At 35.7% G+C, this 144,179-nt stretch overlaps 1 protein-coding gene across 1 annotated transcript; it reads right to left on the bottom strand.

The window, feature by feature from the left end:
- Positions 1 to 27,778: 27,778 nt before the first annotated feature.
- Positions 27,779 to 143,650, bottom strand: DNAH5 (dynein axonemal heavy chain 5). Its single transcript, XM_030971030.1, is given in 79 exon segments — positions 27,779 to 27,945; positions 29,327 to 29,558; positions 31,236 to 31,388; positions 32,801 to 33,013; positions 33,814 to 34,029; positions 34,493 to 34,696; positions 35,451 to 35,656; positions 36,261 to 36,480; positions 37,744 to 37,989; positions 39,595 to 39,744; positions 40,516 to 40,637; positions 41,468 to 41,658; positions 42,121 to 42,235; positions 43,229 to 43,472; positions 48,089 to 48,271; positions 48,707 to 48,862; positions 50,107 to 50,423; positions 51,863 to 51,998; positions 52,592 to 52,729; positions 53,605 to 53,784; positions 55,170 to 55,373; positions 58,040 to 58,216; positions 58,434 to 58,548; positions 60,045 to 60,276; positions 60,847 to 61,114; positions 61,772 to 61,925; positions 62,769 to 62,899; positions 65,424 to 65,596; positions 69,762 to 69,957; positions 71,948 to 72,171; positions 72,795 to 73,008; positions 74,062 to 74,184; positions 75,717 to 75,851; positions 76,571 to 76,713; positions 77,198 to 77,402; positions 77,829 to 78,005; positions 82,759 to 83,000; positions 85,376 to 85,522; positions 87,140 to 87,293; positions 87,980 to 88,087; positions 88,795 to 88,929; positions 89,581 to 89,775; positions 90,355 to 90,542; positions 92,145 to 92,323; positions 93,404 to 93,576; positions 94,826 to 95,050; positions 95,896 to 96,108; positions 97,118 to 97,274; positions 97,928 to 98,091; positions 98,755 to 98,908; positions 99,511 to 99,710; positions 100,107 to 100,347; positions 101,141 to 101,379; positions 102,293 to 102,355; positions 103,063 to 103,281; positions 104,489 to 104,724; positions 105,613 to 105,814; positions 107,132 to 107,256; positions 108,556 to 108,655; positions 108,737 to 108,927; positions 109,857 to 110,099; positions 110,580 to 110,742; positions 112,790 to 112,935; positions 114,343 to 114,514; positions 116,186 to 116,392; positions 121,387 to 121,708; positions 122,474 to 122,559; positions 123,252 to 123,359; positions 125,585 to 125,800; positions 128,052 to 128,174; positions 128,848 to 128,955; positions 130,165 to 130,278; positions 131,044 to 131,220; positions 131,819 to 131,956; positions 132,486 to 132,698; positions 133,125 to 133,238; positions 137,146 to 137,283; positions 139,099 to 139,233; positions 143,570 to 143,650. Coding segments are annotated over 79 exon segments (13,896 nt in total). The 5' UTR covers positions 143,648 to 143,650; the 3' UTR covers positions 27,779 to 27,793.
- Between the last annotated feature and the right edge of the window lie 529 nt (positions 143,651 to 144,179).

Here is a 144,179-nt window from a genome sequence, read left to right as displayed (position 1 = left end):
TTGCTATGGTTTAAATAAAGGTTTTCCTGTGATTAGTCTACAAGAAAATTGCATGTTTTCACCCATCTTGTACTAAAAAAGGAATTTGTTGTAACTATTTCCAATTTTTTAATATAACCACTTGCTTAGCCTCTCACATACATGGCACCTAGTCAACAACTGCATTTGATACTCAACCACAGTAATAATCACCAGCTTTTTTAAATCCCTATCTCTCTCCTGATTCAATAATTAGTGATGTTCATGATAACTTATCCACACGTTATAAATGTATGTAATACACGTTATAAAGAGCAATGTAATTATACCAAACCTTCCCTTCCTCCTTATGGCAAGTGAGACCATCACTACAAATAAGCACTCAGCATCAGTATCAATGTTCAGTGGCACAAACAGCAAGGGGCATTATGTCAGCAGCATGTGATTTTCGTTACTGCATGCACCATTACTCACTTAGCTTGTTGCACTTGCATCGAAGCCTCTAAATTTGCAAACTTGCCTATTCCACTGTACATTCATTGCCTTTTGCTGTCACTTCAGCCTTGTTTGGTAAGCCCCAGCACTAGATAATTGATTACTCTCTTCACTATCTCTTTGTGCAAAGAGTTATACTAAATCGAAACTGTCACCTTTAAAATATTGTGCAGCCTTCACACTTAGGTATTAGTATGTTAAAGTGCTATCTCCAATCTATACTACAAAGTTTATTGTTTTAATTAAAATGCTCCCCCATGCTCTCCAAAGGAGGTGATCCTTTCTTTCCCCTTGCTGCTCTTTTATGAGTCATAAAATTTTCTAATTATCCTATATGATTTTTGGAATTAATTCACCTAATTTGACTTACTCAGTGCTACAGTGACTTCATGTATGTACAAGTGTACAGATGGTTCTATTTCATCAGTGAAACACTGTCATGGTCTAACCCCAGGCAGCAGCCAAGCCCCAGGCAGCTGCCATTGGCCCACTCCCCCACCAGCAGGATCAGGAAGAGAATTGAAAGGGTAAAAGATAGAAAAGGCAGGAGCTGAGATAAAGATAGATTAATGGGAAAAGCAAAACCCATGCACACAAGTAAAGCAAAACAAGGAATTAATTCACTAATTCCCATGACCAGACTGGTATTCAGCCATCTCCAGGAAAGCAGAGGTGCATCAAATTTAATGGTGACTTGGGAAAACTAATGCCATCACTCCAAAATGATATCATATATTCGTATGTGTCTCCTCCCATGCACCTCCAGCCCCCTCACCAGCAGGGCAGTATGGAAAGCATAAAAGGCTTTGGGTCCGTGCAAGCCCTGCTCAGAAATAACAAAAACTTCTCTATTACCATCACTGCTTAGCACAAATCCAAAACACAGCTTGACATTAGCCACTCTGAAGAAAATTGACTGTACCCCAGCCCAAATCAGTAGAAATTTTATTTAGTGGAATATGCCATAATTTATTTTTCCAACAGAATTTGTCACCAGTATGTGCTATCATTACAGGGCCCATGATTTTTCACCTTGCCTTTTGTTTGTTGCTGAGATTTGACTCTTCCTGGAACTCGCTGGCTGAACAGGTTAAGTGAGGAAAATAATACTGTGTCTGAAATCTGAAATATACAAGCATTTTTAAAAATAAAATTTAAAAAATTATTATTCCATTCTTCTTTATATTTATTAACAACACTAGTGGAAACCCTGGAAATTTGTGAAGCCTCACAAAAAGTGAGGTTGCTGTTACTGTTCAGATCCAAACTCTTTCCACAGTGTTGGGTAGTAAGAAGCAGCTAGAAACTACTGCCTTTTACAAGTGCTTCAAGATATTTTTTCTCCCTTAACAGCACTTAACAGTGCTGGAAAAGGGTTCCAGCCCTCAAGAACAATGAAAGTGAATTTTAGCAGAGGCATTCAAAGGTGGAAGAGCAGTCAGTTAGAGCACTGAAAAATTTACAGTAGAAAAGATAATATCTCCAAAAATTACAGCAAATGGAATTTTTACCACCATATGTAGAATCCTGCTCTAGCTGAAGCCTTCTTGAGGAATAGAGCTGCTTGTTTCCTTCATACTGTTTTTTCCTCCCAGCAGTTTGCCGTACCAAATCAGACTTGTATGTAATCTGTGTTCCATGCAATGAAATGAAGACCACACTCTCATAACTTCAGAAATCACTTATTTGAGACAGTTACACGCAGAGACCTTACAGTTTCCACTCTTCCTAGTGTTATGCTCACCTTTCCACTGCTTCTCTGGGTTCTAAATTAGAACACTTCAGTCTCGTGGAGGTTGGGGACTGTATGGCAAGATGTCAACATCTGGTACACTACACAAGTGGTAATATAATTTTAAGATCTCTTAACTAAATATGATTTCCTTACCTGAATCCATTTAGAGTCACTTCTGTGTGTTTATTAAGACATTTTTTGCATCTTTTCCTTTACTGATTTGCAATTCCATGCTACAGTCATAATAAATGCATTTTACATTTTTTTAGGTTTCATTTCTTTGTTCTCTCTGTCACCCTTCAGAGATGTTTTGTCCCACCATAAGTCTGCATTGTTTTAGCTGACCACTGGTGACTTGGCTGTAGCCATAAGCAGTTCCAGGCTACACCCCATGTCTTATCATCACTGAACTTGGTTGCCTCCCTTCTGAAGATCTCTGCTATCATGGCAGACCTGTATATTTCTAAACTATACCATTTTTTCAGACATAAAATGTCTACAGTTATTGTTACTATCTCTATTAATTTTTTAAGTGTAATTTTTGTTATTTTTTTATCTGTTGTGTTTCTGTTTTGCAATAAATGTCCAAAAGATATGGCCAAAAGATTACTGTCAAGATGGAGGACCTTGTGAAATGCTTATATCATGTATGTTGTTGATAGCATATGGAGACAGGAAAAAGTGCCTGTACTGGAGGAACTTTTAAATTGGAGTAACAAGCCAATGCTCAACCTCTTCCTTTCTTTCCCCAAGCCTACAGCTGTGAAACCTTTGACTGGGTGAACTAAACCATCCTGCTTATTATGACTCTATAAGGAATTGCTTTTTTTGTGCAACATGCAATCATCACAACACACTCCAATTAAACCCTTTCTATATCTTATCGGCATCACAGTTCTGATTAAAACCTTGTGCTTTGAAACACTGTACTCTTTCAGCCAGTATTTGTTAACTAAATCAGAAAGAGAAGCCCTCAAGTGAGATGAATTACTTATTTACAAATAGTCTAAACAATACACCAGTAGGATCCAAACTTGTTATTACCTAATCAATCTGCAAATACTCAGTGATGAATTAATACAGCAACTTCATGTTTTTCAAGGACAAGTGGAAATGAAAAAGAATCAGCATCAGACTGAAATTTATCAGTTTAGAGAACTTTTTGTCAAATTGCTTTCATATTCATCACATTTTAATCTTTTCTACTATTGTTGAAATATATCTTTTTCAAGCACAGTTATGTTTAGCATTTTTTGATAATGGAAATATTTTCTAAAGAAAAGGATAATAATTAATTCCCTTCCACAGAAAACATTGCTTGAACAGATTTATGAAACATCGTTTCTGTGTTAACTAAATGATAGGACATTTTTCTTCAGATAAGTAAGCACATTGTTTGAATAAAGGAAAAAAGTTATATTATGGAAGTAGTTTACAAACTATTCTAACTTTGAGCTTGACATTCTGGTGTACTCCTCATGAGGATAATTTCTTCTGAATGACTACTTCTGCATATTTGAATTTAGTTGAAAAAAGTCAAAGGTTCTTAAACTTCAGATAATATCTTTTAAAGTCTGCTTTATTTGCTCCTTTCCTCTATGTTCTCAGCAGTCTCTCACTGCAAGAGGAATTATTTGGGTGAGAAACAGCTCTAAACACCAAAACCTGTTACTTCACACTCTCTGCAGGTTCATAGCACAAAATATTTCTGCTAGGCCATTTGATGAAACAGGGCTGTTACTAACATCCCAATAATTGAGATAAATCTTGTCATTTCTCACTACTTTCCCTTCCAGAGCCTCAAATATGTCTGATTTGAAATCTGTCAGACTGCCTATGTTTCCTCTTGACCACTCACAGTGGGCATTTTCTTGGTTCATTCAGTGTAGATCATTCTGCTTGATTAGAATTTGGAATGATTTTTCCTGTAGCACATCTGGAGATATGCAGCAAAGAATATTTAGGGTTTGTATCCAAAACTTTTCCCCTCTACTTCCATTGCTATAATTAATGGGTCAATGCATATTAATAGGGTGCCTCCTCTCTAACTTTCATCCTCGTTTGAAAGAGCTCAAACAATAGAGAAAATTGTGTATGTTTGTTATATATATATATATATACATATAAAGACAAATACAAACATCTTTTTTTTCAAATAAGCAGGAGCATACCACTTTACCTGGTAAAACTGTAGCCGCCATGACTTTGCTCTGTAGTCTAAGTATACTGCATGGTGACTCAGATATTGGATTATACACCAGCCTAATCATGCTTCTACTGCAGAGATATAGGAATGCCATCTTCAGTTGTCTTTTGTCTGCCTGTATTTCATATTAATGCTTTATTAGTTCACATAGGCTTTGGAAGGATAACAACAGTAACCAAGAAGATATTTGTGGTGCAGAAAGAATCAGCTTTTAATACGTAACATGCTTATTATATATTCTGGCACAGACCTAGAGAAGTAATATTTACTTCTTAAAATATTGACTCTTTTCCTGTGGCCAAACTATTTATGCATGCACGTGACATAACATTATCCAAAACTTACAGATAGCAACAGCTAAGGCTGAAAGAGTGCTATTTCCAGGCTCTTGTCCTCACACATTATGCCACAACCTGATTATGTCATTTTATATTCTTTTGGCACAGGTTCTGTGCATCTGTCAGCAGAGGATTAGGGCTTGGAAGTCAACAGCACACTGTCAAGGAGGCTGAGAAAATGGAGTGACAGAGTATTGCATTCTCTTGCTGCTGCATAGATTGAACAAAAAATATGTACAACATCCTTGTTCCAGAAAGCTCATCAGAAGATGGAGGACAGGTTTAATGTCTGGTGATCAACAAAGGAATTTCTTGAAGCTGTTAAATACATATCCACTGAAGGAGGAATGGAAGCTCTAGAAATTTAAATAGATTGAATGACTAGTGACAAAATAAATTTTCTTCACTCCAATGTTAGACTTGGCTGCAGGCCATACGTGAAGTTTTTAGTCTGATAACTAACCAGCATACCCCAATTCAAATTGAATTTGGGCACCAGTTGACTTTTTAAGAGCGCAAATTTACAAATACTACAAGATAACACTGCCTGCAGCCCTCACACAGAAGGGAGAACTTCACCAGACACTGGGACCTGATCCCCAACCCACTTTTCCGACAATGTTCAGTGCTGGTTCACTGTTCATGCCAGACTAGACACTGCCGTTTTGGATGCTGCATTTTCCGAGACTAAGCACAAAACATCCACATACAAGTTTCTGACAGCCCGGCACCTAGAAAGTGAAGGTAGTCATCACGATATACACATTACTAAGACTTCTGCACTTCTTACATAATCCTGGAAAACCCAACCCAGCAGCTAAAAGTCAAATGTCATAATCTAAGAAGAAATGTTACCCTCAGGAAGTCACAACCCACCAAAATCTTACCATAAAGGAGTGTAACTTTTAGCAAAGGCTATAGTGTGTAGAGAGATTAAATATTGCAGTTCACCATAAGGTAAATCCCTGTGTACAGATTTTGTCAAAGCAAGTTTAGTTTTGAACTTACAATCATATCCATATTTTGCTTTATACCCAGATTTTGATTTATGCAGTCAGAGGCTACGTGAAAACAACAAGAATTTACCTCAGATTTACTGATTGCTCTGCATGACTTCCCATGGCCAGATTCTTTACCTTTTAGAACAAAAAAAACGAGGAAAAAAACCTGGCAAAAGAAATCTCAATCCTACAACTCATATTTTAAGGTATTTATGAAAACTGTGTTGGTAGACATTATTTTCATTATCAGTATTAAAAAAAAAGAGTATTATTTTTGAGTTGGCCAGTAAGTTTACATAAATTTTTAATCTATACCTTCAGTAAAAACTTGTTTCTCTCTTGGATTTGTTAGATAAAACACATTGAAGTAGACTAGAAACTGGCCTTATTGTTTTTTCCTTCCTCACTCTTGTTCATCACATATATTGTCTATAAATATTCATTGCATTTTTTTTCAACAATACAGAAATATCTAAAGAATGAGTGAATTTTTAAACTGTTGAAAATAAACCTCTAGACTGATGAAAAATATGGTTGTTATGGCTTTACAGGATGTAAGCACAGTTCAGGACAACTCCATAATACTTTCACTAGCCCCTTCAGAAAATAAGGAAAAGTAGTCTACTACCTGTCAAAGCTGTTATCATATGCCATGGTAATGTAATTAGCATTTGTGTCTACCAGTGACTCATTAAGGTAACCAGAGGCAATTCCATTTCCACGTCATAAAAGCTGGCTTGGATTCCAAGTAACACAGATCCAGACATACTTGATCTCTGTTGATGTTGCAGGAAGTTTCCCAATGTTTCAAATCCTGCTACCATATTCAAGACAGTGGGACATCTTCTAAGAGAGGAACATATTTGTCTCCAGAGGTTTCAAATGGCTCCACAAATTGTCAGCAAAATAAAACAGAAAAGAACAATTTCCTCTCTGTAAGGAAATACAGAAGAGTGATTGCTGAAAGCCTTTGCGTGGAACATCAACACTATAAACCTATAGCCCCTCTGGCTATCAGTGCAACCATCACGCTTTCTCCATCTTCCAGATGGCTAGGGATGGGAAGAATGCTGGGGAGGGATGTATTTCTTAGCTGCAAAGTAATATTACAGCTAGGATAAGTGGATAGGGAACAAACACATATTTTCTTTCATGTTCATTGCTGAAGTTTCAGAAAGTTAAAAATTGCCATATTATCCCTAGTCCTTGCTAAACAAGTCTACATCGCCTACAATGGAACAGAAATGCTAATATTCCTTAAGTACTCTGAATGGGAAAAAAATTATACTAAAAGTCATCTGGTGTGCTTTAAGAAAGAAGTCATGCTTTTTTCACACTGTTACATTTCCAAAAAATAGACTTGTTGATGGGGAAAAATCCACCAGCTGTACTATTCAAATATCCTAAAAGAATTGGAAGAGAGGCAGGGAGGAATGCTGAACATTGATAGTTTCACTATAAAATGCTAAGGTGCAGCATTGGAACATTAGCTTTCCCCAGACACTTCTTCCTTGTGACATTTTAAGGCATAAGGAATACAATGTACACACAATGTCTTTATTGTCTTTAAGACTAACTGCATACCTCTTGCCTTCAAATTGCACAAGGGCTTTATAAAGAAAAGTTTTCACGAACATCAGACAATGTGCTTCTGACTCCTCAGGCACAGCTTCTGTCTGTTAAGTCTTCCTAATGTAAATAAACAAAAATTTTATGTTGCCCGAGACTGTGTAGTTTCAGAAGCAGATTCATATTATGTACCTTTTGCCCTGTCTCTCTTCTTTCTATTTCAGTGAGACAGGTTAAAAAAGAGAACATCCATAAACTTGCAGCATCAGTTGAAATTAAATCTTCATTTGCTTGCAGCCTTGACACTCAGGTCTCTTTCTAGTCATTAGGAATACGTGCACCTTAGCTCAGATAACAGGATATACTAGTCACATGTTTACCCAAAAACTGAATTAATTGCACAGCTTCCCTCTTTGCTGTCGTTTCCTAGCCATAACCCCACTTCGGCCACAGTTTTCTTGTCAAAATATGCCTTCAACTTGTTTCCATTACAAAGATCTTCACAAGACAATTTATTTGTCTTGTTCTGACCCTGAGCAGAGAGCAAAACTATAGGATTATTTAAGTATTTTTAGGTTTAAATTTGTTCTGGCTTAATCTTCAGCTACTATAATTTTAGCTCTGTAAAACCTAGGAAAGGGCAGACTCAAGTGATATTTATTTTGAGAAATATTTGCTACCAAACATTGTCCCTGCCAACATTTTAGGAGTTCTTTGTGTTTCTTAAAGATGGAGTTGAACTGATAGTATGACTGTACTGAATCTTCAACTCACAGCAGAACCTTTTCTGTCTCTCAACTCAAAGGTCAAAATTGCACTGATCCAAATGAATCAGTGCAATTTTAATTACCTAATTTTAATCTTTCTTTGTCCAGCAGCTTTTTATCATTTATCAGCTTATGAGATATCATAAATGATGTCTGATTATACTCACAATGAAAGGATACATCACCAAAAAGACTAAATGTCTGTGAAAGTGAAATTTGGTGGTAATTTCTTTCCCTTAAAAGCTGCCTCTAATGATCACTCCATGCCAGATTCTTTCCCCAATTTCTCCTTCTATTTTCCATTCAAAAGAGAAACTTTAATGAATACAAGACTTTCTACCAGTGTTCAGGTGATCTCAGAAATTTGTTTGCATTAGGTGAGCATGAATTATCCATACTTCACAGAGGAGAAGCAGGAGTAGTATCCCATCAGCAGGCAAGGACACAGTGAGTATGAAATAACATGTAGCAAGTGAAGTCAAGCATTATGATGCCTAATGACATTTTGGGGGAAAATAGGCAAAAAAACCCCCGTGTTCAGTACAAAATCAGTAACAGTGATATTGCCAGCAAAATGTATTACTGAAGTAAACTCTACCAAAGACACTATCATGAACCAGGCTTATGAAGGCTGGCTATCCTAACCATGAGCAGAGACATTATGCAAAGCAAATAACCTTTATGTCATCAAGGGCAGCATGTGAGTCTCCATTTTAATTACCCTCATTCTGAATAAAGATACATCAATCTGCCATTTTCACTCTTACCAGGACACTGCTGTTTCCAAAAGGTAACATTACAAGTAACAATAGGAGGCTTTTGCTGGCCTAACTGTAGCTTTTGTATTGTCAGTTCAGAATTCCTTTCATGGCTTGTGAATTTCTATTCTTTTCAAGTATTTTCTGAAGCCCACTTCATCAAAGAATGATTGAGCCTAGACAGTGGTTTCAGATTTTCTGATTAATGCTGAGGTGCCTTCATGGTTAGTGTATATATTTCTTTTCCCAGTGTGTCCAATTATTCCTGTTATAATATATGGTGAGGGTCTCACTTCAAAAAGAATTTCAGTTAAGCTGTGTCTTCACAGATTTTTCTGGCTTTCTAAACAATTATCTGCCATCTCTTGGTTTATGGGAGCTAGGAACACTGTGTGTTATCTGGGTCTGTAAAACTACAGCACATCCTTAAACCTGCTTTTGGCAACACATTTTTCAACATGCATCATAACAAGCTTGTCCATATTACAGTTTCTTCCAAGCATAGAACTCGTTTGAGAAAAACTATCAAAATATTGAAGCTATGTAGCAAATTATACGTCTCAAAATTCTAAAGGTCACATTGTAGATTTTTAATGAGCTTCTAAGCCTAAAGCAAATGGCATATAATAAACAGTGGATATGGAGTATTCACAGTTTAATAAGGAACCTCAGACGCCCATGATCTTGGTACTATGTTGCCACTGTATTGCCAGAAGTTCATTATACATTTGGCACAGGATGGCACACTGGCAAGGCTGGCGGTGAGCATTTGTTTCAACTCCTTTGCTGATACTCCTCAGCCCTGTTATTCCTAGTTGGTCATGCACAGTCATTTCTATTGTAAAACTTTGGTTTTCTGCAGACAGCTGAGTTTTGGTCCTGCTGTATAACTAAAACAATCTGGGCTACAAACACTCTTCTCAGACATGCTTTCAAAGCTGTTTCCTGCACTGAGGTACTAAATTTTTATGTCTTCTCTTCAAAGAAGGGGATCTCTAGTAACTCAGAAGCAAATCTGTATATCCAGAAGCCTTCATTAAAATGAACGCTGGAAGTGTGAATTTTTTATGCTGGCAGGAAATTCTTGGCATCCATGAGGTTTCATTGGGCTGAAACTGTGCCTGCACAGGGGTTGGAATTCAGCCGCAATGGCACTTGGTGGTGCAAATCAACTCCTCTCACCTCTGAGCTGCTTCATCTCTATACTACATTCTGTCTTGGTTGCAGTAAGAATTTTCTGGAAGCATTTTCTCCATCAACAAGATATTTAAGATGACAAAATTCAGTATTATGTTGAAGCACATAGTAAACTGCAAGGCTGTGGGATCTGATTTACTAGGAAATTCTGCAGCCTGTGAATAAGAAAAACCAAGAAGCACAATTTTGCTGTTTTGTTCGTTTATAAATTACATTCAACATTCCTCAGAAAAATAAAAGGCAACACATGTGGCCAAAATTCAAATATAACACAGAAAGTGGGACAAGAAGATATAACATGCCAGTTTTCACTGGCAGGGCATTCTTCATTTTGATTTCTCTCACATCTTTGAAAAACAGCCCATTAACTGTTAAAATTTTCATTACTCAAAACACTTCCCAAAAGCTTGCTGTCAGGCATCTGCATGCCTTTTAGGTGAAAGTGCATCCATCTGAGTGCACCCGTGAGAACACAGACTGAAAGGCAGTTCTTTTCATCAAGTTTAGTGAGCTATGGCAGGAAGCTACTTAACCTGTCTGACTGTATAATATCGATTAAAATAATTAAAGGATCACTACTCCATTGCACTAGAGACTTTAGATTGATATGCATAAGTGCACAGTTAGCAGCAAGGTTCAGGATACCACCATATCAAATATTGTTTAGATTTACTTCCATTCATTTTTTCATTGGCCTTTTTTTGCCATTATAAAGGTTGTTACCTGATCACAATTAACCAATGCTTGTCTAGCTAATTACTCATGATTATGCCATTGCTAGAGAAATTTAAATATTATAGGGATTTTTCTGTCTCAGAAATCTGTTTCTAAAACACCTCCTCTAATCAAGCTGCAATTATGTTGCCCCCCACTAAAACCATGAGCATGTTGACCCAGCTAGTCATGTTCTGGCAAACACAAAGAGAAAAAATACATAGCAACCGTGATTATTCCATAGAAACAACAGGAACAAAAGGAAATCCACAGAAACATTTCAAATGCCAGCATTTGGTCATTTCACTGCCATGGGTTTTATTACTTCAGCAAAAGAGATTCTAGAAAAAAAAAAGAAGAAACAGTTCAGTTCTGACTGGAAGAATAAATACATTGTTTGTATAAAAATGTTTAAAACTATTTCTTTTTTTAGAAAGCTTAACACTACAAAGCTTAACACTGATAACAGATTGGGAAACTGGCCAGGGATAAGTTGTCTGAAAGAAATAAAGAGGCACAGAGCTCATTACTGGCGCCCAATTGAGACTACAGAACAGCAGCAAATACTTCAGGGTAATTAACTGCCTAGAAATTATCTTCAGGGAATTCCACAGTAATGCCAACATATGGGGGAATACACTTACAACTGCTAAGTTTCACTTCCACTCTTCGTCCAATAAATTCATATCAAGATACAGGACTCACTGGAGCAAAGTCATGCCATGAAAAAGCACCCTACACTTGCAAAAGGCTACTCTTTTTTTCTAGGCTCCTGTGCTGATTTTGTTACCTCATTTCTCCCCCTGCTTCATCTGTTAGTTATCTTTCCTGTTTTGAAGTCTTAAACTTTCATGTTCCCCAATCAGCTCATATCTCTTGCTTCTTCCTCTACTATTACGTGCTTTTAACCATAACCTGGGTTTTCCTTATGTTGTCCTCAACCACTTCCATATGCTAATCTTAGCTTTACTCCTCAAGCCCCAAGGAGTCGCAAGAAACTCTTTAAATTGTGGGTAAAGAGTCTCCAGTCAGCACAGTGGAAAAGTCAGAGGAAACCTGAAGACTAAATTATCTGCAAATGCTAATAATAGCCCTGACAACCCTGAATGACATTTGTAAACCACAATTACATCTCAACAGTAAAAATTTGGCCAAGATATCCCCAATTGCAAAAGTTGTAATCTGCATGAAGTATCAAATAAATTTCACTATCAGCTATGACTTATGTTGCCCTTATAAGTGGAACCAGCTGGAAAGAAACGTGTTTAATTACTATATTGCTTTCTCAGTCAATGTAGTTCCAAGATCTTCTATCAAGCTTAATACTGGCTGTGTAGCTTGCATCCACTCAAATAACCACTTTCTCTTCAAACATTCCTCCTGTCTTGTGTGGTCCACTGTATTTAATTTCTGTACTCCCTTACAACGTGCTATCATTTTATACAGTGTTTCTTAAGGAACCCATACATCTTCTTTTAATAAAATACAAATTTCCTGCTGTTAATTGTAGTTTTCAGCATATAATATTCAGCATGTTATAGCTGAATAAAGCTCCTAGCTCGTGTCCATTCCAGATATAATCATTTTAAGTACTGCTCTAGCTGCATTACATTTCTTAACTCTGCTTTTAATTTTCATTAAAAATAGTAAAAGAATAATTCTGTCTTGCAAGTTTTCTATACCTAAATTGCCAGTGTCTATAAAATTTCCTATCTGTCAGTACAGCAGCATTATATGCTTCTCAAAGATAAGCTGAAGCTAAGCTGTAGTAGACTGATTTGAAAACCATATTTTTTTTATTTGTTCAAGTACATATCCCTTGATTAGTGACTACCCAAGACAGAGGCTGGCTTCTTTTTATGTATCCCCAGAAAATACAAGATGCATGCTTCCATACAACCTCACTGTAAAAATTATCCTTTTTCAAGCATATCAAAATTAAGTAATTTCATTTTGATAAACACTTCAATGTGTGCTCATAAGAACACATTCAAGAGAGGTTATATCAAGGGGGTTGTCCTTTTTCTTTTTCTTTTTACACAGCAGTCATAAAACCATTCAGAATTTCTCTGTTTCTGTTACTATATTTTTTGTCACACTCTCGCATTAAAAGAGTGTGACAAAAATATAGTAACAGAAACAGAGAAATTCTGGATGGTTTTGTTACTAAAGAGAGGAAAATTACAGAAACATGGAACTCTGACGCTTTGGTTTAAAACATAGATTTCATTCTCAAAAGGATATTTTTGCCAATGATATTAAGCTTGGAGCAGTTCTTGACTTGCTCAAAGGCAGAGAGGCCCCACAGAGAGACCCAAACAAATTAGAGATCAGCAATCAGCAGCTGTAGGAAGGGCAGCAAGGGAAAGTGCTGGGTTCTACACCTGAAACAGGGCAACCCTGGATCTGTGCACAGACTGGGGAATGAGTTGGGGGAGGGCAGCACTGCGGAAAGGGACCTGGGGGTCCTGATCAGTAGCAAGTTGAACATGAGCCAGCGGTGTCCTGGCAGCCAGGAGGGCCAACCCTGTCCTGGGGGGGAACAGGCACAGCATCACCAGCTGGGCAAGGGAGGGGATTGTCCTGCTCCGCTCTGAGCTGGGTTGGCCTCACCTCGAGTGCTGGGGGCAGTTTTGGGTGCCACAATATAAAAAAAGACTTTAACCTCCTAGAGAGCAACCAAAGAAGGGCAATAAAAAGGGTGAAGAGCATTGAGGGGAAGCTGTATGAGGGGCAGCTGAGGTGACTTGATCAGCTCAGCCTGGAGGAGACTGCTGGAAGACCTCCGTCAGGAGTAGAGGAAGGGCAGGTACTGATCTCTTCTCTGTGTTGACCAGTGACAGGATCCAAGCGAATGGCCTGAAGTTGTGTCAGGAGAGATTTAGGCTGGATATTAGGAAAAGCTTCTTCCCCCAGTGGCTGGTTGAGCACTGGAGTGGGCTCCCCAAGGAAATGTTCAAGCATCAAGCAAGACAGAGTTCAAGAATTGTTTGGACAATGGTCTTAAGACATGGTGTGGCTCTTGGGATTTTCTGTGTAGGGCCAGGGGTTGGACTTTAATGACCCTGTGGATCTCTTCCAACTCAGGATACTAAACAAAATGCAAATAACATGCATAATATGCAAAATAACAACCCAAAGGTTTTTAAAAGCCAATCGTTTTAAAATGAAACTTTTCAAGCCAGTATCTTCAGTGCAAACAAGTTTTGATTTTTTTCTCTCCAGAAAGTTCTGCTGTATTCAAAGGTATGCATGATTTTTCTGACTTCTTTTGTTTTAGTTTCATTTTTGGCTCAGGAGAGTGTCTATAAAAATTATGTCAATAACTTTTATTATGCCAAAGAAGCAATCTGCAATGTTAAGGCACTTCTGCACTAATTATCTAGTTTATTTTTTACAAAACTTTTTCACTCTTATTTATTCAGAACTCTTAGAAAAAATTGCAAAAAATAGGAGTAATGAGCCATGCTCTTAAATCACCTCAATAAATGCTTTTGTGAGCAGAGGTATACTTGGAACTCAAACCCCAAGATTTTATTCTACTATTGAAGTTGTCCATTATGAGTAGCTATAGCAGCAAAATCAATTTGAAGAGCTCAGGAAGCCAGAATATGCAGCATTTAAGACATATTTTGCATACAAAATTACAGTTGAACCAGTTAAAGAAATCAAGGTTATTTAAAACAAGTCAAAACTTTATGACTTGATTGCAGTCAGTTTATCTGCTGCGAGATTTTTCCTTCTTTTTTCAAAGCCTACCTGCTACAAAGTTATGCTCATGAAACCATTACAGGGTGCCTATGGAAGCACAAAATCTCTGAAAGATGAGGGAAAGCTTGTCACCGAAAAAAAAAAAAAAACAGAACACATTTTCTATAGGATGTCTCTCTGCTCGTCCTATTCCTGAAACTAGACTGACTGCTTCACAGAATGCATGTGGCAATGAAATGAACGTGTGGGTCCCCAGAAGCTTCCCTAGCTTGGTATGCCTGATCTCAGTGACAGCTGTTCTCTTGCTTGGGACCTCCTGCACCCTCTCTATAATTAACGACATTAACTCTGACACCACAGTGTTTCTATACATTTGGCCAGCCAAATAGACTTCACAGAGCTATCATGATACACCTGCAATCTGTTGGGGTTTTTTTTTTCCATTTACCAGTAAAATTGATTTCAGACTTCTACAATAAGCCCTAGACCATTTCTTACAATATTAGAAAGTATTTCATATGGTGTTCCATATGAACATTTGGTGTTCCAAAGCTAACTATGGAAAGAGAAAACAATTGCACTGTCACTGCCATTATTCAGGGCGCTTGCATCAATGCCGGATTTAAAATAATCCCTTTGTTATAAAATAACCAGTGTTAGCATGATTTGAAATCTAACTAATACAGCCAAACCCTACTATAGGCTACAAGAAACACTGTGCTATATACAGCACTTGAAACATTTATGAACAAGACTGTTAGTGATGTTTATCTCTAGTACAACTCATTAAAATCTCATGGAGAATAATTTGAGGGATCCTGATAGTATTTATTTAATTGATTTACATACTGTGCAGGATCCACTCAGAATGTAACATTGTACATGAAGCTACTTGATCTTACTCATTAAGTTTAAAGCCGGGAGTGGCCATACACTGATGCCCAATCTGAGAAAAAAAAATATCAAAAGCTAGCATAGTATGAAAATATACCTCTTCTTAGCACAAGCTTCTGAAAAAGCAAGTAAGGATGGTTATGCTGGTTTTCAGGATATTTAAATAAGATTTTTTAAAACATACAGGTGGAAGATTATATTAATATTGTTACTGTTGTTGTTATCATTATTATTCTTACTACTATTATTACTGTATTGTTATGCACATGATTTCATAAGAATTGTGACAGTTCTTTCTCATACACTTATTCATTCGCAGTTTAAGATACAGAAGATCCCTCTCTTGAACTATTGACAATGATGCTCACACCATTTTTCACATTCTGAAAAATTATATTCACTAATTTTTATATGATGTAAGTTATTTTTAGCATGGATATTATTTTTGCTTAAAGAAATAATAAGCTTTCATTTCTCAAGTTAAAAATGGAAAAAAGTTTAAATCATTGTAGAAACAAACAGAAAATTTATACTGCTTCTTTACTGAATTAACATTGAAGTAATGTTGAGGTCTTTGGTTTCTTTTGTTTCTGGACAAATGTTCCTCATATGGCAAAGGCAAAAGATATTTGTTCTCTGTCCTATGTACCTTAGTCCACTAACAAAAGTCTATGTGATCCATAGCTAAGATCCACAGGGGTCTTCCTCCAACACAGAAGTTAAATGCTGCAGTGGTCTTGTTGAGCACTATCTTTAAAGCCATAAATTCCAGGAAATATATAAAGATAAAAAAAATTATGTTTTACTTCTTTAGAGGATGCATACTCATGAAAATTTGCAGTAGCTAAATATTTCACGCATTTAATACTGCATAGCTTTAGATTTGGCCAACTCATTTTTATTGATAGTCTTCCTTGAGCCTCAGAGGTCATGATTTCTTGCCTCGTAGCATCACTTATCTCTAACAAAAAAATTTCATCAGACACAGAGGACGAACTTTTCAGCCTCTTCAATAAGCCAATACCTATGCTTTCCTGCTTAGAGGCTGAATCAAATCCATAGATAAATACAGAAATAAGCTTCCCTTTCCACAGACAGTTGCCTAAGTCACTTAGCAATTGCTTCCACGTGGATATCAAGCATCCATTGTAAAAAATAAAGAAAAAAAGCTATTCAAGGGAGCATCATACACCAAGGATTTTAGAAACTTATATTTCATATCTGTATAAATGTATATTTCATATCTGTTTAAATGTGTATATACTGAATTGTGTAAAATAATGCGCCCTATGTGTGGATTGTATCAGTTACATTTTCTTGCATATCATGTAGTAGAAGCTGCTTGTTCCCCCAGAGCAAACTATGGCTAGTGTTACAGAAGTTCCAGGTAGAGCTAATTTTTTATTATAAAAAGGCTTTTCTGAGCTGTTTGGTCACCCACTGTTTGAGAGGTAAGGCAAGCCTTTGCAAGCCACTGTAAGAGTAAGCCAAAATGTTAAAAGGTAGTAGGAAAGGAAAGCAAGGTTCTGAGAAGCTGATCTGTCAGCTAGGGTTTGTCAAAAAATAAAATAAACACCCGCTGTTGAGCCCAGCATTAGCCAGAATGAAGTATGCCAGTGGAAGATGACATCTGAATGGCTGGCAAGCATAACTCCCTTGAGTGTGAAAGCAGATGCTATCTTCTGTGTCAGACCTAGCTGAAAGCCAGAGAAAATACATAAATTTTTATCAATAAGTAGAATAAAGAATAAAAATAATAATTTAAAAAGGCAGAATTTCTGCATGCCTTCAGAATAAAGAACAGAACAGGGTAACACACAGAAAATGGAAGAGAAAGATATTCATGAGAGTCTGCAGACCTCATGTCTGAGCAGATTGGGTATTTTGAAAAGTTCACTGAGTGATCACTTTCCTAGCTTACAGTCTTTTACTGCCTGAAATGCAGCATGTAGTCACTATTCCCCAGACACACAATGAGACTTTGTACATATGAAGAGCAGCTTGACAATGAAATAAAAACAGAGCTGATGGCATGGGCAGCACAATAACACTGGTTTTCTAGGTAAGGTTAACACGAACCAAAACAACCACCTAATATGCTTTAAGATATCTGCTACATGCATGAACTTTTAACTGTTACCTGCAACTTCCTTTATTAATTCTCAGGGGGAAAAGGCTTCTTTTTCTGGACTACTCTGCTGACACCTAGTGAGCCTCGGTGACAACAGCTTCAGAAAGAGAGGTGGTATCAGAGCAGCTGTTCTTTTCATTCCACTCGCAGTAAAATGTTTTATATGGCCATGTCTGTGATTCAGCAGAATGCTGAATCATACATCAACTCACAGAACACTGTAATACTAATGAGAAGAAAATTTAGAAAGATGGTAAAGAGGAGAAAGGGAAAAGAAGCATAAAGAAAATAAGTGATTGGTGCAGTCTTTCCCTAACAGAATAAACACCTTTAACAAGGGTGAATAAAATTTGCCACTAGTTGTGACTTGCATCTTTTGCATTCTGTGTTTTACATAACTTACTGGGATATCTCAGTGTCTGTAACTTCAAGTTAATGACTACTTTGTTGTTTGGTTTTAATATAAAACATAAAACAAACCACAAGCAACTCCTTATTATTGTCTTAAAGTTAATTGCAGTATAATCCTACCATTACAATAGTATAAACATGTCATTTTATCCTTGGATTTGTTTGGGAGAGTGGCAATTTCACATGAGATTCTCAGTTTCACTAAAGTGGCTTAATATTGCCTGGGAAAGAGGCATCAGTTAGATGAGATGGCATTTTTTGATGTCAAGGAATTCTGCAACTTACAATGGACACAAAAGCAATTTTAAAATAAAAATCAAACTTCCTCTTTTCAAAAGAAATTGAAAAAATGAATGTAAGTGCCGGCCTCTGATAACAAAGATGAATAAGACCATATTTTACTTCCCTGAAAAATGGCTCCAAGAGGTCACAGTCATTACTCCTGCATAAAAAATGTGAGAACACAGACTACCACCAACTGTGATTAGGTTGGTCTCTTGAGAGCTGCTGGTCAGGAATTTTTAGGTCTCCCTGAGAGAATTTCCTATCTGTCTTTCTGAAATTGTTTATCTATGTAAGATCTTACAAAATGCATAGGTGCTTGGATGCTTAAAAACACCTAAAAAGAGAGATTTAGGCTTCTCCAAGCTTGCAGTGTAACAAATTTAGGGTAACTAAACTTCACTTCAGCAAAATAAAAGAAGCCACTAAAACAAACACTGTAGTTCTTTGCATCATAAACACAACCAAGATACTAAAGATTGCATAAGCTGAAAATGACCGCAAAACAAGAGATAATGTAAAATTCTTTTTGTGAAAGAAATTAGTGCCTGCTTGAGTGTGCTTTTCTTATAATGTTGCTCATGACAATGTCTGGGCTTCTCCTCTCAGACACTGCTCAAGCTCTTCACTGTGACACCAAAAGTCACTGCAGCTTTCCCTCCTCTTCAATCTGTTTTCTTGGCTTACACACTTCAGCCAGTCAGAACTTAATCCTGCATTTAAATGGGAAGTTCAGTCACTTTTTTTCTTTCTCCACGGCATGATAATCAAAATTAATATTTCCAGATAGACCAGAGGATATCTCACTTGAGAATTCTCTGGGACTATAATTTTAACTCTCACATTCTAGGGGCTGAATCTCTTGAAACTAAAAGCTGATTATGTCCAAAATACTTATATGTCTATAATTTTTATTTTATGCATGTAAGATTGCAAGTTATCGGGGAGATAAAATTGTTCAGATGAAACATCAGGCTTTTATATATTTTTGCCTTGCAACTTTATTAGGAGTAGTGTAATTAAGCATTCAGACAAGACCTTAATCAAAACCTCAGTCTTTAAACAGCTTTCTGAAAACTGCAACCAACTGTCTATAACTGTAAGAGACATTTTATTATATAACTGTGTAAGTGTAAGTGTAAGTGTGATTAACTGAACTTTTTGATATATAGGTCAGAGACTGCCGCTTGATATATTTTAATTCTATGAGAAATTTTAGACTCAAAGTACTACACAACTTAAAAACTTTAAAGTTCTTAAGTGTTTCTTCCTACTGCTAAAGTTCAAATAAATTCTCTGTCATCAGAAAGTAAATTAAAATTTTCACCTTGTAAAAAGAAAATACTTATTACTAAAAGCATGCTTTTACCCTATAATCATTTATTATTTTTCATAACTTATTTGATTTGGCCTCAGATGCTAAAGATTATTGTTATTAGTTAATAAAAAAAGTGAATCATTCACAAGATCTTTTACTAGACCTGTACTAATTGTAATGGATATATCCAAAATTATTACTTCTACAATTATAATTTACAACAATAATTATGGGTTTTAAATAATAATCGAGGAAATAATATATTCCGAGTAGAAAAAAAAAGTGAGAAGAAAAACAAATCAGACAAGATCATTTTTTACTCAACAAGTTCAGGAGCACAGCTGCTTTTCTTTCTAAAGCATTCACTCCTTGGCCTTACCCTTGTTTAGATGAATGGCAGAAACTTCTTTGTTCTCATCTCAATTGTCTTGATCCCTCCTCAGATCTCTCTTATCTTCACTTAATTCAGGGAACAATTTCTTCTTGAGAAAAAGCAGGAAGGTGGTTTTTATCGTCTGTCTCGTTGCCACGGCTTGGCTTGTGAATCCATCAGGTACAAGATACAGTAGCTGCAACAAAGCCCTGAGCTGCTAAAAATAAAGACATTTGTAGTGTTTTGATGCTTTTAACTGTCAGAGCCTTTTACAAATACCAACAATATAATCCTTGGAACATACCTGATTTCCACATATCCAATGCACTGATACAAGAAAAAGGAAAGAACCTGATGTGACTACATTCGCTGACAACATCCAAATTCCAGACAGGACCAATTCCTGAACACAAATTGTCAAGTACTGCTGCTTTCAGTACAGTCATAGGCAATGTGAAAGTAACACACAATCAAGCTGTTAGGACAATTTGGAATGGTAACAGAATTCTCAAAGTTTTGGTACAGTAATTGGAACCACAGTGTACTCCTGAAATTTTCCTATCTAGTGTGAGAAAAATACAATATACATTATACATATTTAACTTCCCACACCTGCATAACATATTGCAAGTCTCAGTAACTGTCTTGTAGTCCAATACCCAGGTGGCATTGCAAACAAATTTTATATCAAATTTAATTTTATATCAAATAAAGCAATTTAAAAAATTACCAGTCTTCATTACAATTCAGCCAACCAACAGCACATTAACCAGACTAAAGAGGCAGGCACACCACCTTTTTATAGACATATTATACGTGCAAAAAATACACTTTTTTAAAATTCACTCGAATGAATGCTTCTGGTAAAAGCACAACAGTACAAAACTGGGAATAGGAAAACCATTTGTCCTATTGCACTTATAATACCTGTTCCTATAACATATGCATTGTTAAGAACCAGGCATATGCCAACTCTTGTGAAAGAAATCTGCCATAATATCGACAGCAATACTGGGTAGACTCCAATTAAAGGTCACTAGTATTATAAAGAGACTGGAGTGTCCGTCCCACAAGGTAAGCCTGAGAGAGTAAGTAAGTCTGGGGAAGAGAATGCTCAAGGGGAATTTTATGAAAATATCTAAGTACACGGATGATGTAAAGAGCACAGAGCCAAGATCTTTTCAGTGGCGCAGAACAATAAGAAAAGAGCACAAACTGAAACACAGGAGGTACTGCATGAAGATCAGGAAACATTATTTTCGCTATGAGGGTGACTGAGCACTGGCAGAGGTTGTCCAGAGCAGCTGTGGAGTTTCCACCCTTTGAGAAATTAAATATCTGCTGGGACACAATCCTAGGCAGCCAGCTCTAGGAGACCCTACTTGAGCAGGGGATTGGACAAGATGACCTCCAGAGCTCCCTGCCAACCTCAATAATTCTGTGATACCACAACATCCCTTACAAGTAATAAACCAACAGAGCATTTTCCTTAAAATTATTTTAATAAGTAGACTATTCAGTGAAATATCGAAATGATTCTGATCCATCCCATCTTTCACACATGGTTCTCCCTTCTTTTCAAAATCAAGGACTCATTCAACACAGTACAAAAGAATTTCCTATTCATGAAGTAATATTCTGAGATCTCTGTAGAAAACTTTGTTCACCAAACACATGGGTTGGATGTGTTACAGAGCCTGGCTTCCCATCTTACCAATTTAGTAAAATGAAGACCAGAAACTACTGCTCATCCAGTGAATACAGCTAGCTCCGGTAGCATTATTGTTACCTCCCTAATTTTTAAAAGGATAAAGCAAGAAGAGGTTCATTAAAATCTGTCTAAAAACAAAGCCCAACTCGGTATTAAATTTCTCACTTAGTATGTTGGGCTCAAGTAGAACATTTATTGTGCTGACATGACACAGTCTAACACTAATGCAAATTGATCAAATTGTTGTGATCCAAAGATCACCAATCAGCATGTCTCTTCATAAGGATTTCACTCCCATTATGTTCTGACATACCTCCTTCCATTGTGCAGTGTCTTCTGTTTTGCATAAGTCATGTGTTTCTTAATTGGTTTCTCCTTTTATCCAAGTAACAAACTCAATGTTTGTCAAATGTAATGCACCTGAAACAACTTACTTTGAAAGAATAAAGAACAGCTTTATTTGAGAAGTAAGGATTACTATGTAGAAGTTGGAGACCAAAATGCAAAAAGGAAATAATACTACAAGCATTTTTGAGCTTTACTACATCACAATGCAGCATCAAGAAAAATGCTGAGCAACTTATTTCATGTGTAAAATGAAGTAAACATTTTGTCTTGGAAGGCACAGTCATTTGAGCTTTATCTGCAATGATTATTATTTTGTCTCATCTGCAAATTTTACACAAAGTATTTTAAATGAAAAAATACTGATTTATGCAAGTAATAAAATCATAAAATGGCTTGAGTTAGAAGGGACCTTTAAAGGTCATCTAGTCCAACCTCTCTACACTCTTAAACTAGATGAAGTTGCCCAGAGCCTCATCCAATCTGGCCTTGAATGTTTACAGGGATGAGATATCTACCACCTACCTGAGCAACCTGCTTTAGTGTTTGACCACTTTAATTATAACAAAATTTCTTCCTTGTATCTAGTCCAAGTCTACTCTCTTCTAGTTTAAAACTCTTATCCCTTGTCTTACCACAACAAGTCCTACTAATGTTTTTCCCATCTTTCTTATAAGCTCATTTTAAGTACTGAAAGTTAACACAAAGGAATTGATTTATGAAAATGATGGCCTGCAGAAGGGGCTTTTATTGAGAGCATCTTACTTCACAAAGCATTTCTAAGTCTGCACACACTCTTGTCACAGTCTTCTACAGTGCTTATAAGCTTCATAATCAGTTAGAATTTCCTTTCCAAGTACATATTAATCAGATTAGAAAATATACTGAAATATAAGATGAACCACTTACAATGCTCTTCCCAAACTAAGCTACTATTATTTTGCTGGAATTGCAGTTCATGCAGAGAAAGCGGGAAAACAAATTCAGCTTAAAGAGAGGAAAGCACAATGTGATATTTAATATAGTAAGTTAAATAGGTCAGATAAGAAGAGATTCCAGCTTACATTTTTCTGCAAAAATTACACCTTTTATACTCAAGAAATGGAAGGTGGTGGGGGAGACACATTGCAGGAGGAGCTATATATATTGGCTGCCATTCTTGTGGCAGTTTAACAGGGAAACTGAAAACTTTGTTATTTGCAGGCAACTCATGTAAAAACAGTGTCTTAACAAGTTACTCTGCCTTCTGTTCAATCATGCTAACCTCTTTTCACAGACGGTTCACAGAGTTCCCTAACTCTTCTTTTTCTGTGTGTAGATTTTCTTGTTCTAAGATAACACCTTTGGAGAAAAAAATCATGTTTTTACATCAGCAAACATCTGTTGTTTTTCTTACCAAAATAGTATAGCTCATACCCTCTGACAGCAAAAGCTAAAATAACTTCTTCAGTTCTCCAAGCGATTGCAATGCAAATAATAACTCTACTAAAAAGCTAAAGGCCAGTATCCATTTTAAATAATATCTCTATCTAAATAATATTTTAACTATACCTTTCTTCCCTCTTTTTTTTCTGACAATTTTTCCAGTGTTGATTCAATAGCTCTTTGTTTTGGATATTTGTTTAAAAGATTGAATGTGCAAGTAAATACCAAGAAATTTCTAATTTTACATGTAGACTTCAAGGGCAAAGTGAGATTTCTCGGGTCAGCTGTTTTGTTCTCTGCCCCGAGATGTGTGGGGTGGCTCTGCAGCAGCCCACGCTCTGAAGAATGAGTCTGGACTCTTTGCTGTTCGGTCTTCAGGTTGTTTATTATTTCTTATCTACAAAATTTCTCTCTCTGCCCAGCTGAGGTCTGCTCAGCACGGCAGCCACAAGCACTCTCCCCCACCCCGAGGCGGTATCGTATTTCTATACTACAAACTACGTATATCATATTTACTTTTGATTCCCAACACCTATCGCCTATGTTAGACAGTGCACTTCTATTCTAAACCAATCCCTAAGTGCCAACATCACAGCAGAAAATGGAGAACAAGAAGAAGAAAGAAGAAGGACTAGACACGCCCTGATTCCTCCATCATGTCCCCATAACCCCTACCAAAAATCCTAAAATCTACATTTTCACCCTGTGAACACAGTTATTACACCATTCAAACCTGTGTGGCTCTCACGTCCCCACACCAAGCTGGCAATTCACTGGAAGGATCAAAATCAAGCCACCAGGTGTTCCGGGGACCATGCCAGGATCTCCGAGCCCCCCCGAAGGGGTCTTTGGCAATTCTGGACATCCGGAGCGATGTGCTGAATTCCCACAATATTTGTTTTTTAGATTTAAAAGCTCCAATTTTAACTACATTTTCCTAGGTTAAGATAGAGACTCATATGATCATATCCACTGGATGTTTTAAATTTATTATAAGAACAAAAGCTATAGAGTAGTATAGCCCTTGGAAAAGCTGCATAGTGCAAATTAAATGCCAGAAGCTCCAGTAAATGGGAGCATCTTGGGATCCACAAACACATCAAGAACACCTGCAGCATTGGTTTTCTAAGTGTTCTTTCTGTTCCAAAAAACTTTAGATATTTTTATACACCTATAATGACTGTGCAATGTGAATGTGAAAGCTAAAAATTACAAAGTGGTAATATAAATACTAGTCAAGCTTTATTTCAAAATTCATTAGGAAACCACTTAGTACATCCAGCTCTGAGTAATTAAAATAGGATAACTGTCCAGGCAAGGAATGAAGAAAAGAAACCCACATAATAAAGAAACACTGAATTTTCTCCAATTCTGATTTAATTATGAAAAGAAAATAATAAAGGATATTTCAGAATAAGAAGCAGTTTCTTATTAATCCAATTTTGTACCTATACCACAGCAATGTACTTTGATTAAAAAAAAATCTTTTTCAGTGATGACAACCACACTTACTGCTAGTTTGGAATTGCATTGCCTACTGGGTTTGAAACTTGAATTTTGCTTTTTCATTATAACCTCAAAAGTGCAACAAATCAACAACTGTAAGAAAAGTGACCTAGGAGCTAAGAGGAATGAGTGTAGGCATAGAGCTTAAAGAAAAAACCTTTTCTGAAAAGAAGCTCATATAGTAGTACTACACCCTACACAGCACATATTTGAAAAATTAGGTTGCTTATTTTAAATACTCTAAAAATTATTAGGGATTTCAAAGCACTATGATGAAATTCTATCTGTCATGGTTCAGAACATTATTTTACTAATAATTTCCAAGAGAAAATTGCATAATGTTTGTTTTTAAATATTCTCCAAAAGCCATGTATTTATCATGCCACATATGAGAAATTCATATAGAGAACACCTTCTGTAATCCTGAACTCCTCCAGACCCTCAAATTCATAGTGCTGCATGCTTAATAGTAGCCTAATGGATTAGTCAAGAAACACTATTCACAGACTTCAATTCAGTACCAACAGCAGAGCCAAAGAGTTCTAGACATCCAATTTTACAATGCACAAGGTTTGGTTATTTTATTGATATTCCTTTCCACTGAGGAATTTCATTACCCATTTCTACAATGAAGATGAACAAGAAACAGCTAATTTTTCCCCCTGTTTAAGGCATATGTCAGGGCACAGCAAAGGCAGGCTGCTTGGACTGGACAGTGGAGCTGGAAGCCAAGAGCCACAGCAGGGTGGGCAGGGCAAAGCTCTCTCTAACAAGGACACAGTCCCATGGCACCTGAACAAAAAAGAGAGCAACCAGGGCTAGCTAATACATCAATGACTGCCAGATGGGGCTGTGATAAAAGGGCAGATCTGAGGTCAAGCCAGAAGGATGGCTCAGCAAGGCAGGGCTGAAGAGATGATGACAACCAGACAGTGCTGCACAGATCAAGGCAAGGTTGTAGTAAATGAGGCAGGTGCAATTCTAGCTGCATCAAGTGTTGTCCCAGCCCAGGCAGAAAAACCTCTGGGAGAGCAGGGTATGCACTCTGGCCCTTGACATAATACTACATTTCAATTGCTCATTGAACTTTCCCTTGCCTCATTTTTCCGTCCCTGATGGTGGTTTTGCAGACACCTAAAGAGACAATGCCAAAACTGTTACAAAAAAAAAGCTAAAACAACAGAAATAACAGGGATGGCCAATATCAATTGTTTCATTGACCTAACAGCCTTTGGAATAACTAGGAATGCCAGTGTGGGAACTACTCTTTGCCTTGCTATTCTCATAGAAAATCACACACTGAAAAAAATGTGCACAGTCCCCGCACTGAATTACTTTTGGGTTTGATGTATCCACAACAATGATAGTACAAAAACGCCCATTTAAAAAGTGGTATTTGAAGTGCATGTGGCTTGTAAATTCTTAGTATGAATGAATTGCACAAGGATAAAATATGTTCATCTTCTTCAGAGAGGAAGGTCTTGGCGAAAGACACCAGTCAGTGGCAAGTTAGAACTCCAGAGAGTATCCAGAAATCTCCTGGAAATTGGAACATGGTGCTTCAAGGTTCAGTGAAGAGCACTTCAACCCTTCTAACCTTATTTATTGCCTTGTCTAAATTAAAACTATTTCCTATAAAAGATTTTCACATATTCCATTCATAAAATTGTGAGTTATTTAAAAGAAAAAATACTAATTCCAACAGGGAAGGACTGCTACAATCAGAATTTGTTTGACAGAATCAATGTTCCACCTAAGTTTTATAAGTGATTTGACTGTGGAAATGAATGTTGAAGTCTCCTGTATTGATTTGACATAAAATTGAAAACAGTTTCTCCATTGTAGCCTTTATGAATGACAGATGCAGCAGGAATAACAATTCTCTCTGCTTCCTCTTCTGAACAAGCAAACTTTGGGAATGGTTAGTGAGCCACTAAGATACATGACCTCCTGAACTCAGCAACAAAAAAACATTGTTTTTTTGATGATTAAATAAGTGTGCTTGAAGTGTGAGGCCCACAGTGTCCAATTAAATGGACCTGCTAATATTTCTCTTTTGGATTAATTCCTCCATTAAAGGTTTTCTATGTAAGATGCCAATAAAGCTGCAGCACAGAAGCAAGAAAAAAAAAAAAAGGGAGACTATTTTAAAAAAAGGAGGAAGGAAAAGGGGGGGGAAGGGAAAGCCCATCTACTAATAACACTGATGACAAGAGACTCAACTCTGGTATAGTAGCACACAAAAAGTACCCATTCATTCTTATGTATTGCTTCTGATCCATTATATATTTATAAGTCCTGAGCCAGATAGTAAGAAATTTTGGCAGCTGTCAGATGCTTGTTTTCCTATGCAACACAATGAATTTGTTGTCCAAGTAGTGAAATATTTTTTCCAGCCTTATCTTCCTTATTTAGACAGCAAGCAAACTATCAACTAAGAAATAAATCTTGGAACATAATCTTGAGGAATTTTGACTAATATGAATGAGCAATAGGGCTTAGTTTTCCATAGATACACACACATTAAAAAAAAAAACCAAAACAACTAGCTTTGTATTTAGCTTGTTGAAGGTAAGTTCTGATACAAAATATTTACTACCAAAAAGTAACAACGTTCAAATCAATTAATCTTTATTCAAGGTAAAATAAGGCACACAGGAGGAGTGCTTATGCACACATAATTGATAGGAGCACTAAATATTTGTCATGATTTTTCAAAGACACAAAAGTTAATGTCACTATAAGATGTAGCATTTATAAGCCCACTGTATAGGTTTATAGAGAATAATTTTATAAAAACACCATAATGGAGTCTATGATTTAGAAATAACATTTTTAGAAGTGTTTCATTGTGTATCTAACTACACAATAATGTTTGCATTTAAAATCAGAAAACAACGCCTGGAAACCGTTTTTTTTTTTTAGCATTACTTGACATCACACAGAAGTGCTACTCCACGGAGTACCCAGTGCTCTGGAGGCTGGCGGGTTTTAAGATCCATAGAAACAATGTAATTAAGGTCTGTTCGACTGCTCTTTTTGTAGACTGGACATGAATACAGACGTGGATCTTTTGCAGCTGAAAAGACAGAAGAGACATAAAGAGCAATTAAACTAAGTTGAAAAAATGGGGCCCTAAGGGATTGATCATAAGGCAAATGGAAAAGTGAATCCAAGTTCAATAGTACTTTGCTTTCTATTTGCTATTGCCAGCTGAAAGACATACATGGTTTGAAATCTTTAGGTTTAACATGAGCACCTAGGAACTGATGCAAACCAATATATGTAAATGGACACTCCAGAGTAATTACTGCTCTTATTGGTTCAATCTGCCAGCGAAACATTACTTCTTATCAATGTATTATGCCAAAATAAAATTTCCTTACTTTTGACCTGGTAACTTACAAACTTGGTTTGAAATACATTTCATATTTGAGAGTACAAGTCATCAACTACTTCACTGCAGAATTAGAACAGTAGTCAAGTCATGCTCAGTACTTCAGTATACATTATTTATTATCTTGGCTGCTGATCATGCGTTTTATAAAACATTAGCTATGCAAAATAGCATGTTAGCAAGATTTGCTTTTAGGGATGGAATTCTTTTCAACAAAGTTTTCCAATTTTATGTTCTTCAGTGGATTATTCTGTTCTGTTTTATATCCCTATTCAACAGCATGTCCTATTGTATATGCAAAAACTCATTACATTAAGACAAATTACATATTTTCCCAGCACTGTCCTTAAGCCCCATAAGTTTTCTTTCCATTCCTTTACTGCCTCAAAGACAAAACATCTCCCACAACCTCACTCCACTTCTTGCTTGCTTCCATGAGCTCAAAATCAGACTTGTCTACGAAAAAAAGTTTTTATAAATATACACAATACATATATACGTGTATACATATGAATTTATATATGTATATATCTATAAACATATTATCTATAAACACAGTATATACCTGTATATGTATATATGTATGTGTGTGTGTGTATATAATCCATGAGTATCTTGTATGTTGCATATACACACATACATACATATATATATATATATATATATACATTCAGTTGTGGCATGAGTGAAACATCATTTAGATTTATGTTATGGAGGCTACAGAGATCACAGAGTTTATGTATAAGAAAAATGGCATTTTAGGTCTGGGACACATATTGTCAATATGTACATACAGCTTACCTGTTATAAAGTGCTTAACACCATTAAGACCACGTGTAGAGACCTATCTAAATATTAGGAAAAGTGCCTACTATCAATTATGAAGCAAGCCTGAAACACATTTTAAATGGAAATCTTCCACCCTGAAAGAGAGTTGCTATGTATACAATGATTAGTAACAGCCTTACGAAATCCTGGCAAGCCCAAAAGATTTCAATGCAGTTAAATAAAATGCTACGTTGAATCCAATGGAAATAACATCCTTTACAATACTGTTACTTACTGTTATTCTCGGCATATATCCTTATAACTGGCATCAGCTCAAAGAGCACCTTGGGCTTAGATTCTGTCAGTCTCATGTTTCTTCTGTCCCAGCCAGCTCCTTCTAAATACAGCCCATACACGTAGACACCTTCTGAAGGAGGGCTTGTGATATCATCCTTCATCCATTTTGTGACTTCATTGCACAGCACTACACTGTCAAGAGCCCATCCTTTGTTAGCTCTCGTTATTTCCTGCCCAAATCAGACAAAAGTTAGGTTGTTAAATTTTCACATGAGCTCAGAACCCTTTTTCCCAGCAGTTATTAGAAATAAATTTTTATGGTCATAAAATATTGTCTTCAGTACAACAAAAAATCACCAATCCTTCACAATATCCATCTTCACAGAAGTTTGACTTTTCTCTAAGGGAATGATGGCATGGCACTACAAGAAACCTTTCAGTACTTTTGCCACTATATTTGATTTTAATTTCTTTCTATTATATAAAGAATCTAAAAACCATACCAAGTAACACAACCACTGAATGCCAATTGTAGCCAGCTCTTGTGAACACAAAAATTTCACATATTTGATGAGATGAGAAAACATTACCTGCATGTGGTAAGTGAAACATACTTTCTGGGGTTACCTTCCTTTTCCTGCACCTCTACTCTTCAGTAGCTGTACTCTTAATGAGTAAAAACTCACTCAGCTATAAAGCTATGTAAAGAGACTGCAAAAAAACCTGTTAGTTGATGCACTGGACAACACTCAACTCTCAGTTGCCCAGTTCTTTACTATGCCATGCAAATAAGTTGTGGCAAACCCAAGTTTCATCCTGGTCTTCCAATGGCTTCAAAAATCATTCTTTGAAATAATTGGAATGAATGTTTGCCCTGTACTGCAGTTACATCGATGATCTAAAAGAACTCAAGATCTTTCTCACATCAAAGCCCAGAAACTCACTTAGGTATTTACTTGGCATAGTAGGTTGTTACATATCCACAGTTCCTTTTTATGGAACCAGAAAATTCTGTAGTTTCTAACTGTTTTGGATCCTGCTAGTAAACCTTTTACATGACCTTGGATGCAAAAGATAGTCCCAGTTTAGGACTATTTTTGTTACATAATTCCAAGGCTACATGCCTGACATTTTAGATTACACTACCCAGACTTCAGAGTAGGAGGGGATTTTCTTCCTACATCAAAAATCTTCATTCTCTTCTCCAAAAGCTTGGGCTTTTATTTTCCTGAGGTCCCACTGTATTTTCACCTGAGTATTCTTTCTTAATTTTACATATTCCAGATGCTTACTGTCTCCAGTATGTTCCTTTATGCTGACCAACACAGGCATTTATTGTTTCCTTTTAAAGTAAAAAAGTTGCTGAGCAACCAATACAATCACCAAGTCAACATACATACGTTCGCAAACACATCAAATATCATACTTCTATGCATTAATAAAGGAAAGTCTTTCACGCTTCCTGAAGAAAAACTTAATCAGCTACTGAACAGCAGCAGGGAAATGTAAGACTAATTCTAAATAGCTTTTCAGCCCAGTCTCCAGTCAGGTAAGTACTGAACACAGAACAAAAGAGAGGGGGGAAAAGGGAAATTCATTGGCTTAATGGTCATTCTCAGAGATATCACAATGGAAACATGAGACTTAATATTTTTCTAGTCTACCTTAATAATGTTGTGAGGTAGTCTCTATTTATTTGGGCCTTGGTCAACACAGGACATATAACTGAACACATTAGAGGTTGTTATACTAACAAAGTATGTGTGAAGAAGGAACAGTTCACTCAGGAAATGTTAGACAGTCACGCATCTTCCAATGTGTATAAACTCATCCTTCATCAGACAATACATTTTATTTTTAAAAGTATGTGAAAAAATAAGCAGAATAAGATTTCAAACACAATTTACCTGTCTCACTGCAGTTAAAAATCCTTGAGGATTAAAAAACCCTGTCATCCAGAAACAGTTGGGTCGATTTTCAAAAATCCACGTGCAAAACTGGTGGTTTCTTTCTAGAAGCTCAGTAAACCAGAAACCAAGTGTACTAGAAGGCCAAGATGCCTAAAAACAGTAAACATGTTTTAAAATAGCATACTGCTGTCAAGAAAAGCTACATCCTCCCATGGTAATAAACAATATTATATTAGCAAAGCATATTTGAAAATCATCTATCATATCTTAACTTTAACCTGATGCTTAAGCTTTGCATCCCACTGATACCTGAAGGAAATTCTTTCTCTGTTTAAATTCATGTCTACTATTCCATTTACACATTTAATGCTCTCTGTGGAATTGTCCATTTTATGACATTTTTGCAAGGTTAAACAGCTGTATAAGCTAAAAAGAAAAACTGCATACATGTCTTTATAATTCCAAGGTCAATATATCAAGACAACACGATTTCTATAAGACTGTTCTGCATTTTTATTCTTCTGAATAAAACTAAGGAAAGCTGAACTTGGACTATGGGGAGATATAGCTGTGTTGTGAAACATCTGTTTACATCTAGGTTTTCTGCCATGAGAACACTTTGTCAGTAGAAACAAAACAAGCAAACAACAACAACAAAAAAAATTCTTTAAAAAAAAAAAAAACACATTTTTCTTTCCATCAGTTGCTGTTAACAGGTCTAATTATCCCTGAAAACAATTTCTATGGGGAGAGGCTGAGAGCTGGGATTGTTTAGCTTGGAGAAGAGAACGCTTAAAGGAGGCTTAAATATGTTTATATCTCATGTGGAGGACAGAAGAAGATGGAGCCTGATCCTTTTCAGCAATTGGACAGAAGGCAATGGGAACAAGATGAAATGTCAGAAATTCTGTTTCAACTTAAGGAATTTTTTGTTTCTTTGGCTGGTGGTTGGTTGATAGGTTGGTTTTTACTGTGAAGGTGATCAAACAATGAAGCGGGTTGCACCTCTCTGATTCTGGAGACTCCTGGGAACCCTGATTTAACTGACACTGCTTTAGAAAGCATGATTAAACTACACAGTCTTCACAGGTCCTTTCCAGCATTTACTATTTTGCAATTATGTGGCTATTACTCAAAGTGCACTGATTTTGACCAAGATGGACAGGCCACCTCTACTTAACCCAGAAAAGGCTGTCCAATAATTATATATGTCCAATAAATAACACCACTTTAGTCACTAATGTGGGTGTTAATTTTTAAAATCCATCATCACATTTTAAATTTCTTTCCTCTCTCTGGGTTTTCATACTGCCAATATGTAACGGGTTGTTAAAATGGCACATATCTGCAACCTTCACATTCATTTCAATTTTCATAAAAGAAAGAAGCCTTGTTTTGAGTATGTTTATTTTAGCAGAAAATCTATTCCAGCAGTTGCACAGCTCTAGTTAACACCTCTGAAACATAGTTTGAAAAAAATGTTTACTCTAAGTCTAGCAGTTTAATCTAGTCTTCAGAAATAGATTTTTTATTTCTTTCCAGAACAAGTGATGTATACCTACCTTTTTCCAGCTAGCAGGAATCCTTCCATCATACATGCAGTCTAAAGCATCCCTCAGATTTTCACTCATAACTATTGTCCCATCAATGGCAAGTTTTAGATCAGTCAGAGTGCTTCTCACTAAAGAAATAACTCTCTGCATTTGTTCAATCTCCTGTCGCAAAAATATGTGCATAGGTTGAAAAGGTCCCATGTTCTTTAGTTTTTCTTTTACCTGTTGGTAGAAAACCAAAGATCCTTCAATAGAAGTGAAAAAAACAAAATTGGATTTATGTCAGTGTTAGGCCCCAATATGAACGTTGAGACATAACATAATTTATTTATGAGCTTAAATGGTCAGTTTAGCACCTCCCTTGAATTATCTGTGAGAGAGAAACACAGGATTTGTCCCAAGAGAAATCTGTGATGCTGAGACTGGCTATGTTTTCAGTCCAAGTCATGATTTAGTCTTTGAGCTAATGCCACTTAAAGAGCTTGTAGGCTGTTTACTTTAGTTCAAAGAATTCAGCTTTGGTTCCAACAAGCAGTTCCAAGATTCTTTTTGAACAAACCAATCAGGAGTAATTGCCCCAGCTACTTTGCTTCAACATAGCAATGCCTGGGAACTATCACAATACCAGGCAGTCTTGTATTCTAACCAAACTCACTGATACATTTTTAATCAAAAGTGTTACATTAACAAATAAACAGCTGCATGAACATAACTAGAAATTTTATAGTGTCAACAAACTCAGTTATAAGCTAATGATCCTGCCTCCCCCGTAGCGCAAATGACAACTTAAGCATTAACAGGTTTAATATTTCTGAAAAAGCTCTTACAAAAGCACTTCAGCACACATGTAATGACTTCATTATAAACATTAATAGCTTAAAATATAAAATATTGCCTGTATGAATTGATTCAAACATGCTTTTAGAAAAGTTTCTGGGGTTTTGGGCTTGTTGGTTTGGGTTTTTTTAATCCATAAAAGGCAAGATGGAGCAAATGTTTTTGCCAGAATTTCATTAACTCACTTCAAATGGTACATAATCAGCAGGAAGTTTTTCCAGCATATCATCAGCCAGTCTGGCTACAACTGCCTCTCGAGTTTCACCTCCTCCACCAGAGCTATCTTTAGGCTGAATACTGAGGATCGTGTCCAATACATCTCTGGAAACTTTACTTTGGTAGGTGATATCTGCATTGGGGTGCAAACCAAACACTTCTGGTGTGTCATAAGCAGGAAGGCTCTACATAGTAAAACATAAAAAGAGTACAACTGGAGATTTAGAAGCAAATCATTAAAAAAAAATCCTCAAAAAAAATCCCCCAAACAACCCCCCCGCCCATAAAACTCAACACACAACAAAACCAAATAAAAAACAGGGAAAAAAGCCTTGATTTTTACTCTCATATATCTAGACCTTTTATTTCAAAGAGGTTGTATCCAATGTTTGGACTCCATTCTTTGCCCCCTTTAATAACTTTGTGCCTTTAGGTATGTCCCACAAGCAAAACACGAGAAAATTTACTGACATGAAGATGATAGCATTGATAACAAAAATTAGTTGTCACTAATAGATATGCAAACTGCTAGAAATCAGTTTAAAAATCGGTGAATGAAAGACAAAATACAGGTACTCAGAAAAAAGAGAAAAATTATAGGGAATCAGGAACTTATGAGAAACAAGTGATTAGCTTTCATTTACCAACCTGTATGTACTGAAGGTATTGATCCACCATAGTACATTTGGGTATGCTGTATCCTTTGTAGAAGCTGAATTCCTGACTGAATGTGTTTTCACTGAACCAAATCTTTACAAAGGTGTTCATGAGTCTTTTGTCAAAGTCATCTGTCACACGACCACCATACTGGATCTCACCTATCATGTAACAAACAGTACTCCAAGAGATACCCTAAAACCAAGCAGAAAGCACTGACTTCAGCTAATCCACTTCTTATTACTTGGACCTGCCTTAGTAAAAACAGCTGATGTACCATGTCTGTCCCATTTGAAAGAAAGTTACTTTCCTATTACTCTTTTTCATTATAGTCTTGCATTCCCAGAACACCTGCAAGAATTTCTCAAAATAGAATTCACCGACAAATTCAAGAGGATCTTGAAGATAGCAAGGTTACAGATATATTTGAATTCTCCTTTCACTTAAAATGCCAACTGCAACTTGCTCTGCCACAGACCTCTCTGTATGACAACTGGCCATATGAAAGTGAGAAGCATAGGAGACATTCTTGTATAATCATTTAAAACAACTTTTGATTTCTTCATGCTGCAAAGTTAGGTGGGGGGGGCAAAGCTTATTCTTACTCGAAATAGATTTAAACAAAAGAGTATTTGAAATATCCCTTTTTAATTAATTGACTTGATTAGAATTGAAAATAAGGTCAATACTGCTAAGGTTTATGTTTCTGAGATGGATGGAAAGGCTTTTTTTAATGTAGAGGTTAATACAGAAATTAAACATGCACTGGATTAGAAGTCTAAGTCTGCTGCTGTAGAGACAGATATATTTGAAATATTGAATATTTGTGGAAAAAAACAATAAGTTAAAATCACTCTAGCAGTTCAGTTATTAGGAAGCATCTACACACATTCCACTACTAGAAAGATCCATCATCTTAGTCCACATTTCCCACAAAATCATTCATTACCTTCTTGGTATCCATGCGATTCAAGTGGTTTTGAACGAACTGCACTGTAGCATTGAAATCAGCTTGATTAAACTCATAGGGAATATTCCAACCCAGAGAGCCAAACTTGCGTCTTTCCTGAACTGTGGAGTGCAGAAACGCTACAGCGTACAACAGTGGTTTCCATTGCACCATTTTACTGGCATCTAATAAATCCTGGCTGACACCTATTGATTGCAAATGGGTTTTATGAGAATCACTGTAATTGTCTTTTTCAAAATTACTTCAAACCAGTGCTAAAATATCACTCTAGAGAGATTCACTTGGCTCTCTGCCTCTCCCAAGGATAAATTATTGTCCCACAAAGTGTTCTGCACTGGAGATAGTTTATAGCATGTTATTAAATTGTTCAAATTAAAAGAGTAAACTTCAGGAGGAAAAAAAACACAATTTACTAATAGTTGAAGTCACATCAAGTTGCTTTCTGCACAGAGTCTTTGTCCTTTATTTTATGTAGTGTAAAGAGCACTTGATAGCCAACCATATCATTTTTCTGCCAAAAGATAGAATATTAAAAATTCAAACACTTTGAACTGAGATACTAGAAGCCAACATGTGAGAAAAGGCATTCTCTGTTTTGTTATCCAGTTAATTCTGACAACACAACATCAGCAAATCATCTTAATTTTCAAAACAAAAACTAAGATGTGCCCTGGCATCATTGTGAACAGTTCCTCATATTAGCTTACATTTACTACCAGTTTAACATGACCACACAATAGCATCACAGTCCAAAATTTAATTTTAAATCATTACCATTCTGGAACTCACCACTGTATGTTCTCTTTAGTCCAGCTCTGAGCCCTTGTGGTGGTTCATTGGTAAACTTAATTGACATTTGAAGAAGGCTGATGGGGAATTGTTTGTGAATGTCAGTTGTCATCCACAGTCTAAAGTTTTCGTGAACAGTCTCTGTCTCTATTACAGTGTCCATTAACTCATCCAGAAAGTCAAGTCCAAGGTGGCAGTTTTGCAGAAGTGCCCAACCTCCCTAGTTTCAAACAACAGAATTTTAAAAGTTATCAAGGTTGTTCAAAAACTGAAATCATTCCTTGAAGGGAGCTAAGCTGTGGGCTGCTTCTTCTGAAGATGGTGTTAGCTTATTTGGTTTTTTCACCTGAACAACTGGTTCCTACTTGTCTCATCTGGTCTTTTCAAATAGTCTCTACCTTTTCCATTTCAATACATTTAAAACATGCCTTGTCATGACTACAGCGCTGATAGAAATGGATAAATTTTGACTTAGGTAAGGGAGCTCAGGAGTAGCTTGATAGAGCAATCTGATAAACCTTGCTCCTCACAAGGGTCCCAGGCTTGGAAAATAACCAAATAAACATACATAACTAATCTATTGCTATCAAATTTTCTTATATGAATTACCATATTTCTCATATAGGCATCTCATATACCTCTTCACTAAGAGGGCTTGTGAGACAGTGAGGGAATGTAACTGCATTTCTTTTAACTAAATATAAGGTGCACCTTTCCCCTGCTTTTGAATGGGTTTCTTCTCATTTGATTGGTCAATCAGTTCCTTATGAGAAGTTATCAAACAAGAATCTGAAGCAGAACTAAAACTGGTTATAAAAAGAAGCTCATAGCACAGGAGAGTAAGATCAGTATTTTTACATTAGCAGTAGGCATAGCAGTAGTATCATCTGATGTGCAAAGCATGCCAAATTGGAACATCTCACCTTTCTTATACAGATAGTTTTGTTCTTTAATTCCTCCTCCTGTAAAATTTTAGATTGTCCCTTACAAGTCCAAATTCAGACTACAGTAATATGAAATAACTTGCTATACTACCTTGTTTTTCCCAAGTTTATGTAACTATCAATAGCATATTTGGAATTCATTTTCTTCATTTAACAAAATACATCCATATTACTGAAAATAAAAAAAATTGAAAATACAATCTGAAATACCTACAGAAGAATGTTTACTGGTAATACAAGCAAAAAACCAAAAAATCGATTCAGCTATGTTCATCAGTCTGCAATCAACTCTTAAAACTCCATTTTATATGAAAAGCACTCCATTTTCAATGAAAAGCATCTGCACAGTATCAAGAAGCTTGTTGAGGCAAATTGAAGGAGTGTGAAAATACAGTTCTCTTGCTTAGGACTCTCATATAAATAAATGTAGGGGTTTGCATCAGCATTAACTACCCACCAAAATACATTATCTCATGGCAGGATTTTTATTTCTAACTGTTTAATACAGAGAGAAAAACATTCAGATTTTTGTTGCTTACATGAGCCATTGTCTGCTGTAGGAGTTTACGAGCATGGATTCCTTGCCCCTGGCCCATGGAAACACAACACGTTTCTGTCTTCAGTCTTTTTCCCAAAGCAATAATTGAGTCCGTAGGATCAGAGCCCATGGAAAGAAAGCATATCAGGGGAGTACGTGGATCTGACTCTTCCCATGTTTTCTCCAAGTCCAAGATGACTCCCTCTGCATATTTCTCCCCCATAGTGTCAGTGATATATTTTCTTGCCTATATTAAAAAGGGTAAATTTAACTTGTGACCTAACCATTTTATAACGCTTTCTTCCCAGTGTAAAAGCTACCAAAAATTCAACTGAATACCAAAGGCTGCTAAAAATTTATATCAAAAATACAAATACACAACAAGTTTATTTTTACATGTCAACACATCATACTGTCTTTGAAGGTGTTATTTCTTATAGCCTTATACAGCCAGTTAATTTTTTTAAATAATTATTATATTACATATATCTGCATGTATTTTTATGTATAATAACTATAATTAGAGTATAATAAAAATAATAAATTCTCTAAAACTTTAGAAAATTTTTAATGATTTAAGGATATCTCCATTAGACAGTGTAACTCAGCATCAAAATCTAGAAAAATAGGAGAAAAGGACTAAAGATGGGCTTCAAAGCTCTTAGGCCTTTCTCACCTCCACAGTCAAGTAAGCAATGAATTAACAGTAGTAATGATTAAAATAACTATCACTAAGTAGACAATCCAAAGGAACAGGTGAAAACCATCTTTTATCCCTTCTTTATTGATCTTTAAAAATTCTAGATTATTGTTCTTTTTCACAAAGAAATAGAAAAGGCTCTTTCAAACAGTCTGAGATGATCTTTCTGGTACTCTTTCACCACACACAGCTCTTGCCTTAGATAAATCTTCCCTTTAATACCTCTGGGTTGCCTCTCAGAGACAAAAGACATTCAGCATTAAACATTTGCTAAAATATCAGTTTTCATAAAACCATTGAAAGATGTAAGTTTACCTTGCCCCATTAACAGTAGAGAGGAACTAATCTTATGTGATCTGTTTCAGACACATAGCATACATCATAGAGATATTCTTTATCTTTACTGCTGAACATATTGACTGCAGTACACCAATTACTGGTGAGATTTTCTCTGAATGTCTAAAGATATTTATCAATAAAATTAATACCACACTTCCAATTTCAGTAAATCATCATTAATTGCTCTGAATTGCCAATAATTTTATCTTTTTTTCGGTCTTTTGTACTGGAAAAGAACATAAAAGTTAAAAATAGGCTCCTAGAAGATTATTTTTCTTTTAAAAAGGTCTATTTAATAAATTTCAGTTCTGTAATTTTTAATAGATGTCTTTAAATTGAGAGCTTTGAGCAGACTTTATTAAAGATTTTTCTAAAGTGGTTCTAATCCTTCCATGCAAAAAATATTTTCTCAATTAAATTGTTTTCAATTTTCCCTCAACCAGTCAAGTTCATTAAAATATTTGACTTCAGTCTAACATGGGGACACTTCTAAAATTCTAGTGAGTAAGCAAGGACAGCTAAAAGTATCTTCTGAACTAATAAAGAAGATCTGGATAAACACATATGATTCCAGCAGAAATCACCACAGTGATATCCACCACAACGGATAATATTTGTTCAATATATTGGAATTATTTTATTTTCACTGCCCTTGTAACAAATACATAAATGGTCTGAAAAGAATTTCAGAAAATACAACAAAGGTCCATTGCAAAAAGGTGTTTAGCATTATATAACATAATAGTAACCTGCAATCTGAAAACTATTATTCTAATGATATCTAAATAGACCATCTAGGCTATATAAATATACCTGAGCTATGGTCCTGTCAGGACACCAAGATCTGATAAGAAGAAGATGTCTGAAGGAGTCCAGAGATTGACCATAGCCACTAGGCACCAATTCTTCTTCGGGATTCTTACTATCAAACCACAGCTTCCACTGTTTCTCTTCTCTGGAAATCTGCAATTATACCATCAAAGAAGCAAATATCACTAAACAGACAAGTCATATTTGCACTGCCACTAGGTCGCAAATTTTTAATGAGAGTCAGAGATATGAAATCCGCACCCAAGCATTTGTCTAGAGATATTCTTCCACAAATTTAATAAGGCTATTGAAAATGATAGGATAAAATATCAGGTTATAAGTATGCTATTGTAGAACGCAGCACCCTGGAGTATTCATATTCTGAAAACAGGAGCTACTAATCAGTACGCTATAGTCTGATACAGCAGCATAGCTATGTCAGAATATGGATAGCTAGGCACAGACATAGCTTTGAGAACAGCAAGTACACAATTGTTCTGCACATGAGAGAGCATGTGGAGCATGTACCTTCTCCCTAATGTTTACTCCATGTAACCAGAGAAATACTGGAAGAAGCACCATAAAACATAGTGTAAGAAAGCACAACAGGGATGCAAGATAACATAATAACTAGAATAAAAATAAAGTTGTAATGTATTAATTGGGTAATGGCAAGCTGAATCCCAACCCAAAAATACTATAATTTTATAAAGTGTGAACACTCTACACTCTTCTTATTTTCCTGGGAGTGGCTGAATTTTTATATCAACACAGGTTGCTAAGCAGTCAGGGCCATAACTGTGGCTATTTGCTGCCACTTTTGTTTCTCTTCCATAAAATAAATCGGTTTCCACCATATGGCTTGATAACTACCAGACAATTACTTGTTAAATAAGAGATCAACTTTCAAAAGCTCTTACATACTTGATCAAGAATATCTGAAAACTCTTCAAGCTTACTGAGCTCCACCAAGTTCAACCAAGTCATATCCAGAATCCATTTAGCCGCCTTAGGAGGACAAGCTTTAAGGTCTAGGGAAGCACCACCTGCAAGAAATTGAAATTAGTTATTAGTACTGTTGGAGAGACAAAGAAAAATAAACAAAATAAGAGGGCAAAAACAAATACAATAATCCAGTTTTTAAATCATGATGCTACAGGAGTTTTCTACCTTACAAAACCATGCCATATTTGATTAAGCTGAGTTTGCAATTTGGTTAGTTAATATTATTTTTTAATATTATGTACCTTAAACAGAAGTATTGACCAATTTCTATTTTGAGGCTTTACTGGTTTTTTGTGCCATGTGCCTGGAAATAAAGGCTTTATGGGAAAAGATATTCTGAAGATTCAACATGGAAAAATTCACACATATAATCCATGAATAAATGCTGCCTGTAAACTAAGTCTCTTGAAAAGCTAATACAAAATTGATCCAAACTTTCAAGTGAACCCAGTGCTTGTATGCAGTTAAGACCAAAACCGACCTTGTCACATGCAACATGTCACTCTGATGTTCTTTTAAAATGGTAGCATCATTTTCTGCTCCTATTTGCTGTAGTTACTATAACATGTTTGCTACAATAACAATTTTTCTAAGTTAAAACATACCTGATGATATTTGAGCAGCAGACAACAATATTCCCTTCAAATTCTCATGATTACAAAGATATATTCATCAATATTCAGTGTGCTGCTATAAGTTAGAACAGCCATACAATGTTGTCTGTCACCAGATCAGAATGATAAACATGTATTCTTACAATTGACTGGTTTCTCATGTGCAAAAGGAAGGAGCATGCTGGCTAGAAGATACAAATACATAAATTTTCTATCATAATAATGTGCTCTCCTTATAATTTATTCATAGTTCCCACCTTTAATAAGTGTCAGAAATTCTTCATGCTTCACTCTGTTTCTTTGTATATCAATCTTCAAGGTAAGCAGTAATGTGAAAAGAAATTTGTGCTCCTCATAGAGTCCTCGGGCAGTATATTTGAATACTTCATATGTCATATGTTCAATAATATTGGTAACTCTCTTGCTGGTTATAGGGCTCTTGGTAGACCTGTTAAAAGAAAGGTCTGCAGTTGAAAGTTGATTTTCTTAGGCTTTATAAAAGGGAATACTATGCAAAAGAAAAAGGCCATGGTTCAGTATTTTCAAAACATGAAAAATAATAGGTCACAAACAGAATATCAGACAGCAAACTGGCAACAACTTTCAGATTGAAGGAACTGCAACAACAAAAAAATCCTTTCTTATCAAGTCTTTTAGCCCAGCTGAAAATCAATGCAGTATAATGGTTTTTAATTATCTAATAAATTTTGAAGAACTGTAAGTACATTAGAAGGGTCTTTGCCTTGCTAACTATCAAAGTTTTATGGGTATTTAACCTGACAATTCCTGGTCAAGACTGTAAGAAGCAAGAGTCTTCTTTCTGATATTAGTTTACAATAAAACTTTACTGTACTACAGGCACCTCCAGGACTGGGTAAATACAAATTACACTTATTGTTAGCTAAATTACCTGGCTAGGGAGCAGTCAAAAAGCCCCAGAAACTGTCGAAGCGATGTCTGATACATGACATTGACCATGCTCATCTCAGTGATAAGGAAGTACAAGATGCTACCTCGAGTTGCAACTGAAGAATGGGAAAGAAAAAATTGTTCAAAGCAGAAATGCAGAGCAGAACTCTTTAACTCTCCAAAACATGTACACTGATTTTAACACTAATGATAACTGAACATCTTCGAGTTTCTCTATTCTTTTCTGCCAGAAAAATAATGAAATCATTCATTTTATCCTCATGTATACATCAGGGGAAAAAATATTTTCTGTAATTAATGTAAACTGTGTAAAGTCCAGTTTTCAAATACATGCATATTTGGAAATCTGCAACATTGATATCATCAGCAGAACACATAAAAATTATGGCTGTTTAAAATACTGTTTAAGTATCCAAACAAATTTCTTTTTACAGACTTTTACAAGACTCACATAAAAGTCAAATGAACTACATTGATTTAACTTACCCAGCACTGATTTAACTTCTTTTCAGTAGTCATTCAGTTTTAAATGCAAAGGTTTTACAAAATCTACAATGTTTCTGGTACACTAACTGTACCATCTTACAAATTTCGTAGAATGCAGGCAATTACAGAGAACTACTTTTCCCCCTGTTTTTTTTCACATTATTACCTGTCAGTTAAAAGACTCATGAAATTTGTTGACTATAATAACCAAAGGATAAATGGTGGAGTATTCATCAGAACAGATATAGAGAGTACTTAATGTTATATAAGCTCAGTAAAAGAATGTCAACATGTTGAACTCAAACATAGACTTACCTAAACACCCTAATGACTGATATGCTTGTTTTTTATAGAGCAATGGGAAGTCTACAAAGAGAACAATTCACTCAATTTTGTAAATTCCACATGAGGCGTAACATTGACTATTTTCTCCATTATAGCTCAACAGGACATCTCCTGGATACATTTTACTTACAGGAAACACAGATCTCTCCCACCAATTTTGCTCTTCCTGATCTCATCCCACAATTTCTCTTACTCTAAGTATTGATGTTTTAAAAATATGGTCTAGCTATTTGTCTTCTCTGACTACCTTCACTCACCAGGTCTGTACTCTTCGCGGGCTGAATTGATCTGTACTTCAGTTTCAGCAGAAGTTTGCAGTTTCTGTGTTACTTCTTCAGCAGTCTTCTTAGTGTTGCTCAATACAATTAGTAGAGTCTCATCATCTGCCAGGGAACTCTTAGTGCTTGTAAGTCGAAATAAAAGGTTATCTTCTAGGTCTTTAATCCTCCTTTTGTTCATAGTCACATCTTCAATAAGATCAGTTCTTTCTTTCTCTAATTCCTATTGGATTACATGGTAATGTTTGGGAAACAGAAGAGCAGTCAAAAATAATTTAAAAAAATTTAGCTTAAAAATACTGATCCTCCTAAAACAGTGTAGAACAAGACCAACTGTATTAATTTGGGGAAAGAATTTCAGTGGTATTTCTAACACAAGATACCTTACTAGAATCTGAGTCTGTTATACAAGTAGACATTAACAAATAATTTCTACTAATATTATGGAAGATGCTTGTATCATGCCCTAAAAGAATAACAAGTTCACAATTGTTTGTCTTCTGTTTCAGAAAAGACAAATGCAAACATCATTCCAGACATAGGACTTTATTCCCCTCCATGTAATCTTATCCTCATTTATGCCTTGCATTACAATTGCCATACTGAAAACAGTTTCAATAGCCATGCTTAGTCATCAAATCAAGCATCAGACATTTCAAGAAGTGCCAATACTCCTCCATCAAACAGGGATAATTTCAGCCTCTCACAAAAATGCTTCATTGATTAAGTATGAATTATTACACTAGAATTATTTATTTTATACATCTAATAATATAATCTGGGTGGTTAATGTACCTAGATTCTTTTCCAGTGCCCAAATATAGAAGATGGATGACCGTTAATCAAGAGTTTTACATTAAAAAAACAGCTATTTTAAATCTATAGAAAAATATTTTTCAGCTATAACAGTCCTTTCAGTTCATTCTTAAAATTAACCTTTAAAAACTTAATATAAATTAGTCCCTCAGAGATAAAAATCTTTTACTGAAGTATAACTAAATGTTTCAGTACAGTGAAGTAAAAAGAAAGAAAAAAGAGAGAATGGGTTAAGAGCTTTTTTGTAAGATAAGGGTAATATGAATCTTACAAATGAACAGTAAGTGAGCCAGTTGATATTTGTCTAGATAAATATATTGTCTAGATAAATACTTCACAAAGCTTACAAATATCTTAATAATTTTAACAATATCTCTCCAAACTTGGAAGTTCCGTGTTCACTGTTGCCTGCTATGCCCATTGCCAAGTCCATTTCCATGTTGCTGACTGGCTGATAATATTCCAAAGAAATAGGGACAGTACTAAGAAATACATGATCTCTCATATAGCACAAGAGACATAATGGACCTGAACCCTTATCAAGGCTAAAGGAAAGGTTTTACTCCCCCATTTGAGTAGCCTTCATTTATACAGCTTTGAAAAACATTTACAACTTTTGAAATTTTTTTTTTCCACATTCTAAACTTCTGGTCTTCTCAACCTGCATTCTCCTCCTACATTCCTAATTCAAGCAATTATTTGTTTTAAAGAATGCCCTTTTACCTTAAAAAGGAAATTAACCATCTTATTATTATCAGATTTAGAGTTTTTTCTTGGTATATTGAAACATCATAATCATCATAATGAAGAAAATATTTAGAATCATTTTAGAATAATGTAAATACAATATAACTTATTAAAAAATTCAACAAAAACTTATGAAAATAGACAAGAAAACTAGAGTTAACTGCATTTGAATCAACTGCTGCTTCATGGAACTGAAGAAAAACAGGTAACAGTTTCATGAAGCATTTTTTTCATGCAAGTTTGATGAAGCAGGAACTTTTTTTTAAAAAAATAGCATTGAAAGAAAGTTACCATCCAATTAAATATAATAATTAACACACTGCACCAAATTAAATTTCATGTTTTGCTGAGCTCAGTTCAAAAATTTAAACATACTTTAGACTTCAATGCTTCATAAAAACAGAAAGCAATTCTCCTCACAAGAAGAGCCTGAGAAATAAGCTCGAAACAGAGCAACCATGCTAAAATTAAGTAGCCCTAGATGAAAGCCTTAATGAAAAAAAAAATTGTCTATTAAGCTCTTAAAATGCTTTTTGCAGATCAGGAAGTGTAAACAGTTGAAAGCTTTCTTCATATCTTCAAAAATTTCCAGTCATAGCACTAAGGATGCAGAAAAAATAAGCCAAGTTACCACACACATAAATTCAAGGAACTTGCACCAGAGGCTATTTCAAATCCAGTTTTACAGAGTTCCTTTCACAAGCAGATGACATTTTACCAACTGTACCAAAGAATGCTATTTCTTATTAATATTAATAAAATATGAAAGCTGCTACATAGCTTATATCATCCTGTCACAAAATGATTCACAAGTAAAGGAATTTGCATCAACTATTCCTTACAAAAGTTGAGCTTTTTTCCAGGAAAAGTCTTGATATATGAATGCAAAAATTCAAAAAGCCATAAAGAGTTATTGCATATTATAATTCCACTACTAATCTGACTTACCTATGATACTAAATAAACAAGTTTTTTTGTCAAGTTACATAACAGCCAATCTATCAAATAACGATATCACTAAAATATCATAAGTTATACTACCTTCAGACATATATCAATTCTCTCCAATCCTATTATTCCAAGAAATATAGTAGAATCAAATTTATACAGATATACCAGCTGCCCTTGACCTTATGCTTCACTTGCATCTTACAATTGGTTTAACATTCTAATGGAAAATATGAAATGAGTACCAGTGTTCCTATCAGTAAACAGGTAATTCTGTGAGATATATGTGACAAAGATTCTTTTAATGGGCATAGCAGGCAACAGAGAGTCAGACTTTGCAGAAACCTTAAATACCATGCTGTAAAAACTCCTTTTTCTTGCTGGAGGTCTAAACCTCATTCATTCTAAGATCAGAACCATATAAGAGATGGTAGAATGGGAAGAAGGATAGAAATATACATAAAAATCTTAAAGAACTCCGATTTCAGTGTAGCAGTGGATATCACCAAGCAGTCAGACTGCTCAAATCATTTGGCAAACTGTCTCACAGTAAAATAATTCCACCACTCTCCTACCAAAGGCTACAAAAGGTAGTAAGAATCCAGACACTTATGTGAGAAACCCCCAAATTCCCAAAGATGCATCATTAGACATCATAGGAAAGTGCTTGGATGGTGTGATGTATTCAAATTAACTCCTCAGGAAACCTTGAACCACAAGGTGTATAAAGAGAGGCCAAGAAAACTGCAATATGGTAAGTATATTCTGTACAAGTTCCCCTGCCTGTCAAGTGGTCCATTTGTCATTTATCTAGAGGAAATATACCCAGCTGGTTTCAAACAAAACAGTAGTGAGTATAACACCCTGAGAAGCTGGTAGAGAAAGCACTCTATGTCCATTTATTAGACATTCCCACTTAGTGACAAAGAGGTCATTGAATAGTGGAATAATTTTAGTTTGGAAGGCACCTACAGAAATTAACTAGTTCAACCCCTGCTCGGACCTAAACAGCTTGGTTGCTCAGGGCAATGTCAGGTGAAGCTTGAACCCTTCCAAGAACAGAAATTCCACAAAATCCTTGATTAATCTACTCCAGGGTTTGACATTTTCAGTGTAATTATTTTTTCCCTAATATCTAATCAGAATTCTTCATGTTCTAACCTGAGTGCTACTTCTCCATCTACTTCTTGACTCCTCTAAGAAAAGTCAAGCTCCTCCCTTTCTGTGTCTTCCAAGCAAGCATACAGCAACAGCAATGACTGGAGGAATTTGATAAACTGACTCTCCTGGAGGAATGCACTGTATTTCAAGGCCAAAGAAGTGAAGTTTGGCATAAGGCTTTGTGAATATACACATCACAGCATGTTTTAGATAGACAGTGATAATTTCATTACAGAGTGGGTTGACAAGCTGTCAGTGGTTGAAGAGAAGCTGATGGTGCAATGAAGCTGTCTGACAAAAAACAGAACTTAACAGATTGAGTGTGATTTCTCTCATGAGATCCATGCACTGTTTGGGAATGAAATGCAACTACTCAATGCGAACAAGACAATGAGTCTATTAACAAGAAAAATCCTACACTGGCGAGGCAGAGAGAGGTGTTGGAAGGACAGGAGAACCTCAACAGATGCCACAATAAGGAAACAAAGATATTTCTGTCATTCCTCTCTAGTGAAGGTAAACTGGAACTATTGCCAAAATCTCAGTAAATACAGCAGTAAATACACAGTCATAGCTGCATAGTGTTTCTTATGACATGAACATTGCCTGACCTTACAGCTACAGGGCTTAGCTGTTCCATAGTTAAAATGGTACCAATCAGCCTCCCTCCAGAACTGCAGGTTGATTGGGACTGGCATCTTGAACCTGGACTTCCTCAACTAATATATCTGCTATGTCAAAATGTATGTCAGTAGATGGCCCATTTTCCCTTGGAGCAAGGAAGTAACTAAGCCTGAATTCTTTGCATTAGGTTATGTTGCCATGACCTCCAGGGTTTGTAGACAGAACATCAGTTTTGATTTCAGGTCCTTTTGCTTTTCACAGGCCATTCTCATGAGGTTATAACTCATTGAGGCAAGAAAAATAAGGTTAATACAGTACAGTTGCAACAATAAAGAGACAGAGAAACTTCCACATGAATGAGTCAATTGCTTCTGTGCCACTTTTTAAACCATTACAAATAGGTTATATCAAGAATAATCACAGTGGAGAGACCCAGAAAGTTACCTTGCAATATGGGAATAGAGAGTAATAAATTAAAGTAAAACATTCTACAGGTAATATAAGAACTACAGACAGGAAAAAAGATACAATAAATTCTTTTACCTGCTTCTCTGTGAGAATGACTCTGCCTAAGAGTTGATTTTCAAGACCTTTCATGGTTACGGTAAAGTCAATGATGGAGGTTTGAGCACTAATTTCAGGAGAGTAACATGGATTTGGCAGTTTTGTAGTAATGTAAAGTCTGAAGCCACTCATAACATTCACTTCCTTATCACCAACTTTGACCTCAAGAAAAATTTTAAAAACAAGTCTTGAAATATTAAGAGTCAATACACACTTTTTCAGATACTGCATATAGGAAAAAAGGTTACGTTTTTCTGCTTAAAGGCATAAAAATCCAGTTTTAAGTCATACATCTGATGTAAACAATTTGTTGAGACTAGTCAAGGACCACCTTAAATGGCCCATTCAAAAATGATTTCAACTTCTAAACATTGTCATAAGCAAAGGAATAAGGAACTCTATGCCTTAAACATATAAACCATTTGTCAGCTTAAACCCTACCTTATTTTTTCTTTCATTAGAATTAATCAAGTTTAATAAGTTTAATTTTTTACAATCCTATATTTATTAGGAGTTATTTTGCTAAGAAGAGGTTGTGGGGAGGGGAAGGGAAGAAAGTAGAATTTCCATATGTTTGCTCACTTGTTTTATTTTTACCTTGTTGGCTGAACCTGTTTTAATGATGTTTCTTTCCAAAATATTGTCAAGTGCTGGGTCCAGCTCTTCTCCAACATCTTCTACTAAAAGAGGTCTTCCCAAAGAAAGGCTGTCTTCTAAATGGTTTCTAAAATACTTGTGATTCAAAGAAGTGATCTGAAAACAGAAATGCAATACCTTATGCCCTTTTACCAATCTTTTTCTTAGTTTGATATTTATAAATTATTTCATTTTCTTTAAAGTACTGCCAAAAGCAATGAAACTGGGAGTAGACTAGTATTAATGCAAAGATTGTGACCTCAAGGAAAGGTAAAATCAGCATACCCTATTGCCAGATCTCATGGAATGCAAAGTTCTATTTTTTAGCTGCAAAGGTAGAAGAAAAGCAGCACTTCCAATTTTGATATCCTATGAGTGCAACTACTCAAGAATTTCACAGGAAAAATTCACAGGAACCTTTTAGCACCTTCAATTTTATCTTGGATAACATCTCCAAGTCAAACTGCAGCAGGGTCAATTCCAAGAAAAGTATTTTTCTGTGGTTTTTTCCACCCTTGAAAATTAGACGTTTATATGGAACAGGACCTTAATAAACCTTTGCTTTAAATAGTCCCAAATATAACTGGGATTTTCAACATGTTCAAAGAGCACATTCAGCTTAGACTTTAATAGAGTTGTAAACAAACTAATAACCATTTTTATCATAACTAAGCAGCCATTAAAGTTTTCCACACCTAGATAACAATCAGCATGAAAGTGGTAGTTATTTTCAAGAGCCACTCTATTATCACACCTCAAACTACTTTTATGGATTTCAGGAATTTTTTTTAAAGCTGGTTTATTGGTGTAATCATAATTGCAGGAATTCCTCATATTTTCTTGTTTGAATTGAATTTGTGCGTCTTGCCTCAGACTGTACATTGTAGCACTACATCTTCCCTGTCTATTTGCGGAGCACTTAGCAGCTGACATCCATAACAAGACAACAAAAATTAACAATAATTTCTGATTAAAATATGAAAAAATATCTTGCTGTGACTTTTCATTTATAAGCACTTACATGAAATTGTACTAATCAACTAGTTGGTGTTTTTTTCCTAACACTTACATTACTCTGAAAACATATTTATTACCAGGCATTGCCCATCCAGCCTATTTTCCAAAGTTTATGTTCCATTAAAATAAATTCATTAAACAAATGGAGTCACTGGCACTAAAGGATACACTCCCACCTCTAGTCAAATCTTAAATCCACTAAAATATATCTGAGATATTCTTTATATTCAAACCAGATCTTTTGTATAAATGTTCATTTCCTAAGCATTAGGCAAATCAATGAATTGTAATGGTTGTATGCTAAGAGTTTTTAGGGATCATGAAAGCACAAGCATTTCTATTACCTGAAGGTCATTTCTTCCTTCCTTATTTTTAATCCAAATTTTACCCTGTGTTTGTGGATCAATTAATAAAGGATAACGAGATGCTTTAGTGACAATGATTCCATTCTGTATGGATAAGTCATCATTTGGCAATCCTTGCAGGTTCCATTCACTGATAGTTGGAGCATCAGTCAACATTTCTATGAGGTTCAAGTTGTTACGGAAAGGAATTTTTCGCCTTTTCATTTCCATTTGCCAGTCATTTAACAGCAGACTGCGGAACTCTTGGTTAAAAGGACCAGAATAGGACAGAAAAGCTGTAGCCAAGAGTACATCACCTGAAAGAGAAAAAGGAGGGGAAAAAATCAAAACAAACCAAAGCTTTATAACTTTGCCTATTCTATTAATGAACAAGCTGTTTCCTTCACTAGTTGCTACATGTTTTGGCTGGTAACTGAAGAACACACTTTGACCCATAAAGAAGGCAAATCAATCTTTTTTTCAAGGCTCATTGCATGGCACGACAATGGTGCATTTCAGTAGAGACTACATTTACATGTTCTTACTATGCAATTGTAGGAATCAAGAGATCAGCATCTGGCAGCTTGTTAAAGTCAACTCAACACACATGTAATGCTATTCCAAACACCAGATCCTGCACAAGCAGGACATGGCAGAGAGAAATTAATCATAAACTTTAAGTTTCATCATTTCCTTGTGCGTTCCTAAGAACAGGCTTAAACAACTGGGGGGCGGGGTGCGTGTTGGGGGAGTTGTGGGGGGGTGGAGTGGAAATCCTTATAAGTACTAATTCAATTAAATTACTGTAAATCAATTACAGTGATGAGTACCAGTAATAAAAAGTGCCAGAGACACCATTATGGAGGTATTAAGTGTGACAACATTTAATCTTCTGTTCAGTTTCAAAATTTTCCCCCTAAAGTTCGTGACACCATAGTTTGAGGGGGTTTTGTACCTCTGAAAATAAGAATGCAAAATTTAAACTGGAGAAGATATCATACTTTTATACTGAGCCCTAGTATTTTTTGGGCATTTTCAAGTTATCTATAAAAGAAATAAGATGAATCCGTGGGGAAGGTATGCCAGATTTTTAATAAATTAATACACACGTATATACTATAGCAGCAAATAAAACACAACTTAGTTACTATAATACAACTATAATACAATAAGGCTGCTTTCTGCAGCCTTTCAAGGTAAAAAGCAGAGAAGAAAGTTTAGCCTATAGTAAATGACGAGATAAATTTCATTTATTGATCTAACTAATGAACCAATTATTTATTACAAAGTACTTTAGTTTACAAGTGTAAATTTAAAAAATAATAATGATCTTCTAAGAAGCAAATTCATATGAACATTAGTAACTGCAGTTAAAAATATTGATTTCTACATATAAATGTCAGTGTCTGAGTATCAGTCTTCCTCACCTCAATATATATTCTCATACACATTTTATAGGCACTTGCTAACACATTACTCTCTTTGGACTGTTACTTACAAATATCAGTCAAATTAAAATTTTAGTGTCACTACATCCACAGCGTCCATTATCTTTTCTTTTTAAATATGAACTTTAGCCTTACATTTATTTTTCATCTAACAGAGCTTTAGCAAGGAAATTAAAACAATTACCCTTGTTTTTGAGACAGGGATCTAAGACACAAAGGAAAAATTTGACATTTCAAATGTTTTCAGTTTCACTACTCATAATTCAAACAACTTGCTTCCAAATTCAAAAGTTTGGATAAAAACTTACCAACCAACCTCTTTGTTTGCATGGCAAATTCTTTACTCTGTTCTGTCCACCTCTCTTTTTCACCTGCTAAACCACTTATAAGACTTGAGGCAGTTTGCATTTTATGTCGGCAACGCTCAGCATCTTCCAGCAAAGTCTAGAGAAAACCATGCACCAAGAGAAATTGCTTACAGTCATATATCTGATAGGCCAGAAAAAATCTCTACACCTCATTAAACCAGTAGATAAACAAAAGGTTAGAAATGTATTCTTAAACATCACTATCACCATGCAGAGAAGGGAAAGTGAGATGGAAAAAATATATCAGGACAAACCATCAACATCTCCTGGAAACACAATACAATATTTTAATATTTCTGTTCTTAACTTTTATTTTGGTGCAGTTGTTGAATAGCATGTAAAATTCTTGATACTTATTCATTCTGGGGAATTCTACTCAGAATTTCAAATACATTATACATATATAGCATACGCAGAACTTGAAGTTACAGTAGGAGGCACTGAATAAAAATACAAATAAAATAGTTTTTGAGGGGGTGGGAGGGAAGAGGGGAGAGGATCAGAGGCAAAGGAGAGAGGTAGAAAGCAAAGAGGCAGTATTCAAATACTATCTATTTCTTATGTGCTGTCCATCAATGAGGAATAATAGTGAAATTGAAAAAACACTTTCATTAAGTGTTCCTTAAAGCAAGAGTAGAAGCTTCTTTTCTGTGAAGAGCAGCAGTTCACCTGCTTTTCTCTCATTGCATTTTCATACTCTGCCTGCACAATATCCAATTCTTCTTGCTTGGCTCCCAGTTCTTCTTGAGCTTTCTGCAGATCCAGCATAGCACTGGTTAGGCGTTTCTCCTGTATTGCTAAATTAGCCTACAGAGAATAAAAACATAGAAGCATATTCATACACAAGGAATTTTAAAGCATTTGCTATAATATATTTCAGAAAGTTTTCTTGTACTACATTTCCAAATCAAATTCTTCAGTAGAGATTTCATAACTCAGCAAAACCTTTTATTTGAATTTTACAACAAACTAAATTCTTATTTCAGATAGCTGCACTTGAACAGCTGGCTTAATGTCAATTAGAAAAAAATAATTAAAAATACTTCTGGAAATGCCAGTCATTCTTCACATGACACAACAGTTAGTCTGACATGGCTTGCAGAACAGAATGATGCCTCTAGAAGTCTACTTGATTTGTCCAACCAATATGCTGGGCAGAAATACAAATCTTGCTACCTTCTCAGTCATTCCCATTATAATACTAGCTATTCTCTGTTACCATGTTCTTCCTGACTTTCATTCTAACTACTTAGGCCTGTTTTTTTTCTCTCTGCCTAACACTGATGAAGAGTATCTGTACAATCTTCTTATGAACGGACATCTGGAACAGTAAAGGAAACCAAATCTCAAGGCTTTTTTCTACTTAATTCTAAATTAATGTAGAGCAATTGCAGTAGTGTATTTAACTAGATAACAGATGCTTTAATCCCATCCAGTAGGGGTCCAGAGGCATAAAAATCACACCATCTCCTTCATAATTTTGACAACTCAAATGTACGAGTGGAAGTACATTTGAAATATATTTAATTGTAGAAGTACAGTGTTCAAGGTAATAAATTTTGAAAGAGGGAACCACCAGTTAAAACAAGGCAGATGAACTTTCCCACAAATGAAGTCCTCAAGTGTAAACAGGTGAGGATGAGAAGGAGCAGAGGATGTCTTTGGCTGACAAACAGACAAACCTTCAAAGGTAATACTTCTTTGTTGATGGAAAAAAATACTGCCATAGCTTTCGTCCATGAGCACAGGCCAGCAACATTCCCACATACTCTCTTAGCTGTCTCAATGTTGTAGTCCACCATTTCAAAATAAGGGCTCAAAAGTTCTACCACTTCTTCATTAATTGTGTCTTTCTGAAATTGCTGAAAAAATTTTCAAAGTGCAAGATATAAAATATATGCAGTAAGTGTAAATGATATTTACATGTATTTCAGAACACATAGAACACTAGAAAGATCACAAGTGTTACTTATAAACAACTTATAAGAAATTATTTGTCACATGTATCTTTGAGACCTTTACAAAGTCATTCCACTGTCATATATACTTACAAAATGGAAAAAATGTTTGCTTTCATTTATGATCTTTGCTATCTCACACTCACTATTCCTTTTACACAGCTAATCATTGTTTCAAAATATCACTGGTCCTGCTAAAAATTTCATTTTGCTTAATACAGAATAAGTTTAAACAATCTTCAAAAAGAAAATGAAGAGCTAAACTCTAGTTCAAAAACACATTCTGCAAGACAGTCCTTTCAAAGGTCAAGCCATCTATCGTACCCTTAAATTACCTTGTCTAATTACTGGAATGTATTCCATTTTTAAAGAATTTATTTTTACTCTTTCCTTTTTCCTCCTGAAAAGCTCTCCATTTTCTCCCTCAAATTTATTTACAATGTATAATGAAAGCCAATCCCAGACAAACTTGAAAAACAGCTGTTCCCTGAAGCACAAATGGGTTTAATTAAGCACAAGCAAAATTAAATGTTGGAGTCCTATAGAAAATTAAAAACCTTTACTAGTAGATGCAATGTGAATACTACATAAACAGCATCCATGCCACTACCAACCAAACAAAGCAGGTCAAGCCTCCTACTAGACCAGTGACAAATTAAGTAAACTCAAAATGCAGAAATCAGGAATGATAACACTCAGTGGAGCAGGAATATATACCATTCATTCCAACTAGACTAATCATAATATTATTAGTTTAAGTTATGAAAAGGAATTTATTTACCAGTTAGTTAGTCTTTCCATTGCCCTAGACAAATCCTGTGAACCAAAAAAATCCCCCATTTTAAAAAGTCCTGGTTGTGTTCATCCTAATAACCATCTATGCTTTTCCAAACCAGAGCACAAGCTGAAATGTTGAAAATTAGTCGAAAGTTAAATACCAGAAAAAAAGATGTTTGTTATCAAGTTTAATGAAACAGATAAGTAATGGCTATCCAAACCAAATGGCTATCCAAACTCAAAGCTTCAAGCTTTGAGTCATTTGTCACCTAAAACAATTTCATTGCCTTACTTAGGAAAAATTATAGTTGATTTAGAACATGAATTTGCAAGTAGGATTAAAGTTTATTTCATTCTGACATATTTATTTTTAAGCCCTTAACATTTCAGATCTATTGTGTGATTTCCCTTGCACATTTGTTCTCCTATGAACACCAGAGAAAACATTGTCCCTCATTTTCTTACATTATAAAAATAAAATAAATAAAAAAAGCAAAAGGCTGCACAAGCACCTGTAGACTCTGTAAGAAGTTTCCTGTTGTCATCAGCTTCAGTGATTCTTGCCACGACGGGACAGTACAGCATTTTTCCTGATCAATTTTGACGTGGTTGACTTTGCGCTGGAAGAGCAGCAGCACGCAGTCCATGATGCGCATGATGAGGTGAGGCGGCCGGCCCAGGGTGCGCACTGTGGCAATGTCTGCAGGTTTTATTGTCTAGGAATTGAAAACAAAGGGCAAAGCAATTACTGCTACTGTTTAGTTAATCAAACACGGAGCATAAGCTCACCAACAGTATTAATCAATGCGAGGAAAAAAACTATATACGTTATTTTATCTATAAAAAGCATGAAGACAGAAGGACCGCCCCCAATCAGATTTTCACTACCATCTCCTATCAAGTCCTAGGAAACCTCAGCACAGCACCTCCACAGCAGCACCTTAAAACTCAAAACCACCATGAACTGTTTTGACAACAAAAAAGAGCAAACCAGAAATATCTTGAAATTTTGTTTTTTAAATGTGAACATATTGACTAGAAACTTTATCTAGAAAGGACATACTTTCTGTAGACAGCCAGCAAATGAAGGTAAATTAAGGAAACTGGTATATGCATATGTTTGTACCTTCTAATACTTCTTACCAGGAATACTCCTGGTGTAGAAGCAGGCCTGCAAGAAAAATATATTATAATAAGGTATGAAAACATAGGCTTTAATAAGTAAGGCTAAATAAGCCTAGGGTGTAAGTCTAACACTGTAACTCATAGCTCTACGCCATGAATCGGAAAAGACTTCTCAGAAAAATCTGCTGAAGATGTCTCCTTAGAGAAGAATTGATTTGAGCAGAAGCATTTACTGCACCCCATACAAAGAAACAAAACCACTAAACAATGGGAACAGCTGATGGGCAGACCTGCTCCTACAACACACACAACTCTGAGCAGAAGCTTTGCTTATTTACAGGCAGTTTAATCAGTCCAAGTACACAACAGCCCAAACAGTAAGCAACAGATTACTGTGAGTGCCGTGACATCTTGCTTCTGGCCTAGCACACACCTCACTGGGAATTCATGAAGGCAGATTTTAATTACTTGTGTCTGTACTTCAATAAAGGGACTTCAAAGCACTGCAGACTACCCAGGTCGCCTTCCCTCTGCCAGCCCTTTCTTTCCCTTTAATATGTTCCTGCTTGCTGAGTTCAGTGTGCACCAAATAATTCACCAGAGATTTTCCAGATATCTGAGTGAAAAGTTTAATCAGTGTTTCTTTGTGACTCTTAGGAAATTCAGCTCAGCCTTTTTTTTGCTAACATACAAATTTTGGCAAAATTTTTACATTTAAATTTTATTTATTTATTTACTTGTTTATAATTATGCATTTAATGCGCTATTTTTATTACAGGGCAAAGTGCAATAAAGTTTTACTGAACTCTGACAATTCTTACTCAAACTAATCTCACTATATGTTTAGAAATGCTTATAACACGTTGTGTACCTACCTTTCTCTTAATGTAGCATTTATCATTCTTAAATTATATTAAAAATTGAGTAAAATAGCTAATCACTTTTTTTTCATCTGGTAATGACCTTTCTAGTTATCAAATATTTTAATAGGCATTTATCTACTCTGCAAGCAGAATTCTACTATAGGAATCCCTAGCTCGAATTTGCAAATCTATAATGATTATGAGATTCATTTTTTGAAAGATGCAGACCCATACAGAGAAGATTCTTGCTTAAGGGAGTGAATGAATGAATGAATGAATGCATGCCAAGAATACATAGACACATTCTTCTAGGTCTCTTTTTACGATAGTTTGCCTTTCCCCTTTAGACATAGGCAAAGCAATTTATTAGAGAAAATTCAAGAAATTCAAGATTAAGCCCGAATACTTTTTCCCATTGAGAAGTTTTACAATAATACCAGTGTTGCTTTTTCTTGAAATCAGGTTTTCATTTATTAGCACCCTGCATTTCAAGAAGAGCAGTATTGTTTTGGTTCAGCCATTTAAGTCAAAAGCAGAAAGTAACCTTTATTAAGTACAGGTCCACATGATACTGGTGCCCTCTTTATACTGTAGATGCTGACTAATGAACATTGCTTTTTTTTTCACCTGTCAGAATGCTTGCCCACTACCAGGTTTGCTGTTTTGTTGTTGTTAGCTCCTTAACCTTTTTCCTGTGGCTATTTATCAAGGTCTTATAATGCAAATCTTCTCCCATATTTCACTCTTCCCAGCTGTCAGGTCAACCTTCATTTAGACTTTTGCACTCTGTCCTTTAAGCATCATGGCAGTCAGAGGCTGTTAAACATCTCTCATTCAAAGTGAAGTCTTACATTCAGAAGATCCATAAATATTCTTCTACACTAGATTTCAAAGCTAATCATGCCATTCCCTCAAATAAGTCTTTAACCATCACAACTGCTGGCAGCGTCTCAAATGGAAAGGTGTAATTTCCAGCAAATCTACAAAAACCCTTTGAGGTTTGTCTATCCTTCAGGTATTTTCTTCATACTTTTCTGTTTCTTGAGATGTGAGCTCCCTGCTAGCATCTAACAGGTATATTTCAGATTCCACTAGTACTGCTCACAGCAAAACGTCTTGAAGCACTTCCTCCTATTAAGTCAGCTGAGCAGACAAAGATAAATACATTCAAATTACAGTTTCAAAGAAAGTTAAAACTTGCCCTTTTTTGAAAACTGACTATTTCGGGGTTGGTACTCATGTGAAAAAAGAAAAACAAAAGGGAACCCAAAAAGCCTCAAAATACATGCATTTATTTTCTGTCAAGTGAAGAGTTAGGCAATGCACCTGCAATTTTGTCTTTCAAAGACATCCACGTTCTTAGTGGTAATGTTATACATGGTCCAAGTACCAACCTGTAAGGCTGCCTCTGCCTCTTCCAGAGCAGGCTTGGCAGCCTCCAACTTCTCTTCAGCAATGGCTTTGTCAACTGTGATACTGTCTACAATAGCTTGGGCTTTGTCTTTCACTTTCTGAACATCACCCTTCACATTCTCAGCAGCCTGTGCTTTTACAGTAACTTCTTTCAATACCTAGAATGTGAGAAAACCCATACGCCAGAAGTTAAAAGAGCGGTTTTTTGTAAAATCATATCTGTCCAATTCCAGAAAACTCAAATAGCATAAATTTTCTCCAAGATCCTCTCTCTCCAACACTTAACTTCATTTGAATTGATCAATCTTTTCAAAATAGAAGCAATAAAAGGAGAAAAAAAATCAAACAGCAATACACTTTCAAGGCTCTACATACCATGTCAGCTTTTTCATTGGCAATTTGAAGTTCCTTTTCTTTTACCTCCAGTTCTCTGCTTAGAGCAGCCACTGACTCAGAGGCCTCTTTCAATTTTTCCAGACCAGTATTTATTCTGAAGTGAAAAAGCAAAATAAAAAGCATCTCATTCACTATGTAATTCATACCCTACTTTCCATCTATAGAATGAATCACATCAATCAGAATGAACAATTGCAAAAGATGCTTTACACCAAAAAAAAAAAAACTCAGACAAGAACTTTTACCTTTCTGATATCTTCAGAATCAATAAAGTGGACAACAAAGTACATTAATAAAGTTTTTGGCTTGAAATTTTACCCACTTCTGATCAAACAGTATGCCTTTATCATTGCATAAAAATCGTACATGTTGTTTCTATAAATGCCACTGTCCATCTTGAGCCAATAATCAATGAACTAAGTTCTGTACAGCAAAAAGCATTTTCTGATCCCCAAAATTCTGAAAATCATAACCAATCAGTATTTCTTATTTGAAGTAGAAACTGAAAACAAACCAAGACCAAACAGAAGAGAGTAAAAGAAAAATAGTATGTAGAGAAGAGTTTTCTGATTCAGCATTAAAATGCCCCTTCAACAGTGGTTTTTTTCTATCATAAATTCTTTACTTGGGACTTTTCAGACAAGTTTAAAAGGCCTCTACAGAGACTAGGCTATTGCAGTACTTGGACAGCTGAACAAATGCAAAAGAACAGACAACGCGTAATCCCTGAAAAATTCAGACAGTGCAACTAAGTTTAAGTGGAAGAAATTAGACTTCATGAACTAACTTGGTAAATCTGAAGGCAGAAAACAGGGCAACACCCTTCTGTTTTACAAGCCTTCACCCATAACATAATAGGTTTCAAACTGAATTTGACTTTGAAGACAAAGAATGTTTCAAAGCCAAATAAACAAGTCTAAGCCTTTCTTTAAGGTTTCCAGCTCTTATTAACAATCTTTCAAAACTGAGAAGGCAGTTTTTCTAAAGGGTGATACCAACTGATACACTAATTGCTAATTTTTCGTTATAGTTGGGTGCTCCTGACATGAAGATATATCTGCAAATAGATATTAGTTTATTAAAGCATCTGAAAATAGGAATAAGGATATCAAAACCACCTTAATAATGTACAAGTAAAAAGCTCAGGAGTACAAGTGAGGCTCTGCGCTTACAAAACTACTTAGGATGTTCCTCACATGTTCATAACAGGAGGTGACAAGTGTTCAGCAAGGAAACAAAAGTTGCCAACTGGCAAATTAAATGCTTTTATCAGTATATTATGAAATTACATGTAGATGTCTTCTTTTACTCTTTGAAAACACATCGGTATAATTTATATTCACCTCATATTCCATCTACTTCTATTTTTCATGCACCACTACTCTTCCTGCCCCCCAAATATATAGTCTTTATCTTATATGACAAGAGCAACTATAATATTTGAATAGGTTACACTTTCACATAATTTTAGGAATTAAAAATACCTTTTTTGCTGTGTGAGGAGACAGGCCACGTACCGAAATGAAGGATATCAGAATATACCTACCTGGGGAAGAAAACCACAGAAAAACAGAAGTAACCTGAGTTTACCTGTTTGATAATATTTGCACTTCAGCATGCTTTTCTTTGTATGTGGTTTTATATCCCTGAATAAAGGTCAGGTAGGATTTGGGAGTCACATGTGTAGAACGTCTGTATCGTTGAAAGTAATCAGAACACTTTTCTGCCACTCCATCCTGGAATGAGCCCATACACTGCACAATTTCCCTCTTTGTATCAGCAGTGCAGTCCATATCAAATGAGGACAGGAAGTGTTCAGACACTTAGGAAAGAAAGAAAGCCTAAATGTAAGTAAATACTTATAAAAACATCTAATAAATAAGTCACTATAAAACAAATCAGCATGCAGTATCTTGGCTTTCACCCAGCTTCTCAAAACCCAGTCTTCTTTACTCTTCATCATCAGATTCCACACCTGTCAGTAAAAAGTATAGCTAAGGATCTGTCATTCTTCATCTCCAAAGTGTGCAACTGCTTTTTCACTCTGAACCTAGCTGCTACCTACCAGGGACTGGGTAATCACAGCCTTCCTCTGTATGCCCTATCACAGACACATTTACAAATAATCTCTTTCTTTAGCAGCATCTTTGCCTTCTTTACAAATACTTTTAAGACATCTTCACGGGGAATTTTTCTTTAAGCTCTGTTCACAACCATTCTTCTGTTAGAAATATTTTGACAGCTTAATAAAACAGGCATTAAAGAAGAAAATACCTACATCAAATTTTAGAATCAATTAAGTTTCTTCTGGTAAAATTCAACACAATTAAAACAGCTACATGAACCACTGATCAGAAAATTATGTGTCTGCAAAGATAAAACCTACACGTACCTGCCACCAGCGCATCCTTAGGCCATCGGCTGAACCAATCTATAGTGCATCCCGAAATGAGAGCTGGGAACTTCAGGGCCCTATTTCGGAATTTTTCACCTACTGGTGAAAAGCAAAGAACTACGTGAAGGTTCTGACGGACTCTGGCCATGAAATAGTCATACAGAGCTTCACTGGTTGGAGGTCTTCGTGGATGCTCCTTTTTGAAGAAGGGAATGAGGTCACTAATGATCTCATCTACCTCATCACGTGCAAATAAGTTTGAGACCTTTGGGAAAAGGAAGATTTTTCATGCTTTTTGAGATGATCCAAAATAGAGGATATTGCACAATGTTCTTTTAATACACAGCATTGCAGGAAGAAACACACATCTCAGACACTGAAGTCATTAGTACCCCCCCACTCTTTTCTTTAAACAAGAAGTTTTAATGAAGTGATTCCATTAAATAGACTGAAATCTAACTTGATGTAAATTTTAAACTCCACCCTCCAACAGTTTTCATTCCGTCTCTTTAACTTCTAATAACTAGTAGCAATTACTCTGAAACATAACCCTAAAATAATAAATAAGTAAATCAATAAAATCCATCCATTCTGGACATGAATTTACCATACAAAAACTAACTGAACACTAATAGTTAATTTAACAGACAACTTTTTAAAACATCAGTAATATTTCTCAAGTCTAAATTTTATTTTTTTATAGCTATTCTCATGTCCCTTGAGATAGCTTCACTCAGTCTGACCTAGGATTTTGTAGATCTTGTAGACTGCATTCATTTTTAATACTACTCTAACGACAAAAAGCACTTGAGTTCTAGTTTTTGGAAGTGTACTATCTGACTTATAACAAAATATTCAAATAAATTCTGTTATTTTACCTCAGAATTATGATTTTTAAAAAACAGAAAATTGATCATCTTACCTCTCCTGATGACAAAACATTGTTCAAGTATTCCAAGAAAGACTCATCTTTGATCTCATTGTCTGTAAAAAGAAAACAGGTGCCTTTGCCTTGCAGTCCTGCTGTTCTGTATAAGAGTTTCAGATCTTCCAGTAAGTTTAAAGCGTTGTATGATCTACAAAAAAAAAAGTTAGTTGAACAAATATTAATCTCTTTTTAAAAAAAGTCTTCTGATCAAAAGTGTAAAAAAACCCAGGCAAATTTAAGTTAGAAACAACGTCTTGGAACTTAAAGGAGAAAGGTGCTTATTTCAGATACATCCTCTGATGAGACCCACACCAAGGGACATCCCCACGTGAGAAACTACAATTTCTTCTGCAGCCAACACACCTGCAAAATATTTAAAATAATTTCACTTTGCTAAAAAGACATTTCAGCACCAAAATTGACCTGTCCTACAGACAGTTGGGATGGTATTAATTCTGAGGCATTCAGAGGAGGATTTATATTTTTTTAATCTTTATTTCAAAAGAAACTACACTGGGTTGAACAATGCGAAAAAAGGGAATTATGTACTTGGAAAAGGCTGTCAAAATACTGATAGATACCTAAGATCTACCAAATTAGAGGGCAGGGATAAAGATTCATCCTTCTCAGATGACAGTATTTCAAATATTACAAGATTAATTCATAAAGGCCTTTTGGATAGATAACCACCTAAAAATATTTTCAGTACCATTTAATGTACTGGGTAAACACGCAAAGATAACTTGATACTGCCAATACTCTTTCTCTTTCTGTGAAGGAAACAATAATTTCCTACTCCAAAGATAGTAAAAATTCACAATTATTGTAGAAAATCAAGCAAATCTAGTAAGTTTCAAAGGATTGTCATGTCCTTCCACTCTGTGTGACAGTGATCAGACTACACTAAGCAGAGAATGTGAGCCTGGTTTTTTTTAATAGGAAGACTTAAAACACAAAGTACTTCTTTAGTTAAATTTCAGGTAATGCTCACCTTGTCAACGTTATCTGGAATGTGTCATAGCCAGCTATGAAGGATGCCAGTCTTGTCAAGCTCTGCTTTCCTGAGCCACCAACTCCAACTAAGAGAGCATTTCCACGAGGAGTGCGAATCACGCGGGAAATCTGTGTAATATACAAGTCATTCATTGCTACAATGTGTAAGAGTCACACATCCAAAAATTCTATGCTACCATATTATTAAAGTTATATTAGAAATGAAGAACAAATTAAAATTTTAATGTTTACTTAAAGGATTCCATATTACTATTAATATATTCTGTGGACATTTGCACTTTGCAGTGGTTACTGTTGACCTGTCAAACAGTATAGCAACCATTTGATTCCATCACTGTGTATGTTCAGTTATCAGTAGAATTACATCTCCCACAAAGTGCAAGTAAATCTCAGCTGCGATTTCTTAGTGATGTGCTATCACAACATGAGGGATTATCAAAATTGGGAAGGAAATAATTTCCCCAATGCCATGACCTCTGTATAACTTTGGTAAGACTCATCTCATTGTGACCTGAAGGACAGGTTGTCCCAGGCATGTTAAATTCGGGACAAAGAGTCTTCAGTATTCTCCACAGCAAGTAATAATACTGCCTCTATAATGAAACTTGTTACAATTCTCATTTACTTGACTGTAAAAATGCACAGTATCAAGTATGAATATTTGATCACAGTGAAACATCTCCCAATTAGATCAACATTTCTTTCCCACTTAATTTTTTATATTTTAAATCAAAAGGCAGTAGCTTCCTACTGCTCCACATTTCCCTTCAATTCAGGACTGTGCAATGTAAACAAACAGAGCCTTTAGAATTCAGAGCAAGAAAAATTTCAGCGGTAACTGTGAATTGCACACAGCACTTGTCTTACTGTCCACAACCAAAAAAAATGCCATGAAACATAGCAGCCCATCAGTTGCAAGTTGACAGACCCTCACTGTACCCAGAAGAACCTACATTAATATCCAGAGCAGCACAGAGCCAATTTCCTCTCAAAGACACAATAATACCAGCCAGCTGGTTAGCAGCTGGTCACCTCCACACAAGCAATGATGCACGGGATTGGCTTCTGTTCTCTTTATTATCTTGAATAGTTCTTTGATGACTCCAGAATTCCATCATATCAGTAAACAACCCAGGACACTTATTTACTTGCCCTTTCTCTGAGTTACCTCTTTCTAAGCCACTAAAGATAGTCATGTCAATTTTCTCTAATTTTAAACCTATTTATTTTACATATTGAATGTAATGTATTTGTTATTTTCCATTGGTTAATGTTTCATAAGAAAGATAAAATCAAGTATGAAGGCTTATTCTAAGCTTTATTATTTAACCAGAGAAAGAAAATTTAATTTGCACAACATCCTTGCAATATCATTGTTCATTTCAATAATGGCTGTTAGATCTGTTCCAGGCAGAGGCACACAAGCTGTTAACTGGAAACTTTGCTCTCTATTTAAAATATCCCTCAGCTTTAACTCATTCAAGTCATATTATGCCAGCTCAGATTAGGCATTACCTCAACTGTGCCTATCTCACTTTCTCTTAGAAGGTGTCTCAGGTCTACACAGTTGTTCCTGCTTTCAAGAATTTAGAATCATAGAAACACTTGTTATCCAAGCAAAGCATTTTGCATAAAACATAAAATTATCATTTTATCCAAGCAAATACTAATATAATATTTCAAGTATTTACCATCTAACTACCCAAAGATATTTCTGATGACAGGTGGCTGTTCAGTGGAAAAAAAAATTGTATTGCATCCTAAACTTATATAGTTTTTTCCGAGAAATAAATGAGAAACTTATTGGTAAGTGTGATGATTATTTACAATTGTCCTAAAGAAATCCAGAGAAGAACATCATTAATTTTGCCATAAACCTCAGAAAGAAAGAGACAAATTTTGTGAAATAACAAGAATTAACGCCAAAATTTTGAAAACCACAGATGCAATGTGCTTGTCAACTATAATTAAATTTAAATTGTTTTGATATTTAATATTGTATTTGGGGGGATGATGCAATTACATATATAGTTCTTAATAATTTAAAAAAATACCGAAAACCTCAGTATTCAACTTAGACAATAGGTTCTAGTGTTAAAAAGTAAAAAAAGACTCTCCTTTGTATGAGGCCTATTCTATGTGAACAATCATATCAAGCTGCGCTGTGCTGAAGGTCATGGTCAGCTCCAATCCATATTCAAAAGAACTTGAAAAGTAGTGAGCATACTGTGGATCTACAAAAGAATTTTAGACTACATTAATTCCTACTCTGCTGTGCATACTCCTTCAGAAGCAACCAATTATGTCTTAACCTGAATTTCATTTGATTCATTCCAAAGACAGGAAGGGCTCCCAGAAGAATTAAGGAGGAAGGTTGAAATAAAACTAGAATAGCTAGCACCATGATCCCACCAAACATAAAAAATAGGTATAATAGTTCCATCTGGTGCTTTTTCTAAAAAGTTTTTAATAGGTTTTAATAGCTAGTCACAGTGTGACAGATCAAATATTTGGTAGCAATAAATTAGCTGCTGCAGTTTCAGAAGTAATTTACCTTGACTCATGCATACTTCTACTCGAAAGAGATGTGGGCAAGTGAACAACAACAAATGGCAATCCAGCAAGACTGTACCTTGACTAAATGAACCATGGCATCCTCAAAGAAAACCATGTCCATTCCAGTACCACGAACATTCTCATTGTATGCTTGCAAAAACTTATTTAAACGATCCCGTAGCTGATGAAATGAGGTGATTGGTTCATAGATTTTGGGAATATCTAAATTAGCTTCCTCTGTTTTCTCGTCTAGAACAAAAAGCAAGTAATAAAACCTTAGCAGTTTAAATAATTGACAAAGGTTCAATGAGGGGACAAGTAAGTGAAGATAGCTAGAAGTTTCACTACCCACAAACAGGTTTATTATACATTATATTATATATTAGATGTACATATGAGAGTGCTGAGTACACCCTGCCTGCAAGAAATGGTAACATCGGCAATGTAATTTTTAAAGACAAAATGAGAAAAAAACTTAAATAGCCGTCTTTATCTGAAACTTGAATGATGAAAAATGATACTTGTTTAGGTGCTTGGAAAAAAAGCAGCACCAGAAAATGAAGGTAAATAAATACTGCGGTTAAACATTGCAGATAATCTTTTCTGTAAAACGAAAACAGTCTAAATTGATTAAATAATTCCACTAGAAAAAACATACTCTTGAAATTAATAACTGCCACAACAAAAAATATATTCACTGTGAGTTAGCATACATTTGTTTCCTTAGGTGATATAAAAGGCACAAGTCAACTCTCAAAGAAAGGAGGTAACAGTGCTGCTGTCTCATTTTTCTATTCATAACCTTAATCATGCTTTCATTCATAAGAATTCTTACAGCAAATAAAATTACAGAAAAGTTGAGATCGTCAGGGACCTCTGAAGGTCATCTGGTCCAACCCCTTGCCCAAGATGGGCCACCTAGAGCTGGTTCCCCAAGACCATGCTCAGGTGGCTTATGAATACCTCCAAAGACAGACTCCACAACATCTCTGGAAAACGTGCACCAGACTGTCACAGTGGAGCAAAAAAAAAAAAAAAAGAAAACAAAAAGAAAACAAAAGTGATTACTGATGTTCAAGTTCTTAAATAGATTTTATCCAGTATATCTGTGTCTTTCTTGTATTGGGGACCTCAGACACAACACTCCAGGTGTAGCCTTACTAGTGCTGAAAAAGGAAAAGGACAACCTCCCTTGGCCTGCTGGCTACATTTCTTGTAACGCAGCTCAGGATGTCACTAGTTTTTTTGCTCCTGCAAGGGTACACTGCTGGATCATGTTCAGGCTGGCATCAACCAGCACCTCCAGGTCCATTTCTGCAAAGCTGACTTGCAGATGGGTGACCATCAATGTATACTGGTGCATGGGACCTTTCCTCCCCAGGTCCAGGACTTTTCACTTCCCTTTGCTGAACCTTATGAAGTTCCAGTTAAGCTATCTGGGAGCCAGCACAACCTCTGGCATATCAACCACTCCTCCTAGTTTTGCGGTATCTGGGACCTGGCTTGAGGGTGCACTCTGCCCCCATCACCCAGACCACTAATGACAATGTTGAGGATGGCTGGACCCTGTTCTGACCGTGGGACACATCATTAGTTACTGGTCTCCAATTAGACTTCGAGCCACTGATCACCACTTTCTGGGCTTGACCATTCAGCAATTTTCAATCCATCTCGCTTCTCATCCAGACCATATTTCATTAAAAAATATCTGACAAATCTCATTGAAACAGTGCCAGCAGGCAAACATCATGGGGTTTTTGGTTGGTCATCTGGATTTCCTCAAAAATAATACTAGTACAGTACATTTTGCTCTTATTTACATGCATTTAGCTCAATTAGTTTCAGGATTTTGTGATCTATATATGCCACAGGATGTATTTTTCCAGTTTTTCTAAATCAGTCAGTTTTGCTAAGCCTCTTCTAACTTGCTGAAGAAATATATAATTCAGAACATTATCTCTAATTGGTATAATTAAAATCAATTAAATAAATCATCCCAGTAAAATAAGTATTTCCCTAAGGCTTAGTAAAGCACTAGAAGCCAATGTGAAGGTAAGGGACAAAAAGGTGGGGAAAAGAACTCCAACCCCCAAGTAAACTCAAGTGTATTTAGAATACTGTCTGTAACTTTTTTCTTCTTTCAAATTTTTTCTCCATTTCCTTTCTATTTCACCTTTCTAATGCTCATGCAGTTTCAAAGGAAAAAACAACAGAAAAACAATAACAAAACTAAAACCCAAAAATACATATTTAAAAACATATTTTAAGAAAATTACATTTTACCACAGAACCTACTCTCTCAAAATACACAAATTATTAATTCTCTTTCAGCTGTCCTTTATATTTGATTTTTTTGTTTGCTTGAAGTCACCTTAACTTCAGAATTTTTAGCTCTATATTGCTTCCGCATATGAACACCCCTCTAGATTAAAATCTAATTAAATCAATTGTCTTCTTATTTTAACCTGTAAAAGCACTGGTTAAACTAAAGGAGTATTCCAGCTGAAAATCGATTTCTTACAAGTTGAATAAGACATTTAAACAAATTACAGCTGATAAGAAACTAATAAGAAATACACCAAGGACTTAAACTGCAGTGATACTTTCACAGTTTTGAAAAATTTAAAATAATTATATCCTCTTAATTCTGTTTCTATAGTTTTATTATTAATGTCCCAGGACAGTATAATGAAGTACAAAACCTAAGGGCAGACTTCTCAATTATTTAGAGAGGCAGCCAGCAAAACATATTATTTTAAAGTCTTGCTCAGTCTCAAGATTCATAATCACAAGTACTAAATAACAATCTCAAAACCAATTGATAAAAACACCTTTGAATAGGTGGAGGGTCTTGAGATCACTAGCACCACCAACAATTCTTTTGAAGCTAAGATCTAAAAGTTGACCAAGATCTAAGTCATCATGTATTTCTCTCAGGGATAAACATATTGTGTTTTTACAGCCCAGAGACAAAAAGATTATGTAGTACCAGTAAACATATTACTAATCTGAGCATAGGGCTCTTTGAAGTCAATGTCAGATGTCATTTTTAATATATTTAAGAGCTTAGAAATCAAGGTCCTGCTTTCACACTTCCACCATAATGGGAAATACTAAAGCCATTATAGGGACAAATAAAACAAAATTATGCTTGTTATTCTTTTCATTTAAAGCCAAAAACAGATAGGGGGTTCTCAAGGCTTAGGACTTAGGTTAGGTCCTGAAATCTATTGAGGGCAAAATATAGCCTTTCTATATGAGAGTCTCCTGCTTTGTATTTAGATGAAGTTCCATGCTAAAAGACACATTACAGGACAGGTACATTTAATCTGTCACCAAAAAGGCAAATAATTTTGAGAAATACATTTATCATTTATCAAATGTTGAGAAACACAATTATTTTTCAGTTCAAGATGATAGTTTCTATTGTGGACTTAAACTTTCGCATTAAAGATCACTCCTCACCCTCTCAGTACGCATTCTGACTTACATTTCAGTCTTCTCTACACTGATGAAATTTAGCAAGTTATTTAAGGCTGTAATTATTTCCTTTCTTCCACCATTATTTCCTTTCTTACTTTTACTTCTATTTTATTCCTTCCAATGAAATATGTCCTATCCTTTACTCTCCTTTTGTCACTGCCCTCTGTCTACTTCAATGGTTCAAGGAAAGGTTCAAATAACATTGGTCATTCATGCCAGTCTTTCATTGCTCCACTCTCCATCATTGCAGTGATACCAACACAGATAACTGAATCATCTAATGACCTTCCCCTAAACACAAACAAATGTTTTCTGTTCTTTTGCAACAATTGATAAATATTCCCAGGTCATTTAGTGAGGTCAGTGACAGCATGTTTTTATTTGAAAGACATATAGACATTACTATAAGCCATATAGGTTTTTAAAGAGGTTTAACTAGCATCCATGAAAACTTGAATTGATAGTCATTTGTTACAAAATCATGTAACAGTCATTTCCTAAAGAGTATTGGATTAGCCCAGTATTTTTTTATCAGTTTTCTACGGCATGTTACCTACATTGCAATCCTTTGTCTACTACTGCAACCCCACCATTTCAAGTCATTCATAACAAATTTCCTCCACCATTTTGGAATAAAAAAGACTCATGCTCACTATTTGGTAGTTCTGTTCTTCTGTCACACCAATTTAAATAAAAGCAAGACTCTCCTATACAGACAACTGGATATCAATACAGACTTAGAAATCTCATTGCGATAAAAATGTGCCACAGCTGGTAACATAGACAACCTTCAAAGCCACTGGACAAAACAGACACTTTTGACGCATAAATTTAGTATGAATTTTTACAACATATTTTTCATAGTATCTAAGATTATCATATCCCCTTGCCTAATGTTATGATTTCCATGATTATTAAAGTCAACTTTTACCAGTTCTTGCAGGTGCATCCCTTAAGAAGTCAACAAAGAACGCATCTGTTTCACGATTCAGCAAAGCTTTTGAATCTTCAAATTCCTCCTCAATGAGTTTTGCCACAGCTGTGTGAAACCAATCAACATCTTCTGAGGTTGTGAAACGATCAGCAATAACACACTTGCATTCATGCTTCCACAGTTTTATCAGCACCTACATACAAAAAGGAAAAAAAAAAAAAAATAAAATAAAGGGGCATTTCACAGAATCATAGAAGGAGAGTGGGCCAGTTTGAAGGGACCACAGTGGTTCATTCTCCCTGCTCAAGCAGGATCATCCTAGACCACATGGCACAGAATTGCATCCAGAAGGTTCTTGAACATCTCCAATGAAGGAAACTCCACAACATCTCTGGGCAACATGTTTCAGGGCTCCATCACGCTCCCATTAAAGACGTTTTTCCTCATGTTCAGGAGGAATTTCCTGTGATTCAGTTTTTTCCTGTTGCCCCATTCCTTGGCACCACCGAGCAGAGCCTGACTCGGTCCTCCTGATGCTCTCCCTTCAGATACTGGCAGATATTGATTAGGTCTCCCTTCAGTCTTCTCATTTTGAGGCCCAGCTCCCTCAGTCTCTCCTCTTAGAAGAGGTGCTTCAGGCCCTTAACTGTCTTTGTAGCTTTCTGCCAGACATGCTCCAGGAGCTCTATGTCTCTCTTGTACTGAGGAACTCATTTGGCTTCTGAAAAGAACTATAGCAACTTTAAAGCTTTGCCTTCATTTCTTAATTTAAAAATAACATTAACATTAGAAAATAAATAGTACTGGGGGATTCTTCAGAAGAGATACCTTGAGTTTCTTATTCTGCCCAATAGCAATTTAAGATTATATTCAGTTAACTGTGGAAGAAGCTTTAATACAGTGTTCCAAAGTAAGGTGTATGAAGATTTTATTTCCTCAGCCCTAAAACCATATCCATACTAGTTAACATGTTTATGTATAGAGAAACCACTTTTCTAACTGGTCATTAAGTAGAAGATAGGTGAAAATGTAAGCATCATGGCACAAATAATTCCATGGCAAACACAGATAGCAGTCCCAACGCTACAGACAAAGTAGTTAGAGAAAAACAACAAAGAAAAATGTTTAAGCGTTTATATTATCCCTTCTCCAAATTCAATATACCTTTAAAGTCCCTCCATTTGGTCACAGGATGAATACAGAGAACCTGTCAGGCTGTTAATAACAGCAGCACTTGTTTTAATCCTATGCTATTACCATACAGTAGTAGAAAAAATTCCAAGTAATTCTTGAAGACCTTTGGTTCAGCCTACAGAACTTTGTACAATTGACTCATCAAGTGTCAGAACTAATATGTATTTATACTCTGTATATACTATTATACTATATACTAATACTATTTATATAATAGTATTTTGACCAATTGGTTTTTACACTCCAAAAGACATTAATTGTGTATATACATAATCTAAGTGCTCCATGTTTTTGCTGTAGAAACTAAAATCCATTCTGAGGTTTAAATTTTAGATGCAGTAGAATTCAGGAGCTTATTCAACAGAGACACACACTGTACAGCAAGTGATTATGTAACCCAAATATTTAACAAATTTTCCATGTTTACCATAAGCATTGCTTTTCCAGCACTACATGTTTCACAGCTCTAAATTACTTTTCCCTGAAATAATTAGAAGAGAAATTATATTTTACTGGAAGAAAGATGGATTATGGAAAAAAAGCATTACTAATACTTGTTACTATTTCTTCCTTTTAAACCATAAGCCAGAAACCAATTGTTAGACAGAAATTAGGCAGTGACTGAAAGTCTCAAGACAGTAATGGAGAGGAGGAACTATTCCATTTTTTAATCACTAGTTGAGCATTTTCATAGGGTTAAATTTCATTGTCTCTTACTTATTTTCTCACTTCTTTTAAATAAACTAGCATTTGTCAGTAATAGGAAAAGCAGATAGAAGCAAACTGTTGTGACAAAATAAGTGTGTTTTGTCATCGTTTTGAAACAAAGTTGTCATTTCAGTTGGTACCATAAAAGCTGGACTAAAACACCTTTGCCTCAAAAAACCCACTAAGGTTGCATTTTTTTAAAGCAAATTCAAATGCCGAGATAGACTCTCATCCCCTTTCCTGCACTAATTATAACCAGGTCACTGATGCGCTGCACGTACCAGTGGTTCATTGATCACTTCCGATGTAGTGTTCAGCATTCCTCGCCAAATCCTCGAGAGGTCTCGAAGGTTGAAGACATAATGAAACTTGGCTGGCGTGGGCAACATTTTTAGCTTGGTAATCTGCCACAGTCTGCGTGTCAATGGAACCAATTTGGCTACTGTTTTCTTCACATCGTCTGAAAATCCTCGCTCACTACAGTAGTGTCCTTCTCCAATTACACCTGTGGAAAGAAAGATTGCCAAATCAAAGACATGTTAGCACAACACCAGGAGCAATGATTGTCTGAATCTTCTGATTCTTTTCTTTTTCCAATTCCAAAAACCTTTCCAAATTTGTTAAAATGGTTTTCCAGTGTATATTCAAATTTTTATTCAGCTATTCTTAGCACCATTCTGCTAGTGGCTCAATGGTTATTCAGCTTTTAATTAACGGCACATTAAAGCGTTCTTTTTCTCATAAAATAGATTCCACTGGCCTTGAATAAATGATCTCCTGTGGAAATCAGTAGGATCCCGTTCTTTGTGAAAGTCTAGTCTTTAGTCCCTTATTCTTAGCAGCAGTGGCAACTGAGCAACTGTCCAGCATTGTCACTAAAACAATACCTTCATGTCTTTCTTATTAAATCTGAGCATACCAAGAGTTTCAGAGATGTGACTGGACTTGAAAAATTTACAGATTGATGACATTTCAGGTGGGGAGTGATTACTGAAGGAAAATGTGTTGGTAAACAAAACGGGGAAATTAGGCCTCAATTTTAACAATAATGTGTACAAATAGAATTATAAGGAAAAATCAACTACTATTTTAAAAAATGAGATGAATACAAAGTTAATTTCCCTTTACCAAAAATTTTGTCAATGGAAGAATTGGAAGGCAGAGTACAGTTAAACGCCGAAAATCGTCTCTTCAGCCTCTGTGGAATATCATTGCGACCTCCCCCAGGGTGGATCATGGCAGCCAAAAACTGAATGTCCACGATGTTGGTAAATTCCCCAGGTTTTTCCAGGTTATACAGTCCTTTCTGTTCCATCAGTTGCCTAACTATCTCATTAGTGACCTGTAAAATAACCAGGTTTTATGTAAGACAATATTATACGTACAACTGAATTAAATACAGAACATACTTAAATGTTTGAAATACATAACAAAGAGTATAATACTATCTTGCCCCCTATCCCTCTGTTTATTTGCTTGAGGATAAAAATGTACAGCAAAGAATAAGAACATTTGGTGAAATTTAACGATAAAAATCGTGGGAGTAGAGGGGTACCCTCATTTAGAACTAATCATTCACATGACAATTTACTCTCACTTGAATGTTGCATGATTTCCATTGCTGTTGGAAATAATGCCTTTTAAAACAAAATTTCCAGTTTTCTAATTAAGCCCAAACTAATGTATCTTTGCATCTTTTTTCAATCAAGCCCAAACTAATGCATCATGTCACAAACTGTACAAAATATTTGTATTAAGTTTCATATGTAACAATCACAAGCATGGTTTTCAAGCTGAAATAAAAGAACTACTTCTATACAAAAACAGACAAGACCCTTTTCTTTAGCCATAAAGGGATACGCTACATTTCTGTTTGACAAGCTGGAAAAACTCCACAGAGAGTACATCCTATATCTATACTCCTATAGAAATTCTAACATTAATTTCCAAAGCAATGTACTTCAGAACAACTTTGTCAATATAAATAAAGATTACATAAAGATTACTTCTATTTTGTCTGAAGCAGAGAAGACACTTCTTACCTCTCAGGTTTCACAGTATTTTAATTATTGCCCACAATGTCAGTTTGCTATCACAATTTGTGTACCAAAGACTTCTTATTTTTAATTATAAAATGAGTGTTGTTAAAAAACATTATTAAAATTATACAGGCATGTTCTAAGGAGCACTCAAACTGCTTCTTGCTGTCAGCATATTTATTTTCAATTAATTCCTGACAAATTACTGTAGATGGGTTCTTTTAAAAGACTGTTTAAAATTAAAGTACTACATATCAATTTTATCCTATTCTGAATGACTGAGAAGCCAATTTTACAGTGTAGCATAAAAACAAAGAAAACCTTTTGTCTCCTTTTTTCTTCTTCCACAAACTGACCTGATCTCCCCATTCATTGATTATGGGCATGTTCACATCATCAATGAAGACTGTCATCTTTTTGCCTGCAGGTGGACCGTAAGTTGGGCCCATGCGCTTATCCACATAGCTTTCTATTGTACGCTGTTAAAAGGCAATTAGCAGCACAGTCACAAAGAGCACTTCATTTCATACATGATTCAATCACTCAAACATGCTGATGTTCCTGTTACATAGAATTTTACTAACTGAGGTTCAGACAAGGCATTTGCTGGAGGTAATTGCACTAGTTCAACTAGCATGTCTGAAATCTCAAGGTATACAGGACTAGGCTGGTGTCTACAGTAGAAAACCACGCCTAACACTTTCATAAATCTGAATAGATTTATGAAACATTTCAAACTTTTATTTTATTCCTTTATCAGCAAAATTGATGATTGCTATCAATAAAGATTAAATTGAAGATGTAATTCTGGAACACCTTTCCAGCAGATATCAATGTACTTCATAAAAACATACAGCAATAATTAAATTCACATATATAAATACACTTGATGAGATAATTTTGCCTAATGGTAGACTTGCCTTTACTGTTCTTCTCATCGTCTTTCCATTTCTCTGCTCTTCTTAAATTCTAGTTTTTATTGACTCTATCCTAAGTGAAAGTTCACTTAACCACACAATTATTCTTCAGTATAAACCCAAATATCTGCATTCTTACGCTATGCCTAGGCTCCAATCTTGCACAAGTAGCATCAGGTAGACCAAGATTATAAGAAGCTAGAGTGATTTTAAAGCATGGGCCATAAACGAATGTTTTGATCTAAATTGTTAACAGAGAATTGGCTTAGTCTTGCATATCTATTTCAGATGTCCTAATGATTAGAATCTCACCTATCACCAATTAAATCTACATTTATTTTATAAAAATGTTACTTTTTATTTATAGCCCAACAAATAGAAGAAAAAATCCTAAGGAAATTAAGACCAAAATTACATGCTTATATATTTTATAAAATGTTAGTAGCTTCTACTACGCTATACAGGCACATGATAGGTGATTCATCAAGCTTATAGACAGCACTTACAGTCCAGACAGTGCTTTGGCCTGGCATACCAAACTGCATTAAAAATATTCCCCAAATATATTGCCAGAAGATTAAAGACACTTGAAATAATTCAAATTAGTTTGGTAGAAATTTGGATAGGCAGTACAGTTCAGGATTTAAGCAGTCATAATTGTATGTAGAGCAGCTGCACTGCATGTGTTACTTTTTTAATGAGTAATTGTAATGACTGAAACTTAAATTGCAGACAGTACATTTTTAATGACAGATTGTTGTGGGTAGCACTTATTTTACCCATGGTGTTTAGTGAAATCTAACAGTTCTTCCCAGTTAGTGAGAACAGATATATTTGACACAAAAACATAATAAGATGAAGACAATAATAGGCATGTTATTGTAGAAATCCAAGAACAGCTCAATAGCTACTGAAAAAGTTGAAAGGAATGATTTTTTTGCACAAGTCTTAAATCATGTGTTAGAATACTTGGACTATTTGAACAGGTGCCTTTTTATTGTTCAGAATCATTTTCAGAAGCATCCTCCTGGCAAATTATCAGAATACTCTCTGAATCCAACTATCTTGTATGAGAAGATTAATCACTACTATACCTGAAAAATTAATGGGGTTGTTGCAGATGAAAAATTCAAGCTCTTAGTTATGTGCCTTTCAGGGTTATATTTTGACATAAAACCTTTGATTATAACAGTCTTTGCAGTTCCTTGCTCACCAATTAGTAGGACAGCCTAGACAAAGACAATATCAAAATAAGATGAAACACAAGAGCTGGGAGTCTTGGCAAAGGCTCAACAGTCCCATTTAGCTTTTAAACAGAAGAGAAACTAGAAAAGTTATGTAAAGTGAACTTTTCACAGGAGACATGTAGAAGCAAAATAGTTAACATCTCATAGATTTTTGCAGGCCTGACAAGTTAAAAATATTTGCAGTTAATGGTCATGTCATCCAGCACAATCACACTAACAAGGAAGGGAGTTAATTATTTGAAAAAGTGTTTAATCATCTAGAGACTCAGTATCTGTAAAATTTCAATTGCTTATGTGACACAGTTTTGGTGAAGAATAGCCTAAAGCTACATAAATTCTGTAACTGCCCCATGCTGGCAGAGTTCAATCAGCAGAGTCAGATATGAGCCTCCTGACCCATGCGCTTCTCCCTCTCCCATCAGTACATGAAAATATTGGTTCCATTCTGACTGATCTCAGCTCTAATTACAGTTATTTCCACTGCAGAATGAAAGGGTGAGGGGAAGACAAAGTCTGGAAACAGTAACCATTCAAGAGTTCAAGCATATTTGCATGAAAGTAGTTTCTGGAAACACCATCTTATATCTAAAAAAAAAAAAACAAGTTCTTCCTTTTCAATAACATAATATTTCACTGCTAATCCAAAACTTTTGTCATGTGTTCTGTTGGCGGAGCTTTGATATGAACTATAGAAAAAGTACCTTGCCCTGTTTTGCTATGGTTTCAATCAGGAAATCCATCCTCACATTGTCAACATTAGGCACAAGAATTGAGTCATACTCTGGGGTGCCACAACTGGGATATATATACTCTTCAACACGTGTATTCCAGTGCATCCATGTACCTAATAAGAAAGAAATTAAGTTAATGATTTAGAAATACTAGGCATCATCACTTCCTTTATTTTCCATTCAGGTCACTGATCTGTCTATGCTTCTGTCTAATGTACAGCAATCCCTCTCTGTGTATTCAGACTAAAATTTATAGAATCATATAATCATAGAATCCCTCAAGTTGTATCTAAGAGGCTTACTCCTCTTTCCTACATAAATTTTGACAACAACAAGGATTATATGTTCACTTGACAATTCATCACCACAAAGTCCATGCAGCCTTTTTACTGATATATCCATATTCTGACCTTTCACGGGAAACAGGGAAAAAGCTAAACACAACACCACCAGTAAAGTATAGCCATAAAACAAAACTTTCTAAGGGACATAAAAGAAGATAAGCTATAAAATACTTCTGAATTAATTCTCTGAAAAAAGAACAATTATAAAATAACTTTTAAATTTTACCCCGTATCACCCTGCTGAAATACTAACCATCCGATGCCACATAATAATCAAACATTGTATCTTCACTGCCTTCTGGGATACAGGGAAGATCAAGCTTTACTGTTGCATGTTTTCGAATCCAGTATTCCATTTTGCATCTGTCCTCCAGCTCTAGCAATGCTCCTACGCTCCACATGAGAGAGAAGATGTACAGCCTTTCCAAGTATTTTGGAGTCAGTTCCCCACCTTGCTCCTGAAGGATTGAGTTAGGTTTTAATTTTCAACAGCCTGAAAACTCTACTTGATAATCATTAGTAACAAGAGGTTAGAAGTCTTCGGTCATATATAAATTTAAAGATGTCTTCAATGATCAGACAGATTCTGATCATCTGACAGAATATTAACTGATAACAAATCACCCAAAAATAAAAAAAGGAAAACTGCAAATGCATGCTCCATATGCTTAATGTAAACCAGTGCTTAACATCAAATCCAAATGTGAGATTGTGCAAGAGGTCACATCCCAGCTATTACTTTCTAAAGAAACAGAAAGCATTCCTTACTAACCTGCATCTCCTTTGACATTCCAAGTCATCAAAGAATCCCTCTCCACAAAACTTTGTTACTTAAAATCATCTACAATATGTTAAGTATATGTAAAAACATTAACACTACCTACCTTAGGTGGGATAAGGCCCTGCAGCATATTAATGCTCTGCATAATGACAAAGGCTTCCAGCATCTCAGTCTTGCAATGCAGAGACTGCATGCTGAAGCGGTACAAGTCTGGGAACGATGAAGAATACAGCTGACGTAGAATTTCAGCCTCTTGGAAGGCACATTTTTTCAAAAATCCCTGTTGCAAAGTATAAATTTAGTTCCTAATGCAAGTCTCAGTGAATTCAAGTACAGTAATTCAAAAACTTCAGGAAGTATGGAATGTTGATTTATTGGGGGCAGAATGGGAGAAAGAAGTGGGGGGGAGTTAAGTTTCCTTGTCCATTGGGCAGGGTTTAATTAACAGAAGGTCAAATTTTATCCAAGTATTTATAATTCCTACTGGATGTTAACTATGAAGAGAACTGAAAAGTAAAAACTGTGTTCAACAGCACAAAAATCATTGTTTTCAAACATTTTTAATCACAACAGCTGTGAAAGTTATCCAAAAACTCTGAAAAGAAATCCAACAATATTTATTGAATACAAATTATATTTATTCTACACATTATTTCTAATGGGGATAGAGGATAACCTAAAAGATCTGGCAGGTGTACAAAAAAAATGAGGCTATCAGAGGGGAGGTGTGTTGGTGTGTGTAGTGTTCTTATTGTGTATCTTGGTATCTGTAATGATGGATAAACAAAACCTAAGTAAACTACCCATTTCTTAAAATTATAGAATAGGATTTGTTCTTTGATGCCTTTAATTCAAAGTAGTAACATGATTCTTGGAGTTACCTTGAAGTTTTCTCTCATCTGCAGGGTAAAATACTTCTCACTTACATCCCATAAATTTATTTCCTACATAAAACTCAATCACCAGCAGAAACACTTGTAGATTCTTCCCCAAAACTCAAAACAAAATTTGGAACAAATTGAAATCAAATAAATTTGCTTTAAACATGGATGGTTTTCTCTTGCGGGAGTAGTTAATGCTGGAACAGGCTTCTCAGTGAGCTCCTGGACTCTCCATCTCAGAACTCAACAGGCCACAGACTTCACCAACCTCCTCCAGGCTGACTTGACTAATGTACTCAATATTATCTCTAGAGGTCCTTTCCAAACTCAGCTATATTGTGCTTCTATTATTCTTTCTACTACTTTCATAATACATTGAAATTCTACTCTTACTTCCCAAAGTAAATAAACTTTGAGAGTGATTACAAATAAGGATATATACAAAAAACCTTTCTAGAAATGGGTAGGTGGAAAACAAAGTGATAAAAAGTAAAAGACAGAAGGACTTAAAATAGATATCCAAAATTCACTGATTATTCAAAAAATATTAGGGGTTAGTAGAAAAGCTGATAAAACACTTTTGCTTTGGAGAAGGTTGATGAGTAATGGATCATACCTTTGATCTCTTTGCAAAAACTGCTTAAGAAGCACATCACATGAGAATAGCAACATGAACAGCACATTACATGAGAACAGCAACAAGAACTTGAGAACTATTTCACTAAACTTGGAAGTTGCATATGACATAACAACGCATCCAAGTAGGCAGCTATATTTATTTGTTTGCAAATGGTAAGGATTGAAAACAAAAATATATGCAACAACTTCCTGAGTTACCCATATTTGTTTGTCTTTAATTGTGTTTTAAAGTTCTTCTGAAATATCAATGAATACTACATTTCATTCAGCATGTGAGAATTAGCAAGGTTAACATCTACCCTGACTTCTTGGAATATGAAGTGTATTGCATTACAAAAGAGATTTAAAGGGAAGCATATTGAAAAAGCCATCAAGATATTTTATTTATGATGCAAAACAAAAGAAATGCTATTGGATAAAATTATAAATAACAATAGGCTGAAATTTTATAGCCAATTTTATAATGAGGAAAGAAAGGGAAGTTAGAAAGGTTACTTTACGGTGAAATGAACATAATTTTGTTTATGTAATCCAAATTTTAAAAAAAATGTTTGTTTTCTTTAGTCTGTTTCTATCACTAAAACAAGGTTATGGATTAAGGAAAGCTAGTTTCATACAACTCTTCAACACAGCTAAATTTAGCCTGCATCTCACTTTAAAATGAGGAGGTAAATAATGAGTGACAATCCAAAATAAAATTCTTTTCTCTGCAGTTGAATCTTTAGCACAGTTTTAACATCCAAGAAGTGGTTGTCTCCAAACTAGGCAACGCAAGGAGGCAGAGCTGTGAGAACCTAACACCAGTAGGCCCTGTACAGTGTTGTAAGCACAGAAAGGAACAACACAAGTGGAATTTCAGGGGAGCCACTGTCCTAGATGCATAATTTACACTTTCCTGAGTATCCATATTAGTTTTCAAAAAATTTGAAAAGTAAAACTTGGCAGTAACATACATAAGGCACTTGTGTTGACTGCATGTATTTGCATTGGTAAAACTGAACTTTTACCAGCCAATTTTTTTGGAAACTTGTTAAACACTTTTTTCATAACAAGACTACAAATATTTTGGACTTGGCAAAGGAACTCATCAAACAAATTAGTGATGATCCTCAAGTGTTGCAGAGACCTGTGACTGAACAGAAAATTCCATGTGATTTAATTTCCTTATAAATGGAAAAAGCTTCAGGCACTACTAGAAAAACATAGTATCAGCCATCTGCAGCACATCTTAGCTCTTCATGAGCAGCAAACCTCGAAGTTTGCAACAAGTCAACAGGACATGAGTGTTTCCAAGACAGGAAGGAATATCTGACAACAGTCCCATTCCTTTTCCTCCTGTTGGGTTAAGGCCAAACAGGATTCTGGTGCCTTTCCTAGGGGGTCTTGCTGCTCCTCACCTCTTTTCAGGGCATTATACCTGACCTACCATCTCACATCCACAGATGGAAAAGAAACCTCGTGTCTGTTGCCAGAAATCACAAGTTTACAGCCTTCCTCATCTTGGTAATTTCTGCTCACCAAAACACATCCCCTGGCTTCACTTTTCCTAGAGGAGCTCCACTGCCTCCAGTCCCAAAGAGAGGCACCAGGCACTGCCTGGCACTCAGGGCTTGGACTACAGCATACAGTCTCTTTTGAGTTCTGTCTAGGCTGAAACCTCTAATTTGCCAAGGACACTGGTTCTAGGCAGTGCCACAAGCCAATTTTCCTCTGTTGCCAGACAATTCAGGGATTGGACAAGCAATCTGGTTATAAACAGCAAGCTATATAAAATTTACAAGCATGAGAACCTTCATGGCTTAAAGAAATAAGAAATCTGAGAATGACATAGGGTAATCACTAGAAAAGGCTGACATCTGAAAGTTAATGTGAGGCCAGCTGTATTTTCATAGGATTAAGCTGCATTTTCATAGGACTAGTTAAGCAACGCTAACTAGGTGAGGATTAGTTGCATTTTCCACGGGTATCCTATTTGATTTAGGAAATGAAATGACTGAATGAGACTGTGAGACATTCATCTTAAGAAATATTTTTAAAAACTTGTTCATGTGATACATACTAGAATGGAAGACAGTAAAATTTAGTCTGTTAGCTCACAGTAACTTATAAATTTTTGTCTTTTTAAGTCTGAAAAATGGAAACAAATACACTACAAACTCCTGGATGGTGTTCCAATTTCATAAACAGGAAATCATTCCTATCTTAAAGTCCATATAAAAAGGAAAGTTAAAGCCCATATAAAGGAATTTAATTTGGGATTATAGTGAAATATACCAGATATTACTTGGATTTCAGGGGAAAGTAATTATCTGTATGATCACAACAATCAGTATCTTAGCCATGCAGGAGAAAGTTTTCATTTTTGGTATTAAGAAGACCAACCACATTTATCAAAGCAAAATAATATTAACCGAGCATTCTCAACAAGATGGCAGAGGAAAAAAAAATTAGTACTTATTTTATGTTTTTTAAAGTGTTAATCCTGAGTAGTGTACCTCACTGATAAATTTTTTTAAGGCAATATAGGGCTTAAGGGAAGAAAATGAGAAACCAACTTTTTTTTACTGCTATTGTCTCTATTGTTTTCTTAACAGAAAAGAAAACTGGAATTAAATGCCAAAAGCTTTGATTAAATATATTACTATGGAACATTAGGTAGATTCTTGGGAACTCTCATGTTTCATCTTTACCAAGATTTTTGCTACATGAAAAAAGAAAATGGTATGCTCAAGTCTCAGAATTTGTCATTCACTATATTCTTACAAGCATTCTGTCAAGATTAGGATTTATTTTTACTGAGTTTTGGAAGATGAAAGATGACATATAAAAGAAAAATAAATACTTTATAAATCCCTTTGATATATTTCAATATGTTTATATGCTGGGTTTTGACTCTAAAACACACCTGAAACACGTTCTGTTTTTCTGAATTATTCATTCCATGACAGAGAGACAGTAACTACAGCCTGGTTCTTCCGATACTTTGCTTCTAGGAATGTTAACAGACAACCAAGTAACAACATCAATTTAAAAATTACATGTTTTGATGCTGCATTGACTTTATTTCTGGTTCTAAATCCCAACTGTAATAAATTTTAAGAACTATCAAGAGAATTTCTATTTTCTTGAGGATTTCAAGCTCCCTGAATCAACTTTACTCTTTTCTCCTCCTTGGTCTGAAGCTGCACTATGGGCTACCAAGTAGTTAGTGTTTTAAAAATTGAGTTTTCGTTCAATTGCATAAAATATTTCTAATTACAAATTTGTCCCAAAGTAAAATTACCATATTCTTAAAAGTGTAATACGTTAGCTATGTTCCTTAAAAAATTTATTCACTCTTGTATAAACTACCATAAACATTGCTATTTTAAATACTGACCTAGAAGTTTATATAGACGAAAAGGTATTTCATAGCAAAAGGCACAAAAATAGGTCCTACAGTAATAAGGGTGAAGTGTTGAAGAAGAACCCAGTAAAACTTTCAATGCAAATACAGACACTTAGCTGTTCTACCTCAAGGATAGGACTCCAGGTGAGAACTGATGAGCTCATGAACACCATCCCATTTCTTGAAACTGTTGCTGGAGAAGCATTATCAATATTATGAGGCTCAAAGACTATTTTGCAATTTGGCGCCATAGGTATCCGATCACCGTTTGCTAGTGTTAGAGTTCTGTTGTCATCCAAGACAGAATTAAGGTTCTCAATCCAAATAGCATCTACTGGACCATCAAGAACTATCCAGATGTGGTCACCTATAAATGCAACATAATGGACAAAAGCACCTATGGATGATGTGCTAGTTTCTTTCAAGGACCAGTTTCTTATTTCTGCAAACAAATTTTTAACTAATTCTGAATTCATGCACGCAGCTACAATCTCAGCTTTTAACACAATTACCATTTTCATCACTCAGTTTCAGCTGGGTACTTCATTTTGTTACCTATTCCTAATAATTATCCATTCTTCAGTATATAAAGTGCCATCAGCATAAGTCACCAGTTTTAATACTCAAAAAGAGTCTTTTGGATCCAGTCTTCAAGACAGTAAGAAATTAGGTTTATTTCAAGTTACATGAAATGACATAAAGAAGATAACAACTACAGATTTATTTAAACACAATTCATTTGTTTTCAATGAGTTTTATAAATGTAGAAAAAATATATGAAAGGAACACTTGAAAAATCACTCTTTCAAATAGCATGCACACTGTCATAAGTAAAAGAGGTCCATTGGGGAAGATGCTTGTCATTTGTTCTGTTCCTAAACTTGATCTAGCTTCCTTTTAAGTTTTTTCATTGCTTTCCATTCTCCAATAGAAAGGTATTTTAAAGCCTGCTTCTTTTTCCTAGGAGAGTCTGGGTGTGTTTTCCTTGCCTCACCTGGGTACAGAGCAACAGATCCCAGCTGGAAAGAGATCCCACCTTGGCTCCCGGCTGCCCTCCCCTTAGGGAGCAGGCAGCCCCACCGTGCATTTCTAGACAGCTCCTTAGCCAGAGATGATCCTTTTGCCTTCAGAGTCAGTGTTTACTTTGAAGGCCTAGGTGGCTTGGAGCTTTGCTAGCGTTGAACCAAGGAGATATGAAACAGATGATAAACTTTTTATATGAGGGTTTTTATAGCTACAGTTCAGGCATATCAAGCATGAGATAGTCTGGAGTCTGACTCATAAAGAGATATTACAGAACTCTTACAGATTAAATCTGAGGAAGTCATATGGGTGTGCTAATATATATTTCATCTTGAAGGAAAAGATAAAAAAATCAATAGTTAATGCCATGTTACATTCTCAAGGGTGGTACATTTCTAGATTTGAAACAAGCCCACCAAAATTAAATTGAAAAGTATTTTCTATTTTAAAAGTATCTGTATTTCTGAAGAATTCTGTATTTCAGAATTTTTATATTAAATAGTGCAACAAGTGTTAGGATTTTCTTTTACTTTTTCTTCTAAGGCATAATGATAAGATCATATAATAATTTTCAGACACAAAAAAAAAAGGAAGCAATAATCAAGCAAGAATCTGGTAGCATCAAACCCTCAAGGACACTCATTTAGTTAAAATAACAGCCTAAGAATATATGTCAGCATAATTTTAGGCAGAAATTGGCTCCCTAAATAGAATTATCTAGTGCTATTTGAGATGGACTAGGATATGTGAAGGGCTAGCTGTTATGACACAACTGGTTCCTTTTAATATGGCAGCTAGAGAACAGGTAGAAATCCTGACAGCATCAAAAATTTTATCGGACACCACTATTGGGGCTATTGACTTTTACCTTCCACTTTCCTTCCATCTGAGGGCCTAATATACAAAAGAAAGAATTCAGTAAATGCAGTGAAGTAGTATTTGTTACACTACACTGTTTGAACACAAAGCATTTAGAATACAGACTGTAGAAGGGACAGAAATTCTTCCAGCAATTTTCCAATGCTTCCATGTAAGGAAAAAAAAACCCTGTTACCATGCTTTATGAAGTTTGCCTGAAGCTTTTTCTTTTCTAAGGTTTTTTTGTTTTATTTTGAATGGAAGCCTCTTTCATTATACCTGTATTGGGTCTGTCTGAGCTGGAGTTCCTTTCCCCACAGCAGCCCTAAACAGTGCTGTGCTCTGCATTGGTGGCTGGAAAGGTGTTGATAACACACCAGAGTTCTGGGTATTGCTGAGCAGCACTGGCACAGCATCAGCTCTGTCTTTCAATATTCCCCACATCAAGGGGCTGGGGGCGAGCAGGATCCTGGAAAGGGACACAGCCAGGTCAGCTGACCCAAAATATCCAAAGGGAGATTCCATACCATATGACATCTGCTCAAAAAGCTAAGGAAAGGAGGAGGGTGGGGCATCTGTTATTTACAGTGTTTGCTTTCTGGAGCAACCTCTGCGTGTTCTGAAGCCCTGCTTCCTGGGAAGCGGCTGAACATCGCTTGCTGATGCAAAATAGAGAATAAGCCTTCTTTTTCTCTTTGCTTGTGCTCAAGCAAATTTTTGCTTTTACTTTAGTAAACTGCCTTATCGCAACCTGTGAGTTGTTTTCTGTTTATTTTCTCTCCCCTGCCCAGCTGGGCAAAGGAGTTGTAGTGCAACTTGGTGGGGACCTGGAGTCCAGTCAAGGTCAACCCAACCCGATACCTTTCTTTGCTCTTAAAGTTTTTCTCCAGAGGGCTGAAAATATTCCATCTGTCCAATCATTTGTTGCCACATCAAGGCGTCCAAACATTTGTGGAGCAGTTATAGCTTTAGGATTCATCCTCATTTCACGATGAGGCTGTCCACAATCTATGAAGGCAGACCACCAGTTAGTTTTTATATTTCTTTTCAGAGGTAAGAGAACTTTGACAAACTCAAACTCATTACACCCAGATATATGCTTTAATATGCATTCATAATTATAAGAACATCTGTATTTACTTGAAAAACTTCTCTTGCTATACAAAGTTCATTAATTGGAGACATGAAAAAAAGTAAAATGAAGTTCTGAAACTTTTGAATATTCAATTCACATTTCAGAGCTTCATTGGGAAAAGCAGCAAGAAAAATTTATTCAAGGTTTATTTTAATATTTTGAAAGCTTATCAAACAATAGTGCTTTAACACATTTGGTTTGGATACATATTTTTAAAACCAATTAATAAATACCAGACAGATGATTGATTGTTTTGCCCTTCTGTGCACTTGCCTACATCTTAGAACAGATAAAATATACAATATTGGCATATTCTTGTGAATTCTCTTACACAGACAAATTCTAACTAGCCATACCACGACCATCTAACCTTTATTTTTATCTCTTTAGCAACAGCTTAAAAGCTACAATGCTAGACATCTCTAAAAAACCCAATATTAAAACATACCCAAGAGCCAGTAGTAAGATGTTGAAAGAAAGAGCTGAAAAAATTACTTATTTTAAAATAACTTCATTATAATCAGATTTCACTAACATGAAAGATAGAAGCCTGACAGATCACGCATTTTAGCGTTTCATGAGGTTGTGTGAGAAGATCAGCTTTGAAAAAAGTAGTGAGGTGACTTTATCTTGGCTGTAGTTCACATCTCAGTGCTAGGAAAAAAAGATAGGAAGACTATGCAATGCAACTTTGTTCTTTCTGGTTGTTTTCCTAAATGGAACAATCATTTCCCTTGCAATGTAGAGCTTACAGTGTTTCTTAACCACAGCACATCACTGCATGTGTGAGACTTGCTGAACTATTTTTGTACTATTTTTTACCGAAGTTATTCACTTCGAGAAAATCATATAAGCAACTTGTGAAATGGGGTAACACAAGCTTACCTCAAAAGATATGTTTTTCTCCCCAAGCTATGGCCTTTTTTTTTAATAAGATTGAGCAGACATTCTTCAACTGATATTTTTGTTTAGAAATACAAATGACAAAAAAAAAACCCTCACACAGTCTTCAAGCCTCCAGCCAGGACACAAAATTAACAACCTTGAAGACTTTTTCACTGTCTAAACCAGGAACTTATGGTTATAAAACCAGTTATTTTATATTGCAAAGACCCTGTCTTATGCATTGTGTTCAAAAAGACATAAATTCTTCTGATTAGCAAAAGGTTCCAGCATTACCTCAGCAAAACCCAGGAGATGCTTTAATCTGAGCTGCCTGCCTAGACTGTATTCCTCCTTCTTAATCCATCTAGAATAAGAACTTCTGATAAAAGTATGATAATATGGACAAAAGAACATGAAGCATATGGTTTTGAATATCAGATATTTTTAAGCTACTTTAATAATTAGTGTCTCAACATACAAACTCATTCTTCCAGTAATATATTCTCACAGTGTACCAATTGAGCCTTTCTGAGAAGAAACAAAGGGGCTTAAAGTTTACAGTGTAACAGTTCAGTAACAGTTTACAATATAAGTACTAACATCACCTGTCATTGCTTTCATTAAGGTGTGGATGCAGGTAGTTTTTCCTGCACCACTAGGTCCTAGGGTCATCAATCCATGCCTTACTCTCTGGGTTTCAAAAAGCTGGATAACTTTCAGTTTCCAAGGAGGATGACAAACAAGGCCAGATTCCTCCACCTAAGAGACAGTGACAGAAAACTAAATTATTATTATTTTAGAGCACAAAATATATTTTGATGCCTTTAGATATAGATAGATAAATAGATAGATACAGATATATCCTCAACAGATTACTACACTCTTTGTAAAGGCTTTGTGTATATTAAAAAAAAACTGTTGGAAAAAGGAGAGATATTTGGTATTCAAATACATATTCAGAAAAATAAGGTAAACCAGCCTCTACGTACATTATAATCCATCTATTAGAAATACCTGTAATATATCTATAATATATATATACATTATATTCTTAAATTGGCCCTACTGAAGTATTACAAACATCTAACGGAAAATTAAATAAAAGAAATGTAATTTTAAGTAAATCTTTTCTCAAATTAATATTCTAATTGTCAGGACTCTAGATAAATAATAAATCCTGGGTTACATAAGGCAAGCTCCTATACATGGATTTTTCAAATTAGACTCCAGTAACCATGAGTCAAGAAAACCACAGGACACTATAATCCCAATTCAGTGACCTGAAGAATAAGCTTAATAATACTGTGCCAGTGGTAAAGATTTGTAGAAAAGCTTAAATAATAAAATATAGTATTGCCAGCTGGATAGACTACACAAGAAGAATTTTCTTAGATGTCACTTCATGACAATTATACCAGAGCACCACAAATCATGAGACACATCACCTGTTTGTCAATGGCTGCCTCAAGTTCAGGATAGCCTGCTTTATCAAGCTGGATATCTGGAAACAGATCTTCAATTAAACTCAGAAATAAGGGTTCGTCTTCGTCAATCTAGTGAAAATCAGGGAAAACAAAAATCTACACAGATTAAAACCGGCTCTATTTATTTTATCAACTTTAGAAAGAACAATACCTAAGTCCTGAAGGCCTAAAGAAATGCTTGAGAACCTAAGAAACCATCTATATAATCCTCTAGGTGCTAAACATTAGAAGGACGCAGCAGAAGGAGATCATGTGATGCTTCCATTTGTCAAAATGAATCACTAACATGCAGACTGACTTTCTTATAATAGATTTTAGCAAATACATGTAGAAAATTGTCTATTTTATTTAGTGTAAAAAAAAAAAAGATTATCTATCACAGCAACAGAAGAAGGTTGTTAGCTATTTAGAGAGGTGAAATGGTACTCATTACTATGAATAACAGATTCTTTCAAAAGCGTGACTAAATACTTAAGCACAAAGTTTCTAAAGAAGTTACTGCATAGACATCTACTTACTTCTAACATTAGCAAGGAAAAAATTGTGAACGATTCAAGGTTAAGCCTGGGTAGAAAGTCAAGCAACAGAAAGCTCACTCCCTCCTCAGTCCCACACAAGGCACTAACAGAAATTTATCTCCCTCCCAGCTAAAATGTTCCACTCAGAGAATGAAACATTTCCAAGCTAGCTTCAGTTTAAAGGTCACATACAATCTTCTAGAGATCACGTAGCTCCAAAGTGCAGTTTAAATTATTTATCAGGTCCTCAGAACCTACCAGTTTAGACAGGTTCATATCTCTCAGAACACGCATGACAATGGTAGATTCAGTATCTGTGGGATTTGCTCTTTTTGCTGCTCCCAGCGTACGCAGCACTGACAATATATTCCGCAAGCCAAAATCATAATGCACCTAGAAGATAGGTGAAGTTTGGGAAGATTTTCCCCAAGTTAATAGGCATGAAACAGTTCTTATTTGCTATTTAAGACATGGATGAATATATAGGAGAAGTGGTACATGCATTTCAAATGCCTCCAAACACCCATTAACTATTCTTTGGCTGTCTGACTATGGGTAAATTCACTTTTCAAATCTGCTACCATCTATTAAAATCTAAGGTGTGACAGAAAAAATGTCATCATAAGTCATTGAATCAAGACAGGGTTCCCAAGGACTATTGAGAAATACCTTATCAGTATTATTTTGAATTCTCTGCGGCCTTTGGAAAGTGAGAAATATCTGTACAAGCACAGGTAGCACAAACCAAATGCCTCTCAAGCCACTCTGTAGGACCAACAAAGGCTACAATAAAGCTTTTAGTTGCCTCATCCATCACCATTCACTAAAGCTAAAACTTAATAATAAGCAGTGCTCTGCATGAAAGCCCCATCCTTGTACGAACAACCTGCAGCAGGAGTTAATCCAGGACAGCAGAGGGCTGCAAGTGTCTCTTAGCTTATTTAGTGAGCATGAACCTTTCCTTATTCTTCACACAAATATTTTGTGACTTCATAGATAGTTTTTCCCTAAAATAATCAGGTTGCATCATATGAATGTAATCACCTGCTTTGACAGCTGTTCTTCACACAGCTTGTAGAGTGTAAAGAATTTCCTTGCCAACAGAACATTATCAATGAAACCGCAACTGGCCAATTTAACACGAATTATGATCTGACGATCAGGAACCATCATAGCTACTGAACGGAAATTAATCTTCAAGTTTTCAGGAAGTTCTTGCCGTCCAGCATATCCTGGATTCTAGAGAGGAAAAGCAGGTGTTGAAGTTGAGTATACCTTGCACAAAGAGAAGAATCAGCAAAGGAATATGCCATCTTGGTAGTAAAAATAATTCACTGGCTTTAAGTCAAACGTCAAAATTAATTGCCACACAGACTTACCACCCTATTTCTACAGAATTTTTGCCTCTTTTATACCCATGAAATATGAAAAACTCCACCTAAGCATTTCAAATCTGAGTTTGTCTTATAGGTCTTATCTTTACTGGCTACTCCTACCCATATCTTTATGGTAATTTTTCTGTAATTGTAGCAAAAAATCATACTTTGGGAGCCAGAATTTGGCATGTAGAAGCAAGCTGAAATTGGGATTACTTATATTTATGGTGCTGCCTGCAGTTTTTAGTTGCATGTGCTTGATGTTATTGAAACAAGACCCTGTAAACTGTGCTTGTAGCAATGCTCAATGTTCTCAAATTATCAGTGAGTTAGTTCTAAGAACTGAATGATGTAAGAGTTAGCAAGTACACTTCACATACCAAGTTAGACTTGATTATTGTACAATCATCACTGGTATATTAGAAACTTACTGAATACTTACCATAGTAAGAAAGATGCCAAATTCTGGGTTCATTTCTACATTGTCTCCATCAGTAAAAACAAACCTTTTTTTACGTTTCTTCTTACATGTCAACACGATTGCTATTTGCTGTGCAGCTACTGATAGCACGGGTAAATCAATACGATTGAATTCATCAAAGCAACCCCAGGAGCCAGACTGAGCCAGACCTTCAAAGAGAAAAGCAACTAAGCATATAACCATTATGTTTTTAAACCTTTTTTGGTGCAATTCACAAGCCAAAAATTATGTTAATCTATCTCGGGGTGGGGGCAGGGGGGGAAGGGATGGAAGTGTTTATTTTTGAGGGTTGGGAAAAGAACAAAGAGAAGAATTTTAATTCATTTTCAAGTAAGAAAATAAAACCCCACAAAGTCCTTAAGATTTTCTAGCATATTATGTTCTTTGATTTTTTTCTCTTTTTCTTATGTCTTGAATGTTTTTCTGTCCCTCTTTACCCTCTAAAGAAAAATTCCCCCAGTAATTCTATGAAAATGCATCAGGTTGTCAACAGCTTATTGGACATATTAAAATGAACAATACAGTTGCATCAAGAAGCTGGAGGTCAGTCTATTCCAGAACTTTATTTTTCCTTGGATTTTGTGGGAAAAATGAACAAAATCATAGATATAGTCACTTGCAACAATACAATAGTCAAGAACTTTCATTTGGTCTCTAATTTGACATCTGCTATGACTAACAGGTATAAATTTCAGATGCTTAAAAAATGTCATCTGCACCTAACTCCAGTGAGCTCTGCAAGTTGTTTTTAGCATATCTAAAACTACCCATGCATTTCGTTTTACTGATAGAAACTTCAATATTTGAATGAGACAAAACACCGAAATCAAAACTCAGCACATCCCACCAGTTCAGCAATAAATTTCATAGCATTTTGTCTTCACAGCAGCAGTTCTCCTTGTGACTTTAAGTCATTTTAAGTGACCTTATCTATCCTTTCATAAATTATGTCATGTTTTCATAGCATTTTTATTTACTGAAGACAGTATTGCAACTGTAATTTATACACATAAAAAGATATTAATTACTTGCATTTATTAAAAGGCTGAAGCCATCTGCCTGTTATGTTTCAATCTTGTTTCATGGAGATGTCCTCTTATCCTTTGAAACTTTCATGTAGTTCCTAAAATATCTCAGAATATAAAGGACTGACTTATAAAGGACTTATGAGGATCAACAAGTAGAACTGCTGACTCCACAAAGGTGTATCTAAAATTTAAACCATATATATAAGATCATTTTCTAATTACTATTTGGACACTAACAGGCTTGAGACCTAAATTGCTTCCTTGGAGAGCTTGTTCCAGTGCTTGACCACACTCTCAGTGAATACCTAGCTTGAATCTCACCCCATGCAGCTTCAAGTCGTTCCCCCATATCCTATTATCAGACACCAGAGAGATCAGCACCTCCATCTCCACTGACCCTCACAAGGAAGTTATCAACAGCAATAGGGCACCCCCCTCAGTCTCTCAAAGCAAAATAAACATAGTATACTCTGCTGTTCCTCTTAAGTCATGTCCTCTAGCTCTTTCACCATCTTTTTTGCTGTCATTTGGATACATTCCAGTATTTTTATATGTTGTTGTATTGCTGACTCCAGAACTTCAGAGTACTTGAGATAAGGCCACTCCAAAGCTGAGTACAGTGGAGCAATAACTTTCTCTGCCCAGTTAGTTATACTGTGATTTGTGCACCCCAGAAAACAATTGACTGTTTGGCCAACAGCTTACCTTTGGTCCACATCTTACCTTTGAAGATCCTCCCAAGTCCTCGGAAATCCATCTGGTCTGAACAGTTGAAGACCACTACATATTTTCCAAGGCACCGTCCCATATCTTTCACGGTTTCAGTTTTTCCAGTTCCTGCAGGTCCCACAGGTGCTCCACCCATGTTCATGCCCAAAGCTTGAGCCAGAGTGATGTAACATCTAAAAGGCAACAATCAGTCAGGCTGCAGCAGACAGATTTCTGTACAGTTCTAGAGGAACTTACACAAGGTCTGATTTAAAGGAGAAAAGGGAAGTACTGAAACTTTATTCCACTAATTACAATTTGGATCAGTACAGACAAAATCCCTTCACTCGGTTTCTGACGCAGGGAATATTAACGTTCATTTCATCACACATAAAGTGAAAGAACAGATAATCCTCAATTATCAGCAACCTGAAAGATCACAAGAAAGGAAGAAAGCAGATACAGAGAAGCTGCCTAATCTTAGTTTTAATAGCTTGGATACTGAGTTATTTTGTCCGGAGTAGCTTTGAAACACAGTATACTGTGGAGTACAATAATGAAAGATATCTAACCTTTCCTTTCTTTTCCATCTTTGAAATTTGATCACACAGTGCATCCCATTTTCATAAATGAAACATCTGTGCATAATGCAGCAAAACACCAGCTAATAATTATATATCAAAACTAGCTTTAGCATGTTTTGTATGGAATAGCTAAAAAAAAAACGACAACCAACCAAACAATGCCTTTATTTTACCAATGGTAGGTTGGCATTCTTTGTGCTATTTGAGTTAGATAGGTAGATCTCTCTGTTAATAGGATTGGAATTCTTTCAACATCCTTTTTGATCAAAGATCTCCAAACTACTGCAGCTGAATAAAAATTGCTTTTCCTGTCTATTCTTTCTTAGCTCTTTTCATTAGCTTGTCTGTAAACACCTACTTTTGTCCTGTATCTCTACATATTTTATCTGTTGGATATATCAGATCCTCAGGTATGTTGGCTTCATGTACATAAGAATGAAGGTCACTTACATTATGTATATAGGGACCAGTGCAAGTATGTGGGAGAAAATAAGTCAGACATTATTCACATTAAAAGGCACAGAAACAAAAAATATTTAAGCATTCCATATGAAAGTACTGACTTTGACAAGACTGTGAAGGATAAACTCTGCAGAGATCAATGTGCATCCAACAGGAATGACAAAATTGCTCTTGTAAAAGCTGAGGTTTGGCAGCAAAGAATAAAGGAATAAAATTAGTCTTTTTCACCTGTCTGTAAGAGGTGTTATGACAAGCCTGTCAGTACAGCCCAAGAATTCATTCTGGTATGTGAAGCTCACATCAGTGATCTTAATCACCATTTTATCAGAGTCTTCATTAAAATAAAATCTACATTGTTTCAGCCACTCAAAGTCCGTAGGGCTCTTGATACGCATGCAGCACTAAGAGAGGGAAGACAAGGCTGTGGCATTCATGGTTAACATTTACTTTCACATTTATATTATGCCATCTAAGTACGAGATTCAAAGGCAGTGCTGCAAACATAGTAAAATATAGTGGATAGTGGAGAATCTATCTGGATTTTTACCACAAAAATTGTAATGTATTATTGTTCAATTGCATATTTAGGCAGAGGAACTTCAGACTTTAGACAAGTGTGTCAAAAGTCTAAACACAAATTAACAGTCCATAAGCCTCAAACAAGAGTAGTTTCAGTTTAACCTTAAAATTGCCATTCCTTTTAGTCCTTTCTACCACTCTACTTTTACATGAGTAAGAAGTACATTATGTAATATTTGATTTCACAAACTGCCATGAGAATTGTATGAAACCACATGCATGTTGGGAAAAAAGATATTTCATGGCAGTGTCATGGTGCTGATTCTATCTAAGGAATGCAACAGAACTAAGTCACAGTTGCTCTATTGAATATTAAAACAGAATTTTAAAAAATCATTTAGTTTGTATCTAAAAATTACACTTTACATAAAATGATTATACTAGAAACAAATGATTCTACAATTAAAAGATAAATGCCTGCCTATTAATAATGGACCAAAATTAAGTAATTCTTTTCTTGGACAGCTTAATTTCAGAATCAGGTCCAGGACTTCCCATAGGTAAAAGGGCATGCTACTTTAAGTTTGACCAAACTAAATGCTTTCATTTTCCTTATTTTACCATCCTGTGTCAGCATGAGAAGGTGTAAAGTGAATAAAAAAATCCCTAAGTAATAATTATGTATGTTATTGAAACTAGAACAGAGAGAATACCAGATTCAATCTTTTTCCTGCACTATAGCTCTATATTCATTTTATTTACTTGTAGAAATTCATTATGCAGTCCAGAAAAAGGAAAATTACTTGCAACAAAATGTATGAGGAAAAAGAAGTCCCTAACTGATCATGCTACAAAGGCACTATTAACTTTAGTGGACCAACATGAAACATAAAACTCTGCTACTGCTTGGGGAGAGGAAAACCCACTGAATTACTTAAAAGTAATTAAGTCTTGGTTGAAGCAGCATCTGCACTTTTATAATATTTCAGGACACATAATCATTAGAGTAATGAAATTAAATGTTTATCTTATGAGGCAGGAGTTCATAGGTATCATAGTATTTTCTTATCATTTCACATTGTACTATGTGGAAAACTCCTTGTAATTAATTGTTAATTTTTTAATACTTACAAGACCATCAAAAATGTCTCTCTGATGCACATGAATAGTGATTAATGTCTCATATTTAACTCGCTCAAATGGACTAAGGTCTTTTGTTGTCATATCTATCAACATGTTCAGAAGATCCAGGAAAAACTGGTTTGTCTTACGCATAACTTTTTTATCCTGCTTGGCAAGAGTCAAAGCCTCTTCTGAGTCTCTTGTCCAAATCATTTGGATCCCCAATAACCCAACCTTAGGAAACACAGAAGTATATGCTTCATAATCTTTTCTCTTTCACCTAAAATGTACATTCACAGACACAGAAAAACTAAAGAAATTTTTCTCCTACTATATGTATAAAATTACTTTCCATGCATTCATACAGAGTGTGTCCAGCTGCCTTCATAAATGCATAGTTAAGCCTGTACTCTAGTCTTGTAGATACTGCCTACAATGCATTGCTTAGAGAACTGCTCAGTATAAATTACAGTATATATAAAAATACCGTATGTAACAAATACACTTTATATAAATAATAACTAGCCAGTGAATAATTACTGCTTCAATTTGAAATATTTCAAATTGAATTATGTGAATGAATTCACAAAGTCTTTATTCCATCTCCAAAATTCCTGATCACAAGGGAAGCTTCTACTAAAAATAATTTCCTCTCAACAACACCTTCAGTTTCAAATTTTTAGCAATACATAGCATTATCCTGAATATATGAGCAAACATACAATTTTAGTACTTTTCCTCCAGCAGCCAAGTATTAAGCTTGTAGAAAATAGCGTTAACTTCATTATGTTAACTCATTGCATTCAGCTTCCTTTTTAAATGAGAACTTTAGGGTAAATGATCTTCTTTTGGGTTCAGCTATGTGAAGCTGAAACTTAAAAGACTGAGATGATTCAAATAAAATTAAATGCTAGTTTTTTATTTAACACTGGCTGCAACTTTGAATGCAAAGACAAGAAGAAAACTTGATAATTATCTGGGAATATTTTTTAATTATTTTATTTATATAATTATTTTAATTTTTAAATAATTATAATAATATGTAGTTAATCATTATACTAATTTAATAATTATATTACCTGGGCTGGATAAGTAGAAAGAAATTCAGTCATCTCGAAACTTGTTTCCTGGATGTCCATAGCTGCCTGGCGAATAACTTGATGCAGTGATAGCTGGGATTCCTTCAACAGAGAGCTGAGCCAAACCTCCACATTACCTTCAGCCATTACAGGTCTAGTCAGCTCCACAGTCTCACCCTCTCGTGAACTAATTGACAATATACGATCATATACCTAGTAAAAGAAAAAAGATCTTGTGTTTATAGATTTATTTATCTTTACAATAATTCATATTTTCCTGCAATCACTCTATTACACTGATTTAAGTAACTAATAAATTATATCAACTTGGTCAATGAAATGTAAAGACTATTAAATCATTATTTTGCTATGCAGAAAGGCTTTAAACAAAACACTGTCATGAACAAGGAGACAAAACCTAATATATTGACAATTCCTGAATCTCACTAAAGTTTCAGTGGCAATCCTGTGCCATGTGCTCTAGAATGACTCTGCTTGAGCAGAGGCTGGACCAGACCACCCATTGTGGTCCCTTCCAAGCTAACCCATTTTGTGATTCTGTAACAATATCCACTTTCCAGTCACAATAAAGAAAGCCTTCCCCCATTATTGGTGGGTCAACGCCCTAACAATATTTACAACCTTAGAATCAAAAATAATGAAAACAGAAAAGTTAAGGAACATGGACAATCAAAGGAATTTCAAAAGCATGGGGAGGTAATTAGTTTTTAAGAAAATGCATACATAAGGAGAAAATGTTGCTATGGGTTCTTGTAAAAGGTGTAAGAAAAGTGTTCTTAAAACACTGTGTGTGAAGGCACAGTAAGCGCAGGTCAGAAACAGGCGAGATAGTATATACGCTTTTTCTTACAATCAAAACATGAATGGAGAAATACAAATACAGGCAATGTAAAGATACAAATAAGCTTGTAAAGACTCAAAAGCTTATTTGAGAGGAAGCCACAGAAAAAAGTTCAGTACATGGGTGGATTTTTCTGAAATTTAAGCACTGCTGTAAATTTTTGTTACATGAAGTTTTACTACATCATAAATGAGGATATGAAACAAATCTTAAATGAAGAAAGCCTCCTCAGCATCAAATAGTTGGTGAATAAAGTAAAACAGCAGAATGCCTTATGCAACCAAGTAGCTCTCTAATTTAGCAAGTATGACACATTGTTAATGTGAAGGAATGTAACACTGAGGTGCGTGCAGCACATACCCTTTCATGGAACCTGATGGTTTTAATGTTGTCAAACACGTTCAGCAGATGTGCCTGTATATTGTGAGAGTTGGATGCCTGGCCAAGAATTTCTAAGAGAGCAGGATCTGACACAAAGAAGAATCGTGGAAATAGCAAGCGCTTTTTCTCCAGGTACCTGCATTTTTAAAAAATTGATAGAGAAGCCAGGAGGGGGTAGATGGTAAGTGATTTGGGTTGATTTCTACATCCTTTCCTCTTTAAAAGTGGTATTTCTCACAATTTATTATACAATTGTTAGCTGTAACAATGACAATTTTTATCCATCATACATTCATGTTAAGCATCTGCTTTAAAGCTACTCTCTTATTATCAGAAATCATTTCATGCAAAACTTTTATTATTTGCTATAATCTAAACACCAGTAAAAAGAAAAGAAACTAAACTGAAATAAAATATTTTTACATTAACTCTTTTACTTGCTATTTATATTTCTCAAGCTGAATGTCTCCCAGATCTGTGAAAGGTGTGAATGGGACACACAAATCTAGATCGCCTTCAGGATTGAAACTAGGCTGAAACCAGCTTTGGTTTCAACAGAGATAGACAGTGGGTGACACCTTAGCCACAAATCAAATACTTATCCATGAGTTAGTTTCTTTGGAGATGTTTTATTATCCTGAACTTGTTTGCTCAGTTCAACTGCATTCACAGTAGAATAAGAACAAGATCTTTTCAAAGTTCATGGGACAGTACTTGAGCAATTGGTCTTTCCCCAGTTACACAATGCACAACCATCTGGCCAAGAACATGGTCTCATAGTAATCTTACCCTGTGAGTGATTTCTGACAGATTTCAAGCTGCTCCAGTAAGTGTGGCAATAACTGTCCCATTATTTCATCTCCAACACAGCACTGAACAACATTGGGCATTTCATGAGCTCGGGTCATGATCCTTACCCAGGATTTATCAATGTTAGAGAAACGCTTTGCTTCCTGTTGAAACATGACAGTGAATGTGGAATGGAAGAAATGGAGGAAGGAAGAGAGAAGAGGGAAAAGGCACCTGCTTCCAGAACCAGCACCCAGTAATCTCAACAGCAATCTTCTGACTAGTAATCACATGTCTTCTAGAAATATTTCAGCTTAGACACAATTCTTTCAGGTTACACAATAGAGCTTATTTTATACTTGGCTGTCAAGCCTGCTATGTGCTTTCTCTTACATTTCTAGAGAAAAAGACAGAAAACTCATTATACTTGAATTGGAGCATCAAAGCTGAAGATTTTTTTTTTCTAAAACTAAAGTTCATTTTTAATTTGAAAAGCCATGCAGGAAAGTTTAAGATAAGGATTCCTAGGTACTACTATGCTAGTGGTAGATACTACTACAGAAGGCTACTACTAGGCACAACGTTTAAATACATATTAGTTAACAGCTTTGCAATCTAGAAACCAAAAGATCAAACAGATCACATGATTTTCTTATACTTTCTCACACCATGTCTTCCATTAGCACTGTTTACCTAATTTCCTAGCAAGATCAGTTTTGTTAAATACTAAAAGAAATTAAATTTATGTTACTGCATCAATGACATCACAGTACAGTTTTATTCTTAAAATGTTGATAAGAAAACTGAAAAAAGGCATGGCTAGAAACCTTTGGAAGCTGCCTTGCTATATCACCAGCAATAAAAACAGCTTCTAAATAAATCCACAAGTTCTGCACAGTCAGCCAGTTCTCAATTATATCCGTTGTGTTGGAAAGATAGTGCACCCACTTCTGAATCTGTGTCTTGAATGGTGTATTGTATCTACAATTAAAAAAAAAAGAGAGAGGCATTTCTTTATTTCAAGAAAAAAATAAGAATCTTGAAAAGCAGCATACAGGTCACTGGATGAGAACTAGTTTTTATGCTTAAAATTTTTCAATTGAAAGTATAAAAACTTAATTCAGCTAGTTGGCAGCTCTAAATCAAATCAGCTCCAACTTGCTACTGTGTACACCAGGTGCATAGCACAGCGCTGATCCAACAGGAATAGGGTGGGACTTCAATTTCACTCTAAGATAAAGGGGCTACTCAACATCCTGAAAGCTGTAAACTCAGAATTCCTGAACTCTCCTAAACTCCTGCTTTTGAGCATCTGCCTGATGATCAGGTTCTGTGCTCCTTATTTATCTGTGTCATTTGGCATGTGAAACCAAACAAACTGAAGCTCACTTCAATTGAGATTTTCAGCACCTTTGGCATGAGGCAACAACCTATCACAGGGGCAGAGCAGCAGTGCCTCTCACACCCATAGTATGCCTGCCATAGCCAGGCAGTGTTCTCTCTTATGTCCTCACTTTTAATAAAAGTGCCTTTTATTAACATCTTTATCTCTCCCCCCATTTCCTTGCCCCCTTTCCTGTTACCTGTTACTCATGAGAGAACCAAGAATCATCAAGCTGTCCTCCAGGGTAGCAATTGTTTCTGATGTGCTGTCACCTCTTAAAAGAAGCTCCCCACGAGTTTTAAAGTTTGCAAAGTTAAGCATCTTGTTATCCCATTCAGCTATCACTTGTTTTAACTTCTGCTCAATGTCTCTCTCCTTCACAGCACAGGTGCAGATATCCTTTTAAATAAACAGGATATCAAAACAAGATATGAATCCTTCAAGTCCCTGGTATATGAACCTAGCTCTTATTTCCTTTAACACTAGGTAACATTAGGCTCATGAGCAACTATTTAGTGGAAAGGTCTACAGATATACAAACAATATAGCTAATAATCTGTATACCACATCACAATGTCACAAAGCAAGGTACCCTTATAAATGGCATGACTTATAAAAAAAGAAGTTGACACCATGATATATTTGCGTCATAATTTCATACAAAAACCTGAAGCGATAGTCCATGTCTCTGTTCTTTCTACAAAAATATTTTCATTTCCTTCTTGCTTCTGATACTCCTATACTGTACAAGCAGATTGTTGGTTCCATGTTTCCATATTTCTTCCCTCACAATACCTCTATTTCCTCTTTATATCTTAATAGTGGAGCTTCCATTATATTCCTCAGTTTGAATGTTTCACTCTCCACATCAAGTCTGTGTTCAGTGAGATCCATAATCTGCTTCCAGTGCCGAGGCATCATTGCTTTACTTGACATGTGCTCAAGCAATGGGCAACATTCACTGAAGTCCTCTATGGTCTTCTTTAGGTCAAGGAAAGGCTGCCATTCCTTTACAGCACGAGGGAGTTTACGGCATCTACATGGAGATAAAGCAAGCCTTTTCAGAAAGTTTCAAATACTCTTTCTTTAAAGCCACAGTATATGGTTTCAACAGCAGAACATATACCTTCCAAACTCAAGTTACCTTTAATTTGGAGATTCAGTATGTGTTTCTCCATGTGAGAAAATCTGTTTCCAGTCTATTTCAATAACTGATAGCTAGGAAGAGAGCTACAGCCTCCCCTTAAGGAGTGTAGCTGCATAATTTTAATAACTCTGTGCAAGCGATCTTCAAAATCAGTTGAAATGTTCTAAATTTTGATTTCATCTTTTGGTGAGACTGATGATATGCACTGCTCTGAGCTCTAGAAAATCCTGTCACCCAGGGTTTAATTCTTTAAATTTTTTGATTCCTGGTTTAATGAAAAGTTCAGCTTCTACGTGTATGCAATACAACCCATTTTGTAGAGAAAACTATTCAGCAATTCACTAACTTGCCGTTGACATCTAGCATAAATCTATCTCTCATGAACAACAATACTACAACAAAAAGGTGAAACTTTCCTTCATACAAAAATAAATAACAATTTTAACATATACTCCAAGCTAATTAAAAAGGTAGCCAAGAATCTGTCTAAGGAATAATAATGCTCAGCATTTAGAATCTAAATTTTTCTTGATTTTATGACTTTGGTAATGGATATATTTTTTAATTTAAATTCACATTTTTCATGCCTCACACATGCTCATGTACGATTATTGGTGCTAACCAATTATAATCATATTCAAGAAGTACTTTAGGCAACTTTAACACAGCAGCAGTTCCTCACCTGTTCTGAAATTCCATAAGTTCACTGTTAATTTTTTCAATGTCTAATTCTGACCAAAGAATATCATAGTAGCCACTGATTGTGTCAATGACACTGTTATATAGGTTATAGAGTTTCTGCAGCAGATTCAGTTGCTTCTTTATTTCAAGCAGTTGAGGACACTGAGTAACTGACAAACCAAAAAGATCTTCTCCACCTGCACAAGTAATATATTTCCGAAAGAGATTATCACATCGATTCTAAGAAAGAAAAAAAAGGAAAAAAGTTAAATAAAACAACTAAATAATAATAAATAAATAAAAAGTTAATAAAAATTACTAAATATTCAAGATCCAAAATTATGATTAGAGCTGAATGAGACACAAATCTAGGAAATAATAGAAAGATAGAGAGAGATAGTAACAGCTTACACTGTCAACAGTTTTGTCAACAATTTTCTTGAGAAAAGTAACTTTTAGTTAGCTTGGAGGCACATTTTTAGAAGTTGACAGGAAAACCATTTACTTCATGCAGCACAGTGACAGAACAATAAATGCTAAGACTGCACTTGAAAGAGGTGAAGCATGACACACAAAGAAATAAAAAGATGGGTACAGCAAATTCTACTTCTCCAAGTGTTCTGTGCAAATCTTATTGACTGTTGAAGGAAGAATTACTACCATTAAAGCAGCAAAGAAAAACATAATTTAATTGTCAATTGCAATGTAACTCAGGGAACATAGTAGGAAGTCAAATGAATAGCAGTATGGGAAAAGCAGAAGCATTAAACGTTGTTATTGCAGGAATAGATATTAATAATGATACAAAGACAGACTCCAACCACAAAAAAAAATTAACACAGTAACAAACACAAGAATAGTCTATAGCCAAATACACTAAACTTGTGGGAAGGTTCTCATCAGAATATTGTATCTAGCAATCAGTACTCATTATCTATGCAGCCTTTATGCTGACTCCTAAAAAATTTAAACAGTATTCCTTACAAATGCATAGAAAAATTCCAACATAGCTTTCACTAAGACAAAACAGACTTTGCCAAAGCAGTAACCCTATCTATCAATGGAAGTTCATTCAACTACTGTGATCCCTTTTCAGAGCCTTTATGTGTTGGCTCACTTGTAGCTTTAAGTAATGTCCTAAAATTAACAGCACCTGGAATATAGTAAGCCTGTCATTGGCTTCCTGAGGTGTTAAACCAACCACCATTGGCCCATTCTAAAAGGAAAAAAAAAAGACATCAGTTTAGAGGGTGAGAATAACCACAACTTATTTCTAATCAGCACTTTCTAAATGCTAACCTCAAACACTTTTGCAGCCTCTAGATCCCCTCCCCCATATCAGATATCAACTGAGCCAAGGGATGACAGTTAACCTTCTAGAACAAACACTTTTTTAAAACGGATTTTAAAAAATCAAATAAGGCAACTAACTGTATTTTTAATGCAGGAATTTTTCATTACACTGCAAAAGCTAGGAAATCACAGCTCATTTTTTGAGTAAAAGTCAGCATTCTTTAAAAGATGATGCAAGATTAGTTCACCTTCATTCATTCTGATGAAAAATAATGTGAGAGCTTAAGTTGCTTGTACACGTGTCAGAAAGAAAGAAGAGTTTTCTGATGCTAACATAGTTTATCATTAATCTAAGTCTTCACATTTGTTCATGATAATTATATGCTTTTAAAAAACCTTAAATATCTCAATTCTTAATTTTTAGGAACTGATTACCAGCATTACTTACATCAGTCATATACAAAACATTAACCAAACCTGCCCTGAACTGAAACCCAAACACCATCTTAACAAGAATAAACCTATTCAACATTAGAGGCCCATCCCATTCATTAGTCAAATCCAAAACCCTTTCCATGTTCCCATCACTCTTAAAAAAATTCTCTAATACAATAAAATAGAAACACTTGCCTGATCATAATCTGAGTAGAACTCATCACAATCTTCAGTAAAAGTCTTCACAGCACTAATAAGCTCTCCTCTGAAGTTTGGCTGCAAAGCAACAAGCTCATCCTGCACTTCATTTGCACGGATTAGCAGTTTTTCCCAAGTGTAGTGCAACGTGTCTACCTTCTCTGTCTCTTCCTTGGCAACAAGAAGATCATATTTGCTCAACATAGCATAGGATTCCTGCCAGAAATTTGGATCAAGATACATAAAATGGTAACTTTGTAAACATATGGAAAACATATATTTAAAATGCTAGCATTTGAAAATTTTTAAGAATGAAGAATGATTGGTTAGAAAAAGAAATTCTGTTCTTCTTGCATAGCCGTTATCAAAAATGGGCAAACCAATATCAAACTGGAAGAAACATCTGCATTTTTTTCTCAGAGCATTGATTTCAGCTTGCACCACCAACATATGAACATTCTACATAGTGAAAACCCTTACTGAATTCTCACTAAAACACAACTGACATTCACTTTCTATAAATTAGCACAAGGTAGAGTAGCAGTAAACCTGTGGCAGTTTCATTTGAAAATTTCTGTATGAAGTGGAATTATTTCTATTCATGCTTTCCAGTTTGGTCAAATTGTAGCCAAACTGCAAAAATGGAAATGTTACTATCTGTCTACTACAACACTCTGTGGAAAATATGCCAATCTCCCTTTCAAAACTGAAGCATCACTTCTTGTGCTTCGGGACCTGAGGCTCCTGCTTGCAGAATTGGAAGCTTATGGGCAATCAGGATCATGAACATGTCAGGAATCATGAACATGTCTCAGGAAAAAGAATTCTACTGAAAAATCAAAGTTGCATTTTGCCATACTATAGCATTCTTAAATAAATACTCTAGTCAGGAATGCAGAGAAACAGTTACCATCTGCTTTTAAGCCTGCCTTTTGTCAGATGTTCAGTAAAGGCATTCTATCACATTAACTTTTTTTTAGGAAGTCAGCAGCTTTTGTTTATTTTAACTTATACAACTGATAAAACTAATCAATCTTGTGTTGTCTGCTCAATATTAGATTTTTACTCCTCTTAAGGCTCGGCTTAAAAAAAAAGAAGGAATCTCATTCCTTTTCATACACAGACTTCTTCCACAAAGTATGAAAAGATTTCTTGCATTAAAAATACCTGTATTCTCATCTTCCTCTGACCTACATCACTCAATTTCTACGCTGTTCACTAAACCACATCTCATCTCAGCAAGTTTACATTTGCCCAAATCAGAATTTCATACAAAAAGGTTTGCAGGAACACAATAAGCCTGTCACTCAACATTCAACACATATTAAATCATACATTTTCAAAGTTCACTGTTAACCTTTAACCCAGAAAATAACTGCTCTCTTGAAGCAGTACCCGTATATGCAACATTCCCACTAGCTACCTCAATGGGGCCAATTTGAGAGTCAATAGAGATCTGTAGTTCTCTGATCTCTTTTAAAGCTGACATGGCTATTCTGATATCATCCAGGTCCGTGATGCTGCGATTTAACTTCTTGCCAGTTTCCTCTATAAAAGTCAAAATTGCTTCCATCTGTGTTCTGTACTTCTTATTGCAATGACATCCCAGCAAAGTCATCCAGGCTTTGGTTTCTGATCTCAGTGCTAGCTTCAGATCAGCTAAAAATATTGAACAATTAATAGATATTAGATACTGTAGATATTTAAGATGCACTTTCAATCTTTTTAATTACATTTGTTCTCTTCAGTGCCAGTTCTGGTTTTTCAGTCTAACTCTTCACATACAGAAATTATGAAATCACATGGACACCTTGAAGTGGTTTATAAAATTGCTTGCAATTCATGATTGCTTTCCTCCTATTCTTCTCAGAATTTATCATCTTTTCTACTGGAAAGATCACCTAAAAACATTGAACAATTAATAGATATTAGATATCATAGACTTTTTTCAGGATGTCCCTACTGGAAAGATGAGGCTGGTCTCCATACTTGTCATCTTGTTCATTTACCATTATACAAACTTCTGTCCTATACATCATGAATAAATTGATTAATATTCTCATCTAAGCCTAAAATCTTTTCAAAAATTAATCTTTAAAAAAATAGCATGGGGAGGAAATTAGGAGTCTAATTATGAAAGCTGAAAAAACAAAGTTTGATCATAGCATTGGTGAAATTGTTAGATAGAAGGGGATTCAGCTGTCTCACTGCATGCAGCTGAGCAAGGAGAAAAGTAACAAACTTATCATCTTACTCCCATGAAATATGTACCCCTGGGAATCAGTGACAGAAGGATGGGCAAACATCTACTATCCACCCAATACCTGAGCAGACGTATCCAGGTGAGGTAATAAACTCCAGCTGAGCCCCACAGATATTCTTGTGTTAATGTTTTGTTTGCAGCATTTACAGCCAAAACAGCAAACAGACTTTCTCTCTCCCATTCTCTTTCCATTTTAATCTAGTTCACCCATCCAATACTGTCACACACTCTCCTGCCTACTGGAGTCAGAAGGTACATGTCTCTGGAGAAAATCTGAACTCTACCAGTGTACAGTGCAATAGCTCCCACGCAGATGTATTCAGGCTCAGAACTGATTTTCAGGTCAAGATCTTGGAAATGCAGAATTTCAGATTCAAACTCGTAGAGTGATGGGTTTCCCACCATTAATTTAATAATGGTTTCCTCCTTGTCCCTCTGCCATATATGGTGGTAACAACTAAAACTCTCCAAAGCTGTAAGGACTTCCTGAAAGACATTTAAAAGTTCAAAGGAAGATTCCCAGTATCATGTATATAGCATGCATATAATTTCTTAGCAGCTGCTCATTAGAGTACACTACAAACTCCATAGTGGAGCAGGTTGAATCTCACTAAACAAAAGGTTGCTGGTAATTTTATGCTAAAGCAAGTTCCACTACTGATCACACAGCATGCCAGAAATCCTATGTTCATCACATCCAGTTTGTCAAATTAGTTTAAACATTTGCCAATTAAGTGAATCTTCAGTCAATAAAATCATTGGAATCCGTAGAAAGTAAAGTTTAAAACTAGGATACAGTACACATGTCCTTCCCTGCCATTTCTTGAGCTAGAAACTGAAACCTGAGCTCCAGGGCCCAACATAACAAGAAAAATTCATTCTGAAATAATGAAGCTATGAGACAATTTTTTAAACTTTAATTTCTACACTCAATTCAGGTCTCTTTGATTTGAATATCATTAAATGAGCGTGAAAGAGAATTATTCTTTTGGTTCTCAGGAGTTCAGAAAAAAACTTGAGAAAGTTAAAGTTAAACCATCACTGCATCTAACTAAGCAAGTAAATGAGAGATGAGTGCTACAAGAGATAATCCGCATCATGACTTACAATAAATATAGTACATGCAGGCATTTAAAGCTGGCTAAATGATAAAAGTTTACAATATTACAAAATACCAAATACCAAAATGCCATGATAACTATCCAACATTACCAACTACTCAGCACCAGTCTGGTAGTTATGCTTTAGTACCACTGAAGTTACAAAGTAAAAGATTTTCACATGGCAAAATTCTTAAAAGACTAGAGCAGAAGAAACTGATGCAGAGCTCCCTAAAGAAATACAATTTACTAAAGAGTGCATAGAAGAAGAACAAGGCAAAAAAATTATGCATATCCTTTAAAATATATCCTAACCTACACTAGCAAACCCTATGCAGCACTTTACAAATGCCAATCTGACAGCCAATTTTCCTCTAAACCTTCAGACCCTCTTTGTAATGTGGCAGAAATCACGCTGGCTTCATTAGCTACACACAACACAACTACACTTTTTTATGATGTTTTAATTTATGCAATACTAAAAACCTCATATCTTGGAACAGAGCACACTTAATCCATGTTACACTTTTAAAGCATAATGGCAAATTTTCAGCCACATGTTTTCTATCCACCATCCTAAATTTTTTCATTATTACATTTAATCACAGCTTTAAATGCCTACCGTTATTACCCAAGGATAATAAAAGTAATACATTAATATCCCTCGAATACTGATATTAAATTAACATCTCAATTGTCTTACCCCTTTTGTAGAATTGATGGCACTGCTGAGTAAAGACACTAATTTAATAATTTCTTTGTTCTCAGAAACATACTTGAAGTAGTTCTGGCTTTGTGCTGTATCAGATGAACTGAGTGATGCTGCATCTGAAGCACTGTCTAAAAAAGAAGATTCAAATACAGAAGCAGGCTTAGGACAGATATACTGGTTACGAGAAGTAAATTCCCATAGACAATACCGAATGACATTTTTTCAACAAGCATGCATTTTAAAGTTGGGTGTTCTCAAAGGCAACTAGAAGTCAAGAAGGCCAACACAAATTCATAAACATCTCAATTTTAGTAAAATTGCTCCATCTAGGTACCATGTCAAAATTGGAACAAGTTCCACACCAATCCTTCAAACAGAATCTTTCCTCTTCTCTTCTCCCTCAAGGTTTATTCTGTATGCTTCACCTAAGTGATTCATTTAAATATCAGCATTTGCTTCCTTATATATCAGCACTAAGCATTTTTATTTTCTGAAATACCCTACAATTAACAATTTGAAATACAAATTAACATTAACTCTGAGAAGATGACCATAACCAGTCCACAAAAGGGAATAAAGGTTAAAAAAAGTCCATCAGCTAGCAAATATCCACAAGTTTAACTTTATCATAATTTTTTATTTAATCTCTTACAAGCCAAATTCTTAGTTTGAAAGACTAATTCAACTTCTTAACCAGTTCAAGAATTACTGTCCTACTTTTTAGGTGCATAAGAGAGAGCTAACCTAAAAGGACTCAAATGTATGTTTTAAGCATCTCAGGTACAATGTAGAGCAATTAACCTGGCTTCATTTTAAATCATTTCAGAGAAGAAAAACCCAATCAAAGATACCGTCTTAAATTTCCTTGGACTAATGACTTCAATAACTTAACGTCTGGCCACAAACAGAATAATGCAAATCCTTTTAGAAATTCTAGTCTATTCAATCTTTTACACAATCCTCTCTACACCAACATTGCAATTTACATAGGCATTTTTATTCAATACCAGGTATTGTGAAAGATCAACTTCCCCTTCTTGAAGGGTAAGCACAAGTTCTAAGATGCCATTTGAACATGCCAAATTACAAACCGCACTGGCAAATCATGAAAGATTATTCTGTAGCAAAGTGACTATCATTGTAACCAATATAAATGCTATAACCCAAAGCATTAAAACTCTTCAAGAAGCCCAAAAAAATCCTCTTACTCAAATCCACAGAAGGACAAGTGGCAAACCTGCTTTCTAATGAGAAAGAGATTTCTTCTCTGAGGCAATTTTAAATCTATGAGGTTGTTTAAAATCTATCAAGTCTACTGTTTTTGATGTATTTTGTACTTAATATCTTCCAATACAGTCTGTATAAATCAGATTTACCCAACATTCAAATTTAGCAATGTCAGAGTTTATCATTACCATGGATGCTTTTCTTTCCAGTCTCTTTCATTCCATCATCAGAATCACTGTCTCTGCTCCCACACTGCAACAGAATAACTTTTCTCTCTAACACTTTCTCCTGAAGAGAGAATAACATTTATTTTTTATTTGCAGCAGTTTTGCACCATTAGTTCTAAGTAAGGCTGTTAAAGACACCAACCTTGGATATTCTCTCCTTACTCCAATGTTGAACTCCTTTCATTACTTTCACAATACTATCTACAGCTTTATTAAGTGTCTGCTGTACCTCATCCAAAGAGGGTGTCATGATGATATTAGGGATAGATAGGTTAATATTAGTCCTAATTATAGGATAAGCACCTTTTTTCTTCTTAGACATACTGTGATTTTCTAAATAAAAGAAAAAAACAGAAGACAAAAACAAAACAAAAAGGCTGTTCATATTTTTTTCAAGACATCAAACTAGGCATTGTTTTGATATAAACCAATAAATATACCTCTTAATGCAGAATATTGAGTGTAATTTCTGAAGGGAAATTACAAAAGAATTCCTGAGTAATTTATAAGATGCACCGCTAAACTCTACAGCAGCACAAGGGAAAAGTAAGTGCAAGGCTATTTTTCTCTATGAAGCTCCTTTTCAACTTGCTCTATGAAGCTAAACTCTGTTTAGCACACAATTTTGTTATCTGGCTGGTACTCCCAGTAAGCATATTAAATCGGGCACAGAACCTCCTTAGAGTCTCATAGTATTGCATGCGTTATAAACTAGAGAGACAAAAGACAACTGCCCTTATTTTCATTTCTTAAAGGCATGTGACAAAAAAACACTTCAAGTGTTCCATCACCATGCATGGAAATATCTGAAGGCAATTAGTAAAACAAAAAAGACACCTCTATTGTTTTTTATACAGTTTTATGTAAAAAGTAAGGTCAATCAGATCTTGTCAAGTTATCAACGTCCTAATTTGTCAAGTTAATAATTGATAACTTTTAAGTGATAACTTATCAAGTTATCAAGGTCTTGTAGAAACTTATCTATCAAGTCTAGCTCCAAATATAATATTGGCTTCAGAACAGTACAGTGAGTCCTAAGAGAAACAGCATTGTAATGACACTTTCTTACTGTCACAATCAAAAAAAAAAAACATTTGGAAATACACATTGTTATCAATTGTAAGTTAAGAAGACAGCTTAATCAAAATTCCTCTGTTTTCCCCTCTTTTACATTTGCAAGTCTAATTTATACTGTTATGGGGTATTACAGTTACATTTTTCTTTATATAGCCTAAAAGAGCAATGCACTACAATGCAGCCACCTAAGAAGTTGATGGTGGAAGATGCATGAATGCGCTTGCGGATGCTCTCCAGAGCGTGTCGAATGACTTTCAAAAGGGCATCAATGTTACGATCATTGAAGTAAGAAAGCAGTTCATTGGCTTCTTCCTCTAACTTTTCTAAATCCATTCTCTTCCTCTTTGCTGTAGGAGACAGGCCAGCCCACATCTCACTGGAATTTTGTGCAGAAGTCAAGCTTTTTGATCTTCTTTCCTCTTCTGTTGCTAAAACATCATAAATCCAGTTCGTTAAATACACATAAGGGACTTGAAAATACCATAATGCAACACCTCCACAGGTCTGAAATAATTTTAAGGAAGGGCAGAATTACTAATTTGTAATCTGTACCCCAGTGTAACAGGCCTATTCCTATCTGCCTTATTCAGTAGAAACTGGTATGATTATCATCAAAATTTAGATATTATTTCTTATTCTCTTTCTAGGAAGTCCAGCAATTAACCAAGGCTACTAAGTAGTGCTATGGTATGAACCTTTCAATGTCCACGTTAGATAAATAATACTGACCTATTGCGTAGATGATAAATGATTGCTAGATTATTCATTATCCAGGCAAATTCAAAGAAAAGTCTTTAGATATTAAATGCTATTCAGTACTTCAGTCACCTAAGCTACAATGTCTCCCAACAAAAATTATCAGCATGAAAAAGAAACAAACACCAAGGAATATAACGCAATCTTCTTACCTGTATTTTTGTCCTTTTTTTCACCACTGGGTACAAGTGATTTCTCACCTTCTTTACTGACCTGTTCCTCAGTGTCAAGTAACATGTTTATCAGATCATTAGCAGCAGCTTCCACCAGTGAGCTTTTTAAGTGTAAAGTCCGAGAACCTTTTATACAGAGCTCCTGTTATCAAACCAAAACAATACGCACTTGTTGTCACAATTCTCATGTCAATTTCACAGTCACAGCAGCCTTTATTAACATAAATGTCAAGGCCTAAGATTTGTGAAAAACCAGATCTATATACAACATTCATTATAAATTGGTTTGTTCCAAAACACAAGATAAACAATAGATCAACAAGGCATTATAAATGTCTTTCAATATTGGTTTGACTTCTTTCTCAAATCACATGATTCATTAGTTTATATCATGAATCAATGTTTATAATGCCTATTTTCACTAAAAGGCTCCCAAAAGCAATAGCTTCTTAATTTTCTTAACCTTCCAATGTAGGAGATTTAACACTTCTTTTAATCATTGCCAGTTTACATTAATTGGCTGTGCCATAATGAGTACTAGCCAATCATATTTCCCATTTACAGCTAAAAAGAAGATAAAAGCTACACAACATGTATTTATTATTAAAAAAACACTAAAATTGTCAACTAGAAAGAGAAGAAATCAAAGAATGAGATTAAATAAAATTGAGAAATTTATTACAGTACTGTGCATGTTTTTTCTCCCATACTTATAATAAAATCAATCAAGTATTCTTCAGCTAACTATAATTTTTATCGGCAATGGCCTTTTAATATTTTACTTCTTTGCTATCTTATCTCAGCTTAAACAAACATGACTACCTTTGTTTAATTAAAAATCAATAATCGGAAATATTGAGGCATTTCCAAAATTTAAGATAATCTTTGGGCTTCCTAATGGTTCTGTTGAGTTGAGCGAGAAGGCAGATGTGACTTGTAATATCACAGCAACACTAAACAAAGTACTCTGGGATTTTTCTTCTGGATAATTATTTTTGTTGCAGCAATTACTTTAGAAACTTAAAGACACCTGTTAGGTGACAAAGGTATTTCTAGTCCCCTCTAATTAAAAATTACAGTAAGCTTACAAACTGCTACTATTTTCACTGTACCCATAACTGGGGTTCTTATACCACTTACTCTGCTAACTCAACTCAGTTGGCCACTGTAGTTGCGGTGTGTGTGTGTAATTGCTATGTAGAAGTTCAAGTTTTCAAGCTACCATAGTGTTCAGAGAAGATTTTGTGCTCACTCTCACATATTTTTACCTTACTGAATATACATTTTAATACCTGCCCAATCAGGAAGGTAGCAGCAGGATCAAGAAAAACAACTATGTATTATAAGGCTCATAAACTGCTACTCATTCCATGTAATATTATTTTAAATTTTACTCTGTAATTAACAACAGGGTGAGTTGTTACAATGGTCAAAGAGTTAAAAACACTAAGACAATCAAAAATTTCATTTGTAATAGCTATTGCTACAAGAGAAAAGGAATGGGGATTATGTACTTGATTTACTACAGTCTTTCTCAAACCAAATTTTATTTCAGGAGAAAACACATTAGACATTACAAACTAAAACACAATACCTTACTATTGCCTCATAAAATTCTTCTGACATAATTATGACCTTAATCAGCTTTCTAACCAACAATTTATATGTTTATACTTAATTACCCTCAACATAAAAGTATTTTGATGGGGTGAAAGAAGAGTGTTTTCCCAGAACACCTTCACCCAGGTACTCCTGCATATATTTTGCACATCCCATTACCAGCTCCGGAGAGTTTGAGATACTCATTACACAATCCTTTCCATAGTATTTACTCTCCTCAGGCAATTGCTGGAGAATTCCCTTATTTAAACAGGAATGATGACCAAAAAAAAAAAAAAAACATACTATCATAGAGGTAAAATTTTTGAGTGATACTAAAGCATAAAAGAAATATCATACACTATCTGGCTTGACATTAATAATGAATAGAATAGAACACCTCAGCTCAGATCTCTTTGCATTTGGTACTTTTGTTCCTTTTTAAGATCCCAGCCAAGCAAGCGGGGATTTCCATTGTATCCCATGTATGGTTCATTAATTCTGCATTCAGAGCTTTTATCTCATGAAAAAGAAACATATGTAAACTCAAAATCATCAATCTCTTCTTCATGAAACTTTTATCTACTAACCTTAGTCTTTTGAAGAAATTCCTCACAGCTCTGTGGTTCATCTTCTGGCAACATACAGAGTGGCACTCTATTCATTTCTCGAAGGACAGCATCAATACGAAATTCAACCAAGTCATTCACTCGATCAATCAATAACTCCAGCCCAGCTTTTGAAGAAAACAGAACATACAAGACAAGCTTAAAAGTTTGAATTAATAGCCTTTGCAGAGTCCCTCAGTGTTGCCTTACCTCAACAAACAGGAGTGTTACCAAACAATCCAGAGTGTCATTTTACCTTGACAAACTATCATATTGAACTGTATATGAATTCTGCACCTTAACCAATTTATCCCAAACATCTAAACTTTTATGGCAAGCTTCACCACAAGAACCATAATTAACTTTTTGCATAATAGATACTTACCTAGCACATGCTATCTACATGCTAAAAGATAACTATAATATTGTATAAATATAAACTATTGTACAAATATATATCGCATAGCTTTTTACATAAAATACAGTATATATTATAAAAGTATATAAGATTAACTTAAAGGATATGTAATTCAAACATGAAGACATTAACATTTAAATGAGTGCCAACAATGTTTCATCTTCTCCTATAGCTTGAACAAGTTACAACTTAGAGAATCTACAAGTTACACCACAGTAACTTTCAACAAATAAAATTCCTATTCCTATGCTTCAAACAAATGTTAGAGGCCAAACAATAGTTAACAGAAAACAATCACTAGAATTTTAAAAGTTTATTAGCAATCTGCTCTCAATGCTGAAGCTGAAATAGCAGCAACGTGCCTCATCCAGACTCAAATTACTTTTTAAATTCAAAATTAAATTAAGCATAATGTCAGGCTAGCATCCAAAATGCACTTTAATCTGCCATTTCAACTGAAGAAAATTTCCACTATAACTACTTATGCAATTTCAAGAAACAAAATCTGTTTGCTGTATTAATTAGGCTGAAGAAAAAGGAATTTGCTATCTTCAGAAAAAAAACACATCTCAATACAACCTTGTGATAATCTTCTGAAAACACTACAAGCTCATCTGTTTTCTAAAGCTGTTGTCCAAGATGTGCGTGCATTAGTTTTAAAGAGATTGATGTTTAAAAAAAAATTAATATGAAATGCTATTGAGCAATGACAGTGCCAACTGAGTCAGTGTTTTATTCCTTGAGAAGTTGTTTTGTACATTATAGAAACAAAAAAGCAGGACTAGGAAAAGTCCAAAACCTAGGAGCTCTTTTAAAAAGTAGCCATCATTCTTTAAATTCAGAATACGCTGGGCCTTTTGCGCTGTACTTTATGTTTGGTGTAATCCCAACTGCCTAACATACACATTAGTAAAAATTTGATGAATATACAAGACAAAAAGAAGGTGGTGTTATAAAACAAATGTTTCATGAAATATGGGACAGGTGAAAATTCTGATATCTTTTATATATAAATCAATTAAGTGCAAATCATGTAGAGAACTGTAATCTCATAATATAACTTGCATATGTATAGAACAAATAACCAGAAGTTAACGGAAGGAGGCAAGTAACCTACCTAGCTTAGAAAAAACTGTATTAATGTATTTCTCAATATTCAAGGATGTCCAGTTCAGTAACATTAGACCTGGCTGGATAGCATCATCTACATTTACTAATTGAGGAGCCATCAGTTGTTCAAAAGGGTGTTGTATTTTCAGTTTAATTCTTTTGTATTCTGCCAACATCACCTGAAATAAATAATGAAAATATTAGTTAATATACACTGATTTGAACCTCTTCGTGTACACACATTTATTACTTAAACTAAGAAAATTCATCTGTATGCACATTTCTGAAATTCTTAAGAAGTTATAATTAATTGCTCGGGAAAGGTTTTCATTATTTTTTGCATAAGTTCACTATTTGTTGCTCTTTATATCTCTACATACATTTGTTGCTCTGTATGAAGCACTACTTCACACAGAAACCAATCTTTGATTGCACTGATGCTGTGATGGAGTTAATTTCTTTCTCAAGGGCTCACATGATGGCATGTTTTAGATTTGTGACCACAACTGTGTTATTAACACACTGATATTTTGGGTATTGCTAAACAGTGCTTATACAGCATTGAGTCCTTTTCTGCTTCTCACACTACTCTGCTGGTGACTGGGAACACACAAGACACTGGGAAAGAACGTAGCCAGGACCCCAACTGATTATTGGGATCCCATACCTATGACATCATGCTTAAAAATGAAAGTGGGGAGAAGAAGGAGGGAGGGGAACACTCAGAGCTACAGTGTTTGTCTCCCTAAGTAGCTGTGATACTGCCTAGTTTTACTAGATTAATTTCTTATCTTTTTCCCTTGTGCATGCACCTCTTGCCTTCCCTATTAAAATTGTCTTTATCTCAACTCACATGTTTTATATTTTAACCTTCAGATTCTCTCCCTCATTCCAAGGAGGGGAGTAAGGGAGCAGCTGTGTGACATTTGGTTGCCTACTGGGTTTAAACCACATAACACAAAAATCTTGCAAATTTCAGTTGATAAATGAGTGTTACAGAAGACAAAAAGCCTAAGAAAGACCATCTAGAGTGAACTTTCCAGCAATTCTAGTAAGATCAGCCTTACCAGAACTATATTATACTATTTTCTTTTTAATAGCTCTTTAACCCATTGATCTACTTTCACATGATTGGTAATAACATTACAACTTAAATTCATAAAGACTTTATTACTTATGGGTTTTTTTTATATTTCAAAGTAGTCCTTTGACTATTATAAAGCCATTTGACTACTATAAACCTATAGGTTTCTGGACATCTATTTTTGAATTCCCATCTTGAGTCACTGAGAATGTTGTCTATTCATAAGCAGACAAAATGATCTGAAGGACTTAAAAGACAAGAGAAAGGGAAGTTTCACTTCTTATTAAACTGTTCCACAGACATCTGTGTAAAACACCAGTGCCAGAAAAACATAAAAAAGGCTGCTGCTTGCTGCATGCTTTACACTTTTTAAAAGTGGACCACTTGTTCCTCCCTCTCAGGTATCCTCTCAAAACAAATGCTGACCAATGTTGACTTCATTATTGGATAAGAGATAAACTGCTTATCATTTAGAAAGCAAGCAACAACACAAGGCATTTTGTAAGCTTCCTTTCCTCCCCATTCATCTCTGCCCCAGACTCTGCAAGCTTCCCCAAACCCAGATATCTGCGAAGTAACTTCACAGAAAACATAAAGCCAAGAACATTTTTAAGTGCCTCAAGACAATCATACAAATAAGAAAATAGATTTGCAGATGTTTTCTTAGTGCATAAGCATCAATCTTCATTTATCCTCTTCCATATGTATAGAACCCAGGCATCTTAATGCACAGCACACATCCATAAAATAACTAATGTAAACCCACATGCAAATTGTTGGCAATCTTCTTGTACCAGCCTCTCTGCTGTTGAATAAAACTTGCAAATGGTGGAATTTCAAGGCCCATGTGAGCCATGCAGTCTGTTTCTCTGATTAAAGTTAATATTTGAGGGTCAAAATTCACAAATAATTCTCCTGTTTCTGGAGTTTTTACCAAGAGAGTTGCTTGAAGTCCTCTTTTAGTTAATTCAATCTGCAGGAAATAAAGTCATCATTCTGATCAGAAAAGCCACTACAACAAAATACTTTGGTTTGCATGTAAATATCACTTTTGAAGATACTAAAATCAAGTACTGCTGACAAAGATTGATACATTATATGAATCCAAAACCAAAATTTATTAACACAATGTCTATGGACTCAAATGCTTAATAATCAAACTGCTATTTATCTAACAGATATTCTTTTGTGGAGTCTTGGATGTTATAAGCCACATTCCACAGTCCAAAATCAGAGCCATGGATTTTCTTGCTTCAACCATCTTAAATCTTAACCCTCATCTCCTTAGAACTTATTGCATATTCTGCAATAACGCTGCACATAACTTCCTCAATGAATTAAAGTATTCTTGGATAACCTCTTCACATATCATTTGAATAAACTTATGCCCATTTCTCCTTTCGCTTGTTTTCCAATAGCTAATAGATATACCAATCTTAATGGTACTGATAATTATAACCAACACCAGGGCAAATCGTTTAAAATACTAAAATTAATGCTTATTATAGATTTTTTTAAATTCTTAAAAGCAAAGCATAGTCACATAATTGGTTTAACTGCCTTATTTAAATATCAGAAGACCATTTGTTCTCTATGTGATTACAAAGGACAACATTCCTTAGACCACCACACACTGAAAATTTGGCTGACACCAAAAAGCAATCCTGCCTTAGGCAGGCTAATTTTTCCTACGTTAAAAACTTTGCTGCTATTCTTATTTTCCAGTTGTTCTTGGTTGACGTAACTTTATTGTTCTTTATTCACTCCTCAAATTTCATGTACCACATTACATTGAGATGGAGCTTATTTCTACGCCATAGTTTCAGAACCCATTGATATCTTTCAGTGCACTTTTTTCTTTTTCTATGGAACACAGAAAATTTGCACGACCTTTCAATGTCTAAAATACAGTGGAGCATACTCCTTGCTTCAGCAATATTATGTACTATCAAGACATTTTACACAGCATTTTTCAAGAAATAATCTAATCAATTTTTGTGAATGAAGATGTCATGCTCTATCCACTATCATCAGTCTTCCAAGAAACAAAAAATTTCAATGGCTTTAAAGAGAAGCTGTTTTTTTTCTGTAAAGTTCAACAGCAAATTCTACTGTACTCATTTCTGAGCTTCATGCTCATTATTCCCACTCTCAAGTCTTCCTCTCCCATTTATGTTTTCTTCTCATTCAGTTTTCATTGTTAAGGTAACAGAAAATGGCAATGGAAATAAGGGGTACATTGAAGGTACAAATCTTACACTGCCAAAAATTATAGTAACTTTTACAATTCCAGGTATTTTATTATTTTGATATGTCCAAGTTAAACACCGTTTGCTACAGCGAAAAAAAAAATTGCCATTAAAAAACCCCTTGAATTAACATGATGTTAACCATTAACAAGTAGAAAAAATAGGGGCAAAAATGTTCAGAAATCTCAGAAAGTGACACTAAGCTTAACATTTACATTGTACAGAAGAATAAAAAGTAGTAGGAGCTGGAGCCCTATTTCTGTTGGATTTGTATTCCCCACAGGACACTTGCCCCTCTCGTGTTTTTCTTTTGTTCAGGTGTAGAGCAGGAGCTCCACCTTGTGTTCTGTGGCACTCACATCCACACCCGTGTGCACTTTTCTTGCCTGAAAGAGACTACAGAGCAGTAGTCACATTTTTTTTGCCGTACCTGGTAGACTAGTGCACGTGTGTTAAAGTGAATATACTTTTCATGTCTTTTCAATTCATGTGTGCATGTTTCAAACTTGAAATATTGTTGAAACCCACCTCTCTTTGTTCCCACTTAATGGGTATAAAGTTGGAGAAGGCTCAGGAAGTTTATATAGCTGCCAAGTGTGATTTGACTGCTATAGGAGAAAACAGACAGGTAACAACAGATCAGTGCAGATTAGCACAGATCAGATTCAGAACTCAGATGATTTGGGCATCATAAAGGAAGGCACCACTTCAGGGGAGATGCCTGGGATGTTATAGTTATTTCAGAAAAGATGAAAAGCAAATGTACTTGACTGTTCCATCAAGGCACAGTACATGTCAAAAAATCTGATCACTAGGATCATCTAGCCAAAGATGTAGCCCCACAAGAATCATACATTCTCCTTAGTCTTTACAGATGTGGCAAGGCAGTGAAAACTATCATCAGTATACTTTGAATGATTTCAGCTCAGTACTGGAATCAAAAAAGAAACTGAGTCCAAGATAGAAACACTAAACAAATGCAGAAGGCTTCCTGAAGCATTACAATTCATTCCATAAAACATAAGGGCTATGCACCAACTCTCTATGAAGAGTACATGAAAACATATGAACTTTCTATGCTAGCAGAATAAGCACTAAAGTTAAAAACCTGTCTAAGTAAAGCAGCAGTTTCCATTACTGCCTAGAAGCAGGACCAACTATGGCTGGTTAATGGTGCCAATTTAGGATAGTATGCTCCTGAGCCGTAACGTATAATGAAACAACAATTGAGGTGCTACTGTTCAGGTTCCTTGATTCCCAGTTTGCACTCAATTTCAGATTAATCATCAATAATATATATTCAGCACTAAGTCTCAATACAGCATATTTTATGTACTCTAATATTGCAATCATTTCTCCTAGTTTACTATACCAAATTGATACAAAATATTCCCACTTACAGTATCAGACAATCAAATCTGGTGACTCTTTCAACTACACTTCACATCACATGTCAAATGCAAGTGTGGAAAAGGAGGGATGGGGGAAACCTTATATATTCAGACTGGAGAAAAGGCAGGTGGTACCTCTGGTCCCAGATCTGGTCTAAGACTACCTTCAAGAAGATTGATGTTTATCAGCACCAGAGATTTCCACAGTGTGCAAAAGCTAGGCCTGAGTTCCAAAAACAACCGGCAAATGCATTGACAAGCATCACACTGCCTTCAAAACCACAATCTGGAGGTACTGACCCTTCTTTTTCAGCTTTGTAAGGTTAAGGCCAATTTTTCTATAAGATGTTTTTGGACAAGGCAACAAAGAAACTGGAGGTGAAAAATATGCCAAAACAATAGTAGAAACTTGCAGAGATTTCAAGGCTTTAAAGTAACCCCTGCAGAAGCCATCTGACCATATAAAGGTAGTCAGAGGTTCTATGTACAAAACCCAAGAGAGTAAAATGAGTCAAAGGAGATTTTGAATTTAAGGTAAACCATGCTCTCTGAAGAATATTCAGGCTACCAAGTATTCTGCCTGTAAGGCCCCAAACAACTCATTCAACGAGACATGTAAAAAGGGTGTATGGTTGTTCACGTACCCAGAGTTACACACATGGGAGAAACACCAACCAGGTATTCTCAAGAGATCAAAACAGCAAAAAACCTTACTGGCAACTTTAGAAAATCACAGAACTTTGGCAAAAGGTTTAGTACCATATTCAGTCAACATAAAATACTTCTTAAAGTATTAACTTGGCCCATTCAACTTAACAAACTCTAAGCCCACTTGATTTTAAGTTACTCCAAAAATTCCAAGAGGGAATTAGAAGAAAGATAAAGAAAGACAGAAAATATATAGAATAGCACACATGTAGCCATCAATTCCTGGGTTCCAGCAGTGTTCAGACAGAAATTCCAAGAGAAGGCAGAGTCAAAACATCAGATAGCCTCATATTCAGCTTTAAACACCCTTTGGCCTTCCTAGGGCCCTTCCCCTGGGTGGGACTTCCAGTCATTTGGCCACTCAGGAGCTGGGTTAGGGGCCCCAGAGGTGGATGTGGATCAGTACCTCCGGTGTGCCAGGGATTGGCAGGTGCTGCAGGGCTGGGATACAGGCTCTAGGGGTAAGGTACGCTGCCTCGCCAGGGCAAGGCCTCACCTGCCCCTTCCCCCACACACATGCATCCCAAAATTGTCAGTAGGAAATGAAATTACTTTGTACTGGTTCTGATTGGGTTAATTTGCTCTGTTAGCATTTAATTTCCTTCATAGCAGCTTATGTGGTGTCATCAGATTTGTTATCAAAACAAAGCTGATAACACACGGATGGTTCAGTTGAGCAGTGCTTGCACAGCATCAAGGCCTCCTCTTGTTCTCACTCTGTCCACACAGTGAATAGGTTGGGAGTGGGGATGAAGGGTGCAAAAGAGGCTGTGAGGGGACAAAACCAGGCAGATGTCATGAAATAACAAAAGGATATTCCTTGCCATATAACATCATGCTCAGCAATAAAAAGGGAAAGGCAGGGGTTGAAGGGGTTAGCCACCCTCTGCTCTGGAATTGGTTAGACATTGTTTGACTGGGAGATGGTGAGAAATTGCCTCTGCAGCCCTTTTCTTTCTCCATTTCTCCTTCACTAACTAAACAACTTACCTTGACCCATGACTTTTCTTGCTTTTGCTTTTCCTTTCCTCTTCTCTGTCTCACTGGGGGTGCATGGAGGGAAGTGAATGAGCATTTATGTGGTGCTTAGCTGCCTATTAGGATTAACCCACAACTGGCTCACTTGTGCACTGAGTATGATGTTACCTGTTCAGACTGGATGCTATTTACATGTATATTTAGAGAGTGAACCTAGGGATTATCACTCAAAATTCGTTTTATCCAGGGCAGAGGAAACCTCTGTGTCTGCTTTCACTTTTGGCCAACCAGCTGGCAAAACTCCTCTTCCCACACATAATGATCTTGCACCAGTCAGAAGAATGTGGCAGAGACAGAGGAGCAGCTAAGCCTACCACTGGATAGTCATTACATGGTTTTTTCCTAACTTCTTAGTTATAATGAAAGGTCTTTCAGTTGTCCCTAAAATCAGCTACAAGTACTACAGGCCCTATTTTTTAACAGGAACACTTTCTTCTAAAATAACTTTTTTATTCCATCCCTCACTTGAGAGTCATCATAAATCAGGTTAAGCATGCCTGACTACTGCTGCTGACCAGGGATTACACCATTTTTTATTTTTTTCTTTAAGGAATACCTTTAATCAAAATCAGCTGGCTTACCTGCTGAAGCCATTCCCTGTGGTAGATCACCTCAAATTTCATAAGAACTTTTGCTACTTTGTTGTAATTGTGGATTATGCTCTTGCCATCTGGTGTTTGTAGAACTGCTGGATGTCTCTGGAAAGTCTCCATGGGCTCCTTGATCCTATGGAACAGATGACGCGCCCACAAGATCTTGCCAGCTATTGGAGGCAGATTACGAGCCAGTGGAGGGTCCTTCTTGTGCCTAGTGTAGATCTTACAGACCGTTTCTATGTCATGGCCATAGTTTTGAAATATTTTCTGATACTTTTCATCAATGCCAAGATTTGGGATTTGCAACCTGCTTAGAAAAATAATGAAAAAACTCCTTCAACACTTTTGAAATCCTTCTAATGCATTGTTGGAAAACAGTTGTTCCAGATTCCCTTGCATGCTTTAGAAAATAACTACTTTGGCAGCAGAGTTTTCAGCTTGAACAAATGCTGTCACAACCTGAATCCAAGCAACAAAGATTTAGACCAGATGATAAAAGTTTCCAAGTAAGCCTACACATTTTCTGTTTTGTCACTGTTTTCAAACACTGGGCTGAAATTATGTGCAGCAAACTGTAACCAATTCACTAGCTGTCTATTCTGTTAAACAGATTATAATACAAAAACTGACAGAATAAAGAGTGAGGCTGTTTTACAACAATGTTAATTTATAAAGACAAATTTCACTGTTTCTTAATAAAAGCATTTTGCTCTCTTCTAACTGCATTGTGCTGACAAATTTAATGCCATTGTTCGAGCACAAAGCTAAAGCAAATATGCTAACAGACAAAGTTTTCCTGTACTTAAGCTAATTTTGAAAGATGAAGTTCAAAGTCCCTTATATTTTGCAGTTGCTGATACAAAAAAATATAGCTTTTATTCATTCAAGCTACTAAGACAACTCTTAACAGGGCTGAACAGCTGAGAGTAAAGAGGTTGAGTTTGGTTTTGTTTGTATTTAAGAAAATGCCTCCTGCTCTGCTCTTCCTCCCTCCCCCTGCCCTTTCCACCATCCCCAGCATTCTATTTCCATTGCCTGGCAGAGTTTCAGCAATCTAAATAGGACATCTTACCTTTCAAATTTCTGCAATGTGCTCAGTGCCCTTTCAGTGTTCAGAATACTTTCAAAGGTGATGTCCATGAACTTCCTTAATTGATCCTGAAGAAGAGTAAATAATTCTACATCAGATAAGTCCCTAAAACACACATCAAATATGCCAAGTATTATTTGACAGGGTTTAACATGCAATGTATTAGAAGATAATTTGTTTATGTGAAACTAATCTCAATAAGTATTATTTTTCCCTTTATTTTTTCCCACAATAATTAAACAAAACACAGCCAACTTGCAAGGCATTTTCTTTCCAAGTTCCCTCTGTGGCTCTGCAACCAGCAAAAGCTTCTGTACCCTCCAATGTTTCACCATGTTGAGAGGCATCAAAGAATGCCTGCTTACCTCTCTGGCAACCAAAGCAAGACAAGCATTTTTTTTTTCTCTTCTGCATATATCCTTTTATTTTCCCAACTTGTGATTTCAGAACTATTGGAAAGTTAATTATCTGACTTATTTGTACTACGCTCCTATTCACTCAATGAAATCACCCATTTTTGTTATTCTTGCCAGCATACAGTAATGAAAAATCCTTTTGTTGGAGGCCCTCAATGGCCCATTCCATTAAACTAGTCTGAAAGATATTAAATGGAAGCTTCAAAGTGGAAATATATTGGAATAATTTTTCAATTTCAGAATACAAACTTTGACATTTGCATATTTTTTGTGGTAACTCAGAGCAGATAATAAGGATTCCTCAATAAATTAAATTATTTTGTATCATTTTATCATAAACCTACATGAAGATCATTTATGTCTCTGCAAAACTCTTCATAGTCTTGGTCAAAATCAGTCTTCCGCTGATCCAAGAAATCATAATGCTTATTCTTCATGTTGTCGACAATGCTCTAAACAATTTCACAGAAAAAGAAAGTTATTACCAAAAAATGCCTCATGAAAAAGACTTACCACACCAAACATTTAGCACAAGAGGCTGTGCACATTCACATTTTACCTTTGCTAGTAGCTCCCAGTACTTACTGAGCAATATAAGCAAACCCCTTAAAAGAAATATTTGCAGGAATCAAGTTGGTGTAATGTCTGCTCAAATTTCATTTGTATTATTTAATTCTGCTTTAAGTCAATTCAAACTGACAGAAAATTCAGACTTGCTTTCCATCAAAGACATTTTTTTACTTATTAAACATTCTGTCATGCAAAAGTACATTTTTATAAAAAACTTGAAGTTCAGAAAGAGAAAAATATTTTCACATCATTATTTTCCAAGTCCTTTAAACAGCTGATTCTATATATAAATAGATTATTAAAAAAGCACAGTGAGATGTAGCACATCACCAGCCCACAACTTAGTATTCCTGGCTTCTGTTACACAGTTGATGTCTACACACATGTAAGTGTATCTTAATCAGCATCTCCCTTGAGGTGTACACACAGGTAAAGGATTTCTAATGATCAGATACTGTTCAACATCCTAGTAGTTCACTACAGTATAACTATGAAACTCAGCATATTTCCAGCTCAGCTGACTTGCATCATTTTGTCGTAAGTAAACTGAAATTCAGTTTCATTGCATTGCTGTGAATAAAAATTCCATTTGTTCCTTGAACAACAAGCAAATCCTAGATAGGGACTAAGTGTTAAAGCATAAAGAACAGCAAAATAGTTAACTCCTATTGTAAAAAAAATTTAAGACATACAATCAGTCACATACTAACTACAGCTATAGTCCAGTCAAATACTTCAGTACCTCAATTTTGTCACTTTAAAAAGAAGTGTGATCACTTTTCTGCTCTTTATACAACCTATGCAGAACCTTCCACTTAGCTTTTTTTTACCTAAGCATCCTTCATCCTGAAACAAAATCGACTTGAGCTGGGTCTCACACAAAGTTCTTGTTTAAGGACTTGCAACAGACAATGAGGTGTATCTCTATAAAGCTTGCATCACAGCCTGGGCTGATGGTCACTGGTGGCAGCTTTTCAGACACAAATGCCCCAAACAAATCAGACTCCTGTGTTCCAGCCTACCAAAAGCCTACCTTGGCATGACCTGAAAATTCTCAACAACCTGTGTTGCTGAGAAGCCTGGTGGTACAGCTTGGGAGAGCAGCTATTGGAAACAAAATTTAGAGCAGTCCACACCTGTCCTGCCCATATGGAAGAGTCTTGGACTAAGCTATCCCTTACAGCTGTGCCCCGGCTAGCTCTCAGAAGACTGTAGAACAGAAAAAAGCAGAAAACTGGCTACTGTGAAGGATGTATTCAAGGAATCAAAACCCCAGACTACAGAGGGAGAAAATCAAACCATGAAGGACCACGGAATGGCCATATTTTACACTACACTTATTTCACTAAAGCAAACTGTTTGACTCCTGACCATAACAAAAAGGCAAAGGACAGAGTAAAGCAAACTAGAATGACATATTTGCCTGTACAGCCACTGACTCATATGTGATCTCAAAAATCGGTCTACAAAGTCCACACATTGAAACCTTCTGATTTATTTTAATATTTACAGGTGCCATAATTATGGTACTGCACTAATAAAGTTACACAAAAAAGTAAGCTAACTCAGGCTCAGTAAAAGCAAGAAAGACTCCATTTGGTAGGAAAGAAAGCTATCTGAGAAAGGAAGGAAAAGAACACAACATATATATATATATATATATTCTTAAAAGATGTCCTTGTTGCTCAAGTCACACTTCTCTAAAAAAAAAAAAAAAAAGAAAGAAAACTGCATAGTAATACCAATGAACAAAGGGGCACTCACAGCTAGCCCAACATTTGAGATGAAAATGTACAACTTCTCACTTTTTCTCATGATCACAGCATAAAACCATGCTCCCATTACTCCTGTTACAAAGTCACCCCACTTTGTTGCTTTTTTCAATCAGCTTTGATTTTAGCAAACTTCTTTCACATGTCCACTGGAACCTTTTCTTTCATCTTGTCTGCTCATTTCCCCGTAATCACATATTTACATTGCTATCACCCAATAATTTTAGCAAAATTAAAGAGTTAATTTTTCTCTCAATAAACACTTTCCTAATTTTCATAATTTTCTCATAAAGGTTCAAGTTAGACTGACACAATATACAAAATCTAATGTGTACCTGATATTTTGTGATCATTCCTTCCAATCCCTCTATTTTAGATTCCTGTAGAACTGAGTAGGTTCTCATAGTATTGAAAACATCTATTATCTTTACCAGACGACGATGAAAGGCTTCAAATTTTCCAAATATATACATCTCACTAAAATCAAATTGTCTTTCAGCTGGATTTTGTTCCAAAATCTCTTTTACCTTGTGGAAGCAATTTTGATACTCCTTAAAACAAAGAATTTTAAAGAATGTCAAGCATATAACAAAAGGCACTGTCTTTAGCTAGAACAAAATTTACAAAGGTAGGTATTATCCTAACCTGATTGCAAGTAGAAGTTTCATCAATAAACAATTATGAACACTATAAAGAGAGTAACAGAATTTACCTCTGCAAACTAACCCATCAATGCCATTACAGGATTACATACTTCATCAAATGACCAAACTGCACATGTATGTATTTGTACATATCCTTAGCTAGCATGAAATTCTGTTCCCTCCATTTCATAGCAGGGTTTGATGTGTTTACTGAATAACCAAGATAACAACCCAGTTTCCAGAGATTGAAAATGTTTGCATGCTGAGCAGTTTTACTGAGTAATCAAGGTTCAAAAATCCCTTTCAAAAACAAATTACGTCCCGAAGTTTTAATGCTGCTTCATAGCAGCATCCACTTTTCATTCTGAATTCATAACAAGGCATAAACCTTACTCCAAACTTGCTAAATTCGTCCCAAAGTCAAAGTACTTAGTCAACAGATTTGCTTGAAATGGTTTCTTTCAATAGTGGCTCTCTTTATAATAAAATTTTCATTTTTTTTATCACATTTATGTATGAATAAACTCACTTGGAGATATCAATACAAAGGGTCTAGATTTTGCTATGTTGTTCGTGATTCAAATTTTAAGTTTTAATCTACTGATTTTCTGAAAGTTTCTGGAACTAAAAAGACTCAAATGAATACCTAATTTTACTACATATTTTCATGCAGCAACTGGACAATTTGATAGAAAAAGACAAGTTTAGTGCTCATTGTTGATGGTGAGATGTCATACAAATTTACACTAATTTATGCAAACTAGGCAAGATTTGTTGCTTCAGGAGGTATTAGGATAAAGTTCTAGTCCTGCAAGCACATATTGGGAATGAAAAAAAAATGCAGAAAGCCTATACGAAGCTTCCAATAAGTACAGGGAGATCATGAAAAAGAGAGTCAGGCTCTTCTTCAGAGTAACACATGGACAGAAAGCCAAGAAGCAAAGGGCAAAAATTGAAATGGATGAGGTTCTGACTGGATATAAGGAGAGAATATTTCATCCCAAGGACAGTCAAACAGTGAAATAGGATGCCCAAAAAGGCTGTGCAATCTCTCTATCCTTGGAGAACTTCAAGACACAACTGGATAACGGATTGGGAAACCAGTTTTGATCTCATACTGCCCCTGCTTTGGCTTTGAACAGAAGGTTGAACTAGATACCTGCTGAGGACCCTTCCAAGCCAAATTATCCTATAATACTACGCTTTAGGCGAAAAAAAGAACAAAGAAAAATAAAATTAAAAAATTATCACAGAAGTGTATTCAAAAAAAAAAACAAACAAAGGCTATCTTTCTAACAAGTCTAGGTCAACTGAACAGCTGGATTCTTCTCAGTTCACTAAATTGCCCTGCCCTTTCTAAATGTATAGCTTGTCAACATCTTTGGAATATATTCAGTTCAGTAACTCTCCTTGTTTTAATTTCTATTTTATAACTCTCCACATCAAGTGAGAAGACACTACATAGAGAAACATAGGCATGAAAAATCCAAGCAATTCTCTTATAAGCATAGTTAAGATAGACTAAGCATCAAAATTCTGTTTCCAGAAGATCAACAGACGACAGACTACATTCCTTTAGCTCTAGCATAAACATTCCAGTTCCAGTGGATATTTTTCAGTTAACTCATTTTTCTTCACTATGACTGTAGCCACATTTCTCTTCAAAGAGAAAAACAAGGCACAATTCTTCCCAAGAATATTTCTGGGTTTCACATTCTCTGAACCTCAGAGAAAGAAAAACAATTCTTATCTCATTTGCTGTGCCTGTGTTTGTGCAAAAGTAGGATGCAATATGGAGATTGTTTACCCAAAGTGATGGTGTTTTGTTTCCTTGGCCTATCAGGGCCAAGTGTGTGTGTGTGTGTCGGGACTGTCGGCTGACAGTCACAAGATTCTGTGCAGTGGAGTGCAGTTGAGTGCTTGGCAGATTCAGTTTAGATGTAACCTAATATAGTCTAATATAATATAGAATAATATAGTATAATAAAGTAATTATTTAGCCTTCTTATAAGATGGAGTCCTCCTAATCATTCCTCCCAGACATGGGGGGCAAAAATATCCATGATACTATAACAGTGCTTTCTCAAATAAAATTTTCCTATTGCTGCCCTCCTAACATCATCCTATAATCTGTTTTCTATATGTTCTTCCCACTTACCTGTTTAAGTCTAATAGCTGCCTGTAGCTTTTCCACAACTCTCTCCTGTGGTTGATTCCAGATGGTGGCTGTGCCATTGTTTGCTATATAAGATTTACACGCTGTGATCATCTGATTGGTCACCTAAAAGCAGTTTTAACTTTGTGAAAAAAACAGCATTCCAAGACAAAGCAGGTCTTGCCATTATCTCTCTCCCATTCCTCTGAGTCTGCTGACCTAAAGCCTGACAAATAGCAATACCAAATACCAGCCACATCGACAGGGTGTCTTCCTTGCAACACCCAGCCTCCAGAACGTGACATAACAAAAATGTTACCAGTTAACTGTGCTCCTCCTAAACCTACACATCTTGTACCAACCTTGAGATAGCATTGAAAGCTGTAAAGCCATAAATCTTTGTTTGGTCTGAAAGCCAATGTAAAATCAAGAGCCCATGAGAGTATAAATAGTAAAGAATAGGTTGTCCTTTGGATCCATTTTCTTCTTTTTGCAAACATGTGGAGGTTTAAGGGCAATACGAATTAACATGCTTGGTTCTACAAAAAAATCCCATTGATAACAGGCAAAAAATTGTAACAATAAATTCCTAAACTAAATTGCCTAAATGTAGGACAAAAAAGTCCTAAATTTGAAGTAGTTTATCACTATTTCCAATTCTTTTTATGTTTGAAAAGCAGCATTAAAGTGACTGAAGTGCTGCCTCCCCAATTGCTTGGTTCCTTTGTGTTTTCTCTTGAATTCAAGCAACAACACAGAAAACAATCTGGGAATATTTCTTTTCCTGCTAGGCACCAACCTTTACAAACAGTGAGGAGATCTTTTCAGAAGTGTTATAATACTGAGAGATACTCTGAATCATTTTAATTGCATTTATGAGTCCTGGAATAGCATCCAGCATGGACACCTGGAAAGGAACACACAGTTTGAACCATGCTCAGTACCTCTATTACCCCACAATATCATAACCCCTAATTACTGAATGCAGGAGAATTATGAACATGGTCTTTGGAACGGTTCTATCCCTGTCTACCTGCACCTGTCCTGCAGAGCTGCCTGTCCTACATCATTCCCCAAGTTCTACAATTTAATTTTGGGGAAAAATTTACACTGGATTCTTGGCTGGAAAAATTCAGATCAACAAGTGAGATTTGGTAGAAGTAAACCCCTCTGCAAAAGATCTTTTTTTACAAAAAAAAGTTTATATGCTCAGTTGCTAAACCTGATGTAAGCTTGCATGTAAAGATAACCCCTTCACCAAGATTTTTTCTGTTTTTATAGGCATCATAACCCAATAACCTTTCAATAGAGAAACTCAAATAGATTGCAAACACTGAAAGAACACACTGTTCTAATATCACCCAGTAAACAGAAACAAACATGGTTGCCCAGAGCACTCTTTGGAAACAATTTGGTTTTGGGAGAAGTTTCAGAGAGAGAGGAAGCCAGGATGGGTCAAAGTTTTGAGTCTTCATGGCTACCAGTCATTTTTTTTTGACTAGCAAGATACATACAGTCAGTTTCAAAACCAGTTTTAATAAAAGCAATTATTTGCCACCTATTTTAGCAGATAATGGGACAGGGAGACTCCTCCAGTCCTGTACTTTAGGCTGGCTGGTTTTGTTTATTGCATGTTATGCTTGCATGATCCTACGCATTTTCATACTAGAGTATGAGAAGGTGATTTATAATTTTGTCTTAATATTTACATAATCCTATTTATCTTTTCCCAACCCAAGAAGCTGAAAATTGTCCTATAAATGTTAGTCTAACCATTACTTGGCCACCAAAACAAATACAAAAGTTTGTCTTTATCATAGCATTAGGTTTACTTTTCTTTTTTTTTAATCTTAAGGAATTCACCTTCTCCCATAGCACAGAATCAAGTCTGTTCAACACAACTAAAGCTTTACAGCTATTATGGTGTGAAAATAACAAGTACTTTATTTTGTAGCCAGAAATTCCCATTAATCCACTTTTACCGCAATTGCACAAAATCTCAAACTGGAGTTGCATTTGTATAATTTTTTGTTTCATTTTCAAACCCATCCTACAGACTATATTCATGTTGCTTGTCTCAATACATTTATGTTGAGAATTTAAAAGTTCTCCTTACAGGATCACTATTGTATAATGGGTCATAATATTTTTCCAGAGAATACAGATACTTCACATTATCTTTAGCTTCATTTGCTGCGTCTGTGATGCGAATATCCAATGCTCGCCACTTCTAAGAACAAAAAGTTGAAAAAGAAATAAAAGTGTGCATTTTGGAAAAAAATGTTTTGAGATAATTTTAGTTTGTCATTAGCTTCTAAACACATTTGAAAGCACGGATCTTTTACATCAGAATTATACTTGTTCACCCAAGATGGGGTCCTTGTCCTGTTTCAGTAACTTGGGTGTGATCAACAGTTGGTTTAGACCACTCAGCTAAATAGTCAGTGGTAATGTGCAGTCAAGGTGCTGTAAAATATGAGTTGTGGATGTATAATTATGGACTTGTTCCACATCTCATTTTCATGAGACAAGATTTTTTGTTTTATTTACTTATTTTCTGTTGGTGATGGGACTTTAAATTTGTTAGTCAATGTAAGTTATGATTCCACAAACAATTTTGACAGGCACTGTAGCAACATAAAAATAAGGCTTAAAAGTGGGGAGATTCATTTTTTTGTCATTAAATTTCCAGCTCATTAATTCAATATTCTGGTTTAATAATCAACTTTACAATTATTTTAAATTATTTATTTCTGTTGAGCCATGTGGATGAAGTAAATTATCAGTCTTTATACTGAGGGGATTCCCAGTCTTTTTCAATAAATTGAACTAGATTTAAACTTTATCTACTAAAGCTAAGGAATAGAGAAGAAAAACAAAAGCCAGAAATGTTTCAATGTTTTCCCCACCAGTATTGTTACATACATTATCGAAATGAGCTAGGGTATAAAGAGCATTTCTAGTATTTATATCTGTCATAATTTAAAATAAAAACCTTCAGCAGTTTGGATTTAGCAGCAGTGAGCACTCCAAGCACTGCCTTCACATCTGGGCTCTTCAGCTGCTCCATAAGGTAGTGGAATTTTGACAATTTCTTTTTCCAATAATCAAGCTCTGCTCGTGGTCCAAGGTCATCTGCTTCTTTTCTCAACTGGTCATTTTCTGCAAGAACCTTTTATCATAAAGTAATGTGAGTGATGCTCATATTTTTTATCTGCAGAGGAAGCATGGATTGATTCTTCTTTTACAAGTGGTATTAACCTTGCCTGATAAATTACTTAACTTAGCCTCCACCTCATATAAGAAATTTGATTTTGCTTGGTCCTTTCATTTCCAACTTAAAGAGATTCTGTTCCTTCTGTTCCAAGAGCACTGTTACAGACAGCTACATTTTCTGCAAATCACCAGCAAAGCATGTTTCAAAGTACAAATTTGACCACTGAGAACAGTGTTCACTCAATTTCTGTGTTCTTTTTGTTTTCATTAAATCCACTGGGAACTACTAACTGTTTTGTAGTTTATTAACAGGGAATTATCAAAGACAGGGGACTAAGCTTCCCAAACTGCGTATCCCATATTAACAAGCAGATGGAAAAAGCTCTCAGCAACATTTCCATTGAGAAGTAAAAGCACAAAAAATATACCAATAGTACTTTAAAATAAAGAGATTGAACTTATCCAAATTTACAGAAAGGCAGCTGTAACACCAACAGGATTAAACTCATCTGCCAAGATGCAGAGGTTATATTCACATTTGTCCCATGTATCACCTGTTCAATTTGTTTGGTCCAGTCTCTCATGCAGGCTTCTATTTTTTCAAGAGCCTCCATGCTGTCAGCAACCATCAAGTAATCTGAAGGTCCTCTTAGAGTTTTAAGGTCATATGTTTCACATTTCTTCAGGCTGACCTAAAATATAAGTTAAAAAAAAAAAATTAAATGCTGAATGTTCATGACAAATAATCTAGGAAGTTTAAAGACTAACTCATTGCCCTCCTTGGGGTATCTCACTTCTTATTCCCAGCTCAGTCTAAATTAAACTTGAGCTAGAAGTGGAAAATTCTAGAATCCAGAATCTGAAGAATTCACCAACCAGGCAGCTGTGCTCTCATACCCTTTCCTTCACAAAAGCTGAGTAGAAACTAAGTTTGTCATACATTAATTATTCAACATTTAAGAGTGACCACAGCCATTAGGGAGTCAAGAAGTTAATAGCTCTAAAGAACTGGCCCCAGAATAAACAAGAACAGAAGCACCTATAGAACTATTAAAACCACAGATTGAAGTTACTGATGACAATAAACAGAAGTGTTGGATTATTCTCCAATTTAACAAAAGCAAATTTTATGAGTAATCTACAACTGCAGTTAATTCAAAAGGTCCAGAGCTAGAGACATTCTACAGCTAGCTCACTTTATTTCCCACATGAACATACTACCTTTTCCAACAGACTTTGCTGAGTTCCTGATAGGACACTAACAAACCCTTCAAGGGCACGAAGGAAGTCCTGCTTAATATTGGGAACTTGCTGAGGTTCAACCAAGCCATGGTCCATAGTCTGTAAGGCTGGAATGAATATTTCTGATATCAAATGCTCAACACTTTTCAATAAGCCATCTCGACCTATATCCATCATGTTAAAATGTACTTCCTGTAAAAGGGACACAATACAAGGGATCTTTCACCAGTAAAAACTTAGTTATATACAATTTACATATACACTCTCAAAAGTAAAATAATTTTTGGTTTCAAATTAATTTGCTAGATTTTTTTTTTTATTTAACACCTTAGTATTTAGGTATTGACTAATTATTCTGTTGTTACGGATTGTCTTAAATTTTTTTCCTCGGTATCCTTTTTTCATATCAATGATACACATCAAGTTGCTGCCACAAAATAATATCTTTATTTCCATTCCCCTCCCTTTTCATCCTGTTTCATTTAACCCATTTGTGTCCTTTTACTCATTCCTCCATGTCAAGAGCTGTCAAATTGTCATTTGCTGAGAGCAAATGCCCCATCAGAAAAACACATTTTAAACAAGATTATGTACAGAGATGAGCAGTCACTGACTTACTTGATAGATATTCTCAGTTGTGACTGGTTTAGAAAAACTAGATCTAATGAAGAAAATGCATATACCAGTTAAAGCAACATCTTTTCCCTCTGTCACAAATACTTTCAGTTTCTTCTTCTTGGTCAAATGAGAGTTCATTCCTATTCCTGGAAGGCCAAAGTACTCTACAGATTCAAACAAATAAACAATTAAGACCAATTGATCATTTATTCAAAGAAAAGTTTTCTACACAAACAGTTCAGTCATTATTTGTGCCTGAGTCTCAGTCTGCTGGAGGCACCTCACAGAACTATCCACAGAAAGTATGCAGCATTCAGAGTCTTAATGGCACAGTAAGAAATATTTCATCTAATTTTGCCATTCTTGCATCAAAAGCCTTTCATTTCTATTCATTTATTTGCTTTTACTATTCCCTCTAAAAAATGGTTCAGGCACAAGGTCCTTTTATAGGCTCTATCATGCAGTTGTAGATAATGCTCTCTTGCTTGAAAAAGAAAAATTAGAAATCAGAAAATGTCATGATGCATTTTACCTTAGAGGAGCTATTATCAACTGTCCTTCCCTAGAAATATGTAAACATAAGTAAAAAAAAAAAATAGGGTGCTTCTGAAAACAAGGAGAAAGAGGCCACAGCAGATTCTTTGGGGCGAAAGCAAACAAACAAAAACCAATAATGGAGCTACAAGGTTTTCCTTGTCCTTTCTTCTTCCCCCAACATGAATACACTGCTCCCAAGTTCAGGTTGTTGGCAACACTTGTAAAGGGTCACTAAGAAGAAGCAGTGTCTTTGGGGGTAAAATATTTCTCATATGTTTTTGGTCACAATATCTCATGCTACCTTGTTACTAGCTTTTCAGTATTACCTCAGAGTAAAATTGCATGCATACACATCTCAGTGAGGCACTACTACAATAAGAAGATGAAAAAGTAAGTTGTTGATATCAGCAGTTAAAGGACAACATCTAAAAAGTGATAGACCTCTCTGCACTTTTTTTTCTTTCAGGTACATAACCATCTGCACCAGGCATCCCTATTTTGGATCAGGTGGCCACCAGAAGTTCCCTCCCCATCCTTCTGTTCACATCATCTTTCTCTCTCCCTTTTTCACTGCAGCTCTGAATAAGTCTCATTTTCATATACCTCAGAATTACCACAAGGGCTCTGTCCCAGCAAAAGACCTGACTCTGTAAATTTTATTAATTTGATGTATTGCCTGCTAATAAACTTGCACTATCCTTATGCTGCAGTAATGTTTCTGTTTTGCATGGCTCTTGGTTGTGAGGGGGCCACAGAGGTGCTTCTGTGAGAAGCTGTTGGAAGCTTCCACCATGTCTGGCAGAGCCAATCCCTCATGGAGATGCTGCTGGCCAAGGCTGGGCTAGTTCGAGATGGTGGTAATGCCTCTGTGATAACAAATTTGAGAGGAAAAGCAAAACAAAATTTAGGGCACAGCTCTATATCCAGCCAGAGAAAAGGAGGAGGCGAGAACATGGGGAGGTGCCCATGCTGGAGCGGTGGATGCTGGGAGGGGGGTGTGATCCAGTGAGAGGCCAGGTGGAGAGAGGGGCCCTGGTTCCAGGCTGGAGCAGCCTGGCCTTGGAGGACTGCACTCTATGGAGGAATGATTCATGCCACAGCAGTTTTGGGAGGACTGTGTGCCCTTGGAAGGACTCATGTTGCAGCAGTTTTGGGAGGACTGCTGCTCATGAGATGGGAACCACATAGGAGAAGTTCACAGAGAACTGTCTCCCATGGGAGGGACCCCACAGTCTCACAGGGGAAGGACTCCTCTCCCTGAGATGTGAAAGTAAACCTTGGGTGATGAACTGACCAAAACCCCCACACCCTCTCTCCCTGCCCTGTCAGTGGGAAGGAGGGAGGGGTTGGGGTAAGAAAAGGTGTTTTTAAAGGCTTTTAAAGGGTTTATTTTGCTTCTCATTATCCTACTCTGATTTAGTTGGTAATAAATTCACCTTGTACCTTCAAGTCAAGCCTGTTTTGCCCTTGCAGTGTTTCCTCCCAGTCCTTATCTCAATTCATAAAACCTTCAATAAATTCTCTCTCCTCTCTCCAGCTGTAGCAGGGGAAGGTGAGTGAGCAGCTTTCGTGGGTGCCTGGCATCCAGCCAGGGTCAAAGTGCCGCAAGTAATTACAGAGGCAAGACCAGCAAAAGTCATCAGAGTTTTCCCACAATCTGTGGAGGTGAAGTAGGTAGTATAACCTGCAGTCTCTTTAGAAAAGATGTACTCTTACTGAAAAGGGTGCTGGAGGTTTTTAAAATTCACATGAATAGTGATCTTCAAAACACTGCAGGAAATCAAACTTTTAAATGACACCTTAGGACTCTGAAGTAGGTCTTCCTGAACTCAGAGATACAGCTCCTGCTCTGCAGAAACACAAAATTCCTTGTACACTCCCTTTATGGGATCATCTTCTGCCCTAACACAAATGTTGGTTGATCCATCAGTGTCAGAAAACCAGTTTGGGTATGATGTGGCCATAGTAAGTGCCCTTGCCAAGAGGGTGCATGTGATGCCACAAAAATTCACTCAGCTTTACCAGTTAGTAGCTACCACCACAACTGAGATTTTTGCTTTGACAGCCTGTGAATCACAGCCCTAAACAATCAACACACATAATTCATTTGCAAACTCTGCTCAACCTACAAAGGGAAAATGTACAGCAGACGTTTTACTGTCTGACAGTATTACAAGTGACTGCACCTACAACTGTGGGCAAAGTCAGTCTCCAGCCCACTCATTTAATCACCACTGTCTTCTCCATCACTACCTTTTGTTTCTTAACTTTTTTTTCCTCCTGTGCATGATGTTCTAGGGACTTTTGTTTATTTACCCAATGCATGCCTTGCTGTGAATTCATTTGGGTTTTGCTTATGTGTTTTTTTCTACTGCTTTCCATATTGCCCATATTTAGCACCAAGCCCCCAAAGGTTACCAAAATCATACCATACTGTAGTGTGATCTGATTGGTTTGTTGGTGGGTACAGGCAACACTCATTAGATGCCTAGGCTTTGACCCTTGCCTCACACTCTCTTTGTCATACTTTCACCACTTCATCTCAGGCATGTTACAACTTGCTCATCAGATTTCTAAATTAGTGGTTGCATTTGTGTTTTCATTTCACTGTATTTCTATGCGCATTGAAACTTTTTTTATTAAAGTTGCTTATATCATATTAAATAGTCTTTTCATCCCTTTGAAATATATACAGATATACTGAAGAAAGTGGATGCATACATATATATTGAAAATGCATGAAATTTAAATCAATATTTGTACATTCATCTAGGTATATGTTTACCTATGTATAAACACATTTATACAGCTAAGCATAGATATGTTTACAGGGCTGTTCACGTAGATCCTGGGTAGCCAAGTGGTGTGAGCTCCCACCAGCCAGTCACAGGCTCTGAGAGGTCACAGAGCACCTGGCTGGTCCCAACAGCAGCAGCACTGGAGGCTCTGGGAGAGGAGCCATGGGCAAAAGGAGGATATCCTTGTCACAGGGGTACTGAGCTACCTCCAGGGTAACGAAGGTTTCCCCCAGAAGTGTGGAACATGGGGGCACTCAGTAAAGGGGGTACATGCAGAAAGGACTTCTGGGGTTAACACCCCTTCTACCCATAATGTGGGCCTCATGAAGGCATTTGTCATGAAACAGGACCACCTAGATGGATGGTCATGTGCCAAGAAATGTGGATGGCTTCTAGGGCCAGCAGGTGGCACAACTGAAGGGGAAAGGAAGGGCATCTGTCACTGCTTACCTTGTGTGAAAGTTACCTGTTAATTATCAAAAACAAATTCCCACAGGCAAGAGCTGCTGAGCTCACAATGAAGCACTTTGCTGCTTCATAGTAGCAACATGCAGAGGTGCACCAATAAGCTTTGGTAATTTCATCAATCATCATTTCATGAGCAGGGATCAATGCCTTGGTGTGGCCAAACCTGTCTTGATTTAAGTCCCATATTATAAGAACTTGACTATTTTCTTTTTCCTTGCACATTTGCCCAGCACAACTGTAACACATTGCAGGAGAATTTAAGTTGCTTTACCTGTATCCATTACTTCCACATCTTGGTAGTAGAACATCAGATGACGCAGACCTCCGGGGGCCAGGAACCTGTTCATGCGCTCTATCTGTTTGAAATCATGTTGAGATCATAATGTGTCATTGATTTGTTTCATATCACAGCAACAGAGGAAGCCTTTGCCTATTTACGTATTTATAAGCATCAAGAAAATTTAACAGCTCTTCATCAATTCAAGGCTGCTGTCAAGCATCACTGAAGCATGTATTGGTAGTGCAGTCCACAAATCTCATGTATAGGCCATACAGGTTGAGGAGGAAACTTGAGTTGCTTTATGCTAATATGCTGATCCAAGTCTCAGCACTTGAAAGCCTGGCCTCATCCACTATTTTTCTAGATTTTAGTCACTCTTCTATGTAGTCCCTAACTACATAGCTATCTTTAGCAGAAAAGGCTCCTTCAAGTTCATCTTCAGAAACATTAGGTGGTACCATTTGTGCTTTTTAGTGCAGAAAAAGGGCTAGAAGATCACCAGAAGCTGGAAGAAAGTCACAATTATCCCGCTTCCATTAATAACAAGCCTCAGTTACACTAAGATAATGAGCTGCTATTCCAGAAAATCTTGGCTGAGCCCTCCAAGATGAGGTCAAAACAACTATTACACATCTCTCTTTCCAAGTGAAGAAACTGCCAATATTTTCCTCATCTGACAGCTATTCTCAGGCACTATAGTTTGCCAGGAAACCCATTTAGAGATAGAATGCACAAAGGCTGAAACAAATTCTGCTTTTTAATGTGCATGACAGTGTTCTGCACTGCTCATTTGCTCTCTCATGAACTCACAGAAACATTGGAAGGGACCTCTGGGAGGTCTTGAGGACAGCTTCCTGTGTCACCAACTACAGCTCAGATCATCTAGAGCGTTTCCTAGGCTGAGTCTCAAAAACCCCAAGGACAGAAATTCCACAACTGACTCGAAGTAACCTACTCCCATACTGCATTACCCTCCTGGTGAAGAAGGGTCTCTTGGTGGCCATTTTGCAAGATGTGGCTTTGTCTTTGAAGTTATCATCTGCTCCCACTGAGAATAGCTCAGCTCTGTCATCTTTGCAAACACTCCTCAAGCAGCTGCAGGCTACTATTTGACTGCCACTCAACCTCTTCTTCTCCCTCATCTCATACTTCATGTGCCCTGTGTCCCTCTTTTTCTTACTGGTCGTCCACTGGACCTTCTTCAGTTTCTCAACAATTAATTAGCACTGTAATGGGAATGCATAAATTGAAGGCATGCAGATGGAAAGAGAACACAAGAGAAAACAAACCATAAAAACCCAAACCATGGCCATGTTTACTTTAGTGTCAGGAAGTAAAATATCTACTTCCATCTACCTAGGTTTTTTTTAAAGTGATATTATTCAGTGTCTCAATATACGAATTTGTATTAGCCCTCATGCAGTCACAGTCAGATCACATAAGCCATTCTGTTTCATCAAGTAGCTTCTATCTATTTTAATTTGCTGATCTAGATCACAAGAGTCTTAGAAATGGTGGCAGCCTTATGGAAACAACAACACACAACCTGCTGTGGACAGGATTCTTGAACATCTGTGTGCTGCTTACTCAAGGACTGGGAGACTTCACACTGTGGTTTCACTATGAAATGCAGTCCTAAGTTTTAACATATTAACTATAACCAGTGGAAAGGAGAAATTCTAATCAATTTAAAAATCAATATTGTTACAATAGGTCCTGGAATTAAGGACACTTTTGTTCAAATTAATTAAAAATGCTGAAAAATATTTTTTCAAGGAGAAGACTTGAGTGAGCTCAGGTGTGAAGTCTGAAAACTATCTCACCAAGAAATTAATGGTAATATTAGTTCCAAAGTATACTATGAGCTTCACTTTCAAATTCATCAGATTACCTGGTTTCCATCAAGAATAGCATCTTCTACTTCTGCTTTCTCCAGATTGACACAAGAGGCAACAATATCCAGTAAGTAATCATGTCTGCCATCCAGACGAGCACGTTTAGCCTCCCTCTCATCCTTGAGATTTTGCTGTTATTAAATACAAAGTGGACAATGAAAAACTCACAATCTAATTTGAAGACAAAAATAAAGCTTTAAAATTTCTTTTTAAAAGTAAAGGCTATTACACTCAATCCACACTTGTGATTTATGTTTCTATGGCACTCAAGTGAAAATTTTAGAAGCAGCCTTTGTTACAATTTTACAGTTTCTGGTGTTCCATTTTCAGATTTATCACAACATTTCTATCATAAATAATGTTGTACAGAAAGTTAATTTGTTGAAAGGCTTTGTAGAAAAAAAATAAGTATTTTATATGTACAGCTCCATTATTCTGCAAGTTACCTTCAACACCCTAAGTCCTTTGTCTCACCTTTTCAGTCTAGTCACGTATGACCATCAAGTCAAGACAGGATTCTGACTGATCTTTGTTATTTGTGGAAGATATTGTAAGCAGTCTCTAATAAAGACAGATGCTGCTGGAGGAAGCTAGGGTTTTATACATTATCTCTTTAATATAATGAGAAGTAAAACAAACCACAAGCCTCAAGGTACACAAGTGTTTACAAATGTGCTTAACTATAGCTATTATACCATTCTTCAAGCAGTAAGCCTACTCTTCTAATTAAATTGAGAATCCCATATGTAACACACCTCATTACATTATAGACAAAATAGCCTTCTGGAATAGTTACTGGTATTACTGTGCTTGTGGGTTACAAGATTCAATATAATTTCATTTTCAAAAGAAATTTAGAATGATGTTTCATTGGTGGTAAATTCAATCCTTATTTCCCTGGTGATTAGGAGAAAACTAGTAACTTTATAAAGTATGCATAAGTGATTTATCCACAAGCTTTTGCAGAGCCAAAAGGACCTGCATAATATACTTTATACCCTTATGTAAATATCTTTCCTACTTTCTGAAGGAATTTTCAAATACCTGGTAAACTTATAACTACTACCATGCCTTCATAAATGCTGAATGTATTTGAAATATTTTTCCATATAAAAGGCAAACATAAAATCCTATTCTTCACACAGATATGTCTGAGGAACACAGTAGCAGATTAATTCATACATGGGCTTTGTGCTATTTTACCCCTCTCATACCCTAACACAGTCTTCAGTTTGCTGAAAGTGAAGTGTCATCACAGGTTTGGCTTTTCCTAAATGTTTTTAAACGTGAGCAGAAACTTTCCTCCTCATTAGACATGCAAAAAGCAACCATTTTGTCTGAATTAGCTCCATTCACGCTAGATGATAACAATAGAATACTCAAAACTATGGTTCCAGTAACTTGAACACAACTGATAGGGCATCTTTAAAAAAAAATACAACCCAATAATCTATCAATTAGTTTCTATTTAATACAGAAAGAAACCTTTTGTTCTACCTAAACTAGAGAGAGACTGCTTTTGTACTCTGCTTGTGTTTCCAATATAGAGCTTCAGATATATTACTATACAAGATTACATCTTACACTGGTTTTTAAGTCACCAGCTCCACCTATACAGATGCTCTTAACTTGTTCATAGCCTCCATTTCTTCTACAAGTTGCTGTTTGTATAGGCTGAAATCCTGAGCACCTTCTTCTCAAACTGAGCAATCTTGCCCCAACATTTGTTTCTGGTTTTTAAAATTTTTTTAATTGCTGTGTCTCAAGCCCATATAACAAATATATTATGCAATATTTGTTGTCTAAGTCCAGCAACAAGAATATTCATTAAGATATCACTGAACTTTAAAAGTCTAATTAACTTAAATTACTTCATGAACCATGCCTAGAGAAACAGGAAACTATTAACTAAATGGTAAAGCTATAGTTTTATGAAGAATAATACAATATGAAGATAAATATAAGACTTTAACGTGTATTTATCACATGTCACTACTGGAAGGCATTTGTTTTGATATATAGGATATTTCTATTACTAATGCAAGTTCCACACATTTTTTTTCCTGAGAGTTGCTACAATGCAATGCAAGAACACTCAATACAATTCAAGCTGTCATGCTTCTACATTTTGATGAGTTATCATTTCTACAAACTTCCTTCCCAAATGAAGTGTTGCTTAATCACAAACTTGCACATTAGTTGTTGCAGTCATTAGAAGAGACTTCTGCCTCACTTTTGTGGTTAGATTGTACACAGAGAAGTAGAGGAAACCTAACTTCAGTGCTTTCACTAGCAAATCACTAATTTATGTATTTAAAACACTAAGAAGCGATGCTGGAAACTGTCTCCCAGTCTATCTTCTGAGCTTCCTTTTGCATACTACTAAAAGAATGAATTTTTAAGATTTTTTTACTTAGGATTAGGAATCTCAGAGAATTAATTAGAAGAAAATGCTGAGCTTTCTACCTCTCATTCTTCCCTTTCCCCTTTAGTTACCCTCACGTCTCACTTCAAATCAGCATTGTGGTCATGGCCTAAGAGTTTTGTAGTTTTAAATCCTGCAGTATTCACTACAGAAGTACATAGGCCTGAACAGAATCTATACCAAAAATATTACCCAATATTACATAAAGGCAGCTCTATGTAATTCAGAATTTCATAGAACACTGAAAGACTAAGATTTGAAGACAGAAGAATGCTGAAACACACACAAGATCGTTTATGTAGGTAAAAGAGAAATTGCTGTTGCATGCAGTAACACTGACATGCAAATCCTGAAAAGTATCAGCAACTCTGATCATGGTCATACATCAACATCTCTTCCTAATATCCCATGATGTAGGAGGATGCAGTATTCACAAGAGATAAACACTGTCTCACTTAGATATCTGGAAAGATTGTACAAGATTTTATGGTACAGCTTCAGCTCAGTTTTCCATGTAAAGAACAACACAGGTAACACTGCCAAAGTTTAGTTTTGGGTTTCTTTTACCACTTTTGGTTATGAAAGTAAGAAAGGTTATATGATACAATCCCATAACAGATGAAGGTCCAAAGCTAAACTCATTAACTGAAAAGTCCTTTCCTGATGATTAGTCCAGTTACAACACATAGCTTGATTTATGTTACATAAAACCTTAAAATTCCTAATATCTAATTACTAAAAATTTGGCACAGGAAACTAATTTCAATAGACATCTTCTCCTGAAGCAAGAAAAGGTAGAGATTCCTAAATCTATCTTTCATGTACCTAAACCCATAAACCTCTCACCATCACTCTGAAGAAATAATTTGAGATTAAATTAAATTTTTTTCAAAGTTTCATAGCTGCTAAATAAGTACGTATATTTAAGCAGGAGGTACTAAAAGAGCTTAAGTCAGAGATTCAAGGGGTTCATTCTTTGAAACAAGAGGCTTAGAAACCAGCTATTGACTGTTGCCAGCTTCTCCATTACAGACTGTAGCTGCTGATGCAAACACCCTGAATAGAGTTAGCAAGAATATTTAGTATGCAAGTCATATGCACACAAGATAAAACTTGTTCTGAACACTCTTTATCCAGCAAATAATGCATTTTGTTGTCAGAATACTGTGCATCACTGAATTTAGACATGCTGAAATCAAAGTCTTATGGATGAGCAAGAATTGACAGGGAAGTTCAATAATGAAAGAGTCAAAAAAGTAACAATGTTTTATTGTTAATTTACTGACTTATCCAAAATTTATTTAACCAGCATGGAATTCCTTTGTCTCTCCTTTAATTTGCTAAGATGTTTTCTATTACATAACCCTTGCTCATGAATTTCCCTTCAAAAGTAAACTGCACATCATTTCACATATTTTCAAGTACCCTGAGTTTTTAATTTTCAAGTTTCAATATTTTTATTTCCTCTTTCCAAAAAAATACAAGCCATAAGAATTAGGGTGATTCCCTTATCTAACTCTTAAATCTCAAAGATCAGAGCTCTGCCCATGTGTTATCACATTGCATTAACTCAGGAACAGTTTGCTTAAATAACCAGCTTTTAAAATTAGTCTAAGTATCTGAATGACTTCTATAGTCTGTTGTGGTTTCTCAATGCTGAGTATTGCCTTCAAAATTCTATTCCCATCTTAGAAGTATGGGGAAAGTGAAGTTACATTTCTATTTTCCTTCATGGCAGAGTCAACCCATGTTTTGTTGCCACATCTAACATCAAACTCTTTAGTGTACTAATATAGCATTTGTGAAATTATACCGTTACCAGACCATTGCAACAATCTGGGCAAGATACAAGCCCCACTAGCCAAACGCATAAACACCTCCCAGTGCAAATTTGCCTTTCAAAACAAATTGTGCGACTAACATCATCCACTTACGCCTACTTTAAAACACTTTTTTTCTATGTCATCCCCCCTCAATACACACCTTTATTCGAATTATGTATTTATTCATCTAAACCTAGTTCAAAATTCAGTTTTCCTTACCTTTATCACTCTGCCAATGCTTCGTTTCCAAAGTTGCTTTCTTCCAGCTCTAAACATTGTACTATTCAATATAAGCATCAAGCACTGTTTTTCAGGAGCAATCCCTAATCCATGGGGAAAGCTTCTACATTCATCATTTTGCACTCCCCCCAACGTTTTGTTTGCCCTTGTTTCTTTCCTTTCAGTAGGAATGCCAAAATAACTCTGGAAAATATAGTAAGGACATAAAAAAATCCAGCACCTATTAACCTTATCTCTGTATTTAAAATTCAGTTCTAGTGTGCACACAAATTGCTAGAAAATTAAATTGCACTACCACAGAAACAGGAGGTCTCTAGCCACCAGAATTTACTGCCTACAGATTAGGCCTTGAATGTTACTGCTACCAACCACAGTGTTGTTAAGGTGATACTGTTTACATGCAAACACGGCTGGATACAATTCATCATACTCAAGGGCACCATAAGTATTTGCAGAAGTCAATTTTATAACTGCTTCTCTGATTTGTGTTTAGCCTTCTGAAGCAATCCTTGTGTCAACAGGCATCTTTGTTTCCTTGTCACAGGTGACTGTTTAAACATACAGCAACAGTCAAGCAACTTTCAAATAT

The sequence above is a fragment of the Camarhynchus parvulus genome, chromosome 2, assembly GCF_901933205.1.
Source record: "Camarhynchus parvulus chromosome 2, STF_HiC, whole genome shotgun sequence".
NCBI lineage: Eukaryota > Metazoa > Chordata > Aves > Passeriformes > Thraupidae > Camarhynchus > Camarhynchus parvulus.
The sequence above is the reverse complement of the archived record's forward strand: the minus strand, read 5'-3'. Positions and strand labels throughout refer to the sequence as shown.